Source organism: Labrus mixtus, chromosome 4 (genome assembly GCF_963584025.1).
Source record: "Labrus mixtus chromosome 4, fLabMix1.1, whole genome shotgun sequence".
NCBI classification, from domain to species: Eukaryota; Metazoa; Chordata; class Actinopteri; order Labriformes; family Labridae; genus Labrus; species Labrus mixtus.
This window is the reverse complement of record NC_083615.1, coordinates 19968456-20092208: the sequence shown is the minus strand read 5'-3', so window position 1 is coordinate 20092208 and position 123753 is coordinate 19968456. Positions and strand designations below refer to the sequence as shown.

At 43.0% G+C, this 123753-nt stretch overlaps 4 protein-coding genes and 1 pseudogene across 5 annotated transcripts in view; 3 read left to right on the top strand and 2 right to left on the bottom strand.

Moving 5' to 3' along the window:
* Positions 1-6377: 6377 nt before the first annotated feature.
* On the bottom strand, positions 6378-12072 carry LOC132973493 (uncharacterized; annotated as a pseudogene).
* Positions 12073-18465: 6393 nt separating this feature from the next.
* On the top strand, positions 18466-60776 carry lamb4 (laminin, beta 4). The gene is made up of 34 exons (XM_061036249.1): positions 18466-18610; positions 19772-19938; positions 20675-20810; positions 22891-22964; positions 23074-23262; positions 23548-23611; positions 23795-24009; positions 24584-24704; positions 25841-26029; positions 31686-31841; positions 31950-32053; positions 32913-32992; positions 33236-33428; positions 33537-33662; positions 33745-33933; positions 34020-34132; positions 34704-34821; positions 35037-35217; positions 35626-35769; positions 35867-36098; positions 36754-36911; positions 37101-37325; positions 37418-37635; positions 38230-38326; positions 38401-38770; positions 40380-40540; positions 52122-52324; positions 52420-52617; positions 55347-55491; positions 55973-56180; positions 57167-57302; positions 57463-57633; positions 59068-59221; positions 59318-60776. The coding sequence occupies exons 1-34, from the start codon at positions 18589-18591 to the stop codon at positions 59452-59454; spliced, it is 5394 nt and encodes a 1797-aa protein (XP_060892232.1). The 5' UTR covers positions 18466-18588; the 3' UTR covers positions 59455-60776.
* Positions 60777-63902: 3126 nt separating this feature from the next.
* On the top strand, positions 63903-98081 carry lamb1a (laminin, beta 1a). The gene is made up of 33 exons (XM_061036248.1): positions 63903-64111; positions 66868-67067; positions 68452-68590; positions 68909-68982; positions 69212-69400; positions 69487-69550; positions 69641-69843; positions 69961-70081; positions 71042-71230; positions 71313-71489; positions 72024-72136; positions 75051-75130; positions 75672-75807; positions 76017-76175; positions 82797-82924; positions 83165-83285; positions 83608-83800; positions 84767-84910; positions 85384-85615; positions 90781-90944; positions 91224-91448; positions 91573-91790; positions 92177-92273; positions 93457-93826; positions 94329-94513; positions 94664-94905; positions 95286-95495; positions 95576-95720; positions 96075-96282; positions 96407-96548; positions 96678-96854; positions 96976-97135; positions 97322-98081. The coding sequence occupies exons 1-33, from the start codon at positions 64081-64083 to the stop codon at positions 97459-97461; spliced, it is 5376 nt and encodes a 1791-aa protein (XP_060892231.1). The 5' UTR covers positions 63903-64080; the 3' UTR covers positions 97462-98081.
* Positions 98082-99211: 1130 nt separating this feature from the next.
* Positions 99212-100641, top strand: LOC132973067 (gamma-crystallin M2-like). Its single transcript, XM_061036278.1, has 3 exons — positions 99212-99369; positions 99712-99954; positions 100331-100641. Exons 1-3 carry the CDS (start codon positions 99337-99339, stop codon positions 100601-100603), a joined length of 549 nt encoding a protein of 182 aa, XP_060892261.1. The 5' UTR covers positions 99212-99336; the 3' UTR covers positions 100604-100641.
* Positions 100642-107088: 6447 nt separating this feature from the next.
* LOC132973059 (sodium channel protein type 4 subunit alpha B-like) overlaps positions 107089-123753 on the bottom strand; it is a 31806-nt gene continuing 15141 nt past the window's right edge. The window contains exons 14-27 of one of the 2 annotated variants that reach the window (XM_061036267.1): positions 123470-123666; positions 123201-123294; positions 122959-123113; positions 122311-122484; positions 121812-121928; positions 121143-121427; positions 120394-120447; positions 117460-117592; positions 116812-116909; positions 115294-115564; positions 114591-115197; positions 109972-110116; positions 109814-109888; positions 107089-108662 (exon numbers count right to left, since the gene is read on the bottom strand). In XM_061036267.1, coding sequence (XP_060892250.1) covers positions 108528-108662; positions 109814-109888; positions 109972-110116; positions 114591-115197; positions 115294-115564; positions 116812-116909; positions 117460-117592; positions 120394-120447; positions 121143-121427; positions 121812-121928; positions 122311-122484; positions 122959-123113; positions 123201-123294; positions 123470-123666 — 2540 coding nt within the window. In that variant the 3' untranslated portion in view covers positions 107089-108527. Of the gene's footprint in view, positions 108666-109813; positions 109889-109971; positions 110117-114590; positions 115198-115293; positions 115565-116811; positions 116910-117459; positions 117593-120393; positions 120448-121142; positions 121428-121811; positions 121929-122310; positions 122485-122958; positions 123114-123200; positions 123295-123469; positions 123667-123753 lie in introns of both variants that reach the window. The other variant, XM_061036265.1, reaches the window with a different exon arrangement.

Sequence of the window (123753 nt, the reverse complement as noted above, 5' to 3'; positions counted from 1 at the left end):
CAACTTTGGTTTGCGCTGCTTTCGGCCTTCATCAAGATTAAGGAGCACAACCTGGATGAACTCAAAGAAGCCACTTAGCTTTTCAGGATAGCTCAAATGTAGAGCATAAATCAAACCAAACAAAACAACAAGCGAGTCAGTCCATGTTCTTGTAGACATCACAACCTGGCCTTCCAGGATGATGGACACATGCTGTGTGTCAAAAGGAACTCCTGTCAGCCCCTCATCTTCAGCGACCACTGCCACCAAAGCCACAGCTTCCTCCTGGGACACCTCGAACTTGTCCTGGGGAAGAAGTATGTAATTAGTTTGTGTGAGGAAGAATTTAAGAATAATTAAACTAACAGATTAGTAACCCCTACCAGATTTGAATATGCAAGTGGAAGCAACAAAAAAAAAAAAACAGGCAAATAAGTAAGCTACTATGAAACCATTCCTACTGTCTGAAATAAAGCAGAGATAACTTCACACAACTACGATGGAAGCAATTAAGGACTAAATCCAATCCTCTTTTCTGGTAAATTAAACTGTAATGTTAAACTTCAGTTAATAAGGCTTCATCAGTCTTAGTTATGCTAATCAAGTGGACAATCTTAACCCTATAATACTAAGTGAACCATTTTTGAAATACAAGTTTTACATTATCAGTGAGATCATTTGTATCCTTAAAAACCAGATGAATACCACCAGATACATGCAGCAAAGAGATAATACACCAGGGGGCAGATGGCATGCCGATATGCCCATAGAACCTTTTTATAAAAAATGGATGTCGAAAATAATTGAGTGTTTTTGATTAAAAACAAAAAACAAATTGCAAGACAAACATTAAACATGTTGCTCAGTCCCTCAGAAGGAAAACTCACTGGATTGATAAGTCATGAAAACAAATACAAGGTTTCATGGCATTGAATAATATTTACAGTGGAAATTGGGTTTATTTTTAGACTTCTTGGATTCCTGTTCTCTCTCATTATGACACCTGTCTGTTGTTGTTTTTTTGCCTTTATTAGATAGGACAGGTGAAGAGAGACAGGAAATGTTTGGAGGAGAGAGAGGGGGATGGCATGCAGCAAAGGGCCGAGGTCGGATTCCAACCCAAAGCCGCTGTGATGAGGACTAATAGCCTCCATACATGGAGCGTGCAACATAAGTGCTAGGCTATTGAATGAGATTAAATGAGAGGATAAAGATTCTTCATTGGAAAGCAAGTGTAGAAAATTATTATTTTGAGAAATGATCCAGGCAACTTCCAGTCTTTGCGTAAATTTAGACATATGGGCATGATAAAATTATAGACACGCACATGCAAACTTATGAACAATAAAATTTGAATTAAAAAAAATTATGTTATATACTTTATTTATCCCTGAGGGAAACTCTGTTTGTTACTCTGTTATTGAGCGACATGCTTCTCACATGCAAAAACATGCACAATGTAACTAATTTTTTACAACCTTAAATGCAGTAGACTGTTACTGGTAAGACTTTAACACATAAATTGTATGTTTTTGTACAATATTTTTTCAAATGAATATGGTACAACTGTACATGTTACTTCAGCTGGTACATAAAGGGTTGATGAAAACACAGACCTAAAGAGTGAAAGGACATAAACAGTGACGACTGATAACAGTGAACTGCTCAAAAGGAATGTATAAGGCAGTTTCTAATAAAAATGTTCAGTGATGTTTCAGTTTCAAATTTTGAGGTATGGACATAAAGAATTACCGTGCAGGTCTTGAATATGTCTGACGAATCCTCTTTCAGGTACAGTGTTACCTTGAAAATTGCATATTTAAAGCGACAGCGAGCTTTCAGCTGCTCTGCTCCCCAGCTCTTGAACTCTCTGCCACCTGACATACGCAACATTGACTCTCTCCCCATCTTCAAATCCAGACTCAAAACCCATCTGTTCAAGATCTCCTACTCAATCTAACATTTTAACTGTAATTACATTGTCCTACATTTCATTTCTGTTATTGTATACTGATTTTATCCATCGTTGTTTTTAAATGTCGATTGTTGTACAGTGTCCTTGTGTGTCAAGAAAGGCGCTTATAAATAAAATGTATTATTATTATTATTATATTATTAAGGATGGTGATTCTTCAATGCAAATGGCACAAAATGAGTGAACTTTGAACTTCTGTTCAAGCAACTCTCTCTTGTAATGGCTTTAGACAAAATGAAACATGAAAAGAAAAGATTATGATTAAGTAAAGTGAAGTTCATATTGATGCATTTATAATAATGCATGGTTTATCGTAATGTTTCAATGTTGGTGGTAAGTAAGATTAGTATGTATGAGGCCAAAATCACAAAATTTGTCTGCTGATTTTTGTTCAATCTTTTGTTTGTGTGTGTGTGTGTGTGTGTGTGTGTGTGTGCGTGTGTGTGTGTGTGTGTGTGTGTGTGTGTGTGTGTGTGTGCGTGTGCGTGTGTGTGTATGAAGTGGGGTTGTAATGGGTGCAACTATTACAGTTGTTGATGATGAACAAAATGTCTTTTGTCTATACTTTGAATATATATAATATATAGGTTTTATAACTTGAGATTCCATTCCTAAAGCAGACACATTTTAATTGTAATTCTCTGCATGGTTTATTAAGATGTTGGCATCATACATAATAATGACGTATAATGCTGCATAGATTCTTATTTTAAATGAATGAAAATGCATTAAACTGTACTTACAACCTACAATGACACGTTATGATAAAGCATGCTAACATAAGCCAGCTTGCGGGCATGGTTAAATCTATAGTTTAACTCTATGAGTTTTCATTAAGATAGGCTATCTTAATGAAAACTCATGTTAGGGAACCCTACCCTGTTTCCTGCAGACCTCTCTGTGGACATTTTTTTTCTTCACGCTCTGCTGCGTTTGAATTGGAGATTTTTTTAGGTCTTGGCTCCATTTTGCCACAAGTTGGGAGTGATAGTGTAATGGAAAGATATATGTTCTTGCTTATGCGTTTAACACATGAATTTCTGCTTACACAATGGAAAGTTATGACACGTCTGGCTTGTACTACACCCTATTTGCATAACGGTCACCTGATTTGAATGACCAGCACACAAACTTAACCGTCTTCTTATTTGAATGACCAGCAACCGTCACCTTGTAAGGTGTCATGAAACTAGTCTCTAGGCAGATTACATCACCTGTCCACCTGAGTCTACCAATGAGAGTGCCACAGGTCGACATGAGTCAGCCAATGAGAGTGCCCTGCTTTGCACCGTCTGGTATAAATGTCTTGATGTAACCGCTCCCGAGCGGGACTCTGCTATACATTTGTGCTGATTGTCACTCCTGCACGAGTTTCCCCCTTTTGCAAAAGAAACCCTTTATGCTCAAGCAATAAAATAAAACAAAGACAAATCTTTGACTTGAGATCTTCATTTGAGCACAGAAAAATCCACGACAATAGCTTTCTGGTACAGTACATAGACATGGGTACTGTCAGTGTAACATGAATGCATGTAAACGCGCAATTTTTACCAAGCGTCTCCGCCAATAACTGTCCTCTGATTGGCTAAAACACGTTTTCACAACAGACTTCTTCGGTGGCTGTGCTGCAGTGCACACAAAGCATATATACACACAGGCACTGATCGATGCAGTCTTTGGCTGTTAATACTTTAAATTTAAGTAATGTGATTTAAAATCCTCTGAGGTCGACACTGTCATAAAATAGGACATGAAATAGTTGTATGTACATTATCAGCTGTAAAAATAGAACGTTACAACGTTACAACTTAATGTAAAATCCCTAGTTCAACGGCTTTCCGACGATAATCTCGTTGTGTTAATGCAACATCCAGAGGCTTTTCTACCCCACTGAGAAGATCAGTATTTAGTAAGTAACTATCCGGATCTGATAGTCCCCAAAATGTAAAGTATCCACTATAATTTATATATAAATCAGTAGTGAAATAGTATGACTTCTGTTTTTGCTAACTCGGCTTACGCGGACACTGCCATCTTTGTTTTGGTCTGTCAACCAATCAGAGGCTGTGGGTACTTCACCCACTTGCATTAAGCTTTGTATCATTAGAAACCTGGTAGTATTTTTGAATGGTCGTGCATCTCTCCCTCATTTTCCCCTGAGATGGGAAATCTTTGTATTTCTAAGTCTGAAAAGGAGCTTCCAGTGACGCAAAATGACGATTTTTGCGTCACTGGAAGCTGTTGTGGTTAGCGGGATGAAACTACAACGCTAGTTCCTCATATTTTCAACCACTGAAGCTACAGACCAATCACAGATCAGTGGGTGGGAACTCACTCCCAGAGTCCGCCATATTGCTTGGAAGCTATGCTAACAGGCTCTATTGAGAAAGCTGATAATGGCGAAAAATATAAATATAGCCTTGAGACGGCTGCTGCCGACAGGTGTTGCGGCGGCCCCAGCGGGGGCAGCAGCCAAAGCACAAGACCAGCCTGTCGGCAGCAACCGTCTCGCAGCTATATTACTACATTGCTGGCCGCCGCCGGCAACTGCCGGCTCAGCAGCCAAGACATAAGGCCTGCCTGTCAGCGGCGGTGAGGACGAGGAGCTGGGGCCGGCTCGAGTTGGTGCGGACTGGTAATGTCGGTGCTCTCACTGTTTGTCTATGGACACAGAAAATAGAGTCTGTATTCTGCCAGAAATTTCCAAGATCAATTCTGGAAGAAATCTCGGAATCAGTTGAGGAAATGGCCTTATGTGTTGAAATAAATATGTCTGTAAATGTTTTTATTTTATTACTATATTTCTACTGCTATATTGTATATTTTGGAGAAACTGTAACAATCGAATTTCCCTCTGGGATTAATAAAGTATTTCTGATTAAAGATAAAGATAAAGATAAACTTTATTGATCCCCCGTGGGGGAAATTTGTGCATTACAGCAGCTCCAGAAAACGGGAGGGGAATATAATTATTAAAAATAAAAATAGATGTTAAAATCAAATCAAACATATTTACATTCAGTTAAATAAAAAAATACAATAATGTAAAATTACACAGTAACTACACAGTTGTTCTTAAAAAAACACACACACAGTGTGTAGCATGAGGTGGTGATGCTGTTAAAGAGTCTGATTAAAGAGTCTGACGGCAGATGGGATGAACGACCTGCGGTAGCGCTCTGTCTTGCAGGGTGGGTGATGATTCTGAAATACAGGACCTTAGTGGGAGTGGCCTGCGGTGCTGTGCATTCTGGGATTTGGTGTCTTTCATCCACATGAGCAAAAAAGACACTTTCTGCCTTTTCTCGGCCAAGAAGGCACCAACTTCAAAATGTATTTCACATTTCTACTACATATATGACCCAATGTCAATACAGATTCATGTTTCAACAGGTGAATTATCCCTTTAAATTACATCCAAGTTTCCTTCACTTGCTTCCCACACTTGCGTCTTAGTCCCGCCCACCAGAGATGCATGGAGAGACGCAAGGAAACGAAGCAGAGGAGAGAGGAACGAGAAAATCTGTTTTAAGAGGCATTAGACGTCCTTTCCTCTGTAGTGTCACCTGAAGCGACATCAGCTCAGCTGTCTGTCAGCTTTAACAGCTGTTTATGTTTGCACAAATAGCACTGTGTTAATTATAATAAAATACACACAGTAACAGTGTATAGTCTGTGTACTTTACCTGATAACAAACACCTGCACATGAAGAACAACCTGCAGTCTGCTAATAAAAATAATATTCAGACGTTTTCTAAGCAAACAGTTTTAATAGGCCTATTAAATTATTTATTAATTATTTGTCTTTACTGATAATCCGACAGTGAACTCTGTATTTTATAAACACTAAGGATGTCTCAGGATATTTACATTTTTTTATTAGGATAGAAATTTCAGCAAAACGGGATGCATAACATTTTCAAACCGTACGATCATTAGGCCTAATAACGTATGTAAAACATGTTTCTGACAGACTCCTCCCACTCTGTCAGACTGTCATTCTCATCATGATCAAATTAAAAATGCAAATAGTGTCATCATGAAAATAAATATCAGCAGTTTTAATAATGCAGTCGTTCATGCTCTTTTAGTTTTAACACTTCAAATTAACAGACTTTTTGTCTGATGCTGAATTAGAAAACAAATCAAATAGGCTAAAAAGGCGGGGGTGATCAGCCTACACTCTCATATTAATTTTATGGAATTTATACTTAATATTTTGTTGTTACTCCTTATGTCAGACACTCTTTTAATCCCAGCTCATCACAGACTGACTCTTTACAAACTGACAGATGTTAATGTTAATAGTACATCTACTGATGCACAGACTTGGACACATCATCAGTGTTGTTTCCTGGAGTCACTGGGTGTTTCGGGTCTTACAACAGACACCCTCCTCCAGGCGACCCTGACCGAGGCTGATCAGACCCCGGCCTGTGTCCAAGTGGCATTCTACTACCCCCACTGCTCTCCCCTCTTCAACCAGAGCCATCTGGAGGCTTTTTCCGCTGCCTCCACGTTGTTGCCTATGGCTCTTCTTCGGTTTGCACCTGTTATTCCCAGTGTGCTGTAGGCTTTGTGCCTTGAGTGACTGGCAAACCCCCGACTGCCCACCTCCACTGACATACACCCGGTCTTCCACCCGTTCCTCCGACAATCCTCCACCAGCTCCTGGTACTTCTCCCTCTTTCTTTCTTGAGCTTCCTCCATCCTCTCCTCCCATGGAACCGTCAGTCCCAGCAAGATGAGTTGTTTTGTGGCCTCTGAGACCAAGATGATGTCAGGTCTCAATCTGGACTGGGTGATGTGTGGTGGAATTTTCAGCTGCCTCTCCAGGTCAACTGACATCAGTCTCGGGCTGCGGGGAGCAAACCAGCAGAGCGGTTCTTTGGTGTTTTCTCCGGCCCTTGTCCTTCCTTGACAAAGTGAATGGCCTTAACTGTGGTTTGGGTGTGTCGGCTGCCCTTGATCCCCTTGCTGATTGCTTCAGCGATGGATTTGAGGACCTGGTCGTGCCTCCATTGACACCGTCCCTCACCCAGCACCTTGGAGCAGCTGCTCAGGATGTGTTCCAGTGTCCCTATCTTGGAACAGAGGGGGAACACACCATGCAGGTGTTTCTATTTTGCCCCATATGCACAGGTTTGATGGGCTTGGGAGGACATCATAGACCCCCTGAATCAAGAACTTGATCCTCTGGGGGTTCCACTGCCAGATATCCTTCCTGGTGACACTCATCCAGGCGCCCTGCTGCCGCATGGTCACTGCTCTACTGGTTCGCTCTTCCACGACTGAAGCTTGCACCTCCTCCTGCACCAACCTCTGCCTCTCCCTTCCGCTGGCAGAGTCATATCGGGCCGCTGCTAGGCTCCCAAGTCCGGCTCTGCCTTGCGCCACTGTTCCAAGGATGGCCTTGTGCTTCAGTCGAGGTTTCTGCTTGCTGGACTGCATCAGCTGCCCTCCGCTTCCTCCCTGTCCTCACAACAATCCCTGCCCCGGACACTTTGGCGTCTCTGGATCCAGAGTACTGCAGATGTTCCTGTGCCCGAGCCACGATGAACTCCTCCCTGACTGAGCTGAAGGGGAGCCTGAGCTTATTGGTGTTCCCGTACAGCCCAATGTTGCTTAGGTTGCGTGGCAATCCCAGCCATCTGCGTAGATTGCTGCTTACCCTTTGCTCAAATCCTTCCACCACAGTCATGGGGACCTCATAGATAAGCAGAGGCCAGAGGATTCTTGGGAGGATTCCATGCTGGTAGACCCAGGCCTTGAATCTTCCAGGGAGCCCAGACTTGTCCACTGTTCTCAACCAGCCCTCCAAGTCAGCACTGGTTGCCTTGATGGAATCTCTGTCATTCAGACTGCAGTTGAAGACCTTTTCAAGGCTCTTCACCGGCTTCTCAGTGACTGACGGGCTCTGGTGTTTTCCCAGCCTGAAGTGGAATTTGTCTGTGACCTTCCCCTTCCTTAGAACCAAGGACCTGGACTTCGCAGGTTTGAAACTCATGCGTGCCCACGCCATGATGCTCTCCAACCCCTGGAGGATCCACCTGGCTCCTGGTACAGCTGTTGTTGTCACTGTGAGGTCGTCCATGAAGGCTCTGATGGGAGGTTGCCTTACTCCAGACTTGCTGAGGGGGCCTCTGCATTCTGGTTCCGCTGCCTTGACCAGCATGTTCATTGCTAGTGCGAAGAGGGTCACTGAGATTGTTCAACCAGTGATTATGCCCACTTCCAGCTGGTGCCAGTCAGATGTCATCTGGCCAGAGGACACTCTCAAGCTGAACTTGCTGTATTAGTCCAGGATGAGGTCTTTCACCTTCTGGGGTACATGGTGTTTCTCTAGTGCGACCTCCACCAGCTTGTGGGGTATCGAGCCATAGGCGTTGGTGAGATCCAGCCATAGCACAGCCAGATCCCCTCCGCCTTCTCTTGCCTCCCTGATGAGCTGGGTTACCACGTCTGTGTGTTCCAGGCAACCAGGAATCCCCACACACTGACGTGTTGATGTACTTATTGCTCAACAGGAAGTTGGAGAGTCTCTTGGCTACGATAGGAGATGACACGAAACTGGTCGATGTTCTCAGACTTTTCATCTTTCGGTATGTACACTTCCTCCGCATACCTCCATGACTGGGCGATCTTTCCTCTCCTCCAGATCACCTTCAGGGCCCTCCAAAGCCGTTGTAATAGCTTTGTGCAGTTTTTATACACCTTATAAGGCACTCCGCTTGGGCCTGGTGCCGAGCTTGATCTTGCTCTCCGCACCACTTCCTCCACTTCACTAAGGCAGGGCTCCTTCAGGTTGAAGTCCGATATAGGCTCTGGTGGTATTGTCAGTGCATCGCATGGGCCCAGCGACTGTTCTCTGGTAGGGTCACTGTACGTGGCCTTGAGGTGGTTGTTAATGACATCCTTGGAGCAGGTAAGGCGGCCAGTCCTCTTACTTGAAGGGATTGGCCAGGAAAGCTCTCTCTCTCTCTTGCTCTGAAGCTGATGTGATTCTGCTCTATTTTGCTGTCTTAACTATGCACAGGAGTCGAGAAGGATTTTTTTTAAAGGGAGTTTTGCTATGTTGAACGCAGAGCTTTATAATACAGAGGCTCTGGTTGCACGGAGCTTGCACTCTCTCGCGCGCCTGCTCTCTCTCTTGCGCATGCAGCAATTTTATGAATTAATGAAAAATTAAATAAGAACAGGTCGGAAATATACTTGGGCCCAGTTATCGTCTTTGTGTGGGAAACACTGGAGACTAAATATTCTCAAACAGGTTGTTGGTATAAAGTTGTCATTTTTATTGTGCTGCACTTTTTTTGATTTGGGCAAATGTCAGTGTTGTGTGGAGTTTAAGTGCCAGTTCTAGCGCTAGCACTTAGTAGGACTATAGTGTGGCTGCCAACAGTCAATAATAAATAATATTCTTTTATGAATATATATGCCTCCTGCGTAAAATGTGTGTAGAAATAGGCCTACAGTGTATTTTAACATCTACCATAATGGTGGTACGCAGTCTAAAAAGATTGAGAACCACTGATCTAAAACACATGACTTTTTATTAATTCATATATCTTTTAATAATTTCAGACTTTCATGATGGGATTATGGCCAAACCTCATATCAGGAACAATTTAATTAGTTGTGCAATGTTAGCAGGCGTGTCTCACTTGTGTTGCAACACCCACGCTTTCACTGAAACGTAATTTCACCCCCACACTTTTTACCAGTGGAGTCATCGATTGGTTAAGTAAGATTTATTAAGTGACAATTAAGCCAATCATAGCTGTTCGGTTACAGTTGAAGCACGGTAAAGTTACGTGCATTTAGCAGTAATCCTCCTGTCACTCATCACTGGCTAGGTCAGAGCTCAGAGCTAACAATTGGATAGATTCACTTTATGTTGCATCTTTCTGAAAGAGAGTTAGTCACCCAAACAGATGTTTTTAAGATAAATCCACCTCAAAAAACAACGTAAGTGTACATTTTTTTCCTCTTGGATGTTCTTTTAGCTGTATTTATTTACTCCCGTAACTTTGTGATGTAGCGGAAGTCCCCTTTGCAGTTTTTCAAAATAAAAGCACATTTTAAATGAAGACCGGAGATAACGAGGCATAAGGCAATGAGAAAAGCAAAATAAAAGCATCACAAAGAGCAGTTTTGAATCTCGTTTTTAGAGCTTAAGCTAACTGGGTTACTCACAATGGATCTTCATAAAGTAAGTGTCTAATTATCTTTTGTAACTTTGTCTTGTTGTATGATGTGTCAGCTAACATTAGTTATTGGACATTAAATGAAACAGAATATGTTGATTTGCTAGAGGGTGGTAATGTCCTAGCATTAAAACACCCTCACTTTTAAAATTGCTGCTCCACCACTGAACGTTAGTATGACATCCATCTGTTGAAAACATAGAGATTGCAAGGCATATTTTAGAGCAAGACGCCAGGCAGTGGAATTAGATAACGAGCCCGTTCATGCTGGAAAATAACTATTACTAGAATAACTGACTTGGTGCTCGAGGAAATGTTGATTACTTAAAACCTTCCTCATGAGATATTGAGAAGAGTGGACTTTTGTTGTTATAAATCGCTCTAGGGCTACCTTTAAAAAATATGGAGGATGAAATTGATTTATTCTGATTCATATTATTTATATTACTATTGAACAGACCTGGTATGCTAATTTCTACTGCTTTATTTCCATTTGTTGACTATAGTTTTTGTAAATTGGGTAAAAAGAAGAGAGAAAATGCATTGATAATGGACGCCACGATCCCCAGCCCACTTGACGCTGAGAAACTTACTGAATGATTCAGATTGAGTGATCAGCCCATCTAGCTGATTTGTATTAAAGGGATACTTCACCCGTTGAAACATGAATCTGTATTGACATTGGGTCATATATGTAGTAGAAATGTGAAATAAATTTTGAAGTTGGTGCCTTCTTCGCTGTGAAAAGGCAGAAAGTGTCTTTTTGGCTCATGTTGATGAAAGACACCAAATCCCAGAATGCACAGCACCGCAGGCCACTCCCACTAAGGTCCTCAGAATCAGAAATACTTTATTAATCCCAGAGGAAAATTCGATCGATACAGGCTCGCGGCAGCTGGGCTCCTGGCAAGCAGCCGTTTCGCCGCTATATTTATATTTTTTCGCCATTATCAGCTTTCTCCATAGAGCCTGTTAGCATAGCTTCCAAGCAATATGGCGGACGTTAAGTTTCGATTCTGGGAGTGAGTTCCCACCCACTGATCTGTGATTGGTCTGTAGCTTCAGTGGTCGAAAATATGAGGAACTAGCGATGTAGTTTCACCCTGCTAACCACAGCAGCTTCCAGTGACGCAAAAATCATAATTTTGCGTCACTGGAAGCTCCTTTTCAGACTTAGAAATACAAAGATTTCCCATCTCAGGGGAAAATGAGGGCGGGATGCATGACCATTCAAAAATACTACCAGGTTTCTAATGATACAAAGCTTAATGCAAGTGGGTGAAGTATCCCTTTAAATATGATATCCTACTGGACCATGCGACTGAACGATGGAACACGCCGTGTGAAAAAATAACATGAACTGATATAAAGGATATAGGATATGTCTGAAGAAATAGCTATGCGCTGCGGGTGCAGCTCGTTAACCGGTTGACTCGCCGGAGTATGCAGGCTGATCACCTGCGCGGTGTGTCATCCAGGGACAGGTGATTTGCTCCGCCGAGTCAGGCAGTGATTGAAACCAATTAACGCAAATAAACAGTTAAAAAAATTTAACCACAGTGATGAGATTAGCCAGACGCTGATATATGCTACAAATATATGTTTGGATCCTAATTCCCCTAGTTAAAATAATAGCCGACTAGTCGCTTTGGATAAAAGCGTCTGCTAAGTGAATTGTAGAATTGTAGAATCAGTAATCAGTGCCAAACATAATGATAGCCTTTCCATCATAACAAGTAAAGGTATCGGGGACTTCCCCCTTTTTACCTGAGACCGCAGGTAACACGCGATGATGTTTGCCCACCTGTGCTGCCGAACAGCGGAGACCAGAGCTGTGTGGCTTCCCTGTAAGTGAACCTGAAGCAGAACCGGTCTGCAATCGTGAAGGACACTGACGATGAGACAGGCATATTAATTCAAGCAGGGACACTGTGACAGACCGCTTGGAGATGACCAGAGACTGCAGCTAGCCTAGATCAGTGGTTCTCAAACTTTTTAGACTGCGTACCCTCCCGAAAATATTTGGCTCTCCAAGTACAATTACTAGACACATTAGTTAACTGTTAGTAACCATTAGTTAATGCTTATTAATGCATTAACTAATGTTAATTAATGTACCCTGGTGTTGTCAGCCCTTGGTCTTTTATTAGTGTAACAAGTTCCGTATTTCTTCTTGTGCACTGATTGTCTTGTTTCGCTTAGTTGAACAGCCATTCAGAGAGATTCCTACCCCCAACCGCAATGGCTCACGCCGATTCAACATGTGGAATCGGCCAAAAAAAGGCCAACTGGGGCCGACGGGTAGCGACTGAGCTGGACACACCGCAAAAATTAGGGCCACGACCGCTCACCAACGGACCGCCGGCCGACGGTCTCCTTGGTGTGTCAGGGCCTTTACCTTTGTCCAATTTCAGCTCATTCACTAGACCCGAACAGCTTCAATTTCAATAACACTGATAGAATGGGGCTGTTATAAAAGTTCAGACTTTTAGTTTGTATGTTGCCCAAGTCTGTTCTCTAACAGTGAAAAAAGAGAGAAGATAACACACAAGACATGAAGAGGTCAATTAAGGAAAGACAAAAATAGTAGTAGTAGAATTTGAATGCCAATAAAGATATTTGAACTTGAAGAGAAGACGTTACACATTGGTCTTTCTATGATAAAAACAGATTGATAAATGGGGAGAACATGGGATTTCGAGGGCCCCATGACTGTGACATATAATTTATGGATTAAAGGGGTAATTACTTCAATGTAGAGTTCGGTATGCAATAAAAGCAATCATTCAATAGTTTTTACTGTAATTCAAGGCTGTTTTCATAGTGTTCATCATAGTGTTCATAGTGTGTGTGCATCTATTCTATTGATATCTATTCTTTCTTAGCATTTTAGGTTACATTCTTCAATAGTCTAACAATATAAAAAATAATTAACTAAAAAATAATTTTATAAAGTATCAAGTGTACACCATGAAAATAAAAAATATATTGTTTTTTCGGAGCCTACTATAAGTCCTCTCCACCTTTCCTTGAGTCAGAGCTTTGAATTATTTTGATCTTCAGAAAATGTAATAGCCTTTGAACCTCACCTCTGAATTCCTGGTCATGTTTTACAAATTTTGGTGAGCCATGGTCACAGTAAATTTATTTAAGAGGTTTTGCAATCTCACTTCTTTTGCTTTGTTCTGGTTTTAGCCATATATACCTACTGAAAACATCAACTGTGGGCAGAATGCAACGATAAATTGTAAAAACGAGCGTAACTCAGTGAGATGAGGTCAAACTAACAGACTGCCTAAAAATACATCATAAGAGAAACTAAGCTTGGAAACTTTGCTCTCATCCTAAGATAAACAAAGTGTGTTTTCAGTTATATCAAAACGATTTTCCACCCTACAAATTGTCAGAAAAGGTCTTTCCTAAATTTAAAGGCAATGTTTGATGAAAAATAATCAACTAAATTGCAAAGATGTGCGTAACTCAGTGAGATCAGGCAAACTATCAATTACTGCCCACAAATACATTATAAGAGAAACTAAGCTTGGAAACTTTGCTGTTAGGATGTATATTTTCCCATATGTTTTTTCAAGAACAATGTGTGTTAATAGAACTATCAAAACTATTTTCCACTACAAATTGTCAAAAAGGTCTTTCCAGAATTTTAAGGCAATTTTTGATGAAAAATTATCAATTAAATAGCAAAAAAAAAACAAATACTGCCTAAAAATGTTTTTTCCATGAGGGAGGGTGTTTTGTCTTTTTTCAACTTTTTCGTAAGGGGGAGGTGTTTCATCCTTTTCATCTTTTTCGTACGGGGGGTGTTTTGTCTTTTTTTACTTTTTCGTGATGGGGGGTGATTCATCCTTTTTCAACTTTTTCGTAAAGGACGGTATTTTGTATTTTTTCAACTTTCAACTTGTAAGGGGAGGTGTTTCGTCTTTCTTCAACTTTTTACAATTTTCTTAAGGAGGGGTGTTGTTTTTTTTCAACTTTTTTGTAAGGGGGGGCGGGGGGTGTTTTGTCCTTTTTCAACTTTTTAAATTTTTCGTAAGGGGGGGATGTTTCATCTGTTTTCAACTTTTTTGTGAGGGGGGGGGGTGTTTCGTCTTTTTCCATATTTTCGTGGGGGGGTTCATCTTTTTCTATTTTTTCATCCTTTGAAATTTTTTCAACTTTTCCGTGGGGGAGGGGGGTGTTTCGTCCTTTTCACCTTTTTCGTACGGGGGGTGTTTCGTTTTTTTTTCTTTTTTTCGTAATCAAGTCGATACGATCTTCCTATCAAAAGTTATTCAGTAATCAGACATAGCCAAGTGGTTTTCATCCCTTATCCTACCCTAGTTGAGCCCTGGCCCTAGAAAGGGAAATTCTTTGCTTGCTTTCTAGATTTCAGGAAAGCTTTTGATTCCATTTGGCACAACAGCCGTTTCTATCAGCTGCTCCAAAACGGTGTAGGAGGAAAAGTTTATGATTTGATTAAATGTAAATACTCTGAAAATCAATGTTCTGTAAGAATTGGACAAAAAAGAACTGAATTTTGCAATCTGTCACCGACAGTTTTCAACATTTATATCGACCATTTAGCTAAACTACTGGACGACTGTCCAGCCCCAGGACTCAACTTACAGGGACAAGAAGTGTCTTTTCTATACAGATGATTTGTTACTATTATCACAAACAGAAGTGAATTTTAGGAATGTATATTATTGTTGAACAGTAAGCAGATAGATAAATAAAGGTCTGCTTTAAAAATCTAAATCAAATCTCTCTCTCTCTCTCTCTCTCTCTCTCCCTTTCTCTCTCTCTCTCTCCCTTTCTCTCTCTCCTCTCTCTCTCTCCCTCTCTCTCTCTCTCCCTCTCTCAGTCTCTCTCTCTTCAAACAGCCTGAGGCACATGTGTGTCTCAGGTGTGCTGTTACCTGCCCAGGTGTATTCATTCCTTCAGGTTGGCAGAGGAGGCAGGTAGGTTCTCGTTCTCTCTTTCCCTTTTTTTTTTTTTTTACACATTTTATGAATCAGAACATTCCTTTAAAGACATGTGAAGAAGTTTTATCTAAACAATGTAAATGTTGTTTTTTTGTGAATGAAGTGAAAATTAGTTTTTATATTTTATCTTTGATTTTTGTTTTACTAATTAAGCCTCTCTGCAGCACACACACACACACACACACACACACACACACACACACACACACACACACATGTAACCAGTTCATGAAATAATTAATTATAAAATAATGAGTTCATGTTAATGAAAATGATTATTAAAAACATATAACACGGTATTGTTTGCACATACCAAAACAAATACTTTATTATCTGCAGCTACCAGAGCATTTCAAGTATCTTTGTGTAGTCTTTGTCTCCAAGCTGACATTCAATTATATATATATATTAGACCTTAGGGACATGCATGCAATGGTATTTTCTCACATAACATATTGTTATACAATCTGGTCAAATACTACTGAGGGCATGTTTAAACCCATCAAGTCTGCATTTACCTCACCGGTATCACTTATCATTAGTAAGAATAACATTTTGAACTTGACAGTGATCTTGATGTTTGTCTTGTTTTAAAGTTTTAAATGGGCTTGCCCCTCCCCCCCCCCCTCCAACCATTAAATGATTGTATCCAGAAAAATCAAACAACAGGATAAATACCAGAGCCCAAACTAGAGGAGACTGTAATGAACCCAAACGTAGAACTGAATTTAGTAAAAAAAAAAAAAAAGAAAAAAAAAAAAGAGAGGCGTACAAGAGGCACACATGTAACAAATGACCATCACATATCAGGGATTGTGAGAACTACTTTACCTAAAAGAAACTATAGTTCAAAACAATCAGTCATATACTCATCTGTCCTTTCCTTCTGGTTCACGTTCCGACATTCTAATTACATGTCTGTTATTTCTAATGAGACACTGTGTCCTGTTTGTTTGGAAAATTGTCTGTGAGGGTTTTGTGTGTGTGCTGTTCTGTAGACGGTCCTTTCAACGGACCTACTCAACTGTAAATCAGGTGTAGATCATGTGTTGGTCAGGTGTAGATCAGATGTAAGTCAGGTGAAGATCAGATGTGGATCAGGTTTAGATCAGGTGTAGATCAGGTGAAGATCAGGTGTAGATCAGGTTTAGATCAGGTGAAGATCGGGTGTAGATCAGGTGAAGATCAGGTGTAGATCAGGTGTAGATCAGGTGTAGATCAGGTTTAGATCGGGTGAAGATCGGGTGTAGATCGGGTGTAGATCAGGTTTAGATCAGGTGTAGATCGGGTGTAGATCAGGTTTAGATCAGGTGAAGATCAGGTGTAGATCGGGTGTAGATCAGGTGAAGATCAGGTGTAGATCAGATGAAGATCAGGTGTAGATCGGGTGTAGATCAGGTGAAGATCAGGTTTAGATCAGGTGAAGATCAGGTGTAGATCAGGTGAAGATCAGGTGTAGATCAGGTTTAGATCAGGTGAAGATCAGGTGTAGATCAGATGTAAGTCAGGTGTAGATCAGGTGTAAGTCAGGTGTAGATCAGGTGAAGATCAGGTGTAGATCAGGTGAAGATCAGGTGTAGATCAGGTGAAGATCAGGTGTAGATCAGGTGTAGATCAGGTGAAGATCAGGTGTAGATCAGGTGAAGATCAGGTGAAGATCAGGTGTAGATCAGGTGTAGATCAGGTTTAGATCAGGTTTAGATCAGGTTTAGATCAGGTGTAGATCAGGTGTAGATCAGGTGTAGATCAGGTAAGATCAGGTGTAGATGACTGGAACAATGACTTAAGTTAAACAACACAAGAGAACACGTGAAGAGAACATGTGAAGAGAAAACTTGAAGAGAACATATGAAGAGACCATTTGAAGAGAACATGTGAAGAGACCATTTGAAGAGAACATGTTAAGAGAACATGTGAAGAGAACAAGTGAAGAGACCACTTAAAGAGAACATGTGAAGAGAACATGTGAAGAAAACATGTGAAGAGAACATGTGAAGAGAACATGTTACGAGAACACTTGAAGAGAACATGTGAAGAGAACATGTTACGAGAACACTTGAAGAGAACATGTGAAGAGAACATGTGAAGAGAACACTTGAAGAGAACATGTTAAGAGAACATGTGAAGAGAACATGTGAAGAGAACATGTGAAGAGAACACTTGAAGAGAACATGTGAAGAGAACATGTTAAGAGAACACTTGAAGAGAACATGTGAAGAGAACATGTTACGAGAACATGTTAAGAGAACACTTGAAGAGAACATGTGAAGAGAACATGTTACGAGAACACTTGAAGAGAACATGTGAAGAGAACATGTGAAGAGAACATGTTAAGAGAACACTTGAAGAGAACATGTGAAGAGAACATGTGAAGAGAACATAAACATGTATTTTATTAAATATTTTGAAGACAGATACAGATAACATACAGATAAAAGTTTATTTCAATGTATTTTATGAAACACGAGGACAGGGTGTGGTGCTCTCAGAGACTCTCTGACGGTAATCCCAGCGATTACAGCTGAGGCTCAAACATTCCCTCTAAAGGCCATGGCTGCCTCCAGGGTTCACTCATTATTGTGGTGTGTGTGTGTGTGTGTGTGTGTGGGGGGGGGGGGGGGGAGTTCAGGAAAAGGGGGAGCTGAGTAAAGACATAGGGATGTGCCCTTGGTTTTTTACGTATAAGTTACATTTTTGATCAATGGTCACAAATTATTTAAAATCCACTTCACCATGTTCTTCTAACTCTCTCTTTCTCTCTCTCTCTCTCTCTCTATATATATATATATATATATGTGTGTGTGTGTGTCTCTAGTCCGTCTACAAACCCCCCAATGATGAGAAAAGTCCATCCTCTCTGTCTTTTGCCTGCTCCACTTTTCAGAAAATGTGTGCTCAAACAGGCTGTTTGGAGATTTTCCCTTCATGACATCACAAAGGGCAGTAACTCCTCCCCCAGGTGGGTGACACTCCCACAGCTAGTTCTTTGTTCTGCCCTCTGAGTCTGTCGTCTCACCATAAACAATAGGACATGGAGCGAGAAAGCCCGAGACACCCAAGCCCTTCCAGAGAGGGGGTCAGACACAGCTCATTTACATTTAAAGGTACAGACACAGAAACAGCCTGTTCTGAGCAGGGCTGAAATAGAGGGGTTTATAGACATGATCAAATACAGGATCAGAGTGGATTTAGAACAAGAAACTTCACACACATGGTTGAGGAGCTCTGAGACTTATTTACACTGAAGAGGAGAATATGTGACCTTTATATAAGAACATTGATTTTTACTTAAACACATGCCTGATATGTTACCGTAGTTACCTGTGTGTGTGCAACAGGTTCACATAAGATGTACTGGTTTTAACATATTTTTTATTTATTTTCACACAGGAAGCATTCAGAGACCACCAGAGACCATCAGAGATCATCAGAGACCAGCTCACCATGATCCTGGTCCTCCTGGTCGGTGAGTTTCAAGGTGTTTGTTCTGTTTTCCACATGACTCAGTTTTCATTTTCATGTCCAGTACCACCGTTAGCGTCCCCATTAGTGTCCCCTTAGCGCCTCCATTAGTGCCCTAGTAAGTGCAATTATTAGCTCCCTCGTTAGTCCCCCCATCATTAGCGCCCTCATTAGCACCAGGGGGAGTGTTAGTGGTTAGCCGAGGTGTGGTAAGGTACACAGGTGGAGCATCTTTATTTTGAGGACACATAAATCGATTGCATGTTAGACCAATGTAATCCTGGTCTAAACTCTCAAGAATGTCTAAGCTTGTTCCTGATATTTAAGGGACAACTTAGAAAGATGGGAATTCCTCGACCAGAAAGCAACGCACTTCCTCTGAGCCTGTTCCACTCAGTGAAGCTCCGAAGCGCCCCCCACCGCTCAGTTATATATATTTTTTTAAATTTTTTACATACATGGCCATCTGTTTTCATACACTGTGTATGTTTGTGTGTTTGTGTGTGTGTCAATCAATCAATCAATCTTTATTTTTATAGTCCCATAGTACATTTAGAGACCGTGGGTACCACGAGCAGGACTGATAATTGAAGGCTCGACATCCCATAGTACATTTAGAGACCGTGGGTAACACGAGCAGGAAGAAGAAAATGTGTATAGGGTTTGTACATTAAAATTCAAGTTATTGTATCCTCGAGTGAAGAAAGAATGAAGACGTTTAATTTCATGAAGAAAATCATAGAATAGCAGCTGATGTGATTCAGTGTTCATTAATACATGTGTTAGAATGACAGCTGAGTTCATTCAGTTAGGCTTTACGATTCTAGGAGTTCCAGTGTTTATATAAAAGTGGATTGTGTGGATTTAGATTATTAATGTAAAATATTAATAGACTAAGTAATTGATTGATTGAGTAACTATGCCTGACTAAACAATAAATACGGTTTACTGTAGGGTGATGTGTTCTTGTGAGGGAAGCGCCATCTCATGGCGTATTGAATACATGGGTGTGTTTACAGTGGACGCCCTAAGGAAGAGGGGGGGCTCTCTCTTTGCCTTGGAACTGGCTGAAAGCCGAATGCCTGCTGACTGGCTTCTGTTTTGGAAGGGACGTTTTTGGTGGCTTCATCTGTATGATGTCACAGCCATGTTTCTTCTTCTGCAGTGCTTCTTCCTGCAGCTCATCTCCAGGACCTCCAGGAAGGGTGTCCAGATGGGTCCTGTAACCCCCCGCTGGGTGACTTGATGTTGGGGCGAGCAGCTCGGCTGTCGGCCTCGTCCACCTGTGGACTGGATGGACCTCAGACGTACTGCATCATTGGATACCTGGAGGTCAGAGTTCACAATGTGACATCAGGGGTTCCTTTTTCTGAGTGTGATGATATTTGTTTTGTTTAGTTCATTGTTTAGTTTGTCAGGGACCAAAATGTATAAAATATACTTCAATCTAAATTAACACACACAGACACACACACACACACACACACACAGTACAAACACACACACACACACACACACACACACACACAGAAACACAGACACAGTCCCACACACACACACACACACACACACACACAGTACAAACTGTTGTTGGCTGTACTGTGTGTGTGTGTGTGTGTGTGTGTGTGTGTGTGTGTGTGTGTGTGTGTGTGTGTGTGTGTGTGTGTGTGTGTCTGTGTTTGTACTGTGTGTGTGTGTGTGTGTGTGCGTGTTTGTGTGTGTGTGTGTGTGTGTGTGTGTGTGTGTGTGTGTGTGTGTGGTTTTTTTTCTGTGTGATCCACGTGTTTTTGGCTCGTGCTTTGACTTTCATACTCCGACATGTTCTGATTTGTCCGTTATTATCCAACTCTGTTCTTTCTACCCTGAGGAGCAATCCTTTCGTCTTCTGCTCATTCCTGCATAAAGTTGGGTCAGAACCAGCTGTTATATCCATCAGAACCTTTGATCAGCTGTTATATCCATCAGAACCTTTGATCAGCTGACATATTTGACATATATAATTGTTTTATATATTTGACATATTGAAGGTGATTATTGATCCATGTAGTTTGATGTGTGTTTACATCAGGAGGAGCAGAAATGCTTCACATGTGACTCAAGACTGACCTACAATCGCCATAGCAACCCCAACAGCCACCGCATCGAGAACGTCATCACTACATTTGACCCTGAGAGAAAGCTGAAGTGGTGGCAGTCTGAGAATGGTGAGTTTAAAGTGACCACAGACATCCTAGTGATAAACTCAGGTTGTTCTTTTCAGGCTGTTTATTGTCTAAATGAAAAAGAGACTGTTAAAACACTGAGCTGTAAAACATCATGTTTGTATTAAAATGTGAGTTTTACAGAAGAATCCACAGGAGGATCTGAGGGGAAACGGATCCATTAATGTCATCTGGTTGGTTTTTAGGGTTTTTCAGGCTTCAGGTTTTTTGTGTCAGTTAAAGGACATGTCTTCAAATAGGACTCCTAGATTCCTAACAGTGGTGCTAGATGCCAGATGACATTAAGGACAGTTATATCATTAGAAAAAGTCTCTCTGAGGTTTTTAGGGCCTAGCACAATAACTTCAGTCTTGTCTGAGTTAAGTAGCAAAACATTTCTGGTCATCCAGGTCCTAATGCCCTTAAGGCACGTTTCTAGTTTACATAACTGACTGGTGCCATCAGGCTTCATTGATATGTAAAGCTGAGTATCATCTGCATAACAATGAAACTGTATGGAGTGTTTCCTCATAATATTACCCAGAGGAAGCATATATAATGTAAAGAGAATCGGTACAAGCACTGAACCTTGTGGCACTCCATGGCTAACTTTGGTGTACATAGAGGACTTATCCTTAACATGTACAAATTCAGATCAAACTTTGAAATGCAGAATCTGTTCAGATATTTATCTGTAAGCTGCAACCAGCATCTAGTATGATGTCTATTCTGTACTGGGAACACTTTAAGCAGCACTGAGTTCAGTTTAATCTGTACTATCCATCCATCACTTACCTTCCACTTATCTGTGCCCGGTTGCAGTGGCAGCAGGCCAAAACTTCCCTAAACTTCCTTCTCCCCAGAAAAAATGTCCAGCTCCTCTTGGGGGATCCCGAGTTCTTCCCAGGCCAGAAGGGGTAGATAAACCCTCCAGGAAGCTCTGGGTCTCCTTAATGGGCTCTTCCCAGTTGGACGTGCTGGAGACCTGTAAAGGCAGGCAACCAGGAAGATCCTTATCAGATGCCTGAACCAACTCAACTGGCTCCTTTTAATGCAAAGGAGTAGCAGTTGTACTCTGAGCTGCCCTCGAGTGTCTGAGCTCCTCACCCTCTCTAAGGCTGAGCCCAGACACCCTGCAGAGGAAAATCATTTCAGCTGTCTGTAGTTGGGATCTCATTCCAAAGCCCATGCCCACAGGTGAGGATTGGAAAGTAGATTGCATGGATAATCGAAAGCTTTGCCTTTTGGCTCAACTTTGATGCCTTTGGCATCTCATCATCCATCTTACTTGAACAAGACCCCGAGAACTTAAACTCCTTCACTTGGGGCAAAGACTGACTCCTCAGCCGGAGCAATCCACTGCCTCATTGGGGTAAAAATTCACCCTCGTTCTCCCAGGGGAAAACCCAAACACATCAGCGCTCAGTCAGGGGCCTTGTGAGTATCTCTACACCTTTCACCCTGGGCATATCAGGAAAAGGAGATTTTAGTCCATCTCAAGGAGATTGGTTCCAAGCCAGAGAAGTTCATGGACGTGGGCAAAAGTATCTCTAGCTGATAGTGTCCTACCTCCCTCACCGGAGAGGTGACATTCTAGGTACAGAGAGCCAGTCTACACTGCCACGGTTCAGCACACCAAGACCACCGCCTTTGCCTGCTGCCCTGTCTACAATGCACCCGATGATCACCTGTATACCTGTGCAGTGGGTAACTGATGTTCTGATCACCTGTATACCTGTGCAGTGGGTAACTGATGTTCTGATCACCTGTATACCTGTGCAGTGGGTAACTGATGCTCTGATCACCTGTATACCTGTGCAGTGGGTAACTGATGCTCTGATCACCTGTATACCTGTGCAGTGGGTAACTGATGCTCTGATCACCTGTTTACCTGTGCAGTGGGTAACTGATGTTCTGATCACCTGTATACCTGTGCAGTGGGTAACTGATGCTCTGATCACCTGTATACCTGTGCAGTGGGTAACTGATGCTCTGATCACCTGTATACCTGTGCAGTGGGTAACTGATGCTCTGATCACCTGTTTACCTGTGCAGTGGGTAACTGATGCTCTGTGGTCTGCAGGAATCCATCAAGTCAGCATCAGGCTGGATCTGGAGACCGTGTTCCAGTTCAGTCATCTGGTCCTCACCTTCAAGGTAGTGGAAATCCATTTATCAAACATCAGTCACTCCAGTCTATAAAATCATCCTGTGATGTCACTTCCTGTCCTCTCCTGTGATGTCACTTCCTGTCCTCCCCCTGCAGAGTTTTCGTCCGGCAGCCATGTTGGTGGAGCGGTCAAAGGATTTTGGACGAAGCTGGAAAGTTTTTCGTTACTTTGCAGAAGATTGTTCGCTTCATTTTCCCTCAGTGTCGGACAAGCCGGCGGACAGCGTAGACGATGTTATCTGTGACAGCCGATACTCGGGATCAGAGCCATCAACAGATGGAGAGGTGAAGGGTTCGAATCCGGAAAACTTTATTTATATAAACATGAACATCTGACAGATGATATCAAACATATGAACTCACCCAACACATAAACACACACGCACACACACACACACACACACATACACACACACACACACACACTTACACACAAACACCCACACACACACACACACACACACACACACAATACACACACACACACACACACATACACAAAAACACACACAAACACATACACACACACTCTGATTCTCTAAATGTTGTTGTTCTCTGTTCGTCCACCAGGTGGTGCTAAAAGCTCTCGATCCAATCTTTGAAATAGGAAACCCGTACGCAGCGAACATCCAAGGTCAGAAAATCCTGCTCTCTGATTGGTTGTAACAGTTATACATGTTTTTATTATAGATATAGAACATGTAGTAATCTGGAATATTTACATGTTTATGTTCATTAATGTGCACTGTCCCTGTTTTAAATAAATCAATAAATATTTTAATATTCTAACATGTTTTTATTATAATCTTTTTTTCAGATCTGATCACGTTAACGAACATTCGTGTGAACTTCACTCGTCTCTTCACGTTGGGCGACACACTACTGGCTCGTCGTCGTCGGAACCCTCAGGATAAATATTACTATGCTCTTTACAACATGGTGGTCAGGGGAAGCTGCTTCTGTAACGGACATGCCAGCGAGTGTACACCCGTTGACCCAGGACGGGGGGATGTCTTCGACCAGACCGCCATGGTACGGTCCAGAACCTGCTTGATACGGTATTGGACTTGTCCTGGTCAGTCTTGAACTGGTTTTGGTCAGTCTTGGACTAGTTTTAGTCAGTCTTGGACTGGTTTTGGTCGGTCTTGGACTGGTCTTGGAGTTATCCTGGTCAGTCCTGGACTGGTTTTTGTCGGTCTTGGACTGGTCTTAGACTTGTCCTGGTCAGTCTTGAACTGGTTTTGGTCAGTCTTGGACTAGTTTCGGTTGGTCTTGAACTGGTTTTGTCAGTCTTGGACTGGTCTTGGACTTATCGTGGTCAGTCTTGGACTAGTTTCGGTTGGTCTTGAACTGGTTTTGTCAGTCTTGGACTGGTCTTGGACTTATCGTGGTCAGACTTGGACTGGTTTTGGTCAGTCTTGGACTGGTTTTGGTCGGTCTTGGTCTGGTTTTAGACTTGTCCTGGTCGGTCTTGAACTGGTTTTGGTCAGTCTTAGACTGGTCTTGGACTTGTCCTGGTCGGTCTTGGACTGGTTTTGGTTAGTCTTGGACTGGAGCTGGTCACGTTTGGACTGCAAAGGGTTCATGTGTTTTTTCTTTCTTCCAGGTTCATGGTCGATGTGTATGTCAGCACAACACGGCTGGAGAAAACTGTGAGAGATGTCAGGACTTTCACCATGACTCCCCCTGGAGGCCTGGAGGAGAAAACTCTGCCAACATCTGCAGGAGTAAGAGATTTTAACCCTGTCAGAGCCAAACAATAAATACATGGATGTTGTTTTAGGACGCCTTTTGGCCCAAACATTGAGCAGCTTACATTTTTTTCTGAGTGTTTAGAGAAATGTTGTAACACTGAGAACAGAACTCCCTCCCCCAAATATCTGAAACAGTAAAAACAACAGCTGAGGTTTATTCGCAGGATTAATGACTTATTATAAATTAAAAAGTAATCATGATACACATATAGGAGTATGAAACAATAATTGATAGCTGTGATGACCAATGAGGCTCCTGCGTTGCTGTGTGAAACAAATTAGGAACGGCGAGAGGAAACCAACACGAACACAAGAGTCTTTGAACTTTTCATAACAATGAGTGTCTTCAAAAAGACACAAGAATCAGAACCCACCTGATCAACCTTTGACATTTTAACAGAAAGTTTTACCTTAGCAACCTTTGAACTTTTGTTAGTTTGGTTTTCTTTATTATGGGCTTTTATTTAGACAGGACAGCGGATAGAGTTGAACGTAGGCCGCCCGCTTGGAGGTCTAAATCGAGGGTTACATGGTGCAAGCTAACAACTCGGCAATCGGGGACCCATTGCCTTTGATTATTTAAAGGGAATGTAAAAGTGTGTTTTGGTTAGAGAAAGGGGCGGGGCATCTAAACCCGTCGGACTTTGGTTTGATGTTTTGTACAGAACATGCAACAAGTTTGATTTCAGCCCTCAGTGGAGACTGACTAAGACCATACAGAGTTTGTTATAAATGGTCACCACAGTCTGGTCCAGTCCATTATCCGCTCATATATATCCTCCATGAAGAAACCTCCCTTCAAGATCGTTCTCACCTCTTACTGAACTAAGAGCTGCCCTCCTGAACCAGTCTCACCTTCCCGGAAGGAGAAACATTCACATCGTTTTTAAAGGACAGCTAATGATGATGTTGTAATGTAGCAGCGTTGACTTTTACAGGGTTAAAGAGGAGGTAGCATGTTTTCAGGTATAAATTATCTTCTTGTTTTGTAGTTTTGTATAAAGTCAGGACTTTATCTTGTAATTCAATGTTTTCTGTTTCATGAAAATATTAATTTGAGTCAGCCTGTGAAGTGTGACTCAGCGTTTTCTTTCTCTTCACTTTCTCAGGGTGTAACTGTAACGCTCACTCCGACTCCTGTCACTTTGATGTCTCTCGTTTTGACGCCACCGGCGGCGTGAGCGGCGGCATGTGTGACAACTGCCGCCATGACAGGGCGGGTCCACAATGTGAACGCTGTCGACCTTTCCTGTATCAGGATCCTCAGAGAGCCATTGACGACCCACAGGCTTGCATACGTACGTTCACTCTGTGTTTTTGTCTGCAAAGTGTTCCACACACACTGAGAGAGATCAACACACACACACACACACACACACACACACACACACACATCTATGCACACACACACGCGTGCGCGCACACATACACACACATACACACACACACACAAAGCAGTCTTACAACATCTAAAACCAAGTCTAAATCTGTCTTTCAGACTCTTTTAAACTCTTCTGACTGGGTCAAATTAAAAGTCATTCAGGAGGACCATCATTGGTATAATTTAAAAGTCTATATATATTTTAAAGGTTATTTAAAATTCCGGTGGAGAGAGGAATGGAGTAGACGCATGCATCGCACTCTCCCGCACTGACCTGAAAAAACATAACTTTTTATAACCCAATTTTGACCCGACTCTTTAGTAACAGTGAGTAATATCTTGTACATGCTTCATGGCCTCCGGAACCAGGTTGGTTAAAGGAAAAGACACCAAAAGAGATGACTCATCCACTGCTGCTAGCCAGATTAGCATGCCTGCCCTGACTAGCTTGCTGGAGGAGCACCGCCAGTCCATATCGGCGGCGCTGTCTGCTGAGCTCAAGTAGGCTTTTTCCTCTCTTGAAGCTAAACTAGACACAGTACAAGCCACAGTGACTGACTTTGGTGAACGAATTGTGAGTTTGGAGACCAACGCCAATTTAACTGAAGGACGCATCCAGGCCCTTGAAATATCATGCTCCACTTTATCTGAGGCTTGTGCCAAGCTTAAGGCCAAGAACATCGATTTGGAGGGACGAAGCCGACGTAACAACGTCAGGATTGTCGGCCTGCCGGAGTCCTTAGAAGGTCCACGACCCACAACCTTTTTCTCTGAAGTCCTGATGGAGATATTTGGGGACCAAGTGCTGCAAACCCCACCAGAGCTAGACCGGGCCCACCGCTCCCTAGCTGCTAAGCCGCGACAGGGTGACAGGCCTCGGCCTGTGATCGTATGCTTCCACCGGCACCAGACCAAAGAGCTGGTAGTCCGGGAGGCCCGTAAATGGAGGAATGACCTGAAGTACCGTGACTCGCCGGTCCGCATCTATGAGGATTACTGCCCCGACGTCTTAGAGCAACGTGCAACCTACCGCGATTTCATGGCTAAGCTGTATAACCTGGGTCTCCGACCAGCTCTGCTCTACCCAGGAAAGCTTCAAATCACCAAGAAAGATGGCAACAAGAAACGTTTTTCCTCAGTCGAAGAAGCCGCTGCCTTTGTGAGGTCCATGTCCGCCCCATGATGCTGCTTCATTGCCCCGACTCTGCAGTCGTTGCACGGGCTAATCTACTAGCAGCTAATGCTAACACCAGTACCGGCTTCGGGATAACTTGCTCAGCCGGTAAGAGTGTCTCGACACGATAATATTTAACACACAGTGACTGTGAACTCTTACTAGTGTCGTATGATGCTTTTTGAACATTGTTTTTTGTAAAACTCCATCTGGACTTGTTGAACCGATGTTGTGAATGGAGTCTGCCCCTGTTTGTTGTGGTTAACTATGCCACATGGCCCGTTTGGCCCTTGACCATGCTTTAAATTTTTATTAGGGGTAATATCAGTCAAACGTTTAATACAAAGATGCCTGTTGCGTCGAAGTGGGAGTTATGATGATTGTTTTTTCTGTTACATGGAGATGCAGCCTCTCTACTCATGTCTTTGGTTTCTATTTCTGGGACATATCGCCCTTTAAAGGGGTTGAGTAATGGGAAAACCTGCACTGTTCTCTGGGGGAATTTTTCCATAGTGACTGTTGTATCACAACATTTATGCGACTTATTATGTGACTAGTTTGGTTTTTGGCCTTATAATATGGCAGGCGCTTAAACTTTTCTCTGTTATTGTCTGACTGTCTGTGCTATCAGGGTTACATTTTGTCCTGCGGGAGTGGTGAAGTTATGAGGTTCAGTGAGTATAAAAACACTGGAAGCTGTATAGGGGTTTTAATTGTGTTAATAGGGTTTTTTATTTATTTATTTATTTTTGGCGTCGTGTATATATAGACAGTCACTATCCAATTATAGGTGGTGATTTCAACCTTATTCAGGAACCTGTTCTAGATAGGTCCTCCTCTAGACCCCCCACTTTGTCCAACTCTGCCACCACATTGAAATCTTTTATGTGCCAGCTTGGCCTAAGTGATCCTTGGCGATCTCTTAACCTATCCACCAAAGCTTTTTCGTTTTTCTCCCACGTTCATCGTACATATTCAAGAATTGATTTTTTTTTTTGTTGATAATAGGCTATTGCATTGGGTCAACTCAAGTGAGTATTACAGTATAGTGATCTCAGACCATGCTCCTACATCGGTTGTCATAAATTTCCCAAACCACAGCTCTCCACATTTACAATGGAAACTTTCCCATCTTTTATTGAGTAATCCACGTTTTAAAAATTTTTTCCAGGAGGAGATAGCCAACTTCTTTCAAACAAATGATACCCCAGACATCTCGAGAGGCACTCTATGGGAGGCATGTAAAGCATATCTGAGGGGACAGGCGATCTCGTTTGCCTCCCGCCAGAAAAAGGTGGACATGGGAAGGATGGTCTGGCGCTCTATTGAAAATTGACTCACAATATGTCGCCGCCACCACTCCCTTTCTTTATGACCAACGTCTTAAATTTCAGGCCGAGTTTGACCTTTTGTCAACATCTAAGGTTGAAACCAAATTGTTAAAAACAAGGCAACGTTATTTTGAAATGGGAGATAAGGCGGGCAAACTTCTCACCCATCAGGCTAGGACTGCAGCTCTCTCGAGACTGATCCCCAGGATAAAATTGTCATCGGGAGCAGTGGCTACCGACCCCAAATTGGTAAACGATGCGTTTTTAAATTTCTATTCTGACCTGTACATTTCAGAGTACTAGCCTGAAATTTGGAAGAGCCACAGCCCCCTGGAGATGCTTACGTATCCCAAAGTCAATAGTAATCTGGCTGATAAACTAGGTGCACCAATCTCACTGGCGGAAGTGCAGGAGGCGGTTGGACAGCTACAAAATGACAAATCCCCTGGCCCAGACGGGTTTGTCGTTGAATTTTACAAAGCATATTCAAACCTTATAACCCCACATTTGGTTAATGTCTACAATGAATCATTTACTAGTGGCAGACTGCCCCCAACCCTATCTGAAGCTAACATTTCTCTTTTATTAAAAAAAAGACAAGGATCCCCTTGAATGCAGCAACTATAGGCCCATCTCACTTTTAAATGTGGACCAAAAGATTCTCGCCAAGGTCCTAGTCACTCGTTTGCAGCAAGCCCTATCTGCCCTGATTTCCACAGACCAGACTGGGTTCGTGGCTGGAAGGAATTCGTCATTCAACACCAGACGACTCCTCAACATTATTGGCTCCCCCAACCCTGTGGTACCTTAGGTGGTAGTTTCTTTAGACGCTGAGAAAGTGTTTGACAGGGTTGAGTGGGAGTATCTGTACTACGTCCTGTCAAAATTTGGTTTCAGCTCTGACTTTATTGCATGGATTAGATTGCTTTATGACTCCCCAACTGCCCATATCTTAACAAACGGTGTGAGGTCGCCCTCCTTTGCCCTTCGCCGGGGCACTAGACAGGGATGCCCCCTCTCCCCCCTCCTATTTGCTCTCGCTATCGAGCCGTTGGCTATCTGGCTTCTGGGGGAGGGGAGAGTCGAAGGCATCACCAGGAACAATGTCACCCACAAGTTGTCCCTGTACGAGGATGATCTGCTATTATTTGTGTCAAACCCGGCCTCGTCCATCCTTGTTATTGCAGACATTTTAACCCAGTTCAGCAGATATTATGGTTATAAATTAAATTTTAATAAAAGTGAATTTCTCCCTATCAACCTCCTGGCTAGGAGGATGCCATCGTCCTCTTTCCCATTTAGAGTCGTTTCAGAGGGGTTTCGATATTTAGGCGTATTCGTCACTGCTTCTTTTGAGGACCTTTTCAACAAAAAATTTCAGCCTCTTATTGATAAGTGTAAGCTTGATATGACTCGCTGGTCTTCTCTCCCTCTCTCCTTAACTGGCAGAGTTAACCTGGTAAAGATGGTGATTCTACCTAAATTCCTCTATTTGTTCCAACATATTCCAATTTTTATGAGAAGGTCCTTCTTTCGACAGCTAGACCAGACAGTATCGTCGTTTCTGTGGTTGAATAAGCCACCCCATATTAAAAAAGCTGTTGTACAACTCCCTAAAAAGCTGGGCGGTCTTGCACTACCCAATCTTATCCAATATTATTGGGCATGCAACATTAACAAACTTAGTCATTGGCTTGACAGGGGAGCTGACACAGGTCCCTCAAGGGCTCAGATAGAACTACAGTCCTCAAAGTTTTCTTCTCCTCACCGCACGCCTTCCTCTCAAGATTCATATTGTATCACAGAACCCTGTTGTTACCAATTCACTGAAAATTTGGATACAATTCCGTAAATATTATGGTTTGAATGAACCTTCAACTTTAGCCCCGATTGTTAGAAACCATCTATTTCCACCCTCCCTATTCGACCCTACTTTTAATATCTGGCGAAACAAAGGCCTGCTATATGTCAAGGACCTTTACAAAGAAAACATTTTTACTGATTTTACAGAGCTTGCAGCCAGGCTCGAATTACCTCACTCTCACTTTTTCCGTTTTCTTCAAGCCAGGCACTTTGTCCAAGCCGCCTACCCCCACTTCCCCAACCACCCGCCCAGGTCTCTGATTGACTCTTTGCTTACCCTCGACCCTGACCAAAGATGTTCCATCTCTGTGATTTATAACTCCATTGATTCCCTTAACCCTGACTCGCCTGAAGCAGACCTGGGAGGAGGAATTAGGAGTGCCTATATCAGACAGCCGGTGGGACCAAATTCTTAAGCTAATTCACTCGTCCTCCATGTGTGCTAGGCACGGCTTATTACAATGTAAGGTTCTTTTCAGAGTGCACTACACAAACGCTCCGCTGGCGAAGATTTACCCAGGCACCAGTGACAGTTGTAATAGGTGTTTGAGCAGTCACCTGCTAATCACACACACATGTTTTGGTCCTGCCCGAGCCTCACTGGCTTCTGGCGCCAAATTTTTGACACACTTGCAATAGTGCTTGATTTGGATCTTGGCCCTGAGCCTTGCTTGGTCCTGTTTGGGTCTTAGAATACTTAGACAGAACTATTATCCACCCAGAAAGTGACTAATTAATTTCACCTATCTTATTTGTAATTTCAGTGGTGGTCATGTTTTGTTTAGTTTTCTTTGTTTCTCATAACAATGGGTGGGAAGGGATAATGGGTAACTACGGTTCAGTAGTAGAAGCCGTTCTGGTTTAGGTTAAGTTGATTGTTGTTTACATATACTGTGTAAAACAAACTTCCTACTACCTTTCAACAAGTTTACCTGGATACACTGTATGTGTCATGTACTGCTGAATTAAAAATCTAATAAAAAGATTTATAAAAAAAAAATAAAAAAAGGTTATTTATTTAAAAGTGTCTATAGAAACTCTGCGACATGTTAAACGCTGTCATCGTCTGCTGACAATCTTTGATAAGTTTGATTCCTCTCATTCACAATGATCATGGTCACACTGAGGTTGATGCTTATGATTATTTATAAATATTTACATACATATAATATATACTGTATATCAATATACTTCCTGTGTTTCAGCGTGTGACTGCGACCACGCCGGCTCTCAGGGTAGCGGTCTGTGCGACACTCTGAGTGGTCAGTGTGTGTGTAAAGAAAATGTTGAAGGTCAACGCTGTGATCGCTGTAAACAAGGATTCTTTGGTCTGAGAGCCGACAACCCGGTGGGCTGCCAGGGTAACCAATCCACTTCTATTTAAACAGCAGAAGAATAAATACTTCCTGTTTCACTTTGTATCTCTAACATGAAGCCGTGCTCTGTTTGTGTGTATGTGCCTGTTTCAGTGTGTAGGTGTCATGCTTCAGGAAGTGACGGGTCATGTGATCAGCAGACAGGAAGTTGTGAATGTGATCGTTTTGCGAGTGGACCACTGTGTGATCAATGTGTGGTAAGTTCCCCTCAAAGCAGCAGACTGGAGAAACAAATTATATACTGACCTCTGGTGGCCATTGCAAGAACTACAAATCTAAAACAACCGTTATAACAGTGACCTCGTTATAACAGTGACCTTATTATAATAGCTGACCTCGTTATCACAGTGACCTCGTTATAACAGTGACCTCATTATAACAGCTGACCTCATTATAACAGTTACCTTGTTATAACAGTGACCTCATTATAATAGCTGGCCTCGTTATAACAGTGGCCTCGTTTAAATAGTGACCTCATAATAACAGGTACTTCGTTATGATCCTTACCTCTTATAATAGCTGACCTTGTTTTGATCCTGATGATCCAACAATTCTACAATTCACTTGCCTTGCCTTTATCCAAAGCGACGTACATCAGAGAGTAAGAACAACACAAACAGGGATCTAGAAAAGAGGAAACAATGTCAGTAAGTTCAAATGATCCTGACCTCATTTACACAGTGACCTTGTTATAACAGTGACCTCGTTATGACCCTGACCTCTTATAATATTAAGACCTCTTAACCTCTTAAGACCTCTTAACCTCTTAAGATTCAGATCTCAAAGTAACAGTGACCTCTTTGTCAAAGTGACCTCGTTATGATACTGACTTCATTCTGATACTGACCTCATTATGATCATGACCTTTTTTTTGTTTTTGTGGGTCAAACTTCCATTATTTACTAATGCATGGTTTTTCCCTGAAGAGCAACTGTAGAAAAACTGGGCTATGGTCTGAAATAGAAATGACTCCTATATCACAAGACACCACAGAAGATCCTGACTTTACATGAAACTGATGCTCAATGTATCTTTTTGTCTGTGTTTTGTCTTCAGTCAGGTTTCTGGGGTTTAGGTAACTCTGTTTTCAGGTGTTCACCCTGCGACTGTGACATTGGAGGAGCTCAAATCAACACGTGAGTTTCTGAAGTCTGAATGTGTTCACAGATTCATCACTGAAATGTATCATAAAATTATGTTTATTTATATATCTCATTTATTTATACAATGTATGTATCTGTTTATCAAGAGAGAATTACACACAAAAGAACACACTGTTATAATGGAAGGTTTTACCAAACCCGTTCATAATAAGTGAACAGTAAGTAAAGTAACCATTTAAACAGGAAGTAACAGTGAAGCACGTTTTACCTGCTCAGGTGTTCTCCAGAGAATGGACAGTGTTACTGTCTACCCAACATGGTGGGGCGGCGCTGCTCTGAGCCTGCCCAGGGGTACTTCCTGCCTCCGCTTGATTATTTCCTGTATGAGGCGGAGCTCGCCACTCCGCTGCTGGGAGGAGGCTTTTCTTCTCCCTCTCCTACTCGTCCTCCATCTTCTTCTTCTTCTTTGGTGTGTATCAATGATGACAGCACACACAGAAAGAATTAAGTATGCATAATTGTAAATATATTTAACTTCCATGTGTTTCAAACGTGAACTATCTGTTTGTATTTCCAGTTGAACCCTGCCCTGTTACCCGACTGTGAGCAGTATTACAGGGAGCAGGGTTATGACTTTAAGTTTAGTAACGGTCGAGTGGTTCTGGTCCGGAGGACTCGTCGACTCGCTCGTAGGAGGAGACAGGTTAGATGTCTGATTCATCACCTTCCACCAATAGGAGGGCTCAGTCTGACCTATGTTTATGAATATCTCTGACATTCTGCAGCAGTCCACCATTCCTCTGGGCCCGGGTCACGCCCTGCAGATCATCCCTCGTCAGAGGTCAGCTGATCGACCTGTCACGTGGACCGGCCTGGGACTGGTTAGGGTGCTAGAGGGGGTGGGCCTAAGATTCACAGTGGACAACCTACCATCATCAATGGATTACCAGCTGGTGATTCGCTACGAGCCAGAGGTAAAGACAAGTGTCAGATATCTAATGGTGGTTAAATGATCATGATTTGATTATGTGGTGGAAACAATGTTGACTATTAACTGCAGGCTCCATCTGATTGGCTGGCTTCTGTCAGTATCACTACACTGTCGCCGGGTGATGGAGGCTGCAGCAGCACCCCAACAGGAAGCAAAACGTTGATTCTTCCTGGAAACTCCAGGTGAGTCACCTTCAGTGACCACAGAAAGGTTGTGTCCCAGTTGAGAGGCTGCATCCTTCAGAGGGCACATTTAAAGCTCAGTTACATCACAGCAGTGCTTATCACGCATTGAGTAATTCAACTCCCTACGTGCACTATCAAACCCCTGCAGATGATACAAAATGCAGCAGCACGACTGGTCTTCAACCTCTCCCAAACAGCACATGTCACTCCGCTGTTCATCTCCCTCCACTGGCTCCCAGTTACTGCTTGTATCAAATTTAAAACTCCTACCTAAACACTCTGATCCAGGTCTGCACTCCCTCACACCCACTACACTCTGCCAATGAAAGGCGTCTGATCCAACTTTCACAACAGGGTCCTAAGTCTCTTACTAGTATCTTCTCCTCTGTCGCCCCCCAGTGGTGGAACTTGAATCGATATTTATGGATTAATTTTTCCAGATAATAATCAGCTAACTCCTGTGCAGCTGTCTAGGTTGTTTGATCTGTTTCTTTAATATGGTGATTTTTGTTTGTTGTTGTGGTGTTGGACTTGTTTGTTTACTTGTATATTCTTTGTGTATCATCAGAGGTGGTGTACTTGACTCCTCCGTGTGTCTGAATGCTGGCGGGCGGTATTTTGTTGACGTCCTGTTCAACAAACAGCCAGGACTTGATGACCAATCTTCACACATCCTGATCGACTCGGTGAGGAGGTCAAAACTCATTCTGGATGATTGACAGGTCACTGGACCCCTCCTCTCAAGAACACTGTCCAATCAGAACTAAGCATCAGTAATAAATCACAGCAGATAGTGAAGTGTGGTTGTTGAAGTCAGAGAGAGCAAAACAGAAAGCATAAAAAAATTCAAATACTTATACACAATTCTACATTTTAATATCCACCTGTTTTTATTCTTTAGATTGGTTTGATTCCCAGCATCGAGTCTGTCCAGGACTTTTGCTCCCAGAGTGACCTCGACTCGTTCAGACGTTTTCGCTGCATTGGATTGGCTGCTGAGCTTGGCCCACAGGATGTGGTACCAGAAGTCTGTGAGGGAATCATTAAGAGCATGTCCGCCAGGATCAACAAGGGAGCCGTTCGTAAGTATTTATCAATTTCAATAAAACGCTCTTTATTTGAAAAGGAACAAAAGAGCCGACCGAACTCTTTGTAATATTATTTTCAAAGAATCAACATAAATCCAACATGAACACTAAGAAATATTTAGCAAAGTTACATTGGAGCGAAACAACTGACTTCAAGAGGCAGAAACCTGGACCAGAACCAGACTCATGTTGAACAGGCAGAAACCTGGACCAGAACCAGACTCATGTTGAACAGGAAGAAACCTGGACCAGAACCAGACTCATGTTGAACAGGCAGAAACCTGGATCAGCACTGAGAAAATCTATGTTAGAATGAGTGAACCAAAATGTCAACATTAAAAGTTTGATTGTTTCTGGTTCGCCAGGATTTCTTCATCCTTAATTTATTTTCTCTGACGTCAGTGTGTAGGTGTAACGAGATGGGGTCTCTCCGACCGACCTGCAGTAAACTGGGAGGGTTCTGTGAATGTAAACCCAACGTGATTGGTCGTTGCTGTGATACCTGTTCACCGCTGACGTTTGGTTTTGGACCTGATGGCTGCCAGCGTAAGTAGCACACCTGAAATCCGTGTAGATGATGCCACAACATGAAACTGATCAACATGAATAATCCCATTCTGTTCTCTCTGATGTTTGTTTGCAGCCTGTGACTGTGACCCTCGTGGTTCTGTGTCAGAGATGTGCGATCAGGTCAGAGGTCAGTGTGCGTGTCGGGCAGAGGTCACAGGTCGTCGTTGTGATCACTGTCAGAATGGATTCTGGGGTTTCCCACTCTGTCGAGTCTGTGAGTGTCAGGGACTCTCAGACCAGTGTGACGAAGAGACTGGAGAGTGTTTGACCTGCAGAGAGAACACTGCTGGACCACGCTGTGACACGTTAGTATATAAATATATAAGAACCATGAAACTAAATATATAACTATAATATTAATATATAACATGTTTATATAACTATAATATTAATATAACAGGTTTTCAACATTTAGAGAACATATATTTAAAAATGTTTTTTGTATTAATATCGTTTCACTAAATTGCTTTAAAATGTTCTACAATTCTACAATTCACTTAGCAGACGCTTTTATCCAAAGCAACGTACATCAGAGAGTAAGTACAACACAAGCAAGGAGAGAGAAAAAAGGGAACAATGTCAGTAAGAGCAAACGATCAGCTTTGAGTCCGATTGGACACACAGGTGCTGACAGGAAGTGACCACAGGTGCTGACAGGCATTGCACAGAGGCAAAGGACAATATTGACGGCAGTTCTTGAGAGTTTCAGTATAGAAACCATCTTAAAAGTCGTCATTATCAACAAAACCATCGTCATTACCATCATCATCATCATCAATGATATCGAGACCATCATCATTAAGTTAATAGGTATTCATGAAAGAGCTGGGTCTTTAGCTTTTTCTTAAAGGTGCAGAGGGACTCTGCAGATCAAATGGAGTTTGTTCTGAAATATTTGTGTTCATGCTGCAGATGTGTGATCATGTTCTGGTTCTGATGCCACCTGTGTGTCTGATGCAGGTGTGTGGAGGGTTACTATGGTAACCCGGTCTCCAGGCAGCCCTGTCAACCGTGCCTGTGTCCAGACATTCAGGGCAGTGGACGATACTTCGCCACTTCCTGCCTACAGGACCCAGAAACCCTCAGTCTGTCTTGTATCTGCAGGGAGGGACACACAGGTAGGGCCTCAGCCTCTTACTTGCGTACCTGGCCACACCTGCTCAGGTGTGTTTCCCTCAACAGTTATCTGACTGTTGTGTTTCAGGTGTATCACAGGTGTGAGCTTAAGATGGCAGCGGAGTGGAATCAGATTTGTTGTCATGAACATTTTTTACATTCAACATCTGTACCCAACCAAAATCTCTCAGGTCCAAGATGCGACAGGTGTAGCCCTGGTTTCTATGGTAACCTGGCTTTGCCGGGGGCCAGCTGTGAGGAGTGTGACTGCAACAACAACATTGATGTGGATGACCGTGATGCCTGTGACGGTTTAACGGGAGTTTGTCTGCGCTGCCTCCATAATACCATGGGACCACACTGCCACTCCTGCAAACCTGGTTACTACGGCAACGCCCTGGCTCAGGACTGCAAAGGTAAAGACGAGGGTCAGCTGACCTCCTTGCTGTTCTCCCCAGAGCTCCTGGTTCTTCTCTTAACACCTGTTTCTTCTGCCATAAACCTGCAGAGTGCTCTTGTGACCGACGGGGTACGCAGGTGACTCAATGTCCTCTGGGGAGTCCATGTTTCTGTGACAGAAGGAATAGTCAGTGTCCCTGCAGGCCAGGTGTTGAGGGCGTCCTCTGTGACCACTGCGAGGATGGATACTGGAACCTGGACGGACCGGCTGGATGTCAACCCTGTAACTGTGACCCAACCAACTCGGAGTCCAACACCTGCAACAAGGTAATACAACACATTGTCCTTAACTGACAGTTCATAACCTTTAACCCTGTCAATCAATCTTTATTTGTATAGCACCAATTCAGCAGAACCAGACTCTTGAACAGGCAGAAACCTGGATCATAACCAGACTCATATTGAACAGGAAGAAACCTGGAGCAGAACCAGACTCATATTGAACAGGAAGAAACCTGGAGCAGAACCAGACTCATGACGAACAGCCATCTGCTGAAACTGCGCTTGGCTTGGAAAATGGGATAGAGTGAGATGCAGAAAGACATAAACAAACAGCAGCAACAACAACAATGAATAAGATGGATGTATATCTACAATGTCAGTAATAATAGGTATTATTAGGAGTAACAGTTCCTATGATAGACTGTTCAGCCTAACATTAATGTTGCCGTCTGTAATAATGATGGAACAGGGAGGAATGTTAATCTTAAAGGTTGAGGTAGAGCGGCTCTAAGATTCACTCATATATATTTAAAATAATGATAATAGACATGAGATTTATGTACTGACTGATTCTGTGATGTGTTCAGGTGTTAATCATGTACGCTGAATAACCCATGACTGTATTCATGGTGCGTTCAGGTGACGGGTCAGTGTCCATGTCGTACTGAGTTTGGTGGCAGGCACTGTGATGAATGTGAAGAGAATCATTTTGGGAATCCAGACCTGCAGTGTATCTGTGAGTGATCCCACCCTTGACATAAACACTTCCTGTGACACAGCAGCTCTCTAATTCTTCATCTGTTCCCTCAGCATGTGACTGTAACATGGAGGGAACTCAGCGTCCGTCATGTGACCCTGAAACTGGCGAATGTATCTGTCGAGTCGGGGTCACTGGGATCTTCTGCGACCAGTGCGCCCCTGGATATGACTCCGCATTTCCGGCCTGTGATCAGTGTCATGCCTGCACCGCCCTCTGGGCCCAAAATGTCACTGATGTGCAGCTTGCCGCGCAGACGATGAGGACCTTCATCCCCACCTTTAACAACAAGCTGCGGCCTGGTGATGTTTCCCAACGGCAACAGATGCTGGAGATGCACTCCAAGCTGGACAGCCTCTCCAACATGACAGGACTCTCCCCCCTAAAGGTGGAGAAGATGGAGAAAATGTACACCATGATCAGGTATGATTTGCATTTTTCTGAATTGTATTGCCTCATGTTAAAAACAGCAAAAATATTCAAAGTACCTATGTATTTTTATACCACAGTCTGTGTAAATACTGGAATCTTGATTGGCTCCAGGGTTCCAATTGTTCCTGAAAAATGATCCTCTTAGTAGTTCAGTCAGTCAGACCGTAGTCTGTTCCCTTTTTAAAAATCCAAGCTGTAACACAACAGCTGCAGGAAGTGCACTGCCCCTCCGAACCTACTGATACTGTGGGTCACAGTAACATCTCACATCCTGTTCTTCAGACTAACCACAGTAAACATGGCCGACCATTCAGCTCTCTGCGTCAGACTGAGGATGGTAAACATGGCCGACAATTCAGCTTTCTGCTTATGGGTGCATCCGGATTGTCCCTCCTATCCCCGTTCACTATCCACTTTACCTTAACCCCAGGGAAAACGTCATGAGGTTAAGGAAAGATGTTAGGAGAATTCATAAAGGACTTAGGGAAAGGCGATCTCGTTGCTCTGACAATCTGGCCACATTTCCACTAGGCCACGTGATTAAAGCAACGGGCTACAATGTTCCGAAAATGGACTACAAAAAGATAATCTAAAAAACGTTCCCCTGTGCCTTCTTGCCGGTGAAATAATACTAATTACCACGAGGAAGTGAAATAAAAGACATATAGGCTGCCAGGCTACGAGTAAGAAAAAAGAAACCATCAGCTTCCTGTCCACTCAGAAATCAACATCAGAATAAATAGTCATTATTACATTTATGAAAGATATACAGAATGTTTTATACAAATGTAGAACTGCACAAAGCATTCTGAAGTGAATGAAATATGTTGAATAAAACTTCATCTGGATAAAAATGTGTGCAAACACAGAGCATGACAGCTACTTTACTGACTTTACAGCTTATTTTAAGCCATTTTAATCAGACACAGCCATAAAAAAATAAAATAGACGCGCGGCCGAGTCCGCGCGCACATCGGAGAACAACACAGAGAACATGACAGCTACTTTGTGTCTTATATTGAGTCATGTTAGTCAGATACAGACATGAAACTCTGGATTTCTCCATGATGAAGGCTGTCAGCGTTGTGTACCCGCGTGCTTGTGCTCGTGCATGAAGTGTACCGTGCTGAAGCACACCTCTCTGAAGTGTGCCAAAGTCAAGGAAGTGTACCGTGCCTGAGCACGATACGGAGCGGTCACACTGGTCAAACGAACTGGACTTTAGAGTTGAAGCGTGCTTGGACACGGTACGGATGGCCAGTGTGACCGTGCCTTAAGGGTGGCCGGTTTTAGTCCCGGTTTGGATGGTCTGGTAGCTGGAGACCTGCCAGTCTACTCCCTTATCTCTTTATTAATCCATGTGTGTAATTCAGGCCTATGTGTGAGAAGTCTCTCAAAAAAAGTGTTTACATAAAGGCGTGGCTTGCAGGAAGAGGAGAACAGAAACAGGGTGAAAAATACGATAAGAGAGCTGGTGGGCAGTGGAGCAGACTGACATCTTGTATTACTATTTTGGATAAGAACTAACAGTAAAAGTTTGACCCCTGTGAAATGAATGAATGATCAAAAAGATATTAAAACTATTTTTTCTTCTTCACAGGAAGCTGAAAGATGCTGTTGATCCAAACATGATCCTGATCAACCCGTCTCCTCTCCTCAACACTGAAATCGACAACATTCAGCTGGAGTTCAAGAAGCTTCTGAACAATCTGAAGGAGAAACTCATCGATGACCCCGACATTAAAGACGGAAAGACAGAGGGTAAAAAATACGATTCATATCACAAGTTATATTTCAAATATAGATCAGAAAATATTCTGTGTCTTACATGCTTCAAGAAGAACTAAGACTTTTTCATATTTCAGAATTTTATCTTATTTATTTTTTATCAGGGAGGTCAAAAATAGACCCACTCCCAACACAAACTCCTTATTAGTCCAGTAGAGATGGAACTTGAAGTCTCCATGAACCGATGTACCCGCCCATTTTAACCACAACCCCTTAAATGTCTCTGAATATACATTCATAGAATAAACGTCATGAACAGTTTGAGCAGGTAAAAACACTCATTGTTATTGTTGTGTATCCGTCTGCGTTTCCAGTGCTATATCTTTTGCTGACAGGCAGACTATCTAAATGTGACACCCTGAACACTGGATTCGGTTTTGGAAAAAACTGTCGTTGGGCACAGGGTGTCTAGATAATGCATAAGCATTTCCGTGGTGCCCCGACGGCTTGTACTTGATTTCATAGATATACGCTGCTAAAATCAGAGACCATCTTTGCATCCTAGCAGCAGCTAAGGGAGGTACCCTAAGAGCTTCAGTAACGGTTTGTGGTCTGTTATCAAAGTAAACTTAAGACCAAACAAATACTCATGAAACTTTAAAAACCAAACCTAATGCTTCTTTTTCTTTTTCTACCTGAGAATAGTTATGTTCTGCTTTTGTTAGCATCCTAGAAGCAAAAGCTATGGGTTTCTCATCACCACCAGGCATTTTGTGTGATATAACGGCCCCTACCCCCACTGGTGAAGCATCGCAAACTAATATGAGCGGTAGATCTGGGTTGTAATGTACAAGAACTCTGTTAGAGAGAAGCTGCTTTTAAGCGTCCTCGAATGCTTTCTGGCATGAGTCTGACCACTCCCACTTAGCATCTTTCTGCAATAACCCAGTCATAGGAGCTATCAGGGTTGAGAGGTTAGGAGTGTACTTCCCATAGTAACTCAACAGTGACAGGAAAGACTTCAGTTGAGTGGTATTAGTGGCTTATATAGCCACTTATTGATAAGCTTGTGACAGATCGAGCTTAGTGAATCACTCAACTATTGCTAGTTTTGTGAAAAGATCCTGTGGTTTTGGTATGGGGTACTGATCTACCTCGAGCCATGGGTTGATAGATACTTTATGTGTGTGATCTAACTTTGGGATGTTTACAGTAGGTGCAGCCCACTCACTATAGTTAGCAGGTGTAATTACTCCATCGGCTTCCATTTTGTTTAGCTGAGCTTCTACTGCCTCCCAAAGTGCATAAGGCACTGAGTGGGGTTTGCTTAAACTTAGGAATGGCCCCTGATGCAACATGGAGTTTAGCTTTGAACCCTGTCACCTTTCCTAGGCTTGGCTGAAACACCCCTGGGTATCTTTTTTTGTTTTCAACACAGTTTGTGGGCATTCGTTTCAGCTTCTTAAACCTACATTTGTACAGTTTGTCAGAGATTACAGACACTGCAGCTCCTGTGTCTACTTCCATTTTAGGCGTTTCTCATTTACCCTCACATATACATAGTAAGGTTTTGCAATCTGTACATCACTTACAGAACAGGAGTCCTCACCTTTAGTCTCTATTAACAAAACAGTCGGCAGTGAGTCGACCTCCTTCTGCGGACCATCGGTAGAGCTGTGCTCCTACATCGGCGTTGTGCACACTTTGCTCTGGTCACGGTCACTCCATTGAGCTGTAGCGTCCAGGTGCTTGGTCCATTTGGTCTGCCTATCTTTCTTTCCTTCGGGTCGGGAACAGCAGGCCTTGGCAATGTGCCCTTTCTTCTTACATGCATGGCATTCTGTGTCTTTAAAACAGCATTCCTCTGCTCTGTGCCCTTTTTCTGCATTTTTCTTATTGACTCTTCTTCTCTCTGGTTTCTGGAGTTAAACTTGTATCTTTCTGCAATGAAGTTCCTCTTCGGCACAAAATGTGCATGCAACAGATCGATTGACTAATTAATGAATTAATTAGTTTTTTCTCTGATAGCTTCAATGGCGCACACAAGTCCATAGGCAGATTGGCATAGGCATGAGGGATTGTTGTTCAGGCAAGCCGTCCATCAACTATCCGGTGGAGCCTAAGAGAGCTCAGGAGCTCCCAGGAAAATATGTGGTTAATAACTGAGATTTACAGATAGATACATGCAGTAATAGAGAGAGTGAGAGAGAGAGAGAGAGAGAGAGAGAAAGAGAGAGAGAGAGAGAGCAAGAGATTTAGATTTTACAAAACAACTTTATTTACAATAATTAACAACAATTAACAACATACTTTTATACGGAAAAAAGAAAATTGAACACTTAATATCACACAATTGACTTTTTAGATGCTAAAAAAAAAAGGTTGAAGATGAGTTTTTTGTCTTCTACAGAGCAGATTATCCCTCCATAGCATCATGTTTCAATGAAATCTTTAAAATTGGTCATCGCTTTAAAGAAATTAACGTCCACCCAGACTCTGGCTCTCACTAGGGAAAGGCAGAGGTCAGTCACTTCCTTTCCTTGCCTGTTTTCCAACTGTTTCTTCCTGCTGAGATAGATTGCTAGTTTTGCTTGTCCTGATAAAAAGTTTAAAAGTTTCCATTTAACCACGTTAGTTTTGTTGTACCCTGCTCCAAAGATAAAAACTGTTTTTGACCATGTCTCATTAAAACCCATAAAAACCTTCTTTAAAACCCCAAACATTGCTGAGTCTGACACACTCTAAAAAAGCAGTGAAAAATTGTTTCCACAGACCCACAAAAAAACATTGATTAGACACAGAAGGATTAAAACGACAGACAAAAGAGTTTACGGCTATTGCTCCATTTAAAATCCTCTATTGCAGATCACCAGATCTCTTGTTCAGAGGGCTTTTATAAAAAAAACTCTCCACACTGGCTTGATGTGGTCAGCCACTTTCAACCATTGTCTCCACTTGGTGTCCACTCTGTTTTTCAGAACATTCTCATTTAATACTTTAACACACACACAAAACAATTCCTTACCTCTAACGTGATAAAAGTTCAAACATATATCATCAGTCCCTTTTGAATGTCTTTCACTTGAAACACAAGAATTCATTGTGAGGTCTATTTCAGGAAACGGGTCACTGTCAATGGGCACCTCCTTCCTGCTACAGTAATCCTGCAGCATCTCCTTCTCTTCCCCCGTCAGTCTGAGACGCAACAGTCTGAGCACTCTGTCCACAAAACGTGCAGACCGGAGACCAAGAGCAGAGGTCACTGCTGCTGTATTGTACAGTTCAGGTCCAGCTATGTCCTCGATCTGTCTCAGTGTGGTGTTGTCAGTGGAGATGAGAGCATGCGTGAGGCCCATTAAAGATGTGTCCTGAACATCCAGCCGGGCCCCATAGATCAGAGGCTCCTCCAGCAGCCAGTGTAGGGACAGTGTGGGCTCTAGTCTTTTCCATAAAAACAGTTTCCAGGTTTTAAAAAGGCTCTGATAAAAAGCAGACAGGTTGCACAGATTAAAACAGTCAGTATTCATTAAAACAGTGAGGAGTCTAGTCCTAGTCCATTAACTTTTTTAAAAATGCTGCTGGCCACTGGTCTCCAGACCACATCAGCTGGGCCAGTGAGGAATTTCTGTAAGAACTGGATTCTGAAGGCGGCTACTCTGCTGGCCAGGTGGACCAGACCCTGCCCTCCTTCCTCTTCAGGTAGAAACAACACAGCCTGTGGAACCCAATGCAGCTTGTCCCAGAAAAAGTCCAACATCACCGATTGCAGTTGTTTAAGTCCAGCAGGGGGCTCTATAGATGGCATCTTGTGCCAGAGTCCACAGGAGACCGAGTTGTTTATGATGAGCACTCTTCCTCTGTGCGACATTTGTGGCAGCAGCCACCTCCACTTCTCCAGCCTCCCCTTCACTTTCTCCACCACCTCCTCCCAGTTATTCTGTACAGTGAGCTCATCCCCTAAAAACACACCAAGATACTGGTAGGTTGGGCAGCGAATGTGATTTAAAACCAACTGCTAACCCTTCACTCTTCCCCCAGTTCACTTTTGCAGATGATACTATACCAAAACCTTCACAATGTTTCATATTAAAAACACTTCTTTTGGATTTTTTATCATGACAATAACATCATCTGCATAGGCTGACACAATTAAATGTTTTGAACAGTGAGGTAAAATTAACCCTTCAATGGAAGACCGTATTTTACACAACATGAGTTCTATAGAGATGGATCCCTGAAAGAGCACAACCTTGTCTTATTCCTCTCTTAATTTTAAAAGGTGCACTTAGTCCACCATTGATTTTCAGTACACTCTCAATGTCCTGGTACAAAACCTTGATCATAGCAATAAAACCAGGGCTGAGACCAAAATGCTCCAGAACTTTCCAGAGGTAGAGGTGCTCAACCCGGTCAAAAGCTTTTTCTTGATCTAACGAAATGAGACCAAGGTCTATGTCCAATGAACTAGAGACGTCCAAAACATCATGAATTAAAGACACATTGTCATGAATAGACCTGCCAGGCACACAGTAGCTTTGGTCCAGGTGTATGATCTGGTCCATTACGTCCTTCAGTCTGTTGGCCAGAGCTTTGGAGAAAATCTTGTAGTCACAGCATAGCAAGGAAACAGGACGCCAGTTCTTTATCTCTTGGAGATCACCTTTCTTTGGAAGGAGTGGGATTACTGCCCTCCTGCAGCTGAGGGGCAATGACTCTTCAGCCAGGCTTTCATTTAAAACAGCAAGAAGATCTTCTCCCAGCACATCCCAAAACGTTTTAAAAAACTCACCAGGGAGTCCATCGATTCCGGGAGCTTTTCCTCCCTCCATGCTTTGCAGAGCTGCGGACAGCTCCTGTAGCTGTAGAGGTTCTCTGATCAGCTGGTTAGAGTCCTCAGAGACACGGGGTAAACCATCACAAAAAGAGTCAAACAGCTGTTCATTGTCAGTGTACTCACTGTTGTGGAGCCCAGAATAAAAGTCCACAGCATGTCTTCGGATGTCTCCAGCTTCTTTCAGCTCCTGTCCTGCTGCTGTTCGAAGACCATGCATACATATATTTTATCCATTCTTTTTTTCCCATTCCAAAGAAAAACTTGGACGGGGCATCCATCTGAGCCACACTTTGGAATCTCGATCTGGAGATTCGAGGGCTCCCTGGGCTCTGGTGCCCAGCAGGTCTGTCAGGGCTTTCTTTTTAGCTTTGAGAACTTCAGTATGTCCTCAATTTCCTGTGGAATCTATCAAGGACTGGAGTTCCACAATATCAATCTCTAGAGCTTTTACAGATCTGGTAATGTCCTGTGTGACATTGAGAGTGTACTGCTGACAGAAAACCCTGATTTCAGCCTTCCCACAATCCCACCACTGTCTTAAACACTTCAAATCAGAACATGTCGTTCTAAAAATCCTCCATAAAAACCTAAAACGCTCTAAAAAGTTTTTATCAAGGAGAAGGGAAGTGTTAAAATGCCAAAACGCACTCTGATGTTTAAAATTACTAATAGAAACGTGACACAATAATAATGAGTGATCAGTAAAACCAGCAGGCAAGCAGGGTACGATAAAACATTTTTTTTAAATGTTCATCTGGTGTTTAAAACAATAAAAACTATCTAACCTAGCTAGTGAAATAAAACCATCTCTGGTGTGAGACCACGTGTACTGTCTGTTATCTTTGTAAAATGACCTCCAAACATCAGACAGGTCATGAGTTTCAATGAGTTGTTTTAAAAGCCGTTTAGAAGCAGGATGAGGTTCAGTGTGATTTCTATCAACAGAGTCGTCTTCAGTGCAGTTAAAATCCCCCCCTAAAAGCACAAAGACATCTGGAATACTTTCTTAATCTGTAAGTTTCCTGATCAGAAAAAGATCCTTTCCCTTTATGAGAAGCAGCGTCACTAAAAGAGCAGCCTGCAGCGTTGGCCAGTAGAGGACCAGAACAGTCCTTCAGGTCTGCAGACAGAGTGAGCTCAGGAAACGGGTCAGTTTGGTCGGGCAGCATAGAGCCGTCCCCATAGTCCGACATCAGAGACATCTCTTGTCCTGTCAGCTGATGTCTCCAGTGCTTCAGCAACCGATCAATGACTCGGGTCGACCTCACCCCCAGACGAGCAGCCAGACCAGCAGGCCACTCCAGCTGAGGTCCGGTCAGCTCCACCACCTGCGAGGAGGACCTAGAGTGGAAATCCTGGCAGTGCAGAACTTTCCGGACAGGCTCGGTCCAGCCCAGTCAGGAAGATTAAAACGTCCTCCTAACAGTACAGGCTCTTTAAACAGCCAGTACAAAGAGTGGGAGTGTCCCTGTCTCTGCCTGTTCACCAGACTCCACACGTTAAACACACTTTGATAAAATCCAGTGACAGAGGAAATGTTCACCTTCTTTAAATCCATTAAAAACAGAGACGAGCTCAGCCCCAGTTCTCCAAACCTCTGTAGAAGACAGCAGGCCAGCGGTCTCCAGACCTGGTTTGCAGGACCAGTGAGCAGTCTCTGGAGGAACTGCAGGCGGAGAGTAGCCCCCCTGATGGCCAGGTGAACTAAACCATGTCCTCCTTCCTCTTTAGGGAGGAAGAGCACACGCTGAGGAATCCAGTGTAACCTGTCCCAAAAAAAATCAACCAACACTCTTTATACCTGGAGCTCTTCCATTCTGCAGACTCATGACAGCAGAGTAGAGTTCAGACAGAGACAGCTGGGCCTCAAGCTCTATGTTGTGTTCAGCGCTGACTTGAGGAAGACCAGTGTAGAAGGACTCACACACCTCTGGACGGTCAACGAACTTGCTCGTGTACAGATCCTTATAAAAACCTGCTGCATGTTTTCTGATCCCAGCAGAATCTGAGATCGATTGATCCACTGCTGGATCGTACAGAGTGAAAGATCTTCTTCTGTCCGCTTTTCTTCTCCAGACCAAAAAAGAACGGCGACGGGGCATCCATCTGGGTGACATCCAGGAACCGAGACCTGACCAGAGCCCCCTGTGCTTTAACGGCCAGCAGGTTGGCTAAAGCCGACTTTTTAGATTTTAGGGAAGCTAAATGTCCCTGATTTCCTGTGGCATCAACTAAACCCTGTAGTTCGACCACTTCAATCTCTAGATCTCTCAAAGATCTGGTAATGTCCCTGGTGACATTGCGAGTGTACTGTTGACACAACTGTTTAATCTGACTTTTTCCAAAGTCCCACCACTGCTGAATGGTTTTAAAATCAGACTTTGGCTGTGTATGAGTGTCCCAAAAGTACTCCAGTGCAGACTTAAAAGCTTTATCGTGCAGCAGTGAGGTGTTAAAATGCCAATACGCGCTTTGAAGTCTGACATTCTTAATAAAAACAGAACAATAAACGAGACAGTGAAGCTTACAGGAACAATAAGACACTCTTTAAAAACATTCATGTTGTGTTTAAAACAATAAAAGCGATCCAACCTGGCCAGAGATAAAACATTGTCTTTAGAGTGACTCCATGTGTATTGTCTGTGTGTGTGGTGTAAACCCCTCCACACATCCAGCAGCTCGTGTGTTTCTAAAAACTGTCTCAGTCTGTGTGAAGAGGCGCTGTGAGGCGCTTGGTGGTTTAAATACTCCCCTGTATTGCACTTTTTAACAGTATCACACAAAACACTCAACACAATCTGTCCACAGCGTGACATGGGACATACACATTAATCAGAGTAATTTTTACATTTTCATATTGCACTCTAATTTTCAATAAGCAGCCTTCAATGACCTCCAATACTTTACACGAAGTAGGCAGAAAGCCTTGAGAAAAAATAAAGCCAACTCCTCCACTACAGGTGGACTTACGGCTGAGGATCACCTCCCCAGGCCAAGAGATGAGACACAGTCTAAACATCATCATCACTGATTTGTGCTTTCACTTTCAAGATCAGTTTTGTGAGACGATAGATCTCTTGATCGGTGAGGCCTTCGTCACCAAAAGCGCTGGAGCTCTTAGTTAAAGGCTGAGCTGAACTTAAAAAACAAAGAAAAAGAAAATCCTCTAAGTTCACCAGCCTGAGGCCCTTGGTGTCTTGTAGAAACTTTTTAATCTGAGCTGAGGTGTAAGTGACTGGACCTTCTTCTTGTGTGGACATGAGATCACTGTCACTCTCTGCCTTTACTGCCCCTGCCTTTCTGTCCTTCTTCACTGCTTTGGCACTGACCTGAATGCTTTCGCTCTTCCTCTTCTGAGAGATCTTTAACGACTCTTCATCAGACATATCCTCATCTTCAACATAATCAACACACACACTATTATTACTTTCCTGACTTACCTCCTGACTTTCACTGATCAAACTTTTTTTCACTCTTTAAGATAAGATGGTTCCTGGCCATTTAGAGCTTTGTAAGTGAGAAGAATTCTAGATTTTATAGGGAGCCAATGCAGAGAAGCCAGTACAGGAGTAATGTGGTCCCTTTTCCTAGTTCTAGTTAGTACACGAGCTGCAGCATTCTGGACTAGTTGAAGAGTCTTTAGAGACTTACCAGAGCACCCTGATAAAAGAGAATTACAATAATCCAACCTGGAGGTAACAAATGCATTAAATAGTTTTTCTGCATCGTTTTGCGACAGGATATGCCTGATCTTAGATATATTCCGAAGGTGAAAATAGGCTGTCCTTCACATTTGTTTTATGTGCGAGTTAAAGGACATATCTTGATCAAATAGAACTCCTCGATTCCTAACAGTGGTGCTAAATGCCAGACTGATGTCATTAAGGACAGTCAAATCACTAGAAAAAGTCTCTCTGAGGTTTTTAGGGTCAATCACAATAACTTCAGTCTTCCCTGAGTTAAGCAGCTAAACATTTCTGGTCATCCAGGTCCTAATGTCCTTAAGGCACGCTTCATAATATTACCCAGAGGAAGCATATATAATGTAAAGAGAATCGGTCCAAGCACTGAACCTTGTGGCACTCCATGGCTAACTTTGGTGTGCATAGAGGACTTATCATTAACATGTACAAACTGAGATCAATCTGATAAATAGGATTTAAACCAACTTAAAGCAGTCCCTGTAATTCAGAGCAATTGTACTAGTCTCTGTAATAGGATTTGATGGTCAATCGTGTCAAAAGCAGCACTAAGATCCCAGTGTTGGAGGATCTGATTGTAACCCCTTCCTGGTCGGGGCTTTCTTCCCTCCTACAAGTAATATTCTCATGAAGTATTTATCTGCTGCTGACTGAATATTTAATGCTATAGCACCCAAATATATCATCAGAACATTGAACGGAATGGAGACTTGAAATACAGTTTCTAAACATTTATGACCTTCAAGCCTTTAAGATGTAAGTTTATGGCAGTCCCAAAATAAACAATAATATTCTGTTACATTTAAAGGTGCATGTAGTAGTTTTGGTAGAGAAATATGAAAGTTGGAGAAGTGTACAGATTCTGTGGTACATGTTCATAACTACACAAACTGTCCTCAGAAGAACATTTGGTCCCTCTAAAGCCTGGCTCACACTGCAGGATAATCGGGCCGATTTGAGCTCAGATTCTTCCTTCCCAACAATCGCAGGGTCGCTCCTGACTGAAGGCTGCTCGGACCCAATTATCTGCTCACATTATCTTGAAGTGTGAGCGGTACAAAGATCCAATCTTAACGTCCCTGATCTGGCTGGCGATCATCAGGACGCCCCGATTTATTTCAAACATGTTTGATATTTATAATTTAAAATCTTGACGTTTACGTCATGAAAGGGTCCGGTAGAAGTTGTGTGTGACTGCAATATAATCACGAGAGACAAGGGAGGACCATAGTCATGGCGACCAGCGGCAGGACGCAACCCTGCCTTTTTTTTTTGTGTTTGTTTTCGGTACAGATCATCAGAGCAGCACTTTTCTGAAACTTGTATCCATATATCTACGATTGTATCAACTTTTCTGTATCCTACAACAACTTCCACTTCCTTCTCTTTCACAAACCGCCGTCCGTTGGAGTTTTCAAATGAAACTTTATTAACAATTGTGAACGCTCCATCCTGATTTCACTCGTACAGTGTGAGCTCTCTGGCCGTGCCTGACAATCGGGTCGTATAGTGTGAGCACATACATCGCAAGGTCTGGTCGGGTGCCGTAAACGATTCAGTCATACAGTGTGGGCTGACATGCCACCCCGACTTTTATACAATCGGGGAAAAATCGCACAGTGTGAGCCACGCTTAACTTCTTGAAGATAAAATGCCACGCGAGACGTATGGTGGGGAGCCCACAACGGTGAAATCATAACTCTCCTGGTAGCTTTTTAGCTCCAAACACCCCAGGGACCTGTTTTTCCTTTGAATAAAGTTTTTGCTTTTAGTTCAGAAAATATAGCAAAGAAGGGGGGGGCTCTCTTTTAAGAAAGGGCCTTTAATCTTAATGGTTTCAGCATAAGATGATATGAACTTTAGTGTCCCAGTGGGAAATTTGCCTTGGACTAAAGTAAGTAATAATTAGGAAAAGTAACATACAGTGCAGGTACATCTACACACAAACTCACACTCATACATATATACACACACCTTGCAGCTTAGGTAGTGTTGAGGGCTTTGATGGACAAGGGAAGAAAAGTATTTCTGAAACGGTTGTTCCTCCCCTGTATCGTCTGCCTGAGGGGAGGAGCTGGTACTCAGGGTGGAGAACATGAGATGAGTCTGATTATGGTTTGTTGAAAGATGTCCTGGAGGCTGGGAGGTTGATGGACTCTCATGATTTTTCATGGCTGTCTGTGTGAGTCTGTTAATATAAAGCCTTATTCATAATAACCCACATTCAACCCCAACTCATTAGGTACCATCATTTAACTTTTTCATAAGTGAATGAAAGAAGAAAAATCATTGCACAGAAAAGGTATCAAAAACAAACAACCACGAGTTTCTAGTTAAGCCAGCCCATTCACAATCTTCATATTTGACCTTAGTGTTGACAGTTACGTCATCTAAAAAGCAACTTTATCAAGTCCAAACATAAAACTGAAATATCAGATATATTAAGTATTTAACTCACTCCTTTAAACAGTAGCAATGACAGTAAGAAGTAGATGTGTAATGTCCAACCATTCATCTGAAATGTAAAAGTATGTAACACACTCACAGTTTGCAGGATGAGGGTCAGCACCTCCAAGTCTGAGGCCATGGATTGAGGTCTTGTTCACAGTGTGGCAAATTGAAATTGAGATTGGTAGCATCAGCAGTAAAATGGGCTTTACAACACTATTGTGGTGAAGAGAGAGCTGAGCCTGAAGGCAAAGCTTTTAATTTACATTCCGACCCTCACCTGTGGGCAGGAGCTTTGAGCTGCTGAACTGAGTTTCCTCTGGAGGGTCACTGGGCTCAGTCTTACAGAGAAGGTGAGGAGCTCAGACATTCAGGGGGTGCTCGGAGTAGAACTGTTGCTCCTTTACAACAAAAAGAGACAGTAGAGGGGTAAAACATCTGATCTGGATCCTCCTTCTCACCCCCTTTGGAGGTTTTCCAGGAAGGTCTTACTGGGAGTAGACCATGGAGTAGACCCAGAGTACTCTGGAGGGATTATATTTCTGCTGAAGGAGGATGCCTGTTGCCATCATTGAATCTGACCTGGCCTCCTCAATCATTGAAACCAGTGTTTCCTCTGATCCTGTTCTAGAGTTGCTTGATGAGATCCAGAAACTCCATAAAACCTTCATGTCAGACGAAAAAAGGGTCCGAAATGCCAGCAGAACTGTGGAGGACTCCACGGACACAAGACAGGAAGTCAAACTCAAACTGAGCACATGCAGCAGCAAAGGCAACCTGGCGCCGCTTGAGAAGAAGATCAAAGAGCTTAGCGTGGTCACCATCAACAGAAAGGTGAGTGTAAACTAAAACTGTAATATAAGTCCAATATCAGCCAGAAGCCTGTTTCAGGAAAGAATAATGCATGAAGTGGGTGTGGTCTGATGCAGATCTGTGGAGGACCCGGTCTGCAGGACTGCTCAGGATGTGGAGGAGCTCTGTGTGGTCTTGATCTCGGAAAGAGGAAATGTGGAGGTCCAAAGTGTGACGGAGTCGTTCCCGTCAGTCAGAGAGCTGCAGAGACGGCAGAAAAGACAAAGGACGAACTGGGCAACCTCCCATCCAGACTGCAGGAGTCCAAAAACAAGGCAAGTGTACACTGGGACCACTGGGAACACTGGGAACACTAGAACATAGGGAACACTAGGAACACAGAACACTGGGAATACTGACAACAGGGAACACTAGGAACACAGAACACTGGGAACACTGGGAATACTGACAACAGGGAACACTAGGAACACAGAACACTGGGAACACTAGGAACACAGAACATTGGGAATACTGGGAACAAAGAACACTGGGAACACAGAACACTGGGAACACTGGAAACACTAGAACATAGGGAACATTAGGAACACAGATCATTGGGAACACTGGAAACACTAGAACATAGGGAACACTAGGAATACAGAACACTGGGAACACAGAACACTAGGAACACTGGGAACATAGAACACTGGGAATACTGACAACAGAGAACATTGGGAACACAGAACACTGGGAACACTGTGAACATAGAAAACTGGGAACACTGGGAACATTGACCACAGGTAACACTAGGACCTCTGTGAACAAAGAACACTGGGAACACTAGAACACTGGACACACTAGGAATACTGGGAACATAGAACACTGGGAACACTAGGAACACAGAACATTGGGAACACTGGGAAAAAAGAACACTGGGAACACTGGAAACACTAGAACATAGGGAACACTAGGAACACAGAACACTGGGAACACTGGGAACACAGAACACTGGGAATACTGACAACAGGGAACACTAGGAACACAGAACACTGGGAACAAAGAACACTGGGAACACAGACCACTGGGAACAAAGAACACTGGGAACACTAGGAACACTAGTAACACAGAACACTGGGAACACAGACAACAGGGAACACGGGGAACACAGAACACTGGGAATACTAGGAACACTGCGAACACAGAACACTGGGAACATTGACAACAGGGAACACTGGGAACACTGGGAATACTGACAACAGGGAACACTGGGAACAGAGAACACTGGGGACATTGACAACAGGGAACACTGGGAATACTGACAACAGGGAACACTGGGAACAGAGAACACTGGGAACACTGGGAATACTGACAACAGGGAACACTAGGAACACAGAAAACTGGGAACACTAGGAACACAGAACATTGGGAACACTGCGAACAAGAACACTCGGAACACAGAACACTGGGAACACTGGAAACACTAGAACATAGGGAACACTAGGAACACAGAACACTGGGAACACTGGAAACACTGGAACATAGGGAACACTATGAACACAGAACATTGGGAACACAGAGCACTGGGAATACTGACAACAGGGAACACTAGGAACAGATCATTGGGAACACTGGGAACAAAGAACACTGGGAACACTGGGAACACAGAACATGGGGAACAAAGAACACTGGGAACACAGAACACTGGGAACACTGGTTACACTGGGAACACAGAACACTGGGAATACTAGGAACACTGGGAACATTGACAACAGGGAACACTGGGAAAAAAGAACACTGGGAACATGGAACACTGGAAACACTAGAACATAAGGAACACTAGGAACACAGAACACTGGGAACACAGAACACTGGGAACACTGGGAACACAGAACACTGGGAATACTGACAACTGGGAACACTGGGAACATTAGGAACACTGGAAACACTAGAACATAGGGAACACTAGGAACACAGAACACTGGGAACACAGAACACTGGGAACACTGGGAACACAGAACACTGGGAATACTGACAACTGGGAACACTGGGAACATTAGGAACACAGATCATTGGGAACACTGGAAACACTAGAACATAGGGAACACTAGGAACACAGAACACTGGGAACACAGAACACTAGGAACACTGGGAACATAGAACACTGGGAATACTGACAACAGAGAACATTGGGAACACAGAACACTGGGAACACTGTGAACATAGAAAACTGGGAACACTGGGAACATTGACCACAGGTCACACTAGGACCTCTGTGAACAAAGAACACTGGGAACACTAGAACACTGGACACACTAGGAATACTGGGAACATAGAACACTGGGAACACTAAGAACACAGAACATTGGGAACACTGGGAAAAAAGAACACTGGGAACACTGGAAACACTAGAACATAGGGAACACTAGGAACACAGAACACTGGGAACACAGAACACTGGGAACACTGGGAACACTGGGAACACAGAACACTGGGAATACTGACAACTGGGAACACTGGGAACACAGAACACTGGGAATACTGACAACTGGGAACACTGGGAACATTAGGAACACAGATCATTGGGAACACTGTAAACACTAGAACATAGGGAACACTAGGAACACAGAACACTGGGAACACTGGGAACACAGAACACTGGGAATACTGACAACAGAGAAAATTGGGATCACAGAACACTAGGAACACTGTGAACACAGAAAACTGGGAACACTGGGAACATTGACCACAGGTAACACTAGGACCTCTGGGAACAAAGAACACTGGGAACACTAGAACACTGGACACACTAGGAATACTGGGAACACAGAACACTGGGAACACTGAGAACAGGGAACACACAGAACACTGGGAACACAGAACACTTTAAACACTGGGAGCACTGGGAACATTGGGAACACTTAGATTTCATATTCAGCTCTCTTCTTTTATGATAACAACATCACACAACATTTACTTAGAAAATCCAGATTGTTGTTTTTTTTAACCGATGTTTTACAAACCAACACAAACCTCACTTAATATGTGTCTGTTTATTCTTCTTCAGGTGAATAATGCCAAACAGGCAGCTCAAGACACCAAAGACCAGGCCACAGACCTGCAGGACCGGATCAATGACAACATGGACTCCTTTGAGAGAGAGAAACAGAAAACCAAGGACCTGATTCAAAGAGTCAAAGACTACCTGATGGGTCAGTGTGTAGGTGATCTGTTACCTGTTGGTTATTGTGATAGGTTGTCATACCTGCCTGTTACCTGTTTGTGGTTGACCTACCTGCCTGTCCAATGCCTTTCAACAGTATGCATATTGTCATACCTGTTTCCTGTTAGTGGTGTGCCTTCCTACCCACCGGTTACCTGTTAGTAGTTTGGCTACCTGCCTGATATATTTAGGCTGGTACCTGTTAGTGACTTGCCTGCCTATCCATTACCTGCTGGTAGGTATCCTACTTTCCCTTACCCCCCAATTATTCGTGGTCTGTCTGCCAGTACATTACTGTATGCTTCTCAATATATATAATATAAATATGCTCATTCATAAATATGAACTCAGAATGTCTGACTGTTTGAGTTTTGGACAACAGCTCAGCACAGTTCAAGACTTGTAATGTACTTGAAAAATGTATTTAACACAACTGAATAAAGCTGTTTGTTGTTGTCACTTCTCTACAGATGAGATGATTCCGCCAGAGGACATTGAGAAAATAGCCCGAGCTGTCCTGCACATCCAACTGCCACGATCTCCTGATCAGATCCGCTCAATGATCAATGACATCAATAAACTGCTGAACAATGCCCCCAACTTCCAGGATGGCCTGAAGAACTTTGAGGAGCACACCAAGGCTGCCAATGACCTGCTGCAGAAAGCTAAAGATCTTAAGTCAGTGTCACAACTCACCTAAAAAACAAACTTTTATAATTAATGGGTTCATTGCAGGATGAATTTGATGGTTTATTCTAACCTCCTGACTTATTGATCTATGATAGGCTAAGTAACTATGCCCATCTGATAGTTTACAATACCCACAACCTTACTCGACTTTCTGTCCCAAGAAGGGTCACGTTCATGTCCCCTGTGAAACTAAGCACATTAATGGAGAACTTTTTCAAACATAACTGATTTTTTCCTAATGGTTCCCAAACTGTAACCATTACACAAATTAGCCACCGATAAGAAACATTGGGATATCAATTTGAAACTTTTGGTAAAGCTTGAAAGCCACAGAGGTTTCCCTCATTAATGATGTTTTTTTGGACACTGCTTTGGAGGTGAGGGGCAGTGGCATTGTTGAATGTCTTGATAAGGGTGGCCAACAAGGAATCAAGAGCAGGTGTTAACTTGGCTAGGGCCTGGTCACTGTCGGGGGTTTCTAGGGTATCTCTTTCTGTTGCACACCAATTAATCCTTACAAGATTAATACTTACATTGTATTTTGCTGCTCAGTCTGCTTCCCCGATCTTAATTTAACAGTTCAGTTAGTGAAGAGAGACCACTTAAATCTTTACTATGTTCAGAGTCTGAGACAAAAAGAAAACAAAGTCAACCAGAGACAAAGAAAACAGGAAGAAAAACAGATTTGGTGCATATGGAGTGATGCTAGAGGTGGACTCATGCAGGGTGGAGAAACAAGGGATAGTCTGAGGAACTCTAGTTGATGAATATGTATATAAAACAAAGAGGCAATGGAAATGGGAAATTTGTATGGAGGAGCAGGATGAAAAATGACGACACTTCGAGAATAAAATCATGGGAAGGAAAAGAAAGTTTATTATTCTGATAAGAGCTTGTTATTCAGATTTATTTCACACACATTTAAAGACCTCACTTCAACAGAAAATCAACTAAAACTGCTTTTCATCTTTTAGGGAGCGGACCAGAAACATTGATGTGACAGAGATCAGCAGAGACATTTATGAAGCAGCGAACGCTCAAGACAAAGCCAACGATGACCTGGAAAGAGCTACTAAAGACACTGACATGACCAGAGACCTCTTCCAAAATGTACAATCAAAGATATCCAGAATGATGCAGAATATATTAAACATCTAAAAAAAATTGAAATATCTCCAATATCCCAAATATTCATAAAACATAAAATATCTGTTGCTTTAGTTTAATATGTTGTGAATGGGCTCTTCCGTGTTTCTTTTCCAAAATGAAGCTTACTGACAAACTGGACGACGTTGAGCAGAAGCTGATGAATCGTCGACCTGAAGATCTGCAGGACGAGATCGAAAAGCTGAAGAAGAAAACTGAACAGAACAGAAAAATGGCTAGAAATGCAAGAGACTCTGCATACAACGCTTTAAATAAAACTACTGACATACAGATGGTGAGGCTCCTGACACACACACACACACACACACACACACACACACACACACACACACTCACACACACACACATTTAGACCACATATTCTGGATAAATCTTGAATATAGTCACAAGCACACACAACAATCAGACCACTAACATACAGACAGACACACAGCTCAGGTACACAGAATGGACATTGAATATAATCGATCCCCACCTCCATTTTTTATCCATCTGTGTTATGGCTGTATCTGACGAAAAGCCACAAGTTAATAGATGCAGTCAAATTCAATGTGTTGTTCTCTGTTCTGTGGATGCCACTCTTCCCTTTTTTTAGTCAGTCTGTCTTGTAAACTAAGCACGCTTCGTGAACACATACATGTGTGGTATTACGACATTTTAAATAAGAGGTAGGGCCCGGTTAATCCTGGAGCAATGTGAGTGAAGGTCAGTGGGGGAATGGGGAGCGGCAGGCAGTCATGCTTCAGCCAAAACAGGGCTACTTTTCCTAGTGTGAGTGCGCCCTTAGAGACTGTAGGTACCACGAGCAGGCCTGATAACTGAAGGCTCTACCTCCCATAGTACATTTAGAGACTGTAGGTACCAGGAGCAGGCCTGATAACTGAAGGCTCTACCTCCCATAGTACATTTAGAGACTGTAGGTACCAGGAGCAGGCCTGATAACTGAAGGCTCTACCTCCCATAGTACATTTAGAGACTGTAGGTACCAGGAGCAGGCCTGATAACTGAAGGCTCTACCTCCCATAGTATATTTAGAGACAGTAGGTACCACGAGCAGGCCTGATAACTGAAGGCTCTACCTCCCATAATACATTTAGAGACAGTAGGTACCACGAGCAGGCCTGATAACTGAAGGCTCTACCTCCCATAATACATTTAGAGACCATAGGTACCACGAGCAGGCCTGATAACTGAAGGCTCTACCTCCCATAATACATTTAGAGACCATAGGTACCACGAGCAGGCCTGCATTCTGGGAGCGTAATGTTCTCGAAGGGTAGTACGGCACTATAAGCTCTTTAAGATAAGATGGTGCCTGACCATTTAGAGCTTTGTAAGTGAGAAGAATTCCAGATTTTATAGGGAGCCAGTGCAGAGAAGCCAGTACAGGAGTAATGTGGTCCCTTTTCCTAGTTCTAGTTAGTACACGAGCTGCAGCGTTTTGGACTAGTTGAAGAGTCTTTAGAGACTTACCACAGCACCCTGACAAAAGAGAATTACAATAATCCAACCTGGAGGTAACAAATGCGTGAACTAGTTTTTCTGCATTGTTTTGCAACCAGGATATGCCTGATCTTAGATATATTACAAAGCTGAAAATAGGCTGTCCTTGAAATGTGTTTTATGTGGGAACTGAACTGCTAAATTACTAACAGTACCCACAGACACCTTTCAACCAGTTAAAATATGTGGTTTGTGTCTCTGACAGGAAATTGATAATGTGCTGAAGCTGTTTGACCTTTTAGAGGAGAAAAAGTCAAAGGTCCAAGGTCAGAGTGATGCTGAAGAACGACTGAAGAAGCTCCTGGGAGAGGCAGAGATGATGAAGAGGCAGACTGGGGACAAACTCACTCAGATATCAGGTATGAGAAGACTCTCACTCAGATATTAAGCATTGTGTACTGTGTGTACTAAGACGTGTACTAACTTTGTGTACTGTGTGTACTGTGTATACTCAGAGGTGGAGAAGAAGATCGAGTACCTGATCAAAAGTAAAGAAGATAAAGAAGCTGAAGTGTTGAAGCTCTACGACGTGGCCGACCGTCTGCGCCAAGACATCTCAAAACGCTCCGAGGAGTACACCATCTGTACATAATAATTCAAAGTACTTCTTTATACTACTCAATAAAATACCATCTGTACTTCATAATACTTCTAAATGCAAAATAATACTAGATTATACTACATAAAAGTATTGGCTCTACCTTCCGTAGTACATTTAGAGACCGTAGGTACCACGAGCAGGTCTGATAACTGAAGACTCTACCTCCCATAGTACATTTAGAGACCGTAGGTACCACGAGCAGGTCTGATAACTGAAGACTCTACCTCCCATAGTACATTTAGAGACCGTAGGTACAACGGGCAGGCCTGATAACTGAAGGCTCTACCTCCCATAGTACATTTAGAGACCGTAGGTACCACGAGCAGGTCTGATAACTGAAGGCTCTACCTCCCATAGTACATTTAGAGACCGTAGGTACCACGAGAAGGCCTGATAACTGAAGGATCTACCTCCCATAGTACATTTAGGGACCGTAGGTACCACGAGCAGGCCTGATAACTGAAGGCTCTACCTCCCATAGTACATCTAGAGACTGTAGGTACCACGAGCAGGCCTGATGACTGAAGGCTCTACCTCCCATAGTACATTTAGAGACCGTAGGTACCAGGAGCAGGTCTGATAACTGAAGGCTCTACCTCCCATAGTACATTTAGAGACCGTAGGTACCACGAGCAGGCCTGATAACTGAAGGCTCTACCTCCCATAGTACATTTAGAGACCGTAGGTACCACGAGCAGGCCTGATAACTGAAGGCTCTACCTCCCATAGTACATTTAGAGACCGTAGGTACCACGAGCAGGCCTGATAACTGAAGGCTCTACCTCCCATAATACATTTAGAGACCATAGGTACCACGAGCAGGCTTCATTCTTTGAGTGAAATGCTTTCCTAGTTCTAGTCAGTACATGAGCTGCAGCGTTTTGGTATAGTTGAAGAGTCTTACCAGAGCACCCTGATAATGGAGAATTAAAATAATCCAACCTGGAGGTAACACATGCATGAACTAGTTTTTCTGCATCGTTTTGCAACAGGATATGCCTGATTTTAGATTACTACACTATCCTTCAACATCTGTACTTTGGAATACTACATCAGCTATAAGTACACTTAAATACACACACGTTTGTTAAATGGTTTTATAAAAATCTTTCTGATCATGTTTTCCTTTTATAATAAAGATCTTGTAATCTTTTTATTTCTTCTAAAATCATAGAATAGTAAAACTCTTTATTGTGTTTTTAAATCTTGAGAGCCTCTGAGATTCATGTTGTGACCTGTTTGGGGGTCCTGAGTTGCTCCCCTCTGGAAAAATCTTTGTGTTTTTATATAATAAAAATTATGTTCACATGTAATCAGGAAGAGTTGTTTGATTCTCTTCACCTTTAAAACGAATCGTTTGGGTAAAATGTAAGTGATCATAAAAACAAAATTGACGTCTGCAAGCTGCTTCAAGGAGTTCCAGGTCTCCAGGTTTCTGTCTGTTCTACATGAGTCTGGTTCTGATCCAGGTTTCTGCCTGTTTAACATGAGTCTGGTTCTGCTCCAGGTTTCTGTCTGTTCATCATGAGTCTGGTTCTGATCCAGGTTTCTGTCTGTTCAACACAAGTCTGGTTCTGCTCCAGGTTTCTGTCTGTTCAACATGAGTCTGGTTATGATCCAGGTTTCTGTCTGTTCTACATGAGTCTGGTTCTGATCCAGATTAGGTTTCTGTCTGTTCTACATGAGTCTGGTTCTGATCCAGATTTCTGTCTGTTCATCATGAGTCTGGTTCTGCTCCAGGTTTCTGTCTGTTCAACATGAGTCTGGTTCCGATCCAGGTTAGGTTTCTGTCTGTTCTACATGAGTCTGGTTCTGATCCAGGTTTCTGTCTGTTCATCATTAGTCTGGTTATGATCCAGTTTCTGTCTGTTCAACACAAGTCTGGTTCTGCTCCAGGTTTCTGTCTGTTCAACATGAGTCTGGTTCTGATCCAGGTTTCTGTCTGTTCAACACGAGTCTGGTTCTGCTCCAGGTTTCTGTCTGTTCTACATGAGTCTGGTTCTGCTCCAGGTTTCTATCTGTTCATCATTAGTCTGGTTCTGATCCAGGTTTCTGTCTGTTCTACATGAGTCTGGTTCTGATCCAGATTAGGTTTCTGTCTGTTCTACATGAGTCTGGTTCTGATCCAGATTTCTGTCTGTTCATCATGAGTCTGGTTCTGCTCCAGGTTTCTGTCTGTTCAACATGAGTCTGGTTCCGATCCAGGTTAGGTTTCTGTCTGTTCTACATGAGTCTGGTTCTGATCCAGGTTTCTGTCTGTTCATCATTAGTCTGGTTATGATCCAGTTTCTGTCTGTTCAACACAAGTCTGGTTCTGCTCCAGGTTTCTGTCTGTTCAACATGAGTCTGGTTCTGATCCAGGTTTCTGTCTGTTCAACACGAGTCTGGTTCTGCTCCAGGTTTCTGTCTGTTCTACATGAGTCTGGTTCTGCTCCAGGTTTCTATCTGTTCATCATTAGTCTGGTTCTGATCCAGGTCTATGTCTGTTCAACATGAGTCTGGTTCTGCTCCAGGTTTCTGTCTGTTCAACATGACTAAGAGTCAGTGTAGACCTGCTCTGGTTGTAAAGTTTCTTCAGGGCGCGGTCACACTGGTCATCTGTACCGTGCTGTACTCAAGCACGATTACCCCCACGCTGCGCCATTCCCACGCTGGCTGGCACGGCCCGCGGCCACACTGGCCAGGACTAACCGTGCCTAAAAGCAGGATTACCTCTTGTACATAACGTCGTAATACAACACATGCACGCTTTATGTTATTATGAAGCGTGCTCAGTTTACAAACAGGCGGATGAGAGAGAGATAGAGAGAGAGAGAAAAAGAGGCGCGCAGTCGAGTCCGCGTCTGCACATCAGAGAAAAACACAGAGAGCATGACAGCTACTTTACTGACTTTACAGCTTATTTTAAGCCATTTTAATCAGACACAGTTTAATTTTTAAATAAATTAAAAAATAAAATAGACGCGCAGCCGCGTAACAAAGAACAACACCGAAAACATGACAGCTACTTTGTGGCTTATATTGTGTCATTTTAGTCAGATACAGCCATGAAATTCTGGATTTCTCCATAATGAAGGTCAGCATTGTGTACCTACGTGCTTGTGCTCGTGCATGAAGTGTACCCTGCCGTAGCACACCTCTCTGAAGTGTACCAAAGCCAAGGAAGTGTACCGTGCCTGAGCAAGATACGGAGCGGTCACACTGGCCAAACGAACTGGACTTTAGCGTTGAAGCGTGCTTAGGCACGGTAAGGATGGCCAATGAGACCGCGCCCTCAGATAACATTCGTTATTGGTTTTGTACAAACAAAGATTGAAGGCCAGGATGTACTGGTCAGTCCACAGGGGGCTCCTCACAGCTGTGTGTGTGTGTGTGTTTTTTTTCATTCACTTGTTAATGTTTGAGTGCAGACAGGCTACTTTCTCTCTAATTGAGAGCTCTTTGCAGGCCCCCATATGTTCACAGTCATTACCCACAATGCACCAAGGGTACTCAGCCCTGAAAGAGTCCTCAGATGTCCAGGTGGGGGGTTGATTCACACACACACACACACACACACACACACACACACACACACACACACACACACACACACACACACACACACACACACACCTCCTTTGTTGTTGCAGGTGAGGTTATCTGTGGGGGAGGTGTGTGTGTGTGTTCTGGAATGTCTTTGTCTGTGGAGCCCTGAAGCAACATGGGGGAAGAGGAGGAGGAGGAGGAGGAAGAGGAGGAGAAACTTTATTCAAGTTAGATCAAGTTAAATCAAGTTAAATCAAGTTTTATTCAAGTTAAATCAAGTTTTATTCAAGTTGAATCAAGTTTTATTCAGGTTAAATCAAGTTTTATTTAAGTTAAATCAAGATTTATTAAATTAAGTTTTAGGATGAGGAGGAGAGAGAGGAAGAGGAGGAGGAGAAAGGAAGAGGAGGTGGAGGAGAGGAGGAGAGAGAGTTCTGTTATGTTGTTATGTTCTGTTGATGATTACCTGATATGTTTTTCTCTTTTTATAATTGAAATTTAACGTTTCTGTTAATAACGTTTTTTAATCAGGACAGGTGAGGGTTAATTCATTAGACACTCTGTTATTCATTGGTCAGGTCAAAATGTGAGTTTTAGTAATTTTAACATTAAACAAGAAACCAAAGAGAGTCACGTGGTGCAGGACGTCATTCAGACAGGAAGTCAGATAATTTTTTTTCATAATAAGAGTGGAGTTCCTGAAACATATTAAAATTAATTTTATGAAAAATATTTGTTTTACCTTCTGAGTTTTTTTATTGACCTCTTATTCATTCTTAATTAATAGTCAATACATTCAAAATTATAATAATTATGATGTAAAAATAAACAGGTTTTGTTTTGAAAGGTCTCCCGGATGTGTCGTTCTGAGGTGTAGTGCCGGTGGTAAAAGGGGGCGGAGTCAGAGGCATTCTGTGGAGGTCTGCAGGATCAGAGGGTCTGAAAGAATCTGCAGGTTTAGGGAGGACTAGACGGTGTGAGGACTCCGGGGTCTCTTCAGCTCTTTTCTGGTTTTTGTGGGTCTCTTCAGGTCTCCGAGGACTCGGACTAGTTTTTGTGTTTTTTTTGGAGGAGGTTCTGATCCGGATCATGTTGCAGCTCCAGGTCTCGGTCCTTCTCGGTGAGTGAAAGAAAATCTACAAAAAACGTTTAGACTAAAACGAAACAAAGGTTCCGAAAGTTTGTTCACCAGTGTCTCAAGTTTTATTCAAGTTAAATCAAGATTTATTCAAGTTAAATCAAGTTTTACTCAAGTTAAATCAAGTTTTATTCAAGTTAAATCAAGATTTATTCATGTTAAATCAAGTTTTATTCAAGTTAAATCAAGTTTTATTAAAGTTAAATCAAGATTTATTCAAGTTAAATCAAGTTTTACTCAAGTTAAATCAAGTTTTATTCAAGTTAAATCAAGATTTATTCATGTTAAATCAAGTTTTATTCAAGTTAAATCAAGATTTATTCAAGTTAAATCAAGATTTATTCAAGTTAAATCAAGTTTTACTCAAGTTAAATCAAGTTTTATTCAAGTTAAATCAAGATTTATTCATGTTAAATCAAGTTTTATTCAAGTTAAATCAAGTTTTATTAAAGTTAAATCAAGATTTATTCAAGTTAAATCAAGTTTTATTCAAGTTAAATCAAGATTTATTCAAGTTAAATCAAGTTTTATTCAAGTTAAATCAAGATTTATTCAAGTTAAATCAAGTTTTATTCAAGTTAGATCAGGTTTTAGTCAAGTTAAATCAAGTTTTATTCAAGTTAAATCAAGATTTATTCAAGTTAAATCAAGTTTTATTTAAGTTAAATCAAGATTTATTCAAGTTAAATCAAGATTTATTCAAGTTAAATCAAGATTTATTCAAGTTAAATCAAGTTTTATTTAAGTTAAATCAAGTTTTATTAAAGTTAAATCAAGATTTATTCAAGTTAAATCAAGTTTTATTCAAGTTAAATCAAGATTTATTCAAGTTAAATCAAGTTTTATTAAAGTTAAAACAAGTTTTATTTAAGTTAAATCAAGTTAAATCAAGATTAATTCAAGTTAAATTAAGCTGTGTTGAGCAAGTTTTTTTTTTTTTTATCTGAGATCCGTTTTTAAACCTAAAATAAATATTTGCTGTTCAAACTTTATTTGAAACAGAATCGTTAAAAACCCGTTAAAAATCGTTAAAAACAGCTGCTCTGTCAAAAACAAGTGAAATCTAAAGAAACATTTACGTCACAGTTTGATCACATCAGATATGGAAGCGATTAGTGATCAGAATTCAAATGATAAAGCTAATTTGAAAATGAAAATGCATTAACAGAAGTGCTTTTTAATTTTCAGAATATGAGTGTATTATTTGATTCGAAAATAAAATTATGACTAATTTATCTAATTTGAATTTTAGTTTTCAACTTCAAAAATGCACATTCTTTGACTAAATTAAAATTAAGAAGAAAATGACATTTGCTTTTTCAATTTAAAAAAATGCCCCGCTAAATTTGTATCATAATTCAAATGAAAAAGCTAATTTTAAAATGAAAATACAGTAACAGAAACGCATTTTAATTTTCAGAATATAGGTGCTTTATTTGACCATCCAGTTTGCATTATACTTTTGCTCTCTGTGTATGCATATTGTATGACATAATTCAAATGAAAACTAAAAGGTCTTTGGCTTTTCGTTTTCAAACTTGACGTGCTAAAAAGTGATCATAATTCAAACCAACTCGAAAATGAATTGGAAAAGTGGACGACGCAGGAAAGTGACGTCAGACTCCAGCTCCCAGGCAGGCTAACGTAATATTTACAGTCTATGAGGCGAGCGGGCAGAACACGCAGTATGATGGGTGGCGGGGTGCATATTTAACACTAGGGCAGACTTTAGTTCACACTGTGATACAGGTGGTGATCGGAGTGTTTTTTTCAGCGCACACTGAACTTTCAGCGAGCATGACGCAGCAGCTTTATAACCCGAGCTGCCAAGTCTCCCGCGTGACACCATGCCCACTATCTCTGACCGTGAGAGTCACTCAGCATCTGCACGCCGTGAAATTCACACAGACGTGTCCTAAGACCGGTTTATTGATAGATTATAGATCACTCTCTTCTCTGCTTAACTTAGTTACATTAAAAAAGATTATCGATTGAATTTTCTGTTTCAAATAATCTCTCCAGCTCTGTGCACAAAGTGTCTCTCATCCTCTGTGCGTAATGGCACACACTCTCCCTCTCGACCGTCTGTATGAGCTCTCTCTCCCTTTCAGAGGTTGTTTTGTAGTTATTAAAAGAATAATCAACTAAAACTCCAAAATTGAATCAAAATCTGGGCAACAACTAGTTTGGAGCTTGTACCAGCGTTAAAGATTCACCCACCTATCGTGGTTGGTTTGAATTATGATCACTTTTTAGCACGGCAAGTTTGAAAACGAAAAGCCAAAGACCTTTTCATTTTCAATTTCATTTTAATTTAGTCAAAGAATGTGCATTTTTGAAGTTGAAAACTAAAATTCAAATTAGATAAATTAGTCATAATTTTATTTTTGAGTCAAATAATACACAATACAAATTAAAAAGCATTTCTGTTAATGGATTTTAATTTCCAAAAAAGCTTTATCATTTGAATTCTGATCACTAATCGCTTCCATAATCAGAGAGTCTGAGTGATTAAATAATTTACATCTGACCAGAGGTCAGTCTGAGTGATCATCAATGAATCGGTGTTTATTATAATGACATCATTTATGACATCAGTGGTGACATCAGAGAACATAACTCAACACTCTTCTCTGCTGGACCTGTCAATCACACAGGGGGTGGGACTTCATACTGTGTTTTTTATTCATAAATTATTAGTGGTTGAAGACTTTCACAATAAGAGCCTATTCTCTCAGCTCTACAGGTGTTCACCTGTGCTCAGGAGGGCGGGGCTCAGGTTGATGTCAGCCTGCCAGAGTTCAGTGACGTCTGCACAGAAGGCAGCTGTTATCCGGCAACAGGAGACCTTCTGATTGGTCGAGCCCATCAACTGTCATCCACCTCCACCTGTGGATTTAAGCGCCCTGAACCATTCTGCATCGTCAGCCACCTGCAGGTAAATAAACACCTGCACAAATTAAAACACAGGTTAAGAAACACCTGTACCATCCAAACACAGGTAAATAAACACCTGTACCATCCAAACACAGGTAAATAAACACCTGTACCATTCAATCACAGGTAAATAAACACCTGTACCATCCAATCACAGGTAAATAAACACCTGTATCATACAAACACAGGTAAATAAACACCTGTACAAATCAAAACACAGGTCAATAAACACCTGTACAAATCAAAACACAGGTCAATAAACACCTGTACCATCCAAACACAGGTAAATACACATTAATATCCATTTGAGCATAGGTTCCCGTAGAAAAAGACTCGGCGCTTAAATTACCATAGTAACTGACTCAGGGCTTAAGTAACCATAGTAACTGACTAAGAGCTTAGGTTACCATAGTAACAGACTCAGAGCTTAAGTTACCATAGTAACTGACTAAGAGCTTAGGTTACCAGAGTAACTGACTCAGAGCTTTAGTTTCTATAGTAACTGACTCAGAGTTTAGGTTACCATAGTAACAGACTCAGAGTTTAGGTTACCAGAGTAACTGACTCAGGGTTTAAGTAACCATAGCAACAGACTCGAGGCATAAGTAACCATAGTAACTGACTCAGAGCTTAGGTTACCATAGTAACTGACTCAGAGCTAAAGTTACCCCTCTAGAATGGGACCCTTATCATCTAAGTAATACTAAACACAGGTAAACAATATGATACACTGACTGCTGATTGTGTGTGTGTGTGTGTGTGTGCGTGTGTGTGCGTGTCTGTGTGTGTGTGTCTGCGTGTCTGCGTGTCTGTGTGTGTGTGGTCTGCCATGTTTTCTCCCTATAAGGAAACAAGTTGCTCTCATAGCAGTCAGATGTTTGTCCAGATGTTTCTGGAGAAACACAAACTTGAGGCGTCCAATCAGAGAAAGAGAGACACACACACACAGAGACACAAACACACACAGACACACACACACACAAAAACACACACAGATACACACACACACACACACACACACACACAGTCTATTTAGTCTGATTGTGTTTGAACAGGAAATGAACCACAGATGAATCAGCTGCTTTTTGTTTTTTTCTTTGTTGTTAAAACATAAAACGTTTTTTTTTTAAAGTTTTTTCTTTTGTTCTCAAAGAGAGACAACAGAGGAATGTGAGGAATTCACAGAAACATTAACCCTTTAATCCCCCTCTCTTTCTCTCTCTTTCTCCCTCCTTATGTCTCTCTCTCTCTCTCCCTCTCTATCTCTCTCTCTCTCCCTCTCTCTCTCTCTGTCTCTTTCTCTCTCCCTCTCTGTCTCTCTCCCTCTCTCTCTCTCTATCTCTTTCTCTCTCCCTCTCTCTCGCTCTCTCTCTCTCACTCTCCAGGAGGAGAAGAAATGTTTTGTGTGTGACTCAGCTGATCTGTACGACGAGTTCAACGGTCAGACGAGTGGTCATCGTGTCGAGAACGTCGTCACAACGTTCGCTCCGAACAGACTGAAGACTTGGTGGCAGTCTGAGAACGGTGAAGTGAAATACACACAAACTACACACCCACCACCATGATGTATCATTAGGCCTCTTTGAAATGAATGAAGCTGCTTCTTCACACAGGATGTCCTGAGGCCGTCTCTTCTTCATGTTTATTAGTTCTCAAGCTGTGAGGCGAGTCCCTGCTGGAGGCCGTCGAGACATCAGCGGGGGAGGGGGTTAAACTAACAAAGTGTTCTCACTGACAGGATTGGATGAGTTCAGGTCGATTCTGCACTGACTGCAGTCTGTCTTGTGTTCTGTCTTCAAAATATACTTGAGGTTTTACTGTGTGTTGTTGTGATGACTGCAGGTCAGGAGAACGTCACCATCCAGCTCAACCTAGAGGCTGAGTTTCACTTTACACACCTCATCATGACCTTCAAGGTGAGTACGACACACAGCAGGGGTTTCTGGGTAATCACAGCCTAATCCATCTATATTCACCAGTTTGGGTTAGGGGTTAGGGTTTCTGAAGACTCTGTTGTTTGAAGACAGCAGCTGCAGGAATGTGTATTTATTTATTTCAGAATGAATGAATGTTTAGATGGTTTTATATTTGTTCTCTCTGCCATCAGCAGAACATTTGAGTTATTATCTCGTTCTCTCTCCTTAGACCTTCAGACCTGCTGCCATGGTCATCGAACGGTCACCTGACTTCGGGAAGACCTGGCAGGTTTATCGATACTTTGCATACGACTGCGAGACTTCTTTCCCGACTGTTTCCCCGGGTCCAATGCAGAAGGTCGATGATGTCATCTGTGACTCTCGGTACTCTGACATTGAGCCATCAACAGAAGGCGAGGTAAACAGCAGCGTTCTACTAACCACAACGTAAACTGTGATGTCATCTTGATGTCAATGTTAAACCAATTGTTCCTTTATTTTCAGGTGATTTTCAGAGTTCTGGACCCGGCGTTCAGGATCGATGATCCATACAGCCCCAGGATCCAGAGTATGTCTTAGACTAGCCAATCACTGCTGATGTTCTACTGGAGTCATGGATCAGCCATTTGTCCATATTAAATCCTGTTTCTTTTTCCAGACATGTTGAAGATCACCAACCTGAGGGTCAAGTTTACTAGACTGCACACACTCGGAGACAACCTGCTGGACCCGCGGATGGAGATCAAAGAGAAGTATTACTACGCCGTCTATGACATGGTGGTCCGAGGAAACTGCTTCTGCTACGGACATGCCTCCGAGTGCGCCCCCATCGAGGGTGTAGGGCTCCCCAGAGAGGGCATGGTGAGGCTGCTGGGTTATGGTCATTGGTTGTTTTATTATTTCAGCTGATCAGATGCTTATGTGTGTGACCTGGTTTTACTTAGTCAGATGTAAATTTGATGGTTGGTGTGTTTACAGGTTCATGGTCACTGCATGTGCACCCACAACACTAAAGGTCTGAACTGTGAGCAGTGTCAGGACTTCCACCACGACCTGCCCTGGAGACCAGCTGAGGGAAGAAACGCCAACGCCTGCAAGAGTGGGTTTCTACTGGTTTCTCCTTGTTTTCACTGGTCTACAATTATTCTACCGATCTCTAATGTTGTGTGCTGGTCTCTACTGGAAGAAGACCAGTACACCCAGTCTCTGTTGGTCTCTGCAGGACAGGGACCAGAACAAGCCTTTACCTTTATGTTATAAATGGTATAACCATCACTTCCTATATACTACGACACATCCTTTACGTTGGGATGACATTAAACAATGCATCCTCTAGAGTAGGGTTTCCCAAACTTTTCAGCCCGCAACCCCCAATATGACGGTGCTAGAGACTGGGGACCTCCATGGTCCCTGGAGGTGATTAAAACATTTGACATTGTGCACAGCCACGTACACTATTAGGCCTCTCTAAACACTGGCATTAGAACAGCACAGTAGTCCAAACACCATCATATTTTCTTTGTAAATATTTTCAAATTAATGTGTAAAATCTGCAATTTTAAAATGTTTTTGGAAGGAATCTTGCGACCCCCCTAATAGGGTCTCGCAACACCCCAGGGGGTCCCGACCCCCACTTTGGAAACCACTGCTCTAGAGGGTGCGGCCTCTCACAGACCTCCTCTTCTCCTTCTGTGCCGCCCAGCTGACCTTTAGTCCATGGTGCGATCTCTGCCCAGCTGTTCTGTTGTACCTGTATGTCCATGTGCCCGAGCTAACAGCGTACATGTTTAAAGTTCAGACATTTTCCAAAGGTTTCTTCTTTGTTGTGTTTTGCTGCTCTGGCTTGAACTGATGGCTAAACTGCTCGACAGTGCCCCCCCCCCTCTGGTGATATTGCATTGTTTGGGCTGAATCCGTAAGCTTGCTGAAAATGTGCAGGGATATGGATAAAATGGACAGGCTGACATCGAAGTGTTCAACTCTTCATTATCCTTCTTAATCTGAAACATCTGTTTGACATGTTGACTGACTCATTCTTCTTCTTCTGTGGTGCCTGCAGAGTGTAACTGTAACCAGCACTCTGGTTCCTGTCACTTCGACATGGCAGTGTTCGTAGCTTCAGGAAACATCAGTGGAGGAGTTTGTGACGACTGTGAGCACAACACAGCCGGACACAACTGTGAGCAGTGTCAACCGTTTTACTACCAACACCCGAAGAGATCCGTCAGAGACCCCAGAATCTGCCAACGTGAGTCCAGCTGACTGAGAAACACTCACCAATCAGTCTTCATCCACACTGCATGATGTTTGTCCTGTGTCTCTTTCCGTAGCCTGTAGCTGTGACCCTCTGGGATCTCTGAATGGAGGAATATGTGACGGAATGACGGACATTTGGGCTGGTCTAATTGCTGGTCAGTGTCGCTGTAAAGTCAACGTGGAGGGAGAACGGTGCGAACGCTGCAAAGAGGAGCATTACGGGCTGAGCGGCGAGCCTGAAGGCTGCAGAGGTAATACTCAGCGCAAAAATCTGCAGAACAAGATACAACAGAACAAGATACAAAAACATCTACAGAACAAGATACAAAAACATCTACAGAACAAGATACTACAACAGAACAAGATACAAACGAACAAGATACAACAATATCTACAGAACAAGATACTAAAACATCTACAGAACAAGATACTATAACAGAACAAGATACAAAAACATCTGCAGAACAAGATACAACAGAACAAGATACAAAAACATCTACAGAACAAGATACCAAAACATCTGCAGAACAAGATACAACAGAACAAGATACAAACGAACAAGATACAACAATATCTACAGAACAAGATACTACAACAGAACAAGATACAAAAACATCTGCAGAACAAGATACAAAAACATCTGCGGAACAAGTGACAGTCAGTATGCTTCCCCTGAAAGAGACAGATGTACTTCACTCTGGATAGAAAGGAAATCATTCATTGTTATTGTGTATATTGTGTGTATCATGTGTCTGTTAGTAATGTGTTTTGTTACTGTGTTTCAGCTTGTACTTGCAGCGCTGTGGGAACAGTTCCTGGAGGAAACCCCTGCGACAGTGAAACAGGAAGTTGCTTTTGTAAACGTCTGGTGACTGGACGAGACTGTGACCAGTGTGTGGTGAGAAAATATATTGAAATGTATTTAGTGTTATCAAAAACAGGGATTTTAAACAGTCAATGAAAACCGAAGAAGTTTATTAACCAATAATGTCACAGTGGTCATATTTGTAGTCATATTGACTCAGGTAACGTCCCACCTCTGTGCTGTATCACATGTGGTAACTAGCGATGTTCTCAGGTGACTCATTTTCTTGTCAGTGAATTTAAATTCAGACTAAGTAACTGGTCTTGAGGTGAGAAATCTCAGAAAATGGTCAACATTGAGAACAATTCATTTAAAATGTAGTGTAGTAGTAAATGGCGGAGTTTCGCCCCGATGCACACACATACACACAGACACTTGCACGCACACAGGTGAGCACACTCTCACCAGCGGAGGCCTGGGTGTGTGGTTGTGTCTGACGGATTCACACACAATAATAAAAAGTCCGTAAGAAGCATCAGAAAATAAAGTAGTCGGCTTAGTTGACTTCAGACTTTTCTGGACATGTCTCTCTCTCTGCCGTTACTCAGGGGATGCGCTGTTAGCATGCTGCATTCAGGGGTGCTCAAACAATGAGAGATGCATTCAGGTGCAGTCAGAAAGGGGAGTTGCAGGAACAAAAACTAAGCTGGACAGACCGATACAAGTTCAAATAATTGTTCAGTTGTTATATTGACTGCTGTCATTAAAAGAAACACATGAACACCATTATTCCTTTAAGTATCTGTGGCGCTCTCCGACTCCCTCCCCCCCAGGGCTCTAAAACTAGGGGAAACACTGGAGTATATATGCCGATCAGAGAATCGTATAAATGGCTGGAGCATGGCTAACTCCGCTACGCTATGTGGCGCTGTACCCCTTTCAACGAGTGGTTATAGAGCCACTTCCTGTTGACCTATACATCACAGCAACAACAAACTCTCTGGTGGCATTCAAACAAAGATGGCATACGAGGAGATGGACGACGCTACAGCTACGTACATTTCGTGCATTATTTACATTCTAATAATTCATATTAGAAGAACAACGGATCTTTTGGCTGCGACGTTAACAGCAGAAGGACGCCGTTTCCGGCAACAACACTACTATTATTACGTCGTCTCCTTCCACTTCTGGGTGAAAGCCCCGGCGGAAATTCTCGAGCATGCGCAGAAGGCGAAATCCGATTACGATACAATGGCTGAGTTTACATGCCGTTAGTTTGATGACTATGAGCGACTTATCTAAGTGTTCTTATCCAATTATGAGATGTCAGTTATGGTCTTATATGGTCCGATGTATTCAGATTCAGATTCAGAAAACTTTATTTATCCCAGAAGGGCAATTCAGTTTCACAACCTACCGAGCCATTGAAAAACGCAAAGACAACATAAAGGAAAGAAACACATCACCACAGCATTCAAATAGTTACATTCACATGTCAGTAACAACAATTCAACAGACGAATAGGTCGATGTAGGTCGGACTAAGATGTTTACATGCATTTTAAAAGTCCAAACAGTGTCTGATACGATCAGAAATTTGAATATCTAGTGCCATGTAACCCTACTGACTGACAGACTGCTCTGCTCCAAGAGATGCTATTTATACACCGGGCTTGTTTACATCCTGCTAGTAGAGCAAGGAGAGCAGGCCCATTAACCAGGGCTACAGCCATTCTATGGATACAGCCTCGACTAGTGGTGGCAGGATGCATTACAGTTAGAGCACATCATTTGACTAGCATTGAGTGCCAACATATAAATATATCAATGAACCTTTTAAGAAACTATTACTTCTGGTGATGACTACGAGGGTGATGTTGTTTGACTTGCTAGTCGCTCACATCCCTATCAGTAACAGAGGCATTACAGCATTATACAGAATCACTGTCAGAGGGTGGAGCCAGCAGCGGAGAACAGTGCTGTGTGTATGCATGTGGAGCTCCTGCTGTTTGTTTACACCTCATGCTCCCAACAACGCCATGACACAATGTGAATTTACAGACTGGGACACTAATATGACTGTACAAATACATAATAAAGGCAGAGCTTAATCACAGTACTGGTATAAGGATGCGGTCACACTGGCCATCCGTACCGTGCCCAAGCACGCTTCAACGCTAAAGTCCAGTTCATTTGACCAGTGTGACCACTCCGTATCGTGCTCAGGCACGGTACACTTCCTTGGCTTTGGTACACTTCAGAGAGGTGTGCTTCAGCACGGTACACTTCATGCACGAGCACAAGCACGCGGGTACACAACGCTGACAGCCTTCATTATGGAGAAATCCAGAATTTCATGTCTGTATCTGACAAACATGACACAATATAAGACACAAAGTAGCTGTCATGTTCTCTGTGTTGTTCTCTGATGTGCGGACTGGACTGCGCGTCTCTTGTTCTCGCTCTCTCTCTCGTCCGCCTGTTTGTAAACTGAGCACGCTTCATAATAACATAAAGCGTGCATGTGTTGTATTACGACGTTATGTACAAGTCCTGGCCAGTATGACCGCGGGCCGTGCCGGCCAGCGTGGCAATGGTGCAGCGGGGGGGCAATCGTGCTTGGGTACAGCACGGTACAGATGACCAGTGTGACCGTGCCGAAGAGCTCAATCTGAAAAAAAGGTAATTGTGATATTTCAGATTTCAGAGCAGGTTTCTGTTCCAGATGAAGTCACATCAGTGCAGACAGGAAAAGTAGAGTGTGAAGAGCTGCAGCTGCGAAACTGTTGGAGGTCCTGTCTGTTTACTGTGTGTGTGTGGTGGTGGTGGTGGGGGGCGGGGGTTATTGTTTGGGTGTGAGTGTGTGGGATGTGTTTACTGTCTGTGTGTGACATGAAAGCCTGAATGACTTCCTGTCGCTTAAAATAAGGTTTTACTGACAGTAACAAGCTGGGAGGTCAGAAAATGACTTAATGACATGTTTCTAACATCTGTGTGTGTTTCAGTCTGAACACTGGGGACTCAGTAATGATATGGATGGCTGTCGACCATGTGACTGTGACCTGGGAGGAGCCATTAACAACCAGTAAGTTCACCACCAAATCAGTGCTAACCAACACAGTATTTACTCATTTACAAGTCGTTACAACCTCAGGGGAAAAGGAACGACCTCAGGGTATAACCTCAGGGGAACAGAAACAACCTCAGGGGAACAGGAACAACCTCAGGGTACAAACTCAGGGGAACAGGAACAACCTCAGGGGAACAGAAACAACCTCAGGGAAACAGGAACAACCTCAGGGGAACAAGAACAACCTCAGGGTATAACCTCACAGGAACAGGAACAAACTCAGGGGAACAAGTACAACCTCAGGGAAGAGGAACAACCTCAGGGTATAACCTCAGGGGAACAAGTACAACCTCTCTACAATGTTTAGAATTTAGACTGCAGTACCCATTTTAAACACTAGGGGTCAGAGTAACATACGGCTCCTTTAATCAGGGTATGTTCTGTAAAAAGTTAATGAATCATCGTCTTCAGTCTTTTCGATCAGTTTCATCCCTCTGTGTTGTTTATCTGTAACTATAAATAAGAAAATGAATTCAGCTCTTCACTTGTCGTGCAGGTGTGATCAGGTGAGTGGTCAGTGCGTGTGCAGGGATCACATGTTCGGTCGTCGCTGTGATCAGGTCGAGTCTGGATTCTACTTCATCGCTCTGGATCATTACACTTATGAGGCGGAGGATGCCAACTTTGGACCTGTGAGTCATAAACACCACAGTTAAGAAATCATTCCACAAAGACTCTGCATAAACACAAAAATATGTGAAACATGATCAAAAGCGTAGTAAAGATCAAAACATCTGATGCAATGTTTCAGGGTTTATGATGTTATGGTTAACACAGAATGCTTCAGCACTGAGTGTCAAAGGTTGTCATTAGTATTCACCTCCTCTCATTGTTTCTGTAGGGAGTGACGGTCATCCCGAGGCCACACCCCCTGGACCGCAGTCCCACCTGGACAGGTACCGGCCTGGTCAATGTCCCAGAAGGAGCCTACCTGGAGTTCTCTGTGGACAACATCCCCCACTCCATGGAGTATGACATCATCATCCGCTACGAACCACAGGTAATCATCATGAGGCAAGAAGAAGACGTCTGAAGCCAACGTCGTCCCTGTAGAGCCAACATCACTAGCACTCACAAAACCTGGTCTGGAACCCGGTCTGAGTCAGGGTTTATCTATCGCCGGTCTGGATCAGGGTTTATCTAACCATGGTCTGGATCAGGGTTTATCTAACTCCGGTCTGGATCAGGGTTTATCTAACCATGGTTTGGATCAGGGTTTATCTAACTCCGGTCTGGATCAGGGTTTATCTGACTCTGGTTTGGATCAGGGTTTATCTAACCATGGTCTGGATCAGGGTTTATCTAACTCCGGTCTGGATCAGGATTTATCTTACTCCGGTCTGGATCAGGGTTTATCTAACCATGGTTTGGATCAGGGTTTATCTAACTCCGGTCTGGATCAGGGTTTATCTAACCATGGTCTGGATCAGGGTTTATCTAACCATGGTTTGGATCAGGGTTTATCTAACTCCGGTCTGGATCAGGGTTTATCTAACTCCGGTCTGGATCAGGGTTTATCTAACCATGGTCTGGATCAGGGTTTATCTAACCATGGTTTGGATCAGGGTTTATCTAACTCCGGTCTGGATCAGGGTTTATCTAACTCCGGTCTGGATCAGGGTTTATCTAACCATGGTCTGGATCCGAGTTTATCTAACCATGGTTTGTATCAGGGTTTATTTAACCATGGTCTGGATCAGGGTTTATCTAACTCCGGTCTGGATCAGGGTTTATCTGACTCCGGTCTGGATCAGGGTTTATTTAACTCCGGTCTGGATCAGGGTTTATCTAACCATGGTCTGGATCAGGGTTTATCTAACTCCGGTCTGGATCAGGGTTTATCTAACCATGGTCTGGATCCGAGTTTATCTAACCATGGTTTGTATCAGGGTTTATCTAACCATGGTCTGGATCAGGGTTTATCTAACTCCGGTCTGGATCAGGGTTTATCTGACTCCGGTCTGGATCAGGGTTTATTTAACTCCGGTCTGGATCAGGGTTTATCTAACCATGGTCTGGATCAGGGTTTATCTAACTCCGGTCTGGATCAGGGTTTATCTAACTCCGGTCTGGATCAGGGTTTATCTGACTCCGGTCTGGATCAGGGTTTATCTGACTCTGGTTTGGATCAGGGTTTATCTAACCATGGTCTGGATCAGGGTTTATCTAACTCCGGTCTGGATCAGGATTTATCTTACTCCGGTCTGGATCAGGGTTTATCTAACCATGGTTTGGATCAGGGTTTATCTAACTCCGGTCTGGATCAGGGTTTATCTAACCATGGTTTGGATCAGGGTTTATCTAACTCCGGTCTGGATCAGGGTTTATCTAACTCCGGTCTGGATCAGGGTTTATCTAACCATGGTCTGGATCCGAGTTTATCTAACCATGGTTTGTATCAGGGTTTATCTAACCATGGTCTGGATCAGGGTTTATCTAACTCCGGTCTGGATCAGGGTTTATCTTACTCCGGTCTGGATCAGGGTTTATCTAACCATGGTTTGGATCAGGGTTTATCTAACTCCGGTCTGGATCAGGGTTTATCTAACCATGGTCTGGATCAGGGTTTATCTAACCATGGTTTGGATCAGGGTTTATCTAACTCCGGTCTGGATCAGGGTTTATCTAACTCCGGTCTGGATCAGGGTTTATCTAACCATGGTCTGGATCCGAGTTTATCTAACCATGGTCTGGATCCGAGTTTATCTAACCATGGTTTGTATCAGGGTTTATCTAACCATGGTCTGGATCAGGGTTTATCTAACTCCGGTCTGGATCAGGGTTTATCTGACTCCGGTCTGGATCAGGGTTTATCTGACTCCGGTCTGGATCAGGGTTTATTTAACTCCGGTCTGGATCAGGGTTTATCTAACTCCGGTCTGGATCAGGGTTTATCTGACTCCGGTCTGGATCAGGGTTTATCTGACTCTGGTTTGGATCAGGGTTTATCTAACTCCGGTCTGGATCAGGGTTTATCTAACTCCGGTCTGGATCAGGGTTTATCTTACTCCGGTCTGGATCAGGGTTTATCTAACCATGGTCTGGATCAGGGTTTATCTAACCATGGTCTGGATCAGGGTTTATCTAACCATGGTTTGGATCAGGGTTTATCTAACTCCGGTCTGGATCAGGGTTTATCTAACTCCGGTCTGGATCAGGGTTTATCTAACCATGGTCTGGATCCGAGTTTATCTAACCATGGTTTGTATCAGGGTTTATCTAACCATGGTCTGGATCAGGGTTTATCTAACTCCGGTCTGGATCAGGGTTTATCTGACTCCGGTCTGGATCAGGGTTTATTTAACTCCGGTCTGGATCAGGGTTTATCTAACCATGGTCTGGATCAGGGTTTATCTAACTCCGGTCTGGATCAGGGTTTATCTAACCATGGTCTGGATCCGAGTTTATCTAACCATGGTTTGTATCAGGGTTTATCTAACCATGGTCTGGATCAGGGTTTATCTAACTCCGGTCTGGATCAGGGTTTATCTGACTCCGGTCTGGATCAGGGTTTATTTAACTCCGGTCTGGATCAGGGTTTATCTAACCATGGTCTGGATCAGGGTTTATCTAACTCCGGTCTGGATCAGGGTTTATCTAACCATGGTCTGGATCCGAGTTTATCTAACCATGGTTTGTATCAGGGTTTATCTAACCATGGTCTGGATCAGGGTTTATCTAACTCCGGTCTGGATCAGGGTTTATCTGACTCCGGTCTGGATCAGGGTTTATTTAACTCCGGTCTGGATCAGGGTTTATCTAACCATGGTCTGGATCAGGGTTTATCTAACTCCGGTCTGGATCAGGGTTTATCTAACTCCGGTCTGGATCAGGGTTTATCTGACTCCGGTCTGGATCAGGGTTTATCTGACTCTGGTTTGGATCAGGGTTTATCTAACCATGGTCTGGATCAGGGTTTATCTAACTCCGGTCTGGATCAGGATTTATCTTACTCCGGTCTGGATCAGGGTTTATCTAACTATGGTTTGGATCAGGGTTTATCTAACTCCGGTCTGGATCAGGGTTTATCTAACCATGGTCTGGATCAGGGTTTATCTAACCATGGTTTGGATCAGGGTTTATCTAACTCCGGTCTGGATCAGGGTTTATCTAACTCCGGTCTGGATCAGGGTTTATCTAACCATGGTCTGGATCCGAGTTTATCTAACCATGGTTTGTATCAGGGTTTATCTAACCATGGTCTGGATCAGGGTTTATCTAACTCCGGTCTGGATCAGGGTTTATCTGACTCCGGTCTGGATCAGGGTTTATTTGACTCCGGTCTGGATCAGGGTTTATCTAACTCCGGTCTGGATCAGGGTTTATCTGACTCCGGTCTGGATCAGGGTTTATCTGACCCTGGTTTGGATCAGGGTTTATCTAACCATGGTTTGGATCAGGGTTTATCTAACCATGGTCTGGATCAGGGTTTATCTAACCATGGTCTGGATCAGGGTTTATCTTACTCCGGTCTGGATCAGGGTTTATCTAACCATGGTTTGGATCAGGGTTTATCTAACCATGGTTTGGATCAGGGTTTATCTAACTCCGGTCTGGATCAGGATTTATCTAACCATGGTCTGGATCAGGGTTTATCTAACCATGGTTTGGATCAGGGTTTATCTAACTCCGGTCTGGATCAGGGTTTATCTAACTCCGGTCTGGATCAGGGTTTATCTAACCATGGTCTGGATCCGAGTTTATCTAACCATGGTTTGTATCAGGGTTTATCTTACTCCGGTCTGGATCAGGGTTTATCTAACCATGGTTTGGATCAGGGTTTATCTAACCATGGTTTGGATCAGGGTTTATCTAACTCCGGTCTGGATCAGGATTTATCTAACCATGGTCTGGATCAGGGTTTATCTAACCATGGTTTGGATCAGGGTTTATCTAACTCCGGTCTGGATCAGGGTTTATCTAACTCCGGTCTGGATCAGGGTTTATCTAACCATGGTCTGGATCCGAGTTTATCTAACCATGGTTTGTATCAGGGTTTATCTAACCATGGTCTGGATCAGGGTTTATCTAACTCCGGTCTGGATCAGGGTTTATCTGACTCCGGTCTGGATCAGGGTTTATTTAACTCCGGTCTGGATCAGGGTTTATCTAACCATGGTCTGGATCAGGGTTTATCTAACTCCGGTCTGGATCAGGGTTTATCTAACCATGGTCTGGATCCGAGTTTATCTAACCATGGTTTGTATCAGGGTTTATCTAACCATGGTCTGGATCAGGGTTTATCTAACTCCGGTCTGGATCAGGGTTTATCTGACTCCGGTCTGGATCAGGGTTTATTTAACTCCGGTCTGGATCAGGGTTTATCTAACCATGGTCTGGATCAGGGTTTATCTAACTCCGGTCTGGATCAGGGTTTATCTAACCATGGTCTGGATCCGAGTTTATCTAACCATGGTTTGTATCAGGGTTTATCTAACCATGGTCTGGATCAGGGTTTATCTAACTCCGGTCTGGATCAGGGTTTATCTGACTCCGGTCTGGATCAGGGTTTATTTGACTCCGGTCTGGATCAGGGTTTATCTAACTCCGGTCTGGATCAGGGTTTATCTGACTCCGGTCTGGATCAGGGTTTATCTGACCCTGGTTTGGATCAGGGTTTATCTAACCATGGTTTGGATCAGGGTTTATCTAACCATGGTCTGGATCAGGGTTTATCTAACCATGGTCTGGATCAGGGTTTATCTTACTCCGGTCTGGATCAGGGTTTATCTAACCATGGTTTGGATCAGGGTTTATCTAACCATGGTTTGGATCAGGGTTTATCTAACTCCGGTCTGGATCAGGATTTATCTAACCATGGTCTGGATCAGGGTTTATCTAACCATGGTTTGGATCAGGGTTTATCTAACTCCGGTCTGGATCAGGGTTTATCTAACTCCGGTCTGGATCAGGGTTTATCTAACCATGGTCTGGATCCGAGTTTATCTAACCATGGTTTGTATCAGGGTTTATCTAACTCCGGTCTGGATCAGGGTTTATCTGACTCCGGTCTGGATCAGGGTTTATTTAACTCCGGTCTGGATCAGGGTTTATCTGACTCCGGTCTGGATCAGGGTTTATCTGACCCTGGTTTGGATCAGGGTTTATCTAACCATGGTTTGGATCAGGGTTTATCTAACCATGGTCTGGATCAGGGTTTATCTAACCATGGTCTGGATCAGGGTTTATCTTACTCCGGTCTGGATCAGGGTTTATCTAACCATGGTTTGGATCAGGGTTTATCTAACCATGGTTTGGATCAGGGTTTATCTAACTCCGGTCTGGATCAGGATTTATCTAACCATGGTCTGGATCAGGGTTTATCTAACTCCGGTCTGGATCAGGGTTTATCTGACTCTGGTCTGGATCAGGGTTTATCTAACTCCGGTCTGGATCAGGGTTTATCTGACTCCGGTCTGGATCAGGGTTAATCTGACCATGGTTTGGATCAGGGTTTATCTAACCATGGTCTGGATCAGGGTATATCTAACTCCGGTCTGGATCAGGGTTTATCTTACTCCGGTCTGGATCAGGGTTTATCTAACCATGGTTTGGATCAGGGTTTATCTAACTCCGGTCTGGATCAGGGTTTATCTAACCATGGTCTGGATCAGGGTTTATCTAACTCCTGTCTGGATCAGGGTTTACGGTGTTTCCCCTACCATTATATTAGGGGGGCGGCCCGCCCCCCCAACGGCACCCCCCGCCCCCCTTGATGGTCAAGTTCATTTTATTTTTCTATATAGCGCCAGATCACAACAGAAGTCATAAGCATACCTTTCCTATAGAGCAGGTCTATACCTCATCCTTTTATTAAACAAAGTTAATAGCCTTATGTTATTTATCTTATTTACACAACGGCATGTCATTTCTGTCTCTACATGGTCGCGCGTTTACAATTCTCCTCTGCTCTCTGTGTCGCGCACGGCGGAGTTTCGCCCCGATGCACACACATACACACAGACACTTGTGCACACACAGGTGAACACACTCTCACCAGCGGAGGCCTGGGTGTGTGTGGTTGTGTCTGACGGCAATAATAAAAAGTCTGTAAGAACCATCAGAAAATAAAGTAGTCTGTTTAGTTGACTTCAGACTTTTCTGGGCATGTCTCTCTCTCTGCCGTTACTCAGGGGGTGCGCTGTTAGCATGCTGCATTCAGGGGTGCTCAGACAATGAGAGATGCATTCAGGTGCACTCAGAAACGGGAGTGGCAGGAACAACTCGCAGGACCTAACTCCGGTCTGGATCAGGATTTATCTTACTCCGGTCTGGATCAGGGTTTATCTAACATAAGCATACCTTTCCTATAGAGCAGGTCTATACCTCATCCTTTTATTAAACAAAGTTAATAGCCTTATGTTATTTATGTTATTTACACAACGGCATGTCATTTCTGTCTCTACATGGTCACGCGTGCACTCAGAAACGGGAGTGGCAGGAACAACTCGCAGGACCCCCCCCCCCCCCCCCAGAGCTCTAAACCTAGGGGAAACACTGGTTTATCTAACCATGGTCTGGATCAGGGTTTATCTAACTCCGGTCTGAATCAGGGTTAGGGAAAAAAGGAGAACAAACATGTGGATATTTTAAACTCTGGATGTGTTTCTTTTCCCTGCAGCTGCCTGACCAATGGGAGGAGGTTCTGATGACGGTGATGAGACCTGGACCAATCAGAGCAGACAGTCGTTGCGTCAACACAGTTCCTGACGAGGATAACCAGATGATCTCCCTTCACCCCGGCTCACGGTAACGCTCACACACAGGTTTTTTAACTGTTTGTGAATGTTTCAGGGTTCTTAATGTCACCTCTTCAGGTTTGAATCTTAACGTGTTCCTCAACAGTTTTTCTGGACATTGATATGAATTAGAGAGGACATGGGTTTGAAGATGAGTCAGAGTATGTTGATGGGTTAACGGCCTTAAAGTCCAGGACGAATAAACCAGAATTTATCTGTCAGTTTACCTGTTTCCTGTCTGTCCCCGCAGGTACGTGGTTCTTCCCAGACCGGTTTGCTTTGAGTCTGGTTTGAACTACACGCTCCGTCTCAGTTTGCCTCTGTACTCGGCGCTCAGCGACGTCCAGTCTCCGTACACGCTCATCGACTCGGTGAGGAAACGATGACTCGATCTTTTTCTTTTTGAAAAAAAAAAAGAGATCAAATACAGAATGCCTTCTTTTTCCTTCAACTTTATTTTATTCAACGTTTCAAACACAGTTCAAGGTACAAAGAGTTCAGGTTTTTACAAACCCGATTTGGATTAAAGGTTAACTAAACCTGATTCAGGACCCAGGTTTGGATTAAAGGTTAACTAAACCTGGTTCATGGCTCAGGTTTGGATTAAAGGTTAACTAAACCTGGTTCAGGACCCAGTTTAGGTTTATATAATACTGGTTAGGGAAGTGATCTGATGATATCTCTCTTCCTCAGATCGTCCTGATGCCTCACTGTAAGAACCTGGAGATCTTCTCGGCCTCAGAGGGAGGAGACTCTAGCGGTTGGGAGACGTTCCAGCGGTATCGTTGTCTGGAGAACAGTCAGGGTGTGATCAGGTCCCCGATGACTGAAATCTGCAGGAACTTCATCTTCAGCATCTCAGCCATGTTGCACCAGGGAGCCAAAGGTAACCAGTTCAGCTTAAAACTGATCAGCCAGTCCACCTGAAATCTGATCAGTCCACCTTAAATCAGATCGGTCCACCTTAAAACTGATCAGCCAGTCCACCTTTAAAACAGATCAGTCCACCTTTAAAAATAGATTAGTCCACCTTTAAAACAGATCAGTCCACTTTAAAAATAGATTGGTCCTCCTTTAAAACAGATCAGTCCACTTTAAAAATAGATTGGTCCTCCTTTAAAACAGATCAGTTCACCTTAAATCAGATCAGTCCACCTGTAAAACAGATCAGTCCACCTTTAAAACAGATCAGTCCACCTTAAAAACAGATCAGTCCATCTTAAAAACAGATCAGTCCACCTTAAAAACAGATCAGTTCACCTTAAAAACAGATCAGTCCATCTTAAAAACAGATCAGTCCATCTTAAAAACAGATCAGTCCACCTTTAAAACAGATCAGTCCACCTTTAAAACAGATCAGTCCACCCATCTGGTAGTGATGTCACTCTGAATGTTGATCTCGTAGTGATGTCACTCTGTATGTTGATCTGGTAGTGATGTCACTCTGAATGTTGATCTCGTAGTGATGTCACTCTGAATGTTCATCTGGTAGTGATGTCACTCTGAATGTTCATCTGGTAGTGATGTCACTCTGAATGTTCATCTGGTAGTGATGTCACTCTGTATGTTCATCTGGTAGTGATGTCACTCTGAATGTTCATCTGGTAGTGATGTCACTCTGAATGTTGATCTCGTAGTGATGTCACTCTGTATGTTGATCTGGTAGTGATGTCACTGGGATGTTTCCGTCCTGGTAATCCTTGTGAACATGTCTCTGCTGGTTTCTTCTTCACATTCCTCTCTGTTCGTCTGGTCTCATAAATCCGTCACCGTCTCTGATTAAAGGGGAATGTTTCTGTCTCTAGCTTGTAGCTTCTCTCATCTGTTTTCTTTATATGACTTTGTTTCCCAGAATGCCGGTGTGACCCTCAGGGCTCCCTCAGCACTGTGTGTGACCCCAGCGGAGGTCAGTGTCAGTGTCGCCCCCATGTGGTCGGCAGGAACTGTGACAGATGTGCTCCGGCCACATTTCAGTTTGGACCCAACGGCTGCAGAGGTAAGAAAAAAGATCAATCAATAATCTATACAAAATGATCATCTATCCATACTGATCATGATCATCTATACATACTGATCATCTATACATGCTGATCATGATCGTCTATACATACTGATTATGATCATCTATACATAATGATCATGATCATCTATACATACTGATTATGATCATCTATACACAATGATCATGATCATCTATACATACTGATTATGATCATCTATACATACTGATTATGATCATCTATACATAATGATCATGATCATCTATACATACTGATCATCTATACATGCTGATCATGATCGTCTATACATACTGATTATGGTCGTCTATATATACTGATCATCTATACATACTGATCATGATCGTCTATACATACTGATCATGATTGTTTATCATTGTTTAGTTTCTAATTGTTCTTGATTTTTTTTTGCTGTTGTGCCCCCCTCTAATGTTTGTGTTTGTGTTTTCAGCATGTGCGTGCGACCCTCAGGGGTCACAGGGTTCGTTCTGTGATCAGCTGACTGGTCAGTGTGTGTGTGTTTCTGGAGCGTACGGGCGTCAGTGTGACCGATGCCTGCCGGGTCACTGGGGCTTTCCCACCTGTCGACCCTGCACCTGCAACGGACACGCCGACAACTGTGACCCCGAAACCGGACGCTGCTTCAACTGCAAGGACCACAGCACAGGACACACCTGTGACAGGTGAGCTACACCTGAGATAAACACACCTGTGACAGGTGAGCTACACCTGATATAAAACACACCTGTGACAGTGAGCTACACCTGAGATAAAACACATCTGTGACAGGTGAGCTACACCTGAGATAAACACACCTGTGACAGGTGAGCTACACCTGAGATAAACACACCTGTGACAGGTAAGCTACACCTGAGATAAAACACACCTGTGACAGGTGAGCTACACCTGAGATAAACACACCTGTGATAAGACACACCTGTGACAGGTGAGCTACACCTGAGATAAGACACACCTGTGACAGGTGAGCTACACCTGAGATAAACACACCTGTGACAGGTGAGCTACACCTGAGATAAACACACCTGTGACAGGTGAGCTACACCTGAGATAAACACACCTGTGACAGTGAGCTACACCTGAGATAAACACACCTGTGATAAGACACACCTGTGACAGGTGAGCTACACCTGAGATAAGACACACCTGTGACAGGTGAGCTACACCTGAGATAAGACACACCTGTGACAGGTGAGCTACACCTGAGATAAGACACACCTGTGACAGGTGAGCTACACCTGAGATAAACACACCTGTGATAAGACACACCTGTGACAGTGAGCTACACCTGAGATAAAACACATGTGACAGGTGAGCTACACCTGATATAAAACACACCTGTGACAGTGAGCTACACCTGAGATAAAACACATCTGTGACAGGTGAGCTACACCTGAGATAAACACACCTGTGACAGGTGAGCTACACCTGAGATAAACACACCTGTGACAGGTAAGCTACACCTGAGATAAAACACACCTGTGACAGGTGAGCTACACCTGAGATAAACACACCTGTGATAAGACACACCTGTGACAGGTGAGCTACACCTGAGATAAGACACACCTGTGACAGGTGAGCTACACCTGAGATAAACACACCTGTGACAGGTGAGCTACACCTGAGATAAACACACCTGTGACAGGTGAGCTACACCTGAGATAAACACACCTGTGACAGGTGAGCTACACCTGAGATAAACACACCTGTGACAGTGAGCTACACCTGAGATAAACACACCTGTGATAAGACACACCTGTGACAGGTGAGCTACACCTGAGATAAGACACACCTGTGACAGGTGAGCTACACCTGAGATAAGACACACCTGTGACAGGTGAGCTACACCTGAGATAAACACACCTGTGATAAGACACACCTGTGACAGTGAGCTACACCTGAGATAAAACACATCTGTGACAGGTGAGCTACACCTGATATAAAACACACCTGTGACAGTGAGCTACACCTGAGATAAAACACATCTGTGACAGGTGAGCTACACCTGAGATAAACACACCTGTGACAGGTGAGCTACACCTGAGATAAACACACCTGTGATAAGACACACCTGTGACAGGTGAGCTACACCTGAGATAAGACACACCTGTGACAGGTGAGCTACACCTAAGATAAGACACACCTGCGACAGGTGAGCTACACCTGAGATAAACACACCTGTGACAGGTGAGCTACACCTGAGATAAGACACACCTGTGACAGGTGAGCTACACCTGAGATAAAACACACCTGTGACAGGTGAGCTACACCTGAGATAAGACACACCTGTGACAGGTGAGCTACACCTGAGATAAGACACACCTGTGACAGGTGAGCTACACCTGTGATAAGACACACCTGTGATAAAACACACCTGTGACAGGTGAGCTACACCTGAGATAAAACACACCTGTGGCAGGTGAGCTACACCTGAGATAAACGCACCTGTGACAGGTGAGCTACACCTGAGATAAACACACCTGTGACAGGTAAGCTACACCTGAGATAAAACACACCTGTGACAGGTGAGCTACACCTGAGATAAACACACCTGTGATAAGACACACCTGTGACAGGTGAGCTACACCTGAGATAAGACACACCTGTGACAGGTGAGCTACACCTGAGATAAACACACCTGTGACAGGTGAGCTACACCTGAGATAAACACACCTGTGACAGGTGAGCTACACCTGAGATAAACACACCTGTGACAGTGAGCTACACCTGAGATAAACACACCTGTGATAAGACACACCTGTGACAGGTGAGCTACACCTGAGATAAGACACACCTGTGACAGGTGAGCTACACCTGAGATAAACACACCTGTGATAAGACACACCTGTGACAGTGAGCTACACCTGAGATAAAACACATGTGACAGGTGAGCTACACCTGATATAAAACACACCTGTGACAGTGAGCTACACCTGAGATAAAACACATCTGTGACAGGTGAGCTACACCTGAGATAAACACACCTGTGACAGGTGAGCTACACCTGAGATAAACACACCTGTGACAGGTAAGCTACACCTGAGATAAAACACACCTGTGACAGGTGAGCTACACCTGAGATAAACACACCTGTGATAAGACACACCTGTGACAGGTGAGCTACACCTGAGATAAGACACACCTGTGACAGGTGAGCTACACCTGAGATAAACACACCTGTGACAGGTGAGCTACACCTGAGATAAACACACCTGTGACAGGTGAGCTACACCTGAGATAAACACACCTGTGACAGGTGAGCTACACCTGAGATAAACACACCTGTGACAGTGAGCTACACCTGAGATAAACACACCTGTGATAAGACACACCTGTGACAGGTGAGCTACACCTGAGATAAGACACACCTGTGACAGGTGAGCTACACCTGAGATAAGACACACCTGTGACAGGTGAGCTACACCTGAGATAAACACACCTGTGATAAGACACACCTGTGACAGTGAGCTACACCTGAGATAAAACACATCTGTGACAGGTGAGCTACACCTGATATAAAACACACCTGTGACAGTGAGCTACACCTGAGATAAAACACATCTGTGACAGGTGAGCTACACCTGAGATAAACACACCTGTGACAGGTGAGCTACACCTGAGATAAACACACCTGTGATAAGACACACCTGTGACAGGTGAGCTACACCTGAGATAAGACACACCTGTGACAGGTGAGCTACACCTAAGATAAGACACACCTGCGACAGGTGAGCTACACCTGAGATAAACACACCTGTGACAGGTGAGCTACACCTGAGATAAGACACACCTGTGACAGGTGAGCTACACCTGAGATAAAACACACCTGTGACAGGTGAGCTACACCTGAGATAAGACACACCTGTGACAGGTGAGCTACACCTGAGATAAGACACACCTGTGACAGGTGAGCTACACCTGTGATAAGACACACCTGTGATAAAACACACCTGTGACAGGTGAGCTACACCTGAGATAAAACACACCTGTGGCAGGTGAGCTACACCTGAGATAAACGCACCTGTGACAGGTGAGCTACACCTGAGATAAACACACCTGTGACAGGTAAGCTACACCTGAGATAAAACACACCTGTGACAGGTGAGCTACACCTGAGATAAACACACCTGTGATAAGACACACCTGTGACAGGTGAGCTACACCTGAGATAAGACACACCTGTGACAGGTGAGCTACACCTGAGATAAACACACCTGTGACAGGTGAGCTACACCTGAGATAAACACACCTGTGACAGGTGAGCTACACCTGAGATAAACACACCTGTGACAGTGAGCTACACCTGAGATAAACACACCTGTGATAAGACACACCTGTGACAGGTGAGCTACACCTGAGATAAGACACACCTGTGACAGGTGAGCTACACCTGAGATAAGACACACCTGTGACAGGTGAGCTACACCTGAGATAAACACACCTGTGATAAGACACACCTGTGACAGTGAGCTACACCTGAGATAAAACACATCTGTGACAGGTGAGCTACACCTGATATAAAACACACCTGTGACAGTGAGCTACACCTGAGATAAAACACATCTGTGACAGGTGAGCTACACCTGAGATAAACACACCTGTGATAAGACACACCTGTGACAGGTGAGCTACACTTGAGATAAGACACACCTGTGACAGGTGAGCTACACCTGAGATAAACACACCTGTGACAGGTGAGCTACACCTGAGATAAACACACCTGTGACAGGTGAGCTACACCTGAGATAAACACACCTGTGACAGTGAGCTACACCTGAGATAAACACACCTGTGATAAGACACACCTGTGACAGGTGAGCTACACCTGAGATAAGACACACCTGTGACAGGTGAGCTACACCTGAGATAAGACACACCTGTGACAGGTGAGCTACACCTGAGATAAACACACCTGTGATAAGACACACCTGTGACAGTGAGCTACACCTGAGATAAAACACATCTGTGACAGGTGAGCTACACCTGATATAAAACACACCTGTGACAGTGAGCTACACCTGAGATAAAACACATCTGTGACAGGTGAGCTACACCTGAGATAAACACACCTGTGATAAGACACACCTGTGACAGGTGAGCTACACCTGAGATAAGACACACCTGTGACAGGTGAGCTACACCTAAGATAAGACACACCTGCGACAGGTGAGCTACACCTGAGATAAACACACCTGTGACAGGTGAGCTACACCTGAGATAAGACACACCTGTGACAGGTGAGCTACACCTGAGATAAAACACACCTGTGACAGGTGAGCTACACCTGAGATAAGACACACCTGTGACAGGTGAGCTACACCTGTGATAAGACACACCTGTGACAGGTGAGCTACACCTGTGATAAGACACACCTGTGATAAAACACACCTGAGATAAAACACACCTGTGGCAGGTGAGCTACACCTGAGATAAGACACACCTGTGACAGGTGAGCTACACCTGAGATAAGACACACCTGTGACAGGTGAGCTACACCTGTGATAAGACACACCTGTGACAGGTGAGCTACACCTGAGATAAAACACACCTGTGACAGGTGAGCTACACCTGAGATAAAACACACCTGTGACAGGTGAGCTACACCTGAGATAAAACACCTGTGGCAGGTGAGCTACACCTGAGATAAAACACACCTGTGACAGGTGAGCTACACCTGTGATAAAACACACCTGTGATAAGACACATTGGTGATAAGACACACCTGTGATAAAACACACCGTGATAAAACATTTGTACTAAGCGACAGGTAAGAACAGAAGTACCTGTGTCACAGAGGTAAATGAATAGTTTTTCTCTCACCTGTGACCAGGTGCCTGGATGGTTACTATGGAGACCCAGTGTTGGGGTCGGGTGACCACTGTCGTCCGTGCAGGTGTCCTGACGGCCCTGGCAGCCTGCGGCAGTTTGCAGGAAGTTGTTACCCTGGTGACGAGTCTCAGCAAGCCATTTGTGTGTGCAACACGGGATACAAAGGTACGTACACACTGCATGAATTTACCTCGAGAAATTCTACATTTAGTTCAGCAAGTTTGAGTCTTCCAGGTGAGAAAAATAAAATGTGGATAACCTGAATGAGAAAAATAAATGAAAATGTTTGTCGGTGTATATCTTGAGGAGGGCGTGATGTTTGAAAGTTTCATTTAATCTTTTTCGTATAAAAAACGGATGTGAAGTTTTTTATACATTTTTATGTGAAGAGCGAGAGAGTTCAACTTAACAAAAGTGAAAAGCAGAATCTTCATCTCTCGTCAGGTGCTCGCTGTGACGCGTGCTCACCAGGTTACTATGGTAACCCAGAGGAGGCGGGGGGGCAGTGTCAGCCGTGTCAGTGCAACAACAACATCGATGTGTTGGACCCCGAGTCCTGTGACAGCCGGACGGGCGAGTGTCTGCGCTGCCTGTACCACAGTGAGGGCGTGGCCTGTCAGAGCTGCAGGCTGGGTTACTATGGCAACGCCCTGCTGCAAGACTGCAGGAGTAAGTAGAAGTGGTTACCATGGTAAAGACTGCTGGTAGAGATTTGATAATCTTGACGGCAGGTTTGTAAAAATCTCAAGTTTAACGGGGATCAATCCTGATGCCGTTTGGTTCTGGTCCTCAGAGTGCGTCTGTAACCAACTCGGGACTGACCAGCCCAGCTGCCCGGCACCCGGTCAATGTCACTGCGAGCGCAGTGGCGGCCAGTGTCGCTGCCTGCCCAACGTAATTGGACAACAATGTGACCACTGTGCCCCCAACACCTGGAACATGGCGAGCGGCAGCGGCTGTCAGAACTGTGACTGTGACCCTGAACACTCCCACGGGACATCCTGCAACGAGGTAATGGAAACTGTGAAAATCATCTGAAACATGTTTGATATTAAATTAATGTTTTCATCCGTTTAAGGATGTCATTATTTTATTCCAAGCTCCCGTGAGGAGGTGGGGTCTCTTCATCATCTATGAAAACGCCAACGACCATCATGAAGAAGATCCTTCATTTCTATCAAGTTATTTTAATGCCTGAAACCTCTGCTTATGTGTTTGGCTATTTAAGTCAGCAGGAGGAGAGTGGGACTCAGAACACAGCACTTACAACAAAGACTGTTGAGTCCACAGGGGGCGCCACGGGGGGTGCCACAGAGGGCGCCAACATCAACACAAACTGAACACTACTCAGAGCTTGTATCTGTTCTTCTTAAAGTAAAACTTCTTTGTGCCCACAGATCAGCGGGCAGTGCTCCTGTATGCCCGGTTTTGGAGGAAGAACATGCAGCGACTGTCGAGAGCTGTTCTGGGGCGACCCGGAGGCCCAGTGTCATGGTGCGTTCAATGTTTGTAGGAAAATCAGATCACTGTGTTTGTTCAAACAGGGGTTCCAGTTCAGCCCTGCAGCATTGTGGGAAAATTCCTGCTCCAAGCATCCTTTGCTGCGAGAAGCCGACTGATATTAACTCCAGATGTTTCCAGAGCTCTGGGAGCGGAAGGGGAGGCGGGGGGCTGCTGTTTTCACTGTATAGTCAGTAGTATTTGATTTCATACACAGGCCATGAGAACATGGTGTGTCTGGTTTTTTGTTCCTGCAGTTTGAATAAGTTTCAGCTCTTAAGTATGAACCAGATGTGTGACATGCACACACACGCACACACACACACACACACACACACACACACACACACACACACACAGTCTGCAGATGTTAAACAGGAAGTCAAACAGTCTCTGACTCTTCCTGTGTAGACAGTGGAGGAGGGGGGCTGTAGAGCAGAGTCCATCTTATTCAGTGTTTCTTTAATCCGTCTCAGAGCCACAGGTAGAGGTCTCAGGTATGAAGCTGCAGGTAGAGGTCTCAGGTATGAAGCTGCAGGTAGAGGTCTCAGATATGAAGCTGCAGGTAGAGGTCTCAGGTATGAAGCTGCAGGTAGAGGTCTCAGGTATGAAGCTGCAGGTAGAGGTCTCAGATGTGAAGCTGCAGGTATGAAGCTGCAGGTAGAGGTCTCAGGTATGAAGAGGTCTCAGGTATGAAGCTGCAGGTAGAGGTCTCAGGTATGAAGCTGCAGGTAGAGACCTCATGTATGAAGCTGCAGTTAGAGGTCTCAGGTATGAAGCTGCAGGTAGAGGTCTCAGGTATGAATAGAAAAAAGGCGCTCTCTTGCTCTTTTAATTTAAAGGTTGTACATTTTTAGACTTTATTTTTTTTTTACCTTTTTTAAAATTATTTAAATGTCAAGGCCGATTTCAAAGCATTGGAAAATAAATTGTCAATAAGATCATCTAGGCAGCAGGCAGAGCTGGTAGGGTAAAAAGGTGAGAATGTGACAATGATATCAGAGAGGTTTAAGCCTTTGGAGATAACTAGGTCTAAATGTGTCATGTAAGTACTTACATATTGAGAGTCTGTTACCATGGTTACCAGGTTAAAGAGAGCCAGCTTAAAACTCTCAACACCTCTGTGAATGATAATAATGACTGTGTGTTGTGTGTGTGTGTGTGTGTGTGTGTGTAGCATGTGACTGTGACCCTCGGGGGATCTCTCAGCCTCAGTGTCACAAAGGAAACGGTCACTGCATCTGTGTCGAAGGCGTCTCAGGTCCTCGCTGCGACATCTGTGCCCGTGGTTTCTCTGGAACTTTCCCCGACTGTCAGCGCTGCCACCAGTGCTTCTCTGAGTGGGATCAGGTCATAGGTCAGTTGACCAATCAGACTCACCGCCTCGTCAACAAGGTCAATGCCATCAAAGCTAGTGGCATCAGCGGCCCGTACAGGAAGTCAATAGACAGCATGGAGAGGAGCATAACCGACATCCGACTCCTCATGAACCAGAACCCCGCCTCACAGCCGCTGACTGAGATTCAGGAGCTGCTGCAGCAGAGCAGGTGACATCAATCAATCCATTTATCAATCAATCAATCCATCAATCCATTCATCAATCAATCAATCAATCAATCAATCAATCCATTTATCAATCAATCCATCCATCCATCCATTCATCCATCCATTCCTCAATCAATCAATCCATTTATTAATCCATTTATCCATCCATCCATCAATCAAACCATTCATCAATCCATTCATCAATCAATCAATCAATTTATCAATCCATCCATCAAACCATCAATCCATTCATCAATCCATCAATCAATCCATTCATCAATCAATCCATCCATCAATCAATCAATCAATCCATTCATCAATCAATCAATCCATTTATCAATCCATCCATCAATCAATCAATCCATTTATCAATCCATCCATCAAACCATCAATCAATCAAACAACTTTAATCTAGGATAGAAACCTGTTTAAAACCAGGTGAGATTAACATTAGTCCAGAGATTAAAGCCACTGAGGTTAATGTAAACTGTTTTTGTCCCTTAGTGATCTTATGGGGGCCCTGAGCCAGATGTTGAACCACACTGAGCAGACTCTGGTCCAGTTGGAGGATCTGGACTTGGCTGCAGAAAGCAAACTGGACACTGTGATGTTGGATGCTCAGAAACTGGAGCGGACGGTTCAGGAGCTGCTGGATCAGGTGGAGTTCATCAAGAACTCTGACATCAGAGGTACCTTTCAGGTTCTTATGGGATTTGAACCCACTATTTTGAATGACTGCTGTAACTGTTTGTATCTTCAGAACATGCTTTGTACAATTTAAACCAAGCCTTTTTAACTGGGGAGCTTTCAGCTGATTGGTACTTTCTGCCTGTTGCCAGGGGCGACAGACAGTGTCACTAAGTACTTCCTGCAGTCTCAGGCAGCAGAAGCCCGCGCCAACACCTCAACTATCGACACTGGCAGCCTTGTGGAAACCTCAAGCTCTCTACGGCAGCTCACAGAGGACAAACTGAACCAAACCAGAGAGGAGTTTCTGAAGAGACACTTGGAGCATGCTCATAGACTGGACGACCTCGCAGGAAAGCTGCAGACTCTGGACCTATCAGAGCTCAGCCACAAGGTGACAGCGCTGGAGAAACTACAGCTCTAGTTAATTAGTTGAAGCTCTAGTAAACTGTTAGGAACTCCAGTATACTGTTCAAGCTTTAGTTCAGTAGTTAAATTATTATTGCTCTAGATAATCAATCAATCTTTATTTGAATTACGACAACTCATAAGAAATGTTATCTCAAGAAGTGGTTAGAACTCTAGTTGAACTCTTTAATCCATCGGTACTGTAACCAAACACCTCCCATCTCTGCTGCCCTCTGCTGGCTGGATAGTTTGATAACCCAACAACACATGAGGTCATGGAGATGATTTAATAACATGGAGTCTGCTTTAAGCTTCTTAAGGTCACAGTAAGCATCTTTATTTGTTGGTCTGTCTTGGTTCCTCCAGACCTGCGGTAGTCCATCATCAGGTCAGGAATCATGCAGCTCCTCCTCTTGTGGAGGTCTGGGCTGTGTGGACTCAGAGGGTCGGACCAGGTGTGGAGGTGAACTATGTGACGGCGTGGTGACAACGGCCAACAGGGCCTGGATAAAGGCCCAGGACTCTGAACACAAGATCCTCGGCGCCATGGAGGAGGTGGAAAAACTCTCCAAGATGGTGAGTGTGACGGTCCTGATCCAGCTGAATTCTGATCAGTTGGACTGAAGCGGATCCTCTCACCTTTGTTTTCATCTCAGGTGTCAGAAGCCAAATTGAAAGCAGACGAAGCTAAGCTGAGCGCTCAGGACGTCCTGATGAAGACCAACAGGACCAAACAGAGAGTGGACCAGAGCAACGAGGAGTTGAGAAGCCTCATCAGACAGATCCGAGATTTCCTCACACGTAGGTCTCTTCCTGTTTCACATATCTAAACTACTTTCTGTGAGACACGGTGACTCCTGCAGCTGGTTAATACCAGCTCTTTATATCTGCAGTGTTTTTAATTCATCTTAACCTTCATGAATTTAACTCAAATCTAACAGGGAGTTTTGAGGGTCGTCTGCACAACACTTCAGGGAGCTGAAGAACTTTATGTTCTATCATTTTTACAGTCAAAATGTGAACATTCAGAGAGAGAAGTAAAGGACCTAGGAATGATCCCTGCAGGACTCCAGTGACGGATTAACAGTCTGACGTTTTCATTAACATGAAGAGTTTCTCTGAATCACATCATCACTCACTGTGTTTGTGTTTCAGAGGACGCTGCAGACCTGGAGAGCATCGAGCTGGTGGCTAACGAGGTTTTGGCCATGCAGATGCCAACCACACCAGCTCAGATGCAGAACTTGACCAACGAGATCCGACAGAAGGTGGGAGAACTGGGACATGTGGAGACCATCCTGCAGCAGAGCACTGATGACATCCAGAGAGCTGAGAACCTGCTGGCCCAGGCCCGCCGAGCAAGGTGAGTCCTACCTGTCCACAAAGATTAGCTTTGCTCTCGGGACGAATGTCTAAACCATGTGGACGAGTAAGAGCGTTACCTGTCCAACATAATGATCTGATCACACGTGACTTCCTGTTTTCAGTGAGGAGGCGGTCAATGTCAAGGACTCTGCTGAGAAGGTGAGAGGAGCTCTGGAAGAAGCAGAACGAGCCCAGACCGCCGCCAGCAACGCCATCCAACAGGCCGCTGCCGACATTCAGAACACCAACAAACTGCTGTCTTCTGTAAGTACTGAGCAAGCTGCAAATGTCTACTTCACTGACATCATGTTATAATGAGTTCTACACGTTTACTTCACTGACATCACGTTATAATGAGTGTTGCATGTTTACTTGTCTCTGTATTGCATTCAGGTTGAGTCAGAAACGGCAGATGCAGAGTTGAGGCTGAATAATGCTACACAGAGGTTACAGAGGCTGGAGCAGGACGTGACACTGCTGAGGGACAAAACTCTGAACATCACTCTGAGCACAGAACAGAACAATCAGGCTGCTTTGATCATTGGAAACATAGCTGAGGAGGTCAAGAAGGTGAGTTTACCTGTTTGAGGGTGGCAAAGACTCAATGGACTCACAGAGAGTCGAAGACTTGACAAATAAAACAAACTCATGGAAATTTCTAAAAGAAGTGTGTGTTGTATTGTGTTTGCAGGACCTGGACTCTGAGCTAAAGGAGAAGTACACCACAGTGGAGGAGCTGATTGGTCACAAGGCAGGGGGCGTGGCTGAGGCAAAGAAGAGGGCGGAGTCACTGCAGCAGGAAGCCAAAGATCTGCTTCTCAAAGCCAGCAACAAACTGCAGTTGCTCAAAGGTGACATGAAAATGACATCACAGTGACATCACACCTCCTGCTTGCAAACTTTGTTTCCTGATGTTTGTCAGCCACATGATCCACACACACCCACACACACCCCCCCCCCCACACACACACACACACACACACACACACACACACACACACACACACTAACAGGTTTTATCTCTTGTTTTGTCTCAGATCTGGAGAAGTCGTATGACGACAACCAGCGCTCCCTGGAGGTGAAGGCGGAGCAGCTGGTGGAGCTGGAGGCGGCTGTGAAGGAGCTGCTGACAGAGATCAGCCACAAGGTTACCGTCTACAGCACCTGTGTGTTCTAAGGTCACAGCACCTGTCTGTTTCTGCGGTCAAAGGTCAAACTGATTGAACATTTTTCATCTGAGAAGAATCAGTCATTGGAGAATCTTTTTGATTACAAAGTCAGACTCTAAGATAAGATTAAACAACCCAGTGCTTCTGAACTCATCATGGAAACTCTGTCAGCTGCATTCAAAGATCGTAGAAATTCAAACATTAACAAAGATTAAAGCAAAGGTTTGATGGTTTCCTTTGATGGCATTTAACATCTATTTGACCTCCATCTGACCTGTATTTGACCGTCACATGACCTTCATTTAACCTCTATTTGACTGTCACATGACCTTCATTTGACCTCTATTTGACCTCCATGTGACCTGTATTTGACCTTCATATGACTTCATTTGACCTAAATGTCACATGTATTTGACCTCCATTTGACCGTCATTTGACCGTCACATGACCTTCATTTGACCTCCATTTGACCCCTGTTCTTACGTGTTGTTCAGTCTTTCAATCAATTGAATGTGTTGAAATAAATCAGGATGATTATTTGATCGCAGTCGATATTTTTTTTTATTCTTCTTACGTTAGTTTTTTTTTTTTTACACATTTTTAATAAAAGCTTCCATTTCAAATCAAAGTTCGTGTTTGAGTTTTGTTTGGACGACGTTACTCTGAAATGTGTTCCTGTTTGTTTACATTCTTACTGCGACACTGCCACCAGAGGGCGCACTTACCTTTACCCTTTATCCAATTCATGTTAAAGTCCCAAGTCAAAGATCTTCTTCAGGTGTATTAAAGGTCATGTTGTTGTCTTCAGGTGTATTAAAGGTCATGTTGTTGTCTTCAGGTGTGTTAAAGGTCATGTTGTTGTTGTCTTCAGATGTATTAGAGGTCATGTTGTTGTCTTCAGGTGTATTAAAGGTCATGTTTTTGTTGTTGTCTCCAGGTGTGTTAAAGGTCATGTTGTTGTCTTCAGGTGTCATTTTATCGTCATGGTGCACGCGCTGAACACCGAGTGGACCTACTCAGAGTTGATTTAACAAATTCAAATCTGCTGATCTGGAACCAAAATCTCAGAGTCTCCCATCTGAGAGTAAATCAACTCAGAGCTCAGGGTTAAATTGAGGGTTTGTTGAACCTTCTTTCAGAAACGGGCCCCAGGTGTATTAAAGGTCATGTTGTTGTTGTTGTTGTTGTCTTCAGGTGTATTAAAGGTCATGTTGTTGTTGTTGTCTTCAGGTGTATTAAAGGTCATGTTGTTGTTGTTGTCGTCGTATTCAGGTGTATTAAAGGCCATGTTGTTGTTGTTGCCTTCAGGTGTATTAAAGGGCATGTTGTTGTCTTCAGGTGTGTTAAAGGTCATGTTGTTGTCTTCAGGTGTATTAAAGGCCATGTTGTTGTCTTCAGGTGTATTAAAGGTGATGTTGTTGTCTTCAGGTGTATTAAAGGTCATGTTGTTGTTGTTGTTGTCTTCAGGTGTATTAAAGGTCATGTTGTTGTCTTCAGGTGTATTAAAGGTCATGTTGTTTTCTTCAGGTGTATTAAAGGCCATGTTGTTGTCTTCAGGTGTATTAAAGGTCATGTTGTTGTCTCCAGGTGTATTAAAGGTCATGTTACTGTGGTTTTGTGGTCTTCAGGTGTATTTTTCCAGAACAGGTGTATTTGTCACCGTGGACTGAAGGAATCAGCTGCCGTTCATTGCTCTTTGTTTCTCTTTTCTAAGAGAAATGCCGAACGCTCAGTGTCTCTTTTATGGCGTCCTGCTGGCTCAGGCTCTTTGCACAAAAGGCTTCAGCGGCTCAGGTGCTATAAAGAGCAGCAGCTGCAGCACAGGTAACACACAACAGCAGCAACCAGCAACCAGCAACCAGCCGGGCAAGCAAAGTGACAACATGACATCCAGCAGCATGAACATGATGGGCAGGGTGAGAGCCACCAACACTTTAAACTTCTGATGTTTTTACACACAATGATTCTAAAGTTTAATGTTCAAATCAAAGTTTGTTTAATGTTCAAATCAAAGTTTGTTTAATGTGCAAATCAAAGCAGGAGCCTTATTGGTCAGAACAGCTGTCAGTCATTGTGTTGTACTTCTTTTTTTTCATCTAATAAGAGGCGGAGCTTATGACATATACTGCAGCCAGTCAACAGGGGGAGCTCTGAATGATTGTGATTTTTGTGGGAGCTCTCATGTCGACCATCTTTTTATACACACTGTGGTATGTTCAAAGTTCTCAGTAATCGGACCATTCCTTTTCTTCCTTCAGGTCGTCTTCTACGAGGACAAGAACTTCCAGGGACGCTCCTACGAGTGCAGCAGCGACTGTGCCGATATGTCGTCCTACCTGAGCAGGTGTCACTCCTGCAGGGTGGAGCGCGGCTGCTTCATGGTCTACGACCGCACCAACTTCATGGGTAACCAGTATTTCCTGAGGAGGGGCGAGTACGCCGACAACATGAGTATGATGGGAATGAGCGACTGCATCCGCTCCTGCCGCATGATCCCCATGGTAACCACACAGCCAATCAGAGTTATTTACCTCAAACACGTTCACACAACCCCATGGTAACCACACAGCCAATAAGAGCTATTTACCTCAAACATGTTCAGACATCTCCATGGTAACCACACAGCCAATCAGAGTTATTTACCTCAAACACGTTCAGACATCTCCATGGTAACCGCACATCCAATCAGGATAAGTCACCTTGACCATGTACAGACATCTCCATGGTAACCACACAGTCAATAAGGTTGACTCACCTTCAGTGAAGGCTGTGTGATTGTTGATAAGTGATTGGTTATCCTGTATGATGTTTAATTATGGACTGATGATTGGTTAGCGATTAGCTTTCACTGATGGTTGATTTTGGTTGACGTTGCAGCACCGCGGCTCATACAGAATGAAGATATATGAGAGGGAGAACTTCGGAGGCCAGTCGCACGAGCTGATGGACGACTGTGACAACGTGATGGAGCGTTTCAGGATGTCCAACTGCATGTCGTGTCAAGTGATGGACGGTCACTGGCTGATGTACGAGCAGCCCAACTACAGAGGCCGCATGATGTACATGAAGCCCGGAGAGTACAAGAACTTCATGAACATGGGCAACATGAGGGTCATGAGCATGAAGCGCATCATGGACTCCAACTATTAGTGTCTCCATGGAAACCAATAAAGTCTGACTTCACAACATTTACTGTCTGCGCTGTTTGATGTGTTCAAGATACACACAGGTGTGTTCATGTTTATGTGTAGAGATACACACAGGTGTGTTCATGTTCATGTGTAGAGATACAAACAGGTGTGGTCATGTTTATGTAGAGATACACACAGGTGTGTTCATGTGTAGTGATACACACAGGTGTGTTTATGTGTAGAGATACACACAGGTGTGTTCATGTTTATGTAGAGATACACACAGGTGTGTTCATGTGTAGAGATACACACAGGTGTGTTTATGTGTAGAGTTACACACTGTTCATGTTTATGTAGAGATACACACAGGTGTGTTCATGTTTATGTGTAGAGATACACACAGGTGTGTTTATGTTTATGTAGAGATACACACAGGTGTGTTCATGTTTATGTGAAGAGATACACACAGGTGTATTCATGTTTATGTAGAGATACACACAGATGTGTTCATGTGTAGAGATACACACAGGTGTGTTCATGTAGAGATACACACAGGTGTGTTCATGTGTAGAGATACACACAGGTGCGTTTATGTGTAGAGATACACACAGGTGTGTTAATGTTTATGTAGAGATACACACAGGTGTGTTCATGTAGAGATACACACAGGTGTGTTCATGTTTATGTAGAGATACACACAGGTGTGTTCATGTTTATGTATAGAGATACACACAGGTGTTTTAATGTTTATGTAGAGATACACACAGGTGTGTTCATGTAGAGATACACACAGGTGCGTTTATGTGTAGAGATACACACAGGTGTGTTAATGTTTATGTAGAGATACACACAGGTGTGTTCATGTTTATGTATAGAGATACACAGGTGTGTTCATGTGTACAGATACACACAGGTGTGTTAATGTTTATGTAGAGATACACACAGGTGTGTTCATGTTTATGTATAGAGATACACACAGGTGTGTTCATGTGTAGACATACACACAGGTGTGTTCATGTTTATGTATAGAGATACACACAGGTGTGTTCATGTTTATGTAGAGATACACACAGGTGTGTTTATGTAGAGATACACACAGGTGTGTTCATGTGTAGAGATACACACTGTGTTCATGTTTATGTAGAGATACACACAGGTGTGTTCATGTTTATGTAGAGATACACAGGTGTGTTCATGTAGAGATACACACAGGTGTGTTCATGTGTAGAGATACACACAGGTGCGTTTATGTGTAGAGATACACACAGGTGTGTTAATGTTTATGTAGAGATACACAGGTGTGTTCATGTAGAGATACACACAGGTGTGTTAATGTTTATGTAGAGATACACAGGTGTGTTCATGTAGAGATACACACAGGTGTGTTCATGTGTAGAGATACACACAGGTGCATTTATGTGTAGAGATACACACAGGTGTGTTAATGTTTATGTAGAGATACACACAGGTGTGTTCATGTTTATGTAGAGATACACACAGGTGTGTTCATGTTTATGTGAAGAGATACACACAGGTGTATTCATGTTTATGTAGAGATACACACAGATGTGTTCATGTGTAGAGATACACACAGGTGTGTTCATGTAGAGATACACACAGGTGTGTTCATGTGTAGAGATACACACAGGTGCGTTTATGTGTAGAGATACACACAGGTGTGTTAATGTTTATGTAGAGATACACACAGGTGTGTTCATGTAGAGATACACACAGGTGTGTTCATGTGTAGAGATACACACAGGTGCGTTTATGTGTAGAGATACACACAGGTGTTTTAATGTTTATGTAGAGATACACACAGGTGTGTTCATGTAGAGATACACACAGGTGTGTTCATGTGTAGAGATACACACAGGTGCGTTTATGTGTAGAGATACACACAGGTGTGTTAATGTTTATGTAGAGATACACACAGGTGTGTTCATGTTTATGTATAGAGATACACAGGTGTGTTCATGTGTACAGATACACACAGGTGTGTTAATGTTTATGTAGAGATACACACAGGTGTGTTCATGTTTATGTATAGAGATACACACAGGTGTGTTCATGTGTAGACATACACACAGGTGTGTTCATGTTTATGTATAGAGATACACACAGGTGTGTTCATGTTTATGTAGAGATACACACAGGTGTGTTTATGTAGAGATACACACAGGTGTGTTCATGTGTAGAGATACACACTGTGTTCATGTTTATGTAGAGATACACACAGGTGTGTTCATGTTTATGTAGAGATACACAGGTGTGTTCATGTAGAGATACACACAGGTGTGTTCATGTGTAGAGATACACACAGGTGCGTTTATGTGTAGAGATACACACAGGTGTGTTAATGTTTATGTAGAGATACACAGGTGTGTTCATGTAGAGATACACACAGGTGTGTTAATGTTTATGTAGAGATACACAGGTGTGTTCATGTAGAGATACACACAGGTGTGTTCATGTGTAGAGATACACACAGGTGCATTTATGTGTAGAGATACACACAGGTGTGTTAATGTTTATGTAGAGATACACACAGGTGTGTTCATGTTTATGTATAGAGATACACACAGGTGTGTTAATGTTTATGTAGAGATACACACAGGTGTGTTCATGTGTAGAGATACACACAGGTGTGTTCATGTGTAGAGATACACACAGGTGTGTTTATGTGTAGAGATACACACTGTGTTCATGTTTATGTAGAGATACACACAGGTGTGTTCATGTTTATGTAGAGATACACACAGGTGTGTTCATGTGTAGAGATACACACAGGTGCGTTTATGTGTAGAGATACACAGGTGTGTTAATGTTTATGTAGAGATACACACAGGTGTGTTCATGTTTATGTATAGAGATACACACAGGTGTGTTTGTTTATGTAGAGATACACACAGGTGTGTTCATGTTTATGTGAAGAGATACACACAGGTGTATTCATGTTTATGTAGAGATACACACAGGTGTGTTCATGTGTAGAGATACACACAGGTGCATTTATGTGTAGTGATACACACAGGTGTGTTAATGTTTATGTAGAGATACACACAGGTGTGTTCATGTTTATGTATAGAGATACACACAGGTGTGTTTGTTTATGTAGAGATACACAGGTGTGTTCATGTGTAGAGATACACACAGGTGTGTTCATGTGTAGAGATACACACAGGTGTGTTTATGTGTAGAGATACACACTGTGTTCATGTTTATGTAGAGATACACACAGGTGTGTTCATGTTTATGTAGAGATACACACAGGTGCGTTTATGTGTAGAGATACACACAGGTGCGTTTATGTGTAGAGATACACAGGTGTGTTAATGTTTATGTAGAGATACACACAGGTGTGTTCATGTTTATGTATAGAGATACACACAGGTGTGTTTGTTTATGTAGAGATACACACAGGTGTGTTCATGTTTATGTAGAGATACACACAGGTGTGTTCATGTGTAGAGATACACACAGGTGTGTTTATGTTTATGTAGAGATACACACAGGTGTGTTCATGTTTATATGTAGAGATACACACAGGTGTGTTCATGTTTATGTAGAGATACACACAGGTGCATTAATGTGTAGAGATACACACAGGTGTGTTCATGTTTATGTATAGAGATACACACAGGTGTGTTCATGTGTAGAGATACACACAGGTGTGTTCATGTTTATGTATAGAGATACACACAGGTGTGTTCATGTTTATGTAGAGATACACACAGGTGTGTTTATGTAGAGATACACACAGGTGTGTTCATGTGTAGAGATACACACTGTGTTCATGTTTATGTAGAGATACACAGGTGTGTTCATGTTTATGTAGAGATACACAGGTGTGTTCATGTAGAGATACACACAGGTGTGTTCATGTGTAGAGATACACACAGGTGCGTTTATGTGGAGAGATACACACAGGTGTGTTCATGTTTATGTAGAGATACACACAGGTGTGTTCATGTGTAGAGATACACACTGTGTTCATGCTTATGTAGAGATACACACAGGTGTGTTCATGTTTATGTAGAGATACACAGGTGTGTTCATGTAGAGATACACACAGTTGTGTTCATGTGTAGAGATACACACAGGTGCGTTTATGTGGAGAGATACACACAGGTGTGTTAATGTTTATGTAGAGATACACAGGTGTGTTCATGTGTAGAGATACACACAAGTGCGTTCATGTAGAGATACACACAGGTGTGTTAATGTTTATGTAGAGATACACACAGGTGTGTTCATGTTTATGTATAGAGATACACACAGGTGTGTTCATGTTTATGTATAGAGATACACACAGGTGTGTTCATGTTTATGTAGAGATACACACAGGTGTGTTCATGTGTAGAGATACACACAGGTGCGTTTATGTGTAGAGATACACAGGTGTGTTAATGTTTATGTAGAGATACACACAGGTGTGTTCATGTTTATGTATAGAGATACACACAGGTGTGTTTGTTTATGTGAAGAGATACACACAGGTGTATTCATGTTTATGTAGAGATACACACAGGTGTGTTCATGTGTAGAGATACACACAGGTGTGTTTATGTTTATGTAGAGATACACACAGGTGTGTTCATGTTTATATGTAGAGATACACAGGTGTGTTCATGTTTATGTAGAGATACACACAGGTGCATTTATGTGTAGAGATACACACAGGTGTGTTAATGTTTATGTAGAGATACACAGGTGTGTTCATGTAGAGATACACACAGGTGTGTTCATGTGTAGAGATACACACAGGTGCGTTTATGTGTAGAGATACACACAGGTGTGTTAATGTTTATGTAGAGATACACACAGGTGTGTTCATGTTTATGTATAGAGATACACACAGGTGTGTTCATGTGTAGAGATACACACAGGTGTGTTCATGTTTATGTATAGATACACAGGTGTGTTCATGTTTATGTAGAGATACACACAGGTGTGTTTATGTTTGTGTAGAGATACACACAGGTGTGTTCATGTTTGTGTAGAGATACACACAGGTGTGTTCATGTTCATGTATAGATACACACAGGTGTGTTTATGTTCATGTAGAGATACACACAGGTGTGCTCATGTGTAGAGATACACATAAGTGTGTTCATGTTTATGTAGAGATACACACAGGTGTGTTTGTTTATGTGTAGAGATACACACAGGTGTTCAGGTGTGTTCATGTGTAGAGATACACACAGGTGTGTTTATGTGTAGAGATACACACTGTGTTCATGTTTATGTAGAGATACACACAGGTGTGTTCATGTGTAGAGATACACACAGGTGCGTTTATGTGTAGAGATACACAGGTGTGTTAATGTTTATGTAGAGATACACACAGGTGTGTTCATGTTTATGTATAGAGATACACACAGGTGTGTTTGTTTATGTAGAGATACACACAGGTGCATTTATGTGTAGAGATACACACAGGTGTGTTTATGTTTGTGTAGAGATACACACAGGTGTGTTCATGTTTGTGTAGAGATACACACAGGTGTGTTCATGTTTATGTATAGATACACACAGGTGTGTTTATGTTCATCTAGAGATACACACAGGTGTGCTCATGTGTAGAGATACACAAGTGTGTTCATGTTTATGTAGAGATACACACAGGTGTGTTTGTTTATGTGTAGAGATACACACAGGTGTGTTTATGTGTAGAGATACACACTGTGTTCATGTTTATGTAGAGATACACACAGGTGTGTTCATGTTTATGTAGAGATACACACAGGTGTGTTCATGTGTAGAGATACACACAGGTGCATTTATGTGTAGAGATACACAGGTGTGTTTATGTTTATGTAGAGATACACACAGGTGTGTTCATGTTTATATGTAGAGATACACACAGGTGTGTTCATGTTTATGTAGAGATACACACAGGTGCATTTATGTGTAGAGATACACACAGGTGTGTTAATGTTTATGTAGAGATACACAGGTGTGTTCATGTAGAGATACACACAGGTGTGTTCATGTTTATGTAGAGATACACACAGGTGTGTTCATGTTTGTGTAGAGATACACACAGGTGTGTTCATGTTTATGTATAGATACACACAGGTGTGTTTATGTTCATGTAGAGATACACACAGGTGTGCTCATGTGTAGATACACATAAGTGTGTTTATGTAGAGATACACACAGGTGTGCTTGTTTATGTGTAGAGATACACACAGGTGTTCAGGTGTGTTCATGTGTAGAGATACACACAGGTGTGTTCATGTTTATGAAGAGATACACACAGGTGTGTTTATGTGTAGACATACACACAGGTGTTCAGGTGTGTTCATGTTTATGTGTAGAGATACTGTACATTTATGTTTAGGATCATGTCCCCAGGCTTCCTTTGGGGGCGCTGTTGGATAATGGGGTAGTGTTCCTTTAAAAAGCAGAGTGATCGTCACTAAAACCTTCACTCGATGTTCACCTGCGTCACAGTTTCCTGTTTCATGGATGTGATAAAAAAGTTAAAACAACAGGAAGTGAATAGGATGTTTTTTATTCTCTTTGTTAGTCAGTCTAAAAATAAACAAACAGTAAGAATATGAAAATATAAAGGTTTCAAACATATCAAAGTATCAAAAATAGCAAAAGTGTTCAAAGAAGAAGGGAGCAGCGCCCCCCTGTGTTCACCTGGAGCCTGTATCAGGTTGAACAAACTCTCAGTCTAACCCTGAGCTGTGAGGTGATGTATCCTCAGGTGGGAAACATTACAGAACAGCTGATTTGAGTTCACTCCCCTCTGAGTCGGTTCACTTGTTGCTCAGCGCGTGCAGCATGACTTTAAAAGACAACATTAATGGAGCCCAGATACTACGATATAACAAAGCAACAGGTGACATAAAGAGGTCCTTGTACTTTCTCCCTCTGAATTATAAATCATCATGTGGACATTCAGTGAGTAGGAACATGTTTTTAAACTAACTCTGCTGCAGCAGCAAAGCAGAGAGAAGTGGTGAGGGAGAAAAATGCTGCTCGAGTCAGCATGTAAGTTTGAATGTAGTATATTTATTTAATATAAAACACCTATCATGAAACATTAAAATAACCTGTTTTTTATTCAGACCAACGGTGTATCTCCACTAACACAGCATGATACAAACTGAATGACAGAGCGAGGAAATGAAAGTGTTTCTGGCTCTGAAAGAGGAGATGGAGAATAACTCAGGTTCATTCAAGACAACCTGCTTCCGAACAGGTAAGGTTCACAGAGTCAGAGCTAGAATTACCATACTATTGAGTCAGAGCTAAATTTACCATTTTCCTGATTTCAGGGTTACCGGCTCAGAATTTGCATTGGATCTGCTCTCTGAAAAGGGCCACTGAGTTCAGATGCTAACGTACTAACACACATTAGCACGCTACACGATCAGGTCAACAGAGTGGTTAGTGATGTGGAATAATCTGGACGTCACACTACTAGAGAGAAACTTTTTTAAAAGTCTGTGTTAGCCACGTTAGCTCTGAGTCTGTGTTAGCTACGTAAACTCTGAGGCTGTGTTAGCCAAGGTAGCTCTGAGTCTGTGTTAGCTACGTAAGCTCTGAGGCTGTGTTAGCCACGGTAGCTCTGAGTCTGTGTTAGCTACGTAAGCTCTGATTCTGTGTTAGCTACGTAAGCTCTGAGTCTGTGTTAGCTACGTAAGCTCTGATTTTGTGTTAGTTACGTAAGCTATGAGTCTGTGTTAGCCATGGTGTTTCTGCTCACGTTAGCTGGTTCATTTTAGCATTTAGCTCTGCTAGCATAGCATAGGCAAATTAACAGCAGTGTGAATTAGTTAATGATCAGCTGAATATGAAATATTGATTAACAGTGATACAGTTATGCTAATTATGGATATATGCTTAATAAGCTTTATATGCTTTAATAAATGCGATTTGTTCTTGACTCATTCAGGTTCTCATCCAGCAGAGTGGGAGGAGTCTTAAACACCTGAACCTCCGTTAGCACCGCCCATAGACCCGTCAGCCACCTCCTCTGCGTCCTTATGCTGGATCACCATCGCCACCTCCTCTTCTAGTTTCCCCTGCAGAGTGCTGCTGATCGGTTCACTTGACACCTGCTGGTAAAGTGACACCAGTCAAGTGTGCTTTTAATTATCCTGCTAGTAAAAGCAACCGCATGCTAACCTCATTATCATCTATCTATTTTTAGCTCATCATCTCCACGTCCTCGCCAAAGAAAAAACAGATAGTTTACAAATTAAACACAGAAACTGCTTTTCTGAGAGACAAATACACACCTGAACAAACATGGACTATAACAGGAAGGACAACCAAATGGAGACACTTCAGACCTTTCAAAATAAATGAAAATGCTCTTAAACACTCCTCAACATCTGTTCTAGATTAGACAGGTGAGTACAGAGAGCAGTCGTCTGCATAGAGAGAGAATCAGCAGGTTAATGTTAATAACATCTGTTCTAGATTAGACAGGTGAGTATAGAGAGCAGTTGTCTGCATAGAGTGAGAATCAGCAGGTCAATGTTAATAACATCTGTTCTAGATTAGACAGGTGAGTATAGAGAGCAGTCGTCTGCATAGAGAGAGAATCAGCAGGTCAATCTTAATAACATCTGTTCTAGATTACACAGGTGAGTATAGAGAGCAGTCGTCTGCATAGAGAGAGAATCAGCAGGTCAATGTTAATAACAGCTGTTCTAGATTAGACAGGTGAGTATAGAGAGCAGTTGCCTGCATAGAGAGAGAATCAGCAGGTCAATGTTAATAACATCTGTTCTAGATTAGAGAGGTGAGTATAGAGCACTCGTCTGCATAGAGAGAGAATCAGCAGGTCAATGTTAATAACATCTGTTCTAGATTACACAGGTGAGTATAGAGAGCAGTCGTCTGCATAGAGAGAGAATCAGCAGGTCAATGTTAATAACAGCTGTTCTAGATTAGACAGGTGAGTATAAAGAGCAGTCGTCTGCATAGAGAGAGAATCAGCAGGTCAATGTTAATAACATCTGTTCTAGATTAGAGAGGTGAGTATAGAGCACTCGTCTGCATAGAGAGAGAATCAGCAGGACAATATTAATAACATCTGTTCTAGATTAGACAGGTGAGTATAGACAGCAATATTAACAACAAGTCCAGAACCACACACACCTGTAAGACTTCAAACCTTTAATGGACGTGTAATGTTTCTCCAGAACAAACTTCAAGTTAAGAAAAGAAAAGAAAAGAATAGAACAGAACAGAGACAAACCTTGGGGGAGTTTTCATTAAATTTGTCCTGCAGTCTGTCTTTAAGAGCATCCACATCGCCTGAATCACCAAACACCTGCACAAGGATTATTATTATCATTATAATTGTTATTATTATTATTATTATTATCAACAATATTACTGATCAGGTGATGTTACCTGTGCACGCAGGGCTGACAGGATGTCCATACAGTGGATTTTGTCTCCAGGCAGCAGAGGAAGCTCCATGTTGGTCAGTTTGATGGAGTTTGGTTTTGGAATCTTCAGAGGACCCTGCAGAGCACTGCAGAACTCTGACAGCTCACTGTGCAACACAGAAAACATTAAAGTCTGTTAGAGTACACATTAGAGTCTATTAGAGTACACATTAGAGTCTGTTAGAGAACACATTAGAGTCTGTTAGAGTACACATTAGAGTATATTATAGAGTCTGTTAGAGAACACATTAGAGTCTGTAAGAGAACACATTAGAGTCTGTTAGAGAACACATTCGAGTCTGTTAGAGTACACATTAGAGTCTGTTAGAGAACACATTAGAGTCTGTTAGAGTACACATTAGAGTATGTTAGAGTACACATTGGAGTCTGTTATAGAGTCTGTTAGAGAACACATTAGACTCTGTTAGAGTACACATTAAAGTCTGTTAGAGTACACATTAGATTCTGTTAGAGAACACATTAGAGTCTGTTAAGGGTACACAGAGTCTGTTAGAGAACACATTAGAGTGTTAGAGTACACATTAGAGTCTGTTATAGAGTCTGTTAGAGTACACATTAGATTCTGTTAGAGAACACATTAGAGTCTGTTAGAGTTCACATTAGAGTCTGTTAGAGAACACAGAGTCTGTTAGAGAACACATTAGTCTGTTAGAGTACATGTTAGAGTACACATTAGAGTCTGTTAGAGTACACATTAGAGTCTATTAGAGTACATATTAGAGTCTGTTAGAGAACACAGAGTCTGTTAGAGAACACATTAGTCTGTTAGAGTACATGTTAGAGTACACATTAGAGTATATTATAGAGTCTGATAGAGAACACATTAGAGTCTGTTAGAGTACACATTAGAGTCTGTTAGAGAACACATTAGAGTCTGTTAGAGAACACATTAGAGTATGTTAGAGTACACATTAGAGTCTGTAAGAGAACACATTAAAGTATGTTAAGGGTACACAGAGTCTGTTAGAGAACACATTAGAGTCTGTTAGAGTACACATTAAAGTCTGTTAAGGGTACACGGTCTGTTAGAGAACACATTAGAGTCTGTTATAGTACACATTAGAGTCTGTTATAGAGTCTGTTAGAGAACACATTAAAGTCTGTTAAGAGTACATAGAGTCTGTTAGAGAACACATTAGAATATGTTAGAGCACACATTAGAGTGTTAGAGAACACATTAGAGTCTGTTAGAGAACACATTAGAGTCTGTTAGAGAACACATTAGAGTATGTTATAGAGTCTGTTAGAGTACACATTAGAGTCTGTTAGAGAACACATTAGAGTATGTTATAGAGTCTGTTAGAGTACACATTAGAGTCGGTTATAGAGTCTGTTAGAGAACACATTAGAGTATGTTATAGAGTCTGTTAGAGTACACATTAGAGTCTGTTATAGAGTCAGAGTACACATTAGAGTACACATTAGAGTCTGTTAGAGAACACATTAGAGTCTGTTAGAGAACACATTAGAGTCTGTAAGAGAACACATTAAAGTCTGTTAAGAGTACACAGAGTCTGTTAGCGAACACATTAGAGTCTGTTAGAGTACACATTAGAGTATGTTAGAGCACACATTAGAGTGTTAGAGAACACATTAGAGTCTGTTAGAGAACACATTAGAGTCTGTTAGAGTACACATTAGAGTCTGTTAGAGAACACATTAGAGTATGTTATAGAGTCTGTTAGAGTACACATTAGAGTCTGTTATAGAGTCTGTTAGAGAACACATTAGCGTCTGTTAGAGTACACATTAGAGTCTATTAGAGTACACATTAGAGTCTGTTAGAGTACACATTACAGTCTGTTAGAGTACACATTAGAGCAGGGGTATTCAATTAAAATTCAAAGAGGTCCAGTTAGAGAACATTTTCTCAAGCATAGGTCCGGAACATCGTAATGTCTAACTTGCGTTATAATTCAATGTCATATACATATTAAAGTAGCCTAGTAGTTGTATCAACGTATGTATGAAGTCAACAACTGACTGATTAAATAAAGAAATCCAATAATATTTCAACAATATTTATTCAGATTTCACATTGAACAGGGATTATAAATAATAAGTAGTATTCTAAGAATAAACAAATGCTCTCTTCTCATTTCAAGTAAAATAAGGGCTGCATATAAAAAGTAAAATAGAGCTTTTGAAAAATGTGCATATCAAAATAAAGTGCTTCATTTTTGAAAAATGAAATAAAAAGTGTAGCTTGTGCTCATGTACGTGTAGGTGCTCATTCGTGAGCCTTGAACGATATTTTGTTTTAATAATGTTCATAGTGGAGAAAGCTGCCTCACAGTTGTATGTGGAGCCAAACATGGTCAAGATGTACAGGGCTACTTTCCTCAGACCTAGGAAAGCTGTCTCTGAGACCATTTGGAGCCAGAAAGTGGCAGGGTCAGTCTCTCCAAAGTTCTTTTTCAGAGTCACATCTGCTTGGAGATCGACCAGTTCCATCTGGAAAGGCCCAGCATTTGCCCACTTGAAGTGCTGTGTGACTTCCTTTGAGAACCCCCTGACATCTGTGATGAGGAATGGGTTCTGAATGAACAGGGTGAGCTGTTGTCCAAGGCTGAAACTGTCAAACCGTTTGCTGAAGTTTACAATCAGCTTGTCCACAAAGTCAGCAAAAGAAGATCTATCTCTCTCACCCTGAACCTGTTCCTGCACTGATGGGAAGTGTGCACAGTCTTCCTGCAGGTCTTCCTTGAACACCTCATGTTTCCTCTGGAAGGGGTGGACAGCTGTCATCAGGTCACAAACTGTATTTTCCTTACACTGTAGCTTTAAATTCAGTTCATTCAGGTGTGAAGTGATGTCAACCAAAAAAGCTACCATACCATCTTCTTCTCATCTTCTAAAAAGAGAGAACATTGTGTTGCCTTCTGGCTCTTCAACTGTGCCAAAAAGGCTGCGATTTCCTTTCGGGTGGACCAAAAGCGCTTCAACACCCTGCCTTTGCTGAGCCATCTTACATTGTTGTGCAGCAGAAGGTCATCAGCATTTGCATCAACTTCTCTGAGGAATTCCCTGAGCATGCAATGCTGATGGGAAGAGGATGCCCTGAGAAAGTTAATCATTCTCATCATTGTGTTCATAACCTCAGCATACTCATCTGACAGGGTGGAGCACAGAGCTGATTGATGAATGATGCAATGGTAAGAGATTAGCTCAGGATTGTCCACTTTCATTCTTGCCACAGCTCCTTTCTCTCTCCCTACCATGGCAGGGGCGCCATCTGTGGTTATTGAAACCACTTGTTTTGTCTCTATTCCCCTGTGTGTTAACATCTCCTTTATGGCCAGGTAGATGTCCTCTCCTCTTGTACTGGTCTGAAGGGGCGTAACACCTAACAGGTCTTCACAGAACTCTTTCTTCTCCTTGTTGAAGAATCTGACATAAACTAACAGCCGCGCATTGTCAGACACATCTGTGGACTCATCTACAGCTAAGCCTAAGCATGGTGCCTTATGAATGGCTTCATCCAGCTGGGCTAGCACATCCTGGGTTAACAATTCACTTTTTTTTGTGGCTGATAATGCTGACATAGGTATTTGCTTGATTTTTTCACAAAGCTCTTCTTTTTGTTTACCCTCCAGCAAGGTTTCAGCTACCGCACTCATGCACTCATGCACTCCTTAACAACCCCTCCGTCAGTAAAGGTTTTTTTTATGTTGACCCAAAATCCAAGCCACTCTCAGGGAACATTCGTTAGCACGTTGTTGGGCAGTGAATGAATGGGATAGTATCTGGGTGGATCAATCATATTGGGCTCTTAGATCGCTTATTTTCTGTGCCCTCAGTTTGGATTTAAGTGGGTATGTTAGCGCGAAAGAGCTGTGCTTGGTCTCGTAGGTGGCGTTTCACATTCCCGCTTTTAATAATCGCCACTGTCTCGGAACATATGAGACATACTGGTTTTGAACTGCCAGCCGGAAGAATGAACACGTAACAGTCTATCCATTCTTGATTAAAAGCTCTGTTTTCACTGTCTACTTTTCTCTTTTTAGAGACGCCATGTATTTCCTCTCTCTGACTCTCTTCTCCGACTGTCTGTCTCTCGTCTTTTTTTTCCTCTCCTCCTCTGTGTAGCGGACTAGCGGTAGCCTACTGTTTATTCTCCCTGACTCCAATGCACAGATTTGATTAGCTGAGTATCATTACGTCAGATGGTTACAACGCATGCAATTGGTTTGTGAGTTTCAGCCAGTACCGTAAGGACGATAAAAGCTGCGCCGGTTAAAATAGAAACGCTCCGTCAAAATGTAATAATTTTCACTAATTTCACGGTTACAGGTCTGGGTCCGGATAGGACAGCTTCCGGGTCCGGACACGGACCGTGGTCCGCCTATTAGGGACCCCCGCATTAGAGTCTGTTAGAGTACACATTAGAGTCTGTTAGAGTACACATTAGAGTCTGTTAGAAAACACATTAGAGTCTGTAAGAGAACACATTAGAGTCTGTTAGAGAACACATTAGAGTCTGTTAGAAAACACATTAGAGTCTGTTACAGTCTGTTAGATAACACTAGAACAGACTCACTCTGAGGTTTTGGGACTTACGTATTCTGTATGCACTGCGTGGCGTCGGGGTCGAACTTCATCCAGGTGTTATAAAACATCTGGAGGCCTTCGTCACTCAGGGACCCTGCGTCCTCTAAACTGAAGGTCTCCATGACGACAGCGATGTACAGGTAAACCAGGAGCAGGGAGGTCAGGATGATATAGGTGGTGAAGAAGATGACACCCTTCATGGGGTTGCCACAGTTTCCGATGCCCATCACTCCCGGGTTCTCCATGAAAGGGTCGCAGTCAAGAGGCGTGTCCATGATGGGTAACAGGAAGCCGATCCATCCGGAGGTGGAGGAGGTCATTATCATGCAGGTCAGACTGTTCCAGAACGTCTCAAAGTTCCACATGTCATCGATCCCAAACTCCTTCTTTATGTAGGCAAAGTTAAACATGCCAAAGATGGAGAAGCTGAACGTGATGAGGAAGAGGAGGAGGCTGATGTTGAAGAGGGCAGGAAGTGACATCATAAAGTTTGAAAGCAGCTTCCTGATCCCACCCTGAACAAGATGGATCACACGCATGACACGAACCAATCGCAAAATTGAAAACCAGGTGGGCATGATGAAATACTTTTCCAAGAGATCAGAGATAAAGAGGCCTGAGGGGACAAAGGGGATGAACCACAGCATTACATCATCAGACAAGATGATGACATCATCAAACAAGGTGATGACATTACTATATATAAGCTCACCTATGAGGAGATACAGTAGCACCACAAAGTCCAGGATGTTCCAGCCTGAGGTGAAGTAGTGTTGTCGGAGTGGGATGATCTTCATGATGAACTCCATGAGGAAAATGATGAGGAAGACGAACTGGAACCAGTGCAGGATGTTTTCCGTCTCGAAGCTTTGATCCCAAGTCTCCACCATCAGAACCACCATGTTCAGGCAGACAACCACCACCATGAAGACCTCAAACCACTGACTGGTCACCAGGTCGAAGAGCCGAGCCAGGCATGGGTTCTGAGCAGATTCACAGACAGGAATCAGAGCTCAGAGACCACAGGTGTGTCATCTGACATGTTCAGTGTCTCTGATCTGATTTATTCTGGGTTACCTGCCTCTGTTCACCTGAGTCACTTCTTTGAGTCTGAGGTTATCCAGAGAGTATCCCCCACTAGGGCCGTAACCAGGGTTTAGAAAATAGTGAGGTCCAAAATGTTTTCTCTTAATGTAACATTTTGAAGACAGTACAGGGCATGCACATCCATAATGATACCTTCAAATGCAACCCAAGCTAAACGCCCAATCAAACAAAACACAAACTCACACACATGACTTCCTATTTGTAAAGGCAATGATCCGTGGATAACATGTGGCCCCAGGTGATGATCCAAACAGAAAACTCCATGCCATTACAAAGTGAAATTGGCCCTATTTTCTGTTTAGTTTGTGGTCACCCCCACAAAATTTTAAGCAGCTTACATTTCTTTTCCTGCATTCTGGTCAGTTTTTATTCACAAGTTTGTCTTTTCTGCAGAACTTTATGATTCTTATCTCGTCTTTTTGTCCAGTTTATGCTCTAGTACGAATGGCAAACAATAGATTGTGATTAATTTTCTTTGACACATGGTCATACAGTGATCTTATTAGGCCTATATCGCTTTCCTGGGTGGTTGTTTTTCTTTTAAGACGGGTCAGCACAGTTTGATTGACTATCGCACTCACCTGAGAGAGAGAGTAATAAAGGCAAAACAAAAAGTTTCACTTCGTCCTGTGTCACAACACATGAGCCTACTGCAGGAAATTACGACGCAGCAAATACCAAGAGAGCACAATCACATCGACAGCAAGCAGCTGCACAAAACGAACAAAAAACGGAATAACACTAAAACAGATTCATTCAGCGAGTCTTAACAGTGGACACCCGCTTCCCCTCTCTATCTCTCTCTCTCTCCTCACCTGCAGAGGGTTTTTTCCACAACTAGACGGTGGGTGCACGTCAAGCGCAGCGAGAAACACAGAGGAAGTGTAGGTCTGTCTGTGACTTTGTAGTGTTTCTGTAGAAGTATTTTCAAAGTAAAAGCCATCCAGCCCTTCATACATTGATTGGTAACATTTTTTGCTCTTTTTTTTTTTTTTTTAATTACCAAGGTCCAGACATCGTGTTCTCACTGCTGGTTACGGCCATGTCCCCCACCTCATCACTGTCTTATAACTGAACTCACCTGAGGACGGTGAGCTGGTTTCTGAATTAACACTAAACTCACCTGAGGACGGGGAGCTGGTTTCTGCGATTTACTCAAGAGACGAATTTTCAAAGCTTCAATTTTTTTCATCTGATCCTCCGTTGCAAAACAATGTTTCCCTTCAGAGGGAAGACAAACGACAGAAGATAAGAAAGAAGGAAAAGGACTTTTAGCACCTCACCTGTCCTGTCTGTTACCCAGCCTGTCTGTCTCTCATCCTGTCTCACCTGTCCTGTCTGTTACCCAGCCTGTCTGTCTCTCATCCTGTCTCACCTGTCCTGTTACCCAGCCTGTCTGTCTCTCATCCTGTCTCACCTGTCCTGTCTGTTACCCAGCCTGTCTGTCTCTCATCCTGTCTCACCTGTCCTGTCTGTTACCCAGCCTGTCTGTCTCTCATCCTGTCTCACCTGTCCTGTCTGTTACCAAGCCTGTCTGTCTCTCATCCTGTCTCACCTGTCCTGTCTGGTACCCAGCCTGTCTGTCTCTCATCCTGTCTCACCTCTCCTGTCTGGTACCCAGCCTGTCTGTCTCTCATCCTGTCTCACCTGTCCTGTCTGTTACCAAGCATGTCTGTCTCTCATCCTGTCTCACCTGTCCTGTCTGTTACCCAGCCTGTCTGTCTCTCATCCTGTCTGTTTCCCAGCCTGTCTGTCTCTCATCCTGTCTCACCTGTCCTGCCTGTCTGCAGGCTGTCGATGATGACTCTGATGAAGAAGATGAAGGTGAAGAAGGTGCTGATGATGAAGAATATGAAGTACAGGTACATGTATAGGTTGTACTCATAGACCGGCTGAGAGTTCACCTACAAACACAAACACACACACACACACACACACACACAGAAACAATTTCAGCACTGCAACTAGTACAATACCAGTCTAAAGGACGTCTCTCAACCCCAAGGTCAGGGGGTTGATTTGTTTTCATGGTGTTGAGAACCAGATTATTTTCTGAACACCACTCAACTAGATGTTTGACCTAATCTCTGTAATGTGCTTCCTGGTTGTCTGTAATGAGTCCAACTACAGTGGTGTCGTCAGCGAACTTTACTATAGTGTTGGAGGAGTGAATGGGTGTGCAGTCATGTGTGAACAGGGTGAACAGGGCTGGACTGAGCACAAAGCCCTGTGGCACATCTGTGTTCAGAGTGATAGTTGTGGATGTGTCACCTATTCTGACGTTTTGTGGTCTGCAGGTCAAGAAGTCCAATATCCATGAGCATAGTGAGGTGGATAGTCCTAGGTTACCCAGTTTGTGCACCAGTTTATGAGAGATGATTGTATTAAAAGCGGAGCTAAAGTCTATGAAGAGCATCCGGGCATATGTGTTTGGATGCTCCAGGTGAGACAGGGCTGTGTGAAGAGTGAGAGAGATGGCTTCCTCTGTAGATCTGTTTGCCTGATAGACTGTCTAGGTCTGTGGGGATGATGTCTCTGATGTAAGATAGAACAATCCTTTCGAAATACTTCATGATAATTGGGGTTAAGGCAACTGGACAGTAATCGTTGAGACATTTTACAGCTGACTTTTTCGGTACAGGTACAATTGTTGTGGATTTAAGGCAAGTGGGGACAACAGCCTGTTGTAAGGAGAGGTTAAAGATGTTTGTAAAAAACCCTGATAGCTGGTCAGCACATGACTTAAGTGTGCGGCCTGACACCCTGTCTGGTCTTACTGCTTTGGAGGTTTTTATTCTCTTCTAGGTGGATTTCACCTGATGGAGCTTCAGGGTGAGTGCTGGCTCCTCTAAGGGCAAGTCGCCTGTTCTCCAACTTTGTTGTTCTGCTCCTCGAAGCGTACAAAGAACTTATTCAGGGTGTCGGACAGTGTGCTGTCCTGGTTGATCTGAGGGCTGCTGCCCTTGTAGTCAGTGATGGTTTTAATGCCTCTCCACATATTCCGAGGATTGTTGTTGTGTGCAAAGTGTTCCTCGATGCACTGTTTGTACTTGAGTTTTGCCTCTTTAATGTCCTTTTTTAAATCCTTTCGGACACCATTGTAGGCCAGCCTATCTCCAGTCCTGAAGGCAGCATCACGGGCCTTGAGCAAGGACCGAACATTACTGCTCAGCCATGGTTTCTGGTTCTGAAACACCTTGATGGTCTTGGTGGTTAAATTTGTCTCTGTACAGAAATTAATGTAGGCAAGGACGGCTGAGGTGTATTCCTCTAAGTCTGTTCCCTCTGCAAACACTTCCCAGTGAGTGTTTTCAAAACAGTCCTGCAGGAGAGTGGTGGCCTCCTCACTCCATACCTGGACAGTTTTAATAGTTGGTCTCGTTCTGCAGATTAGAGGTTTGTAAGATGGAGTCATTACCAGTGAAATGTGGTCTGAGAGTCCGAGGTGTGGAGATGGTGCAGTTTTAAAGGCTCCAGGGATGTAGGTGTAAACTGCTAGTTCGATAGCAGCGTCCGGAACAGTGTTGCCCAGCCAGGTCTCGTGATCATCATCACACAGCTGTTCGTGTTGTAAGACGTGATCAGTCTCAGCTCGTCTATCTTATTAACGAGTGACCGGGAGTTAGCGAGAAAAAGACTCGGCAGTGCTGGTCTGTGCGGGTTAGCTCGCAGCCTAGCTTGAAGGCCACTCCTCTTACCCCACTGTTGCCTTCTTTCTCTACGCCGCCTCCGACGCCTCTTCCGCGGGGTGATGATAACTCCCTCGGGATCTTTCTGACGCTGGATCTCCGGCGGAATCAATCAATCAATCAACTTTTATTTGTATAGCGTCAACTCATAACAAGTGTTATCTCGAGACACTTTACAAGAAGCAGGTAAAATACCTTACTCATTGTCTGTTAACATTACAAAAGAGCAGGTAAAAAGACCTTACTCATTGTTATGTTACAAAAAGCAGGTAAAAGACCTTACTTATTGCTATGTTACAAAGATCCGGCCTATCCATCATGAGCACTTTAGCAAAGCAGAAAAAGTTACAGTGGTAAGAAAAAACTGCCTTATTAAAAGGCAGAAATCTTCAGCCGGATCCCCGGCTCATGACGAAACAGCCTTCACAGGCCTAGACTGCGCCGGGCTTGGAAAGGGATAGGGGGAGAGACGGGATAAGATGCAGGAAGAGGGATAGAGAGCAAGGGGGTGGGGGGAGGTAGACCGTCCATCAGCAATCCGGTGGAGAGGGGAGGGGGTGTGGGGGGGTTGTTCTGGAATGAAGTGCAGGCTTTCGGGAGTTAGGTCCTGATGCCATACTCCGATGTTAAAGAGTTCAGCATGTTCATACTTGATAAGAGCATCGAGTGCTTTAACAAGTAACAAAAATACACACAAATACACTTTAATGTTGCTGCTATGCCGAGAGCACCGAGCCGCTGCACCTATGCGCGCCGCCATCTTGCTTTTACCCTGGTAGGTGCTATACTATAATGTGTATGAATGGATGAGTTAATACTGATGGACTCTTTACTCAGCAGCCTCTACCATCAGTGTGTGAATGGGTTGGTGTGACCTGCGGTGTAAAAGGGCTTTGTGAAGTCTAGAAAAGCGCTATACATGCTTAAGTCCATTACTATCTAAATACGTGTATAATTACAGTATCAGTGTAAACACCAGTATAAGGACCAGTAAAGTGAACAGGGAGTGTTCTGACCTGTTTGGAGTCCACAGCTGCGTACATGACATCAAACCAGCTGCTCGACATCGCCTATCAGAGAATCAACACAAAACAGAAAAACTATGAATTTGAGAGAACAGAGCAGACACACACAAAGTCTGTAATCAGGCTGAGGCTTCAGTGTTATCAGGCTGAAGCTTTATGGTTAGCTTTACTGTTAGCTTCACTGTAATCAGGCTGGAGCTTTACTGTTAGCTTCACTGTAATCAGGCTTACATGTTAGGAACCTTCCTAAGCAAAAATGACAATTCGAACGCACCCTACATCTCCTCTCACACACACTCTCACTCTCAGGTGCAAACAATCATCAATTTGCCTCTCCTAGGCCACACCCCTTCCTCAAAGCCCTCTGCTGTGCAGCAGGATGCAGTCTGCACCCTGTCTGCTACAACTGTCAGCTTCACTGTTATCAGGCTGAAGCTTTACTGTTATTATGACTTTGATGATGGTTTCATATATCAGTTCAAGATTGGATTTAGGCTACTGATCATTAGTCTGATCCTATCTCAGGAAGACATGAATCAATCACTGTTTGGTTGACATAAGATCAATAACAGTTAAAAAATAAGTGTTAGAATTATGTTTTTTGGTTCAACGGTTGATTCCCTTTTATCACCTTATGTTGTGGTGAATGTTCCTTAATGTTTAAACCACATTTCAAAGAATGCTTTGTGGCATTATCACATTGAACATAACATAATGACTTTGAGTGTGTTCGGACTCACCATGCTCAGCAGCGACAGGTAACCGTTCGCCACGCTGTCAAAATTTATCTTGATGTTTTTCCAGCTGATGTCGGTGAAGTTTAAATACATCAGCTCAAAACACTGGGTCTTGTTGTCCACATCCTCTTCTGTGAAGAACTCCCCTGCCGTCTCATTGTAACAGTACCAAAACTTCCCTGCAAACAGGTTCACGCCCAGAATACTGTAGATCAACCACACGATCAAAAACACCAAAACACCGTTAACCAGGGTGGGCAGGGTCTGCACCAGAGTCTGAATGACCACCTGTAAAGAGGGAGAGAGAGAGAAACAGGTTAGACCCATCACAGACAGACAGGTATGACTAAAATACTGTTAACCAGACAGGTGCGGACCCTGCCCATCTCTCCGCAGACAGGCAGACAGGCAGAAAGGTTGGAACACAGAGACAAGTTGAAAGAGAGACAGTTAAAGGCAAGGAACCAACACAGACAGACAAGTAGAGAGAGACATTTAAAAACCACACATACAAATACAGTTCGAGAGAGAGCAAGAGACAGGTAAAGACTAATATTTACAGACCTGCAGGGAAAGAGAGAAAGAGAGATGGGTAAAAACAAAACACAGACTGACCTGTCTGCTTTTCTATTGTTGTGTGTGTGTGTTTAAAGTATAAAGTGCCTGTCTCACCCTCAGGCCCTGGAAGCGGGACAGGGTCCTCAAAGGTATCAGGGCTCTCAGAGACCAGAGGGTGGCTAGTGGTTTAGAGAGTCCCAACAGGTCAGTAGTCACACATGTTAGAGACACCTGGAAGACATGACACACCTGCTGATGACATCATGGCTCAGGTGTGTGAAGGTGTAATTGTTAGATTCAAACATTTAAAGGAACAGTCCATCATTCAGGCTAAAACTTGGCTCTGATTAACTCTGCAGTCCTCATGTTACGTACAGAGCTACATCTAGCGCTGCTAAGTAGCAGCCGTTGTCTAGCAGCACTTAGCTAGCTACCGTTAGCTAGCAGCCGTAAGCTCGAAGCCATTTGCTTAGCCTAGCATGAAGATGGGAAACAGCATCAAAAGTTTTACAGCCAATCAGAAACAATGTCCCCTATGGTTTAACCTCTGCTGTGATCAGTACCTCACCAATAATCAGTTATTGATCATCCTGTGATTGATTAATCTTTTTACGTTTAAGATGAGGAAGTCGAGCCAGCACCACCCGTTGGTGAAGTATTTTTTAAGTCCAAAGGCGCTCCACTTGAGAAGCATCTCCAGCAGGAAGATGAAGGTGAACACCTGGTCTGCCGTCTCCACAGCAATCTTTAAGACCGGCCTCTGTGGCAGGTGAATGTCCTCGAACACCTATTCACATACATACACATGTTAGAGCTGGATAGATGTGAGAGGACCGGAGTGAGGACTCGTGAGCTCATTTCAATAAAACACTTCATTAATCCTACAGGCTCTAACATATTATATAAGGTATTTATTATGTAATAGACATTGAGCTGGACTCTGTCATTATTGTGTTTAGGACTATATAACTCTATATAATATAACTCTCAGTGCATCCATTATAACTTTTCTTCATCATTTGTTTCAACCTGAGGTCACAGTCCAACTGTTTGCAGATGACACTCTTATTTATCTACAACTTTATTTTGAAATTCTGCCAATTTAGTGACTTTAGCAAAGCAATAAGAGGCTTTGTTTTGAAAAGTGTTTGCACTCCGTCATGTGACCTTTCCATGAAAATCATCTGATTATGACCTGACTGTTGGAGTAAACAAACAGATATTAACAGGATAACACTTTGTTAAGGCCATTTGTGCTTACCAGAGCTGCACTGCTCAGCACGATGATGATGATCATGAACGCCTCAAAGACTCTGTGCTGAACGATGGAGAGGCAGCTTCTCCTGAAGTTAGACCACACCCTCCCTGTACCCTGGGACTTGTTGAAGTCCAAGAACGGACAGCATCGGTAACACTCTGAAACACACAGACACAGACTGAACATAGCTGATACAGATCACTGATTGGCTCCAGGTTTGAATCTTCATACAGAGAGACTCGTACTGTCACAGCAGCAGTCCTCAGGTGTGTTTCCCTTAACACCTTTATTGTGTTCGTCCTGCTCACACTCAGGATGATTCAGCACGTCGTCATCACTCTGAACAGAAGCACATGTGTTACAAGCCTTGGTAGTCATTACTATTAGGTTTCAGTGACAGGATGAATCCATGTTGGTTTAGCAGGATGAGTAAACTGAAGAAGAACAACCATCACTATGGGTCCAAACAGCTCATGTGAGAAGCAAAGACAGCATTAGAACAGAAGAAGTTTACTCTTTTCACTCTTTCTTCTTTATCGTCAGTCGTTTTCAGTTCATCCTCGATCTCAGCAATGGGGGCGCTCTGGGACTTAGTGTCAACATGCTTGCTGGTTTTCCCGCTGAGGTCTTGATTCTCGGACACCGGCTGGTCTGAAGTCACAACATCCAAGGCCAGGTACTCCTTCCTGTTGCTGTCCTTACTGTTATCATCTAGCATTCAAGTATGACCAGAGAAAGTGTTATACCCACCAGTTTCTTATAAGAACAGTAAAACACAAACCAGAAGAAAAAAAAAAA

Excerpts from the sequence above, each read along its gene's own strand:
- lamb4 (XM_061036249.1), top strand. The coding sequence starts at position 18,589 with ATGATCCTGGTCCTCCTGGTCG. Across the intron at positions 22,965-23,073 it reads ATCTGGTCCTCACCTTCAAG|AGTTTTCGTCCGGCAGCCAT; the intron begins GTAGTGGAAATC and ends CTCCCCCTGCAG. Across the intron at positions 31,842-31,949 it reads CAACCCGGTGGGCTGCCAGG|TGTGTAGGTGTCATGCTTCA; the intron begins GTAACCAATCCA and ends TGCCTGTTTCAG.
- lamb1a (XM_061036248.1), top strand. The coding sequence starts at position 64,081 with ATGTTGCAGCTCCAGGTCTCGGTCCTTCTCG. Across the intron at positions 83,286-83,607 it reads CGTACACGCTCATCGACTCG|ATCGTCCTGATGCCTCACTG; the intron begins GTGAGGAAACGA and ends TCTCTTCCTCAG. Across the intron at positions 94,514-94,663 it reads CAAGAACTCTGACATCAGAG|GGGCGACAGACAGTGTCACT; the intron begins GTACCTTTCAGG and ends GCCTGTTGCCAG.
- LOC132973067 (XM_061036278.1), top strand. The coding sequence starts at position 99,337 with ATGACATCCAGCAGCATGAACATGATGGGCAGG. Across the intron at positions 99,370-99,711 it reads GCATGAACATGATGGGCAGG|GTCGTCTTCTACGAGGACAA; the intron begins GTGAGAGCCACC and ends TTCTTCCTTCAG. Across the intron at positions 99,955-100,330 it reads CCTGCCGCATGATCCCCATG|CACCGCGGCTCATACAGAAT; the intron begins GTAACCACACAG and ends TTGACGTTGCAG.